Below are 144,179 nucleotides of genomic sequence, written 5' to 3' on the forward strand. Positions count from 1 at the left end.
TTCTTCTCCCTCTCTCTCCTTCTGTCTCTCTTTCTTCTTTCTTTCTACCAACAAAAATTTCTTTAGATAAGTGCTTCTAGGTGAGGCTACAAATATGAATACATTGACATGGACACATGCTACTATAATGTGAGCCATGAAGTAATGACTGCTTTGAGAAGGTTACTATAATGTGCTTCTAGGATTCTCAGTATGCAAGGATTGTTCTAAAACTTGCGGGGTGGTGGTATCCTCTCACAGAGGGGACAACAGGCTGCTGCTGGTGAGGGCCAGGCAGCTGGGGATGCTCAGCGCAACTATGATGTTATGAACTCCTTATCATGCACCAAAGGAAGCAGGATGCCAGAACATTCCTTAATCTCTCAGACCCTTATTTTCTTCATCTCTCAGCAAGATACAGTTTTTCTTTCTAACAGTTATCACAGCTGTACACTAAATTGTGTGATTGCATATGCTATTATTTGCCTTGTATATCTAGCTCCTAGCACAGAGTCTTACATGGAGTATGGGGTCAGTAAATATTAGCTGAGAGTATGAATATGTGAACAATGGAAAATTACTAACCTCAAAGTGTTTTCATGATAATTAAGAATAAATATTTTTTGATAAATGCATACGTGAATATAAAATGCCTAGGGTGCGTCCTGGCTCAGAGGAGGCACTTGATAAATAAGTGGTTATGAGTTTCAGGTTAAATCATGCACGAATTATTTAAAAAAATATATATAAATTAACACTTTTAAAACTTCTGATTACTTTTTGTCTAACGTCATTGGTGGCATGTCAATGTCATAGAAGCCAAAGTTTTACCATGTGTTACTATTAGAGCAGGGTTTATCTTAAAAAAATAGGGAGACTTTTTAGGGATATTGGGTCTTTGACAGGTGCAGAAGTTATCTGGATTAAAAATAGAAATGCTTCTTTTATGAAGACATAGATTGACATCAAATATTCTGTAAATGAATCACTTTACCTTTCTAGTTAAAAATTTACAGCAATGAAAGCTCACATTCCTGTTGTACAGCTTAGTACAAAACTAGAAAATACATGCTTTAATGTAACTTTGGAGCATCAACCTCTATTTACTAAATCTCATGCACTTTGATTAAAAAATCTATTTGTAGATAGAACCATCACATAGAAAGAATATCAAAGCATTCTCTAACTGACCTAGCAACAGTTCAGTAATGATGACTGCCTGGAAAATTCTGTAGAGGACTGTCAACTGAGAACGTTCATCTGTCAGCAGCTGGGGAAAAAGCCCTTCAATCCAAAAGCAGAGTCGGGGCCACTATAGCATGGTGGACGGCAAGATGGAGGGTGGTTGGCCAGTGTGCTTGGGGGTGGGTGGTGGTGGCGGCTGATGATGGAGGGGTGCACTCAGCCACTGAGTCTTCTCAATGCTAACTTAAGGGGAAGAAGAGTAGGTTCGGTTTGGAAGGACGTAGATCCAAGCATACAACCTCAAAATAGCCACCTTCATTTTCACTCACCTTCTCATGACTGTTATTATCACATATTTTTCAATGCTGGGCCAGAATGGGGACTGACTTATGTCTACATCATTTGATCTTTCATTTACTTTCTAGTTCTCTCTTTCAGCTGGCTCCTTTATTGTGGCTTCTTTTTCCTCTTTCCTACAAAGGATTCCCAAGTGGTCTTTTCTCTGGTGATTCTTCTTTTTCTGCATTCCCCACTTTTTTTGGGGAAAGTATGATTTAGCCTGAAGGATCAGGGCTGGGAGGGGTGACTGGAACCCAGAAGGAGAGAGGGGTGTGCATGGAGGCCTTCTGCAAGGGCTGTGGCCAGCATGAGACAATCTCACAGGAAGGGAACTTGGGGAATAAACAGTGATCTCACTGTACCTCCCTGCCTCCAATCACCTGCTGGTAGAACCCAAAGGGAAGTCCAAGGGTACCATGATCCATATTTGTTCAGATCAGGCTTCTGGAGTGGATAGCAGAGCGGAAAAGGGTGGAGAGTAGATCTAAAGAGGCAAACAAGGTATTTGGCAAAACTCCCATATCTGTAGTTCTATCCTTAACTTCTTTCCTGGGCTAGAAATCTAAGGTATCCAAAATATCTTCCATGGAAACTAACCCTGTTTACCATCATTTTGTTTCTGTTGATGGAGTCTTAATTTCCACAATTCCTGAGGTTCATAACCCCAAAGCCTGCTTTGAGGTCAACTCGTCACTTCCACTAACAGTGAAGTTGAGGGAACAAGATGTACTACTTTACCTGCTTTTATATCTTCCGCAGCAACAAGTAATGTTTGCAGATAGTGAGCGTCTAAGATATATTTGTGGAATTTTCTTGACTTCACTTGCTCAGGGCTTATTGCTAAGTAGAATAACTTTAACCTTGGAGATGTTTATTTTTCACTTGATTGTTGAAAGGTTGCAAAACTGGGCAGCTGTAGCCAAAGGTAACAGCCCTGAAAAAACATCAGAGGGTAGGACAGACAGTGCCTGCTCAATCAGGATGGAAAGGGGAGAAGACAGAGGGAGCTTGCCTGATGTACTCACTAAGTGGTTGTTGAGTGAAGGTTTCTGTCGGCCAGTTATACAGGAGGGAGACTATTTGTTCTTTTAAAATGATTGCTTATGCATTTGCTTTAGCTTTTATTAATTATTTTAAGTATCTTTAACACCAGAGATATCTCACACTAGTTGCCCTAGGGCAGTTAAAAAGCATTTTTTAAATTGATAAAAATTATATACATTTATGCTGTACAACTTGATGTTTTGATATACACTATATACACTGTGGGATAGCTAAACCAAGCTAATTAACATATGCATTATCTCACTGCTATAGTTTAGATGTTTGACCCCTGCAAATTGCATGTTGAAATGTGATCCCCAGCATTGGAGGTGGGGCCTAATGTGAGGTGTTTGGGTAATGGGGGCAGATCCCTTGTGAATATCTCGGTGCCATACTTGTAATAATGAGTGAGCTCTCCCTCTATGAGCTCCTGTGAGAGCTGGTTGTTAAATGGGGCCTGGCATCTCCCCACCCTTCCTGTTTTTTGTCTCACCATGTGATCTCTGCAAACACTGGCTCCTTTTCACCTTTCGCTGCGAGTGGCAACCTGAAGCCCTCACCAGAAGCAGAGCTGACACCATGCTTTCATGTTCAGTCTGCACAACTGTAAATCAAAAACCTTTTCTTTATAAATTACCCAGCCTCAGGTATTCGTTTGTAGCAGCACAAATGGATTAAGACATTCACATACTTATCAACTTTTTTTGTGGTTAAGAACACTTAAAATACTTTTAGCAATTTTCAAGTATACAATATATTGTTATTAGCTGTAGTCACAATGGTATATAATAGATCTCTTGAACTTACTACTTCTCTTTTCAAACTAAAATTTTGTGTCTTGGACTAACATCTCCCTAATCCCCCACCCTCCTGTTGAGCCTCTGGCAACTACTATTTTACTTTCTGTTTCTATGAGTTTGACTTTTTAGGATTCCACATATAAGTGAGATTATGTAGTATTTGTCCTTCTGTGCCTGGCATATTTCACTGAACATAATATCCCTCAGGTTCATCCATGTTGTTACAAATGACAGGAGTTCTTTCTTTTTTAAGGCTAAATAGAATTCCATTATATATCTATAATATATATATATAATATATAATATATATTTTTCGATTTATTTATTTATTTATTGAGACAAGGTCCCACTCTGTCACCCAGGCTGGAGTGCAGTGGCAAGATCTTGGCTCACTGCAACCTCCACCTCCCGGGTTCAAGCGATTCTCTTGCCTTAGCCTCCAGAGTAGCTGGGGGTACAGATGTGCACTGCCATGCCCAGCTAATTTTTGTATTTTTAATAGAGATGGGGTTTCGCCATGTTAGCCAGGCTGGTCTCAAACTCCTGGCCTCAAGCGATCTGCTTGCTTTGGCCTCCCAAAGATTACAGGCATGAGACACCGTGCTCGGCCTGTGTGATTATTATTAACCTTAAAATTGTTGACACCGAGCCTAATGGATTTGGGGAATATATTGGGCTGTGTTATCAAAGCAAAGTTATAACAATCTGTTTCTGAATCAGCGTGAACTTGACAGAAGGGGTAGGTGGGGTAGGGGAACCATCACTATTGCTGATTCTCAACTTTGGCTACACATGATAATCACTCAAGGAGCTTTGAAAAATAGTGACGCCTGGGTCTACTCCTAGGGATCTTGAATTAGCTAGTCCTGAGATAGAACCCGATATTAGTGAATAAATACAGGTCCATTGTGTCTACATCCCTACCCAGGAGACTAGCTGCTGAAGGGACAAAGAAGCCTTTTGTTTAACACTTGGGATTTTTCCTTCCTTCTGTTTTGTCTTAGGACAGTAAAAATGCAACAGTCGATTTCTCTTAAGGCAATTACACAAGAAATTTATGATAATATGCCAAAGTTGAAGTCAAGGTGACTGCTTGGCTTATCATAGATATGATTGTGAACATGATGGCTCACAACTAAATGTGTTATAAAAATGAGTAACATCAGTAGGAAATGGCGTGTGAAGGACTGACTTATAATACAGATGTCCTGGATAAGGTATAGTCACTGCCTTCCATTGTTTATCATCAAGGTGGAAAGTGCGAAATCCAAAGCTCACAGATAGAAGCAGACAGTGTACGATAGTATATAAATCACTGTAAAGATGCAGAGTAAAGATAATACCCTATGTATAAAACTAATGATTCACAATCATTATACATGCATAGTCAATTCTTATCCTAGATAGATTTTTATGAAAACAAATATTTAATTCTTCAAAATGCCACCAGATCTCAGAAGGAAAAGCCACATTCACCCTTGGACACAGGCAAGACCCTTAGGGTGCCTGACACCTTGGGACTACATTGCTGCCCACATGAACAATTCAAAATAAAATATATTTTAAAATATGATGCAAAATTTATATACATGCTGAAATCAAAATAACTTCTTTCTAGGTTTTCTGAGCATAAAACTCTAGATAAAATTCATGGTTTTATTTTATTTTATTTTATTTTAGAGATAGGGTCTTGCTCTGTCACCCAGGCTGGAGTGCAGAGGCATGTCACGGCTCACTGCATCCTTGACCTCCTGGGCTCAAGCAATCCTCTCACCTCAGCCTCTCATGTAGTTAAGATTACAGGCATGTGCCACCATGCTCAGCTAATTTTTAATTTTTTCTTTTTTGTAGAAATGGAGTTTTGCTGTTTTTCCCAGGCTGGTCTTGAACTCCTGGGCTCAAGCAATCCACCTGCCTTGCCTCTCAAAGTGCTGGGATTACAGGTGTGAGCAACTCTTCCAGCCATGATTTTACTTTATTAGTGGCCCTTCTTTGCTGATGTGCTGCTCAGTTTGGAACTAATCTGCCTACAGCGTAGCCTACACTGGGCCCACTTTCATGGTCCCCAAGGAGGATGGCATATCATTTCTAACTACTATGCTTGAGTTCCTGGAGAGCTGGGATTGTGTCTTGTTCATTTTTGAACGTCCCACAGTGCCTATTAACAATATTTATTGATTGAATTATGTACACAGCACCATTGAGTCTGAGAGTCTGAGTAATTTGCTTCTGAGTTTCAACTAAAACTCTCCATCTTTCAACATACAAAAAGTGCCTTCCAGTAAATTTTTTGGAACCAGTTTTATTGTCACCATGTTTTATTGTTTTGCAGTGCTGATATTCTAGGGATGAGGCCTCAGTCTTAATGATACAACTGTGATTCATTGTTTACTACAGATTAGTTTCTTTTAGTAAATGATGGGTGAATGTTGATTGATGGGGAGAGGGGAGGAAGTGGGGTGCACCAGAGGAGAATATATTCATCAAGATAAATAAACACCAATTTGTGCAGCCTCTCAAAACATGCTTTCTGAAAAGGACCTTTCTGGCATTGCTCCTCTATTTGCTTTCTGCTTCTGTATTTTAATTTACTGAAAATTCTGCTAGCCCAAACCTGCTTCCACCCACTGGAAAAACATTGCCTTTATAATGAAGAAAATTTAATGCCAACCGTGCCCTTGGAATTTCATGCATGCTGTTCATTTTGATGCCTGGCATTAAAATTAGCTTTTAGCTTTTATTTGAATTTGTACTATTGTACATATGTAATTTTCTTTAAAAAAATTACAATTTTGTTTTCCGAGAAAGCGACTGGTAGAAGAAAAGCTGCTTTGCAAATATTTGGTAGAATCCAGCCTTTGTAAATAACTTGCCTGAGAAAAATGCATGTTATTAGCCCTGCTTTCTCATATGTTTAAATAATATTTGCATCCTATACTTATCTGTGTCCCTGCAACCTACAGTTGAAGAGCAGTAGTTCCCAAACGCCAGACTGTAACAGTGTTTTCACTGACTCGCAATCAAATTTGGCAAATAAAGACAACGTTGATTTTTTTTTATAAGGCTATTTTTCAGTTTAAAGAAAAAGTACCCGTCATTCTGTGATTTTTGTTAGATATCCTTTCTTTCTTTATTTTGTTTATTTGGTTTGCTTTGTAGGGACAGGATCTTGTTCTGTTGCCCAGTCTGGAGTGCAGTGTCATGATCATGGTTGACTACAGTCTTGAATTCCTGGTTTAAACAATACCCTTGCCTCAGCCTTACAAGTAGCTGGACTACAGGCTGGTACCACCAGGCCTGGCTATTTAAAAAAAAATTTTTTTTATAGAGACAGAGTGCCACTATGTTGACCAGGCTAGTCTTGAACTCCTGGTCCCAGGTAATCCTCCTGTGTCGGCCTCCCAAAGTGCTCCCCAAAGTGGAATTATAGGTGTGAGCCACTGCTCCCAGTCTGAGTGCCCTTTCTTTCATAATATGATAGAAATAGGACAATGGTAGCTAGTTTTAAAAATGTTCTTGACAAAGTAAAAACATTGGGAAATGCTTCATTGTTTGTTTTATAAGCTACAGAAACTACTGTTATAAGAATGGCAAAGACTATTCCTGATTCAAAATCAGCAGTTACAAAAACAAAAATAAAAACTGATTATCCTCCAAAAGAAGTGTTTTGACCAACCAAATTGGGGGCAACTCGGTCCTTTCTACAGACTGGAAATACTTTCCAAAGGATTCTTGTAAGCTAGAAGCAACAGATAACATCTTTTGGACATAAGCCGTTGCCTAGGCTGATGGTAACCTCAGACCTAGCTGGGAACACACTCATGATTAACTGATGCTAGGGCAACAGAAAAATGGGCTCATATGTGCAATACAAGATCCCCTACTGGGGAAAGATAAGAACTTTCTAGGGGAAAACCCAAGTTATTGGTGATGGAGTAATATCCTACAAGTCAAACCGCAACTTTATAAGCTGAGTCCAGTTTCACATTGGTCCAGGATCTGGGCTGGATAAACTCCTTCCATATGACACTTCTGTGGGTGGCCCACTGGCCTCAGCAGTAAACAGAGTATCCATGGAGGGCAGTCTCCTGCATCTGATCACTTTCCACTCAATAGAATTCCTCCTGGGAGATGGTAGGTGGGAGGGTGAGTAGGAGAAGTGTGGAAACATTTTGATCAATAAGAAATTTCTCAAGCTTTTAACACTGCTTTTTGAAGAGGACTCTATTAGCATTGTTCACCTATTCATTTTCTTTGTTTAATTTCATGACTAAATCTTAGCAAAAAGCCTGCTCCTACACAAAGGACAGGCATCTTTCCAAGCCCATGCCAAGATGGTCACTGTCATCAGGCATTCACTGTGAAGGAGTCTGCCAGTTATCACCTGGTTGGTGCTATGCTGGGATGGGATTGGCAGGGAACAGGGGGATATTTGTGGTTTCTTGTGGTTCCTTCCATACCTTTTCAAATGTCCTCTCTTGTGGACCTACTGATGAAGTATCAGTTGTTCTACTGGGCTATGGTTGTCTAGGAAGATTTATATTATATTATATTATATTATATTAATATAGTTTCACTTCCTTTCTGGCATTTTCTAATTACTCTTTTATGATACAAATGGATATATTGATATACCATACATTTCTCTCTCTCTTCAGCTTTCTCATTTGCTTGTGCCAATCCCTTGTAAAATAAAATCCATCTGACTATGTCAAGAGAACAAAATCACGGCCATGAAGGCCTAGTGCTACTTTTTGAATGGACCTGACTTGAACTTTTCCATGCTGATAGGAAAAATCTGCCCCGCTTCTGCCCCTCTGTCACAACAGTAAACAGAGAGTAGCCATTCGAACTCCTTTGCACTTGCTTCTCATCGCCACAAGGAGCTTCCACTACAGTGACATCTCTTTCCAGCCTTCTCCAGCTCCCTCACTTGCTCCTTACCTGATTCGTGAGTTTAGATGGAAGCAAAGGAAATTGCTCCATTCAAACTCCCCAAACTCCCTCTCAAAACTGCTGGTCTGCAAAGCAGGTGTATTTGGGTCTGTCCTCAGTATATGGAAAGATTACTGGGTGAACTTTGCCCTTAAAGGGGTGCCCTCTGATTTCCAGTTCAACCTGTCATGGAGCAGGTAAGAATATTTCTGAAGCTGGTGTAAGGATGCCAATGGAGACCACTGATTTAAATCCATGTTCTCTAATCTGCTTTACCAAAAGTAAAGCTGACCTTTTGATCTCCATCTGTCTCTTGGTTCTTATTTCTCAATCAGTTCGAAACTTGACAATGGGATGTTATTTAATTGAGCCCTTAAATTCCAATACATGACCCCCACAAGCAACTTAACTTGTGACAGGTGAATAAATCATAGTTATTCACATGGTTCAATTTTCATGTCATCCATCTTGGAAACCTCATTTAAAAACTTTTGGACATACAACCTTGCCTCTAACCAACCTACTGGGGCCCTGGGTGTGCTTTCTCCAACTGAGCTACTACATGACCTAGATTGGTATAAATTGTTGTTGACACTTTTAAGCTGAAGGCTTAGAGCTGTCATTAGGGGACCTTGTTCCAGGGCCCAACAGATCCTGGCAAATGTACTCACAAAAGACGGTCTGTGGCTACAGGTGACCCAGCAGCTCTCTTCCTCTGTGAAATATTCAGAATGTATGACCTCCCACATGAGGTAATATTGTAATTCAGATAGCTACAGGAGTCTGTTTCTGTAGAGTGCTCTCCAATATCTCTGATTTAAAATGCACTTGACTTTTGCTTGCCATCATAACTTTAGCAGCCAAGCCAGAAGACCCTAAATGTGAGTAGCTTTGTGAGACTACACAAAATTCTGCCTGTATCCCCAAATCCCATTTGATTGATGTAAGGATTGTTAATCTTTGCAATTTTTTCCCTTATCATCATTTTCCTATTTCTACCTACAGCCTCCTAGCAGAACTCCATACTAGTTCCAACTCCAGGCTATCCTTCACCAGGCAGTCTGTCTAATGACCTATCTTTAATGGACATGTTATATTAGAATGTGTTTGGAAATCTAATGTTGGCTTTAACAAACAGGAGTTAGTGTCATATGATAGAAAGTTTGGAGGTAGTTGGCCGTGCCCATTGTCCACCTCTTTTTGCCCTGCTTTGTGCTCTGGGGAGTTGATCTCTAAGGAGTGTGTTACCTGTGCTCTCTAACTCCTGGACTTCGGATTGGGTTGGCCAGTAGATTGGGTTGGCCAACAATGGATTGGGTTGACCAGCTTTGGATTGGGTTGGCCAACAGCAGGGAGGACAGAGAAGTTGGGATATTTCTTTCCCTGGCTTCCTCTATGTTGAGCCCAGTTGGATTGTGGCTGGAATCTTTTACCTAAAACAGTTCCTATGGGAAATCCCTTCTCTATTTTCTCCTGGTTCAGGCCTTTTGTATTAATACCTTCCTCTCCTTCCCTTCCAAGCTTGAAGTTGTAATGACTCCTCACTATTGATGGTTCCTGAGGTTTCATTATTCCTTATTGGTTCTCCTCGGCTTGCCCACACTTTGTAAAGAGAGGCCCCTTATGAACCTCTGTTTAGTCACTCTTTGAGTGTTCTACCTGTTTCCTGCTGGTACTCTGATTGACGTGGCATCTGGTGGCATTGATTCAATAGAGCAAAACTATTATATCTGTGACATTTCTGTGATTCTCTTGGCCTTTCCTTGGTGGTTGCAATATAGATGCTACTGTACCTGTTGGTGTTACAGGCAGAAAGAAGGGGATGGGGGTACCAGCTGACTCCTATTACATTTAGCAGAAAAACAAAGGTCTTTTCTTCAGCCCTACGGAATCCTAGTGTGAGGGGCCACACAGTGTTTTTAGGATTTCCAGGGTGATAAGAAAAAGGGGAATCAACATTTACTAAGCACCTGCTATGGATCAAGCAATGTATTAGGTGCTTTACACACCTCACTGCCTCCAGTTGAAACAGGTACAGAGAGGTAAAGGGACTACCTTAAGGTTATTCAGCTCGAAACTGGCAGGTAGGGAATTTCAACATTGCTGTTCTTTCAGCAGCATTCAAACATTTATTCAAATGAGATCTTACGTGGAATAAAAATTAAAAACGATGAAAGCTAAGCCCCTCTAGTTAAGTCAGGGAAGGTACCTGAAGATGTTGAAAAGAATGCCCTGCCCTTACCCCATCCCATGGGGTGGCCTGAAGACTCTTCTGCAGAAATCCAGGGTTTGTTGGAACAGAGTTTGAAAACCAACACTTTCTACTCTGCTAGAAGCACACACAGAGCTCCCCAATAAAAAACAATTTGAACAAAGCAAATATTGGAAAAATCTTATTGACTCATCCAGTCCTTGACTCCATACTTCTTTTCTTTCAAGTCTATCTTTACTTTTATTTTATTTTATTTTTTTTTTGAGACGGAGTCTCGCTCTGCCGCCCAGGCTGGAGTGCAGTGGCCGGATCTCAGCTCACTGCAAGCTCCGCCTTCCGGGCTCACGCCATTCTCCTGCCTCAGCCTCCCGAGTAGCTGGGACTACAGGCGCCCGCCACCTCGCCCGGCTAGTTTTTTGTATTTTTTAGTAGAGACGGGGTTTCAGCATGTTAGCCAGGATGGTCTCGATCTCCTGACCTCGTGATCCGCCCGTCTCGGCCTCCCAAAGTGCTAGGATTACAGGCTTGAGCCACCGCGCCCGGCCTATCTTTACTTTTAATATGAATATTTATTTTTATTAATGCAATACACACACATTGTTTTGAAAAATCAAATAGTACTAAAATGCGTCTGGTAAAAAATATGCACCAAAAATCTGCTCCCTGAAGCAACCACTTTCTACAGTTTTAGCTTCATCTTGTGGCATTTATCTCCATATTTCTAAATATAATGTTTTTGTTGCTATTTCCTATTTCTTTTTTGATTATTGTCTACTGACTTTTTTTTTTTTTTTTTTTTTTGAGATGGAATTTCACTCTGTCACCAGGCTGGAATGCAGTGGCACAATCTTGGCTCACTGCAACCTCGCCTCCCAGGTTCAAGTGATTCTCCTGCCTCAGCCTCCAGAGCAGTTAGGACTATAGGCGCCTGCTACCATGTCTGGCTAACTTTTTGTATTTTCAGTAGAGATGGGGTTTCACCATTTTGGCCAGGATGGTCTCGATTTCTTGACCTCGTGATCCACCTGCCTCGGCCTCCCAAAGTGCTGGGATTACAGGGGTGAGCCACCGCACCCAGCTGTACTGACTTTTTATTGTGGCAGATTAAGTGTTTAGTTCTTTCATAATCCCCCTTTTTCCTTCTCCACCTATTTAAGGTAATTACAATTTTTATCAAAATCAGCTTTTACTTTATTATATTGAGTCAAACAATTCAGTATAATTATATTCCTTTTCTCGTACAGCTTCTCCTCCCTACACTTCAAGTTTGTATTTGAATCATGTTTCTATTTCCTGAGTTTTCCTTATATGTATGTATTATTTCCTCTAAACGTTCCAGTTTACTTGTAGCTGTTTTTTTATTCATTGTGTTTGTTTCTTTTTAAAAAACCTTCTTCCTTTTTGCTTTTATGTAGGCATTTTATGATTCCATTTTTTCTTCTCTCAGCATATCAATTATATTTCTTTAAATTTTTTTTAGTGGCTGCCCTAGAGTTTGCAATATACATTTATAAGTAATCTAGATCCACTTTCAAATAACACTATACCACTTTGTGGGTGGTATATGCCCAATTCCTCCATCTTATTCCTTATAGTATGGTTGGCATTTATTTCATTTATTCATATGCTATATCACCCAATACATTTTTATTATTATTACCTTGAACAAACAGTTATCTATAGATCAGGTAAAAATAGGAAAAATAAAGATTTTATTTTACTTTTTTTCCTTCTCTGACACCATTCCTTTCTTTATGTAGAGCCGTATTTCTAAACTGTGTCATTTCCTCCTCTCCAAAGAAGTTTGCTTTGGCATTTTCTTTTTTTTTTTCCCAAGACAAATCTACTGGTAACAAATTGCCACAGTTGTATTTGCCTGAGAAAATCTGTTACTTCTTCACTTTTGAAGGATAATTTCACTGGATACAGAATTTAAGACTGGTGGCTTTTTTATTTTTTATTTTTTATTTTTTTATTTTTTTTTTATTTTTTTTTATTTTTTATTTTTTATTATACTTTAAGTTCTAGGGTACATGTGCATAACGTTTATATCATGTATAACTCCCCAATGCAATCCCTCCCTCCTCCCCCCTCCCCATGATAGGCCCCCGTGTGTGATGTTTTTTTCTTTTAACACTTTAAATATTTTATTCTACTTACTTTTGGTTTTTGTGGTTTCTAATGAGGAGTACAATGTAGTTTTTATCCTTGTTCTTTCATAGATAATGTTTTTTTTTCCCCCTTTGGCTTCTGTCAAGGTTTTGTTGACTTTGGTTTTCTGCAGTTTGAATACGATACCTAGGCATAGATTTTTTTCAGGCGTTGGAAATTTATTCTGCTTGGTGTTATAAGTTTTTGGAATTGTGGTTTGGTTTCTGTGATCAATTTTAGAAAATTCTCAGCTGTTATAACTTTGAATAATTCTTCAGCTCCTTTCTGCTTGTTTCTTTTTCTGGTATCCCATTATGCATAGGTTATACCTTTTGTAATAGTCCCAGGGTTCTTGAATATTATCTTTCATTTTTTTCATTTTTTCTCTTTGAATTTCAGTGTAGAAAGTTTCTATTAACATAGCTTCAGGCTCACTAATTCTTTTCTTGGCTGTGTTCAGTCTCCTGATGAGCCCATCAAAGGCATTCTTAATTTTTGTTACAGTTTATTTTATTTCTAGCGTTTCCTTTTGATCCTTTCTTAAAGGTTTCATCTCTCTGCTTATATTACCCATCTGTTCTTGCATATTGTCTATTTCTTCTATCAGAGACCATAGTATATTAATTTTAGTTATTTTAAATTCCTGGACTGGTAATTCTAAATCTCTGCCCTATATGAGTCTGGTTTTGATGCTGCGCTGTCTTTTCAGATCCTGTTTCTCCTTGCATTTTACTATGACTTGTAAATTTCTGTTGAAGATTAGACATGATACTAGGAGTTGAGGTAGATCGGCCTTTAGTGTGAGAGTTTATGTTTATCTGGCTAGGAGTTAGGCTGTGTTTATTGTTTGCTGTAGCTATGGATAATACAGGCTTCAGTTTCCTCTAGAGTCCTCTTTTGTCTTCAGGTTTCCCTAGATACTCCTTCTTAAGTAAAGTCTGAGCCTTGCAGTTCTTTCTGCCATAATCCACTGTTATTATATAAGAGCCTGACTGATGTGATGGTAAAATGTGGGGAGAAGAAAAAACATTCTATATTTCTATAATTAGGTCTTGGGTTTCAGTGGACCTGTCCCTCTGGGCTTTGATCTTCATAAGTGCTTGTCACATTTGCCTGTCCCCTTTAGAAGAGACAGAAAGGCTATATGGGATTTTTCTCTCCTCTTTCCATGACAAGCTCGTGTGGCTTCTTAGAGGTAATATTCATCTAAGTGTGGGCCCCCTCAAGAAAAAAAAACCCCAAGAATTTTAAACTCTTATGCTAGCCCACATTCAACGCTTAGCAATTTTTTAATTTTACTTTTGAAGTGTTCAAATGATTACAGATTCCAGTAGCTTCTGATTCAGGTAAACTGATCTGTATTCTTTGTATTCACCTGTCTCTTCAGTTTTCAGGGTGGTAGTTTGCCAATTCTCTGACAGATATAAGAAAGATGGTTGATTTTCAGTCCGTTCAGGTTTTTTTTCTTCTTGTGAGGACAAGAATGATGACTTCCATGTTTCTTACATGTTGACATGAACATGGACGGCTCGGTATATCTGTAAAATAGTGCTACCTTGCAGTACTATTTTCCGTGTGTTCAGATATATCACGTAATCTACCAATTATGATTTTTTTTTTTTTTCTGGAGACCTCCCTCCTGGAATTTCATAGTCTCTGGACTGGAATGATTGCTCTCAGGCCTACTGCAAAACTGTAGTTCAGGGACTGCCTTCACTACCATTGTGAGAATTTTATTTGCCTGTCTTGAGCATAGGATTTTCTACTTTCTGGCTCTACGCTCTCATTTTAGGTGGAGCAAATTCTTCAGAATCTCCTTGGAAAGGGGCTCATAGGAAATACTTTTTTTTTTGGTCATTAACTATTGTAAATATGTTTTTTATTTTATTCTTCTGTCATACTGGATTCGCGATTAGGTACAGAATTATAGATTTGAAAAAATTTTTTCTTAGCATTTTCAAGACATTGCAGTATATTAATAAATAATTTTGCAAATTCTAATGCTAACATGATCCATGTTGCTTTTTATTACTTGCCCATTTGGAATCTACTAAAGTTTTTCTTCATTTCTGGTGATGTGAAAATTCAAGATGATGTACTTTGGTGTAGATTTCTTAAAAATTATTTTACTGGGCACTTTGAGGTCCTTTCAGTCTGGAAATTCACATGCTTCAGTACTGAGAAATGTATTGTGTACATGTTTGAACATTTTCTTCTCTTTTTCTTGAAACTGTTATTTGTCAGATATTGAAACTTGTGAATTGATCCTCTGACACTTATTTTTCTTTCCTTTTTTTTATTTTTTAAGATTTTTTTTGGAGATTTCTTTGACTTAATTGTTCAACCCTGCTTTTAAATTTTAGCTTGGGTATTAAATTCTAGCTTGGATACTGCTATTTTAATTTCTAAGAATTCTTTCTTATTTGCTGATGTGTTTTTATTTTAATAGACTATTCTTCTTGTTTTATTTTATTTTATTTATTTATTTATTTATTTATTTTTTTGTTTTGAGACGGAGTCTTGCTCTGTCACCCTGGCTGGAGTGCAGTGGCCGGATCTCAGCTCACTGCAAGCTCCGCCTCCCGGGTTTACGCCATTCTCCTGCCTCAGCCTCCCAAGTAGCTGGGACTACAGGCGCCTGCCACCTCGCCCGGCTAGATTTTTGTATTTTTTAGTAGAGACAGGGTTTCACCATGTTAGGCAGGATGGTCTCGATCTCCTGACCTTGTGATCCGCCCGTCTCGGCCTCCCAAAGTGCTGGGATTACAGGCTTGAGCCACCGCGCCCGGCCTATTCTTCTTGTTTTAAATGATGCAATATTTTCACTTCCACCTGAGGATATTATTTGTGATTTTTATTTTTCTTCTTTTTTCTGTATCATCATTATTTCTTTTTATTGTTTTCTTTTTTCCCATTTATTCAGGTTGGTCTCTGTTTTCCATGTTGAAAGACTTTCTCAGACATCTTGTACCCTGGCTCTAAATAGCTAAAGTGAATCTCACGTGCATGGGTTGAGTTTATTAAATAGCATTCATCAAAGGATAATTATGGGATGATTGTTTTTTAGGAGAAAACAGTAAATGTTAGAGTTTGTAATCATATCTCTGAGGTTGTATGACAGAGATTGTAAATGCTTACCCAATACTCACGTGCTTATCTAAATTTTCCATCCTCTTTTAGTTAGAGTGAGGTCATATGACTTGATTCTGGCCAATGAGATGTGGGTCAATTTGTGCACATCTTGCACAATCCTCAAGCTCCGTCTTTTCCTCCTGTAACGTTATCAGATTCTACATGTTCTAGATGTTTAGCTATGCTATAGAGAAACACAATCTGACCTGTTTCAGACTGATGAGAGTAAGAAATACACTTTTTAAAGGATTCATTAGTTGTTACATCAAGGCCTATTCTTTCTTATCAATACAGGCCAGTTTCTCCAGAAAATAACCTTCTAGTTCTCTGCTTGGGGAGAACATGTCAGATTGTCAGCGTTTGACAGCAAGAGTGGGGAGGAATAGATGAAGATCTTCTCTTGGCCACAAAGGTGGTGAAGCAAATTTAGGGGTGTGTAATTACTCATCATAAAAACTTTCATCATTTTCTTTTTCAGTCTTGTGCCTTGCCCCTGCATTACCAATTCCTACCTGGCCTTTCCTATGTCTTGCTGGATTTGCTTCCCTTTGTCCTCTTTCTCTGTAGACACTTAGGTTTCAAGCTTTTTTGTATCAGTTACCACTTTTCTGTCTGTTTTTCATTTTTTCTGTTTTAAAAAATATTGCTCACTTGCTATTCTTCTCTCTTTTAACTCTTTGTCCTTGTGTATGTACACAATTAAAAAAAATTCCTTCACTGAATTTTAATGGGGCTTCAGAAGAAAGAGGGCATAAAATGTGTGGTCAATTAGCCATGTTTATCTGGATGTCTTCCCTTTACTTCAATACTTAGGTTACCATTTTGGGGTTCAGGTGGAACTTCTTGCTCCAGATGTCATATTTCTGCTGTTTCCTTAAGTGGCTTCTTAAGGGCACAGCTGTCATTAACCCTCCTGGTCCAGACCTTGGACAAATCCTGATGCCCAAATATTCATTCCTTTAACCAAGCACATGTGTCTGTGTGGGAGGCTGTCCTCCGAGGGTGATGGCTTAGCCAATGATCCCTTTATCACTTAATATCTGCCTATTGGTCCAACTACCTACTCAAATTGCCTCCTCCTTCCCCCTCCACCTCTCCTGGCATATGTTATACCTAAATCTGACCAGATTTTACTCTCCAAAACTTTCATGCCTGTGCTATTCCCTCTGCCCCATTTTTTTTTACCTGGTGAGCTTTTACTCAGCCATCAAGACTTAACCAAGAGATACAACTTCTTTTTAGTCTTTGTGGATAGCTTTCCTGCTCTTACCCTCAGGCAGAGGTAAAATTTATCTTCTGTGTCCCAAATCATCTTTCATTTATCTTCAATATATAGCACTTACTTTGTTTTACTTTATAAACTGCTCTGTTTCAACTTTGAGGACAGTGACTTATTTGTCTTTGGGTCCTAGTGCTTGAAACTGTCTTTGCCAGAGAATAAGCACCTGACACATGTTGGTCGAAAGTACTCAGGACATGTTTCCTCCATTCTCTTGCTACTTGTGGGTAGATGTAAGTCTGAAACACCCACAACTCAGGGCTCTTTACGCTTTTCTTGGGGAGTTCTGGGAAGAGAGAAATTATGACCTTCAGCAGAAGCCATTTATTTTCAGCTGACACCTTACCCCTAATAACTAAAATCTTTCATGCTGTATGTAAGCCTATTTCCTCTGATTCAGCAAATTCTCTCTAAATATATCTAGATTTAGACTGGGCGCAGTGGCTCATGCCTGTAATTTCAACATTTTGGGAAACTGAGGTAGGTGGATCACCTGAGGTCAGGAGTTTGAGACCAGCCTGGCCAATATAATGAAACTCTGTTCCTACTAAAAATAAAAAAATTAGCCAGCCTGTGGTGATGCACACCTGTAATCCCAGTTACAGCAGGAGGCTGAGGTGGGAGACTAGCTTGAACCCAGGGGACAGAGCTTGCAGTGAGCCGAGATGGTTCCACTGCACTCCAACCTGAGCCACAAAGGAAGACCATGTCTATATATATATATATATATAATCGTTCAATCCCAGTAAGTTCCTCCTAGATCATGCTTTCCTTCTTTTTTTTTTTTTTTTTGCCATTCTTTTCTAGATCCTATAAAATAGCATTGTTAAAGTGAAGAAAAATACAAGTAAGTGAACCTGATTCTCTAGCTCTTTTAGAGAAATAGCCGTGTGTAACACTGGGTCAATCCTCCAAGCTTTATGCTGGGTAAAAGGATTACCCAGTCTTTCCACTAGAGTAGAAAGTAATGCATGGCACTTTTTCCCCAGAGTAAATGCTCCAGTTGAGTGCACAGTGGACATTGTCTTAGCAGGATGCTAACAGCTTCAGTATACCTGCTATGTTATTGCTTTGCTTTCAGAGAGTGATGCCTAATAGATCAAACCACAGGGTCTTAATCTTGTAGATCGAAAACTCAGTTTGCTCCAGCCCTGAGTCATGGTGAAATTAGAGTTCCACGCCTGTTGGCCTACCATTCATGTATCCCAAAGGCTCATATAGTCTGTCAGAGAATACTTTAGTGAGGACCACCATGTTAAGCAACAACAATGACAACAACAACAACAACAACAGCAACACTACAACTGCCCAGAAAACAAAGGACATGAAGGAAAAAAAGAAGAGCAAAAACTGTGCAAACAAACCTTTCTGAATGCTGGGTGGATTTCAAAAAAAGAGAAGATTTTACTTTTTTATGTTTATTTTTAGGGAATTAAAATTATATCCAAAAGGGAAAGCATGAAATGTAGGTAGTTACTAAAATAAAGCTCAAAAACTGAGATGCATTCAGATGACAGTCATATGACTTAAAAGGGGCAAGGTCTCAAAGAATAGCACTTGCAAGGAGTGGGTTCTGGGGAGACGGGTGTGTTTGTTTCTCACCTAGATGGATTCAAACTTTGAAAAACACCTACCAGCATTGGGGAGTTTGGAGTTTCCTAATTAAGATGATGCTATCAAATCAGGCATGCGATCATAAGCATTACCTGGAGTGTGGTTACAAGCAAGAATCCCAGGGCTTTCCTATGAACTTCTAAACAAGAATCTTCAGTGAAAGGTCCTGGGAATTGAGCTATCTAATATTTATTTATCTATTAGCTAGATGACACTTATGATTAGGAACTTTTGGGACACATCTAAATAAAATGTATGGTCTAGTGCTTTCCAACCAAGTGCAGAGCTATCTGACTGGGGAAGGGTGGAGGCCAAACAATGGGCTCCCTTGGGATGAGTGTCAAGAGATGGTAGTGAGGGCAGAGAGAACATCCTGAGTGAGGAGATGGGGATGCCATGAATGGCTTCAATGCAACTGAGGAAAGTGATTAGGGCTATGTTGAGGTCTTGCGTGTAAGACAGTGGATTTACTAAGGTTTCCACAATCACAGGGATTGATTTGAAGTGTTTGGAACTTGATGAGTGGAACTGTCTTTAAAGTGCATTTTGTTCCTACAGGACACATAAGCTTGAAATGGGAAAACAGAGCTTCTGCTGATAGGCCTACTGCTTTTTGAGTGCCTCAGTTGTCAAGGTATATTTGACATTTTTCTGGATCAAAAGATTCCAGAAATTGTCTACTTTTTATTTTTTCATTTTAAAGGTCATTGGCAATAGATTACTTGATCTGCCAACTTTTGAAGACAAAATAAAATTCCATCATGAAAAATTGATGGTTTTTTCTGTGCCTTATTGAAATGTCATATAGGTGTTAAGACAAAGATTAAAAATGCCCCTACTACAACTTGGCATATTAATGGTAGAATAATTGTCAGGCTGTAGTTACATGTCACTATGCTGCAGGAAAATAAAATAAGCTCATGATAAATGGAAAGAAGAATCAAACAAATATAGTATGGCAAATAAATACATTGAAGATCTCTTTTCAAATAGATTAAATAGGCATAGTACATAAACACAGATATTGGCCAACCAAGCTTGAAAATTTACTATTTACGTATGCTGTTTAGTGGTTTAGGATAATACTCACTTATTTTCTCATAATATCTTTAGGCCTGAGCATGGCATAACTGGATTTTTTGCTTACAAGACTGAAACCAAGATATCAACTAGGGGGCATTCTCATCTGAAGCCTGGGTCCTCTTCCAAACACAATCAGTTTGTTGGCAGAATTTGGCTCCTTGTGGTTGTAAAATTGAAGCCCTCAGCTGTAGAGGCTGTCCCTCTCAATAGGCAGTTCATGGGATTAGATATTTGCTCCTTGAAGGCCAACAAGAGAGCATTGTATTGTTTGAAGCATCTAATTCAGGAAAGGCCTGCATGTCCCTCTTTTTAAAAAATACATTTTACTGTATATACTTGAGGTATAAAACATGATGTTATGGGAGACATATAGACAGCTAAAAGGTTACTATAGTGAAGCAAGTTAACATATCCGTTATCTTACATAGTTACCAATTTTTTGTTTCTGTAGCAAGAGAAGCTAAAATCTACTCATTTAGCATGAATTTCATATACAGTTCAATTTTATTACCTATAGTCCTCATGTTGTACAGTAGATCTCTAGACTTGTTCATCCTACGTATCTGCTAGTTGTATCCTCTGACCTACATCTCCATGTTTCCTTGCCCCTCCTTTTCCCACCAATACTCCACTCCCCTGCCCCGCTAACCACTGTTCTCTGTCTCTATATATTTGAATTTTTTAAAGGTTCATGTGAAAGTGAGGTCATGCAATATATATATATATATTTTTTCCTATGGGCCTGGACTCCAAGAGCTCAAGTCAGGTCCACTTGAAACTTGGTCCAATTGAGCTCTTTAAAAGGGTACTGGCCCATAGGAAAAAAAAGAGGTTGTGAAAACATAAAATTATAAGCCCCATATATTTTACCTCAGCCTTGTCTAGAAAACATATTAGGGCAGAAACTACTAGCTTTAATGACTGTAAATGAAGAAAGTTGGACAAATGGTGACTGTTGACACAAGTGCTTTGGGAGAACAAGCACGCAGCTAGCCATCACTTACTGTTAGATGAGAACGTTAGTGAATACTTGCATAACTGTTACTACAAAGTTTAATTAATATTTACTTTAAAGTTATCCCACTTTATCATCACTATATATCATCACTATATGATATATGATTTATATATCATCACTATAAAGTTATCCTATCACTATAAATTTTGCTAATTAGAGCAAAGAGCTTTGCTATAGCAGTGAAAGATTCTTTTTTGTTTAATAGTTCTCCAAATTGTTGACATAACCTCTAGACTAGAATGTTTGCTATAAGAAACTACATTTACTAGAACACTGTTATATAAAATTATGTTCACTTAAGGTTGTAAGCTACATTTGGTTTTACTTATCAACTTTGGTATGTGTTAATTTACTATGGCATTACTAGCTTTGGTAAACTTTTTTTTTTTTTTTTTTGAGACGGAGTCTCGCTCTGTCGCCCGCGCTGGAGTGCAGTGGCCGGATCTCAGCTCACTGCAAGCTCCGCCTCCCGGGTTGAAGCCATTCTCCTGCCTCAGCCTCCCGAGTAGCTGGGACTACAGGCGCCCGCTGCCTCGCCCGGCTAGTTTTTTGTATTTTTTAGTAGAGACGGGGTTTCAGCATGTTAGCCAGGATGGTCTCGATCTCCTGACCTCGTGATCCACCCGTCTCGGCCTCCCAAAGTGCTGGGATTACAGGCTTGAGCCACCGCGCCCGGCCGGCTTTGGTAAACTTAATCTGTATAAAAGCTCTGTGAAAATTTTCTTAAAAATAGGCAGATAGCTGAAGGCATATTTCCTCATTGAAAATGATTCACAAGTAAAACACAAAAGTGTCTTGCACACTGATTTTAGGCCACAATTCAGAATTTGTTGTCAAGGTGAAATAGATTTTAAAGACCTAAGAAGGGTGAATGATAAGAGTGCGTGATTAACTGACAGTCGCAGGACATGCTCTGAGACAGCTTCTTGCATGTGGTGACTCCTGTGCCCAGGACCCCCACTCATGTGCCTGAGGCAGAATGAACTGACTATTCAGTTCTTGTCCTCACTGCCTAACTCATTGCTATGGGACTTCAGATAAATCTTTTAATATCTTGAAAGGATATCTCAGGTCTGGTGAAGTTCTGAAACACCATTCTTTGATCTCTATTTTCATGGGACCAGTAGAATATATTTGCGGGATAGCTAGGGTTTGAGATTAGCCACTGCCATGAAACAGTGGAACTAACTGGCACTTCCAGAGCATGAGATCACGATTCTGTTACTGATTACTTTCAAATATGTTTGACAGTTCAAAGAAAGGCAGTAATTGCTTCTCAAGACACTTAGCATAGTATCTGATTTCTCAGGCAGCAATGCTATTAGTTGCTAGTTATTTTAAACCAAGATGGACAAAAATATGTCTTTGGAAAATATTGCTATTTTATCAAACTTAAAAATTTTTTTGGCATTATATTTACCAAACCAAAACTTTCATGCCAAACTCCAAACACATTTAGACTTGGTTTCAATAGTTTCAGGGTCCACATATGTCTCAGAGATAATTTAATACCATATTTCATTTAATGTTCACTTGCACGTTCTGCCTTTGCTACACTTCCAAGTTAGCGTTCTGAATTGATTCAGCAGAATTAATCTTCAAACACTCTTGCTTCCTTCTGCCAGCTGGTCCCTTTGTAAGTTCTTTAGAGGATATTGGACTGGTAAAAATAAAGGTCTTACTTTGTTAAGTGGTTATCCTATCATAAGAAGATAAAAATAGACACTAGTCGATTTTCAGACCAATCAATTGAATCCCCTTGGGTATCAGTGGGCAATATGAGCCATTTAATAGCTATTGGAGAGTTATAAAACTAAGAAATAATTTGTTTGGGTAAAGTTTATCTCCTTGTAAAAGTGATTGTTTCTTATTATAGTATTTAAGAAGCTGGTTATGTAATCAGGGAAATATTTTTAGATGTGTTTGTAAAGCTGAAGTTTTGCTCTGCTGGCAAAAGAATCCACCCAAGTCGTCATGAGCAGAAGATGCTCAGCAATAAGCATTCAGTGTAGGCACTCTTCTTTTCTCTTTTTGTCAGAACTACCATGATACATCATGTGAAACAAATGCTTAAGATCGAATTGTGTTCTAAGTGGCCCCTTTGAAGTGACTCAAGTTACCTCCTTTTTAGAGGGAAAAAGCTCAGCATTAAGAATAATTCATTAACTTGCCTCCAACAAGTTTTTCTAATCATAGCAATACACATATAATAAAATAGGGATACTTTTGTATTCAGATGTCAAACCTTTCTTGGAGAAAAGGTTGGAAAACAGTGTAATGAGGGCGGGGGAAAGGAAAGTATCTCTGATACTATAAATCTCATAGGAATCTATAATTTTGAACTAAACATTTAGCTCATAAATTAATAAAATAATAAGGAACAAAATGGGAGAAGATGAGCAGTGACAATAAGTACTTTCTGTATTTGTCAGGGTCCAACATGGAAATAGAAACCACTTCAGGTATCTCAAGCAGAGAGGAATTAATGCAGGGAACCGGCTGAATACTTGTTGGAAGGATGGAGGAACAACTCAGAAAAGAGCATGTTACTCAGCGATGAGCAGTCACCTCTGCTACTGCCACTGCAGCCACTGCTGTTGGAATCATGCTGCTGAACTCCTGCTTCTGCTGCTGCCAGAGGAAAGAGAAGGTGAGGTATTTTAGCTGATTTGCCAAAGACTCTAGGTGAGATACATGCAGAGAGGGTTGGAAGAGTAATCTCAAGATGGACTGGAGGACAATGGCTCTGTATTTGCTGCAGACTAGGATTATGGAAGGAGGTACAGTCAGTTCTGAGACATTTTTACAGAAAATTGTTGAATTAAGGATGTTGTAGCCCACCTCAAGAGTTTGGGAAATTAATTCATTTTGAAAATATAATCAGAATGTATTCCAGTTCACCAGCATAGGGTGGTTGTATTTCCTTTAGATACAAAATACAAGCCCCCTCACATGTCTGAAGTCTACTGTTTTCTTTAAGTCTCTCTTATCGCATAATGCAAAGCTTAATTTTCTGGTCTATGAATTAGTTTTTGTTTTTCATCTGCTACAGCTGTTTAGGAGAGAAGAAAGCACAACACATCCTAAAGACTAACCTTGGTGACCTTGATCTGTCCTCTCTGCTTGTTTTTTTCTGCCTCCAGTATCTTTTTCTATGAAAATATCTCCTTCCTGTGCTATTCCATTCTCTTTTATATCCAACATATTGGTACGGAAGGCTGGGGTGGACACTACATATCCCTGATCACACTAGGGTGGATCTGGACCAAATACATTGACAACATAAAAAAATGCTAGTAATTTGAATACTAGCTTTCTTGTTTTTTGAAGGTGGTTGAGAAGCGACTCTATGTAGAAGGAAGGAATCAGCCATTTAAATTGGGTTGACTAATCAGTTAAATCAAATAACTACTTATTTTTCTCTTCACCACATTAACTAAGTGTTTGACAGAACAGAGTGGTTAATTAAATAAAACAGACACTTCAGCACTTAACTTTATCCTACACATTTGTTACTTAAAAAGTATTTTTAAATTGTAACCAGCGAATTACTGAAAATCGGTTTGCAAACTATTGCTTTGAAGAGCTTAATATTTGTCTAGAGAGTCACCTAAGACCTAGAAACTGGCTCGAAACGCAAGTCATTAGCACCCACATTTTCCTTATGTTCTTCATTTATCTATCAGCTTTTATCAACTCTTTAAAGTTCAATCATATCTTTTACCAGCATTTGGTCCTGCCTGTGTCTTCCTCCGGCTCCTACCCAGCTCCAAAGTTCTATTGGGTGATTGCAGTGCCTATCTATCAACTTCTAGATCTGTTCGGTATCACTTTGGTGGTGAGGGAATGAGACTTTTGGTCAACCATTATAGAAAATAGGAGCTATCACGTTCTCATGTGCCTAATTAAGAGGCCTTTCCTTGGTGCAGTCTCTGGGGTTGACTGTGGCCTTGAGGGTCTATTACAATTGAGGAAATCTTAGAAAAGAGCCAAATATGTTTAATTCTATTCCCTAAGCATACCTTCATGCCATCAAATGCTCATAGCACTTTTTTTCTCCCACTAAGTCTCTTAAGAATTTTGAGTATCTACACGTACTGAAGGAAAATTTCAACTGTATTTGGACCAAGATGCAAAATGCAGTTTATTGTATTTTCATCTCACAGTCATTCCATGAAGTTTGTAATTTACCATGTGGCTCCAAAACCAAATACATGGCACTGATTCATTGGGATTTATTGGTGAGACAGTGTGATATAAGCAAAGAGGATAGTCAGGAAAAGGGGGTATGCAGCGCTTGGCAGAAGCTATTTACTAAAGGTGAATAGGCACATGATAGGGTCAATAGTGGGCTTGGCTAATATCAGAGGTTCAATTAGGCAAGTAAGCCATGGTGATCAAGAAGCTTGGATTCCCAGATGTGGTTCAGACAAGCATTTGGCACTTTATGTCTAAGCCAAAGAGGTAGGAGGCAAAAGGAGTATGGTGATGGGAAATATGTGTGTATGCTTGGTGTGTGTGAGAGTTTTACATAAATAATTCATAATGCAGATAGTGTATTCCTAGATGACTGAGACTTAGGAGTAGAGAGAAGAAAGTTGAAAAGGCATGCTACATGGAGGGTGTTTTATGCTTTTTGAGTCTGTGCTTTGACCTGGTCTAAGTTGTTTTCATCAGAAATAAATCACTACTGACATTTCATTTTTAGTCACAACTCTAAAATCTTATTCTACGTTCTTGAAAAATCCTTGGTTTGGCAAATAAAAATTGGCAGCTACTATCTGTAGAAATCCATTCTCTTGAGGTAAAGTTGACAGAATCATTTAATACAAGCCCAATTCTCCCACACAGGAGAGTTGTGAAGATTAATGAAGCCATTTAAAAAAATTCTTTGACAGCATATTGTAGAAAAGCCTTTTTAGAAAAATATTATTATATCTAGATTTTGGTGATAGGGACGTAATCTTTTCCTAAATAAATTAGAATCTGGCTGTCTATCTATTCATCTCTCTATCTCTCTAATCTCTCTTCCCCAGAGGGATGTCTTTCACATGTATTTTATTTTTAACCTGGAGTAAGAAATATATTTTATATCACATACTAGTGTGTGCATGTATGCACACCACACCTGGGAACGTATATTGTATACACAGCTCTGTTCTGTTCTATTGATTAAGGGGGGAAAAGGAGGTAAAACAACTGGTTGAGCCACTAAATTGGTTTCATGGCTTTCTGGTTGCAACTTGTAGCTTAAAAAAACACTACTAGTACATATCCTAAGTAAGCAGATAAGCATTTAGAAATATCTATGCCAAAACCCTGTGTAGAAATTATTCAAAGCAGGAACTCAAAGCACAGGAATCAGGTAATTGTTTAACTAGGCTGGAGCTGTTTTCTTCAGGGACCTGGCGGGGGCGGTAAAAGCCTACAACAAGCTGCTTCTGAGTTCGCCCTAATTGAGCACTGACTCCCCCATGAGGTTTCTGATTGAATTTTTTTCTGTTTATTGCTGTGAGCAATACAAAAATTAATAGGCTAATTCCCATACCTGGTCCATTGGTATCTTTTGACAAATAATAACATTATTATTTAAATGAGTGTTTAAAGAGATTAAAGTTATTTTATATGAGTTTTTGCAGTTACATGCATATTTGTGCTAGACGATAACTACACACTTAGTTCTAGTCCTTCTTCCATTGTTCTACAGAAATCTAGATGACAGTCTATTTTCTGTCACCATCCAGCATTGGGAATCCCCAGAGGCCATTCAGACATTTGTTTGTGTTGGCATTGGGACATTTCCTCAAGTCAAAATGGAGAATATTTCTGCCTATTTGCTTTCACTTTTTCAAAATGACTGGCCAGTTTTGTTGAAATAGCCTGACCTTATACCTTAATAATCACCTACATGAAACTAACTACAGTCCCTGTTTCCTCAACTTAGGAGTTCTAAAAATCAGTATAGGTCAGGCGTGGTGGCTCACGCCTATAGTCCCAGCACTTTGGGAGGCTGAGGTCGGCGGATCACTTGAGACTAGGAGTTCAAGACTAGTATGGCTAACATGGCAACCCCCGTCTCTACTAAAAATACAAAAGTTAGCCGGGTGTGGTGGCACACGCCTGTAGTCCCAGCTACTCGGGAGGCTGAGGCATGAGAATCACTTGAATCTGGGAGGTGGAGGTTGTAGTGAGCTGAGATCATGCCACTGCACTTTGGCCTGGGTGACAAACTGAGACCCTGTTTCAAAAAATAAAATAAACTAAAATCAGTATAGCTCATACTGCACGATATGATTTTTATAACTTAAATTCTGGTTTCATTTTTAAAGTGCACTCAGTATTCAAAATCTCACACTGTTTCATAAACCTTTCAGCACAAATCTGTACAGGGCAGTGACATGCTGTTTTGATTATGTCTCAGCTCATTTATTTAAAAGGCCTGAAAGGTTGTTTCAGCAGATTTCCTGCAGGTGTGTCTGATTACCTGTGCTCCACTGATTCAGTAAGATAAATGGAAAATTTAGATCTTCATGAAATAGAGGCTTAAGGGAGAAATTCTGCAATGAATTGCCTTAAGAAGGAAAGGGTTCCCCATCTCTAGATGTATTTAATCATAGACTTGCTGACTACTTGTTTGAGACACTTTGGGAAGGACAGTAATGTAGAATTTCATAGCTTGTAAGGTCTCAGCCAATTGAGAAATTCTATGAGTTTAAATTATGTGAAAAGGTTGTCATATTTAGCTTTCGGATCTATTGAATTTTCAGTGACAGGCACATGGACTGGCACCCAATATTCTAAGTTATCATTTGCAAAGTCTGGGTTCAGTATGGTAGCAGCTTCAGAAAAGCTTGTGCTGAATTTGCTCTTCAGCTTAAAAACTTCAGTCATTATTCTTTAGCCGTTTTCTTCTTCCTTTTCCTAGGGTGTCAAGCTCTACGTTTGCAGAAAAATTATTGACGTTTAAATATTAGGGAATCCAGATAACATCAGGCATGAACATTCTTTGAAGAATCTCTAATGGTTCTTAATCATTTTGGAATCACGGATGCTTTTGGACCCTGCCCAGAACAGTGCACACTGAATTTTACAGGCTTAGAGGATTCACCCCAGATTAAGAATCCTTGTAACGAGCAATATAAATGATTCCTGAAAGTATCAAAGACCCCAAACCATAAAATTACTAGAATAAAATATTGAGGAAATGCTTTAGGACACTGGTCTGGGCAAATACTCTTTAAAATAAGAACTCAAAAGCACAGGCAACCTAAGCAAAAATAGAAAAATGGAATTTTATCAAACTAAAAAGCTGCTGCGCAGCAAAGGAAACAATCAACAAAGTGAAGAGACAACCCGCAGAATGGGGGAGAAAATATGTGCAAACTACTTGAGGGGATGATGGATACCCCATGCTTCATGATGTGCTTATTTCACATTGCCTGACTGTATGAAAACATCTCATGTAACCTATATATATGTATATATATATACACACACACACACACACACACACACCTACTATGTACACACAAAAATAAACAAAATAAGTCTAGCGAAAAAAATATTTACAAGCTATTCACTTGACAAGAGATTAATAATCAGAATATATAAGGAGTTCAAATAACTCAAAAAAAGATCTGATTAAAAAATGGACAAAAGATCTGAATAGATATTTCTTGAAACAAGATAAACAAATGGCCAAAAGGCGTATTAAAAAAACCCCAACATCACAAATCAAAAGTACAGTGAGATATCATCTTGTCCCATCTCATCCCAGTTAAAATGGCTTTAATAAAAGAGACAGGCAATAATGAATGCTGGAAAAGATGTAGAGAAAGGTGAAACCTCATACATTGTAGTGAGAATATAAATTGGTACAGCCACTATGGAGAACAGTATGTAGGTTCCTTAAAAAACTAAAAATAGAACTACCATATGATCCAGCAATTCACTATTGCATATATACCCAAAAGAAAGGAAATTAATGTATCAAAGAGATACCTGCACTCCCAAGTTTATTGCAGCACTATTCACAATAACCAAAATGTGGAGTCAACCCAAGTGCCCATCAATGGATGAATGGGTAAAGAAAATATGGCATTTATACACAATGGAATAGTTTTTAGCCATAATAAATGAAATCCTGTCATGTGCTGCAACATGGATAAAACTAGAGGTCATGTTAAGTGAAATAAGCCAACCAGAGAAACGGAAATATAGTATGTCCTCCCTTATATATGATGTAATGAAATGTTATTATTATCTCTGGTTTCTGAATTAGGGATGATTTTTCTTTCTTTTCTTTTTTTGAGTTGTCTTTTTACAAAATTGACACATAGCAACTGTACATGTAAATGGGGTACATAGTGATGTTTTGGTACATATAATAGTGATCATCAGGGTAACTGGCATATCCGTTATCTTAAACACCTATCATTTCTTTGTATTGGAAACATTCAACACACTCCTTCTAGCTGTTGGAAACTATGTAATATACTATTGTTAACTATAGTCATCTTACAGTGATGTAGAACACTAGAACTTATTTCTGCTATCTAGATGTAGTTTTGTATCTTTTAACAAATATCTCCCTATCTCTCCCTTCCCCATGCCCTGTCCAACTTCCAGTATCCTCTGTTCTACTTTTTGCTTTTCTGAGATCAATTTCTTTTAGTTTCCACACATGCGTGAGAACATGCAGTGTTTAATTTTCTGTTGCTGGATTATTTCACCTAACATAATGTCCTCCAGTTTCATCCTTGTTGCTGAAAATGACAGTATTTCACTCTTTTTTTATGGCTGAATAGTATTCCATTGCGTATATATGCCACATTTTCTTTATCCATTCTTCTTCTGCTGGACATGTAGGTTGATTGCACATGTTGGCTATTAAGCATAGTGCTGCAATAAACATAAGAGTGCAGATGTCTCTTTGATATACTGATTTCTTTACCTGCGGCCCAGTAGTGGGATTGCTGGATCATATGTAGTTCTATTTTTAGTTTTTGTGGAACCTGCAAACTGTTCTCCACAGTGGCTCTATTACTTGTTTTCCAAATTCTCTATAGTGAGCATATTCTTATACGTTTTATAAAAAATGATGCTGTTATATTATAATAATTATATGGAAGAAAGATAGAAAGCATTCATGTAGAGAAGGCACCCGGTATTATAGAACCAGCCGTCTTTAGAATCTGTAGTTATTTAGCTTGATAACATTTGCAGGAATTTGATTCATTGAAAAAGAAGACAGAACTGAGCATTTTCCACTTGATACCTAATCTAATTTTGTAATTTTGAAAAGGTTATTCTTTGAACTTTCAAACATTCTTAAAATGTGCTAGGCATTTTTGAAGTTCAGAAATTGGTTTACAGAGGTGCAGGCTTTAAGTTAAGCGCTTGTATCATTTATTAAATACCTTTTTCATAGATTCACAGTAAGGCATTTGAAGCCATATTAAATCTTTTTATCTCATTTATTTATATTTTTTCATATGAAATCTTAAGGAATGCAAATTGGTCATCTTTTGGAAAATCCTAAACTCAAATAAAGGCAAAATGTCTGCAAGGATTTTAATGCATGAGTAATATGTCAGTGCTTTATCACTACATTTACAATAAAGAAATAAAAAGAGGAGGTTTAAAGAAATGTGAATGATAAACGTGCTTTCTCAGTTTATTTGACACATCTTTCTATTTGTTAACATCTAGATAGATATCTTTCCACATCCATGTGTAACTATGAACATGCATATAAATATGAATATAAATATATGCACAACACATGCACGCAAACACTCCTCAATATTCCTGAGACTATTCTTTGTCTCTCTTCCTTTCTCACTAATTCATTCCTTTATTTATTTCATTAACTGTTTCCTGAATACTTATTACGTAACAGATACTGAGGTACCACAGATAATAAGATGAGTCAGATGCATTCTGGATTTGAGAAGCTTACAATGTAATGGATAAGATAATTATGCAAGTAATATCACTGATTATACTACAATAGAGGGAGTTACAAAGTATGTAAGTACTAGCAAGAGGATGGCTAACCTGGCTCGCTTTGGGGGTAGGAATGAAAGGAAATAATATTTAAATTTGGTGTAATGAGTAAGGTCTGTTAGGTGAAGGGGAAAAAGCCCCCTAGATTTGTGAATGTATACCCCACGTGTATGACTGACCAATCTACAGGGTGAGTAGAGGTGAATGGTCACTGTGGCTCAACTGTGAAAGGCTTTGTACATCAGACTACATTGAAGCATCAATTCCATTGACCTGGAGCATGACTGTGATCAAGTCCCAAAGTGTGCTTTGTCTCAAGGCCAAGGATCATCTTGTTGTTCTTCTGTTCCAATTATCACAGAGTGCTCCTTGTAGATATATAATCAGTACCCCACTGTGCAGAAGGCAACCCTTCATTCTTGCTGAAGAAGTGCTTTAAGTAAGTCCATTTTTCTCTTCAGGTGTACCTTTTTCAGAATCAAATGGCAAACAGTACTCACAGTGCTTTCAGGAGACCTTCTTATTTGCAATGATCTGGGAATCCCAAACTCTTTTAAAAAGCAGCAAATACCTACTCAGACTGGCAACTGGGTCAAAATGTTAATTACTCTCCAACAGCTACATTTTTTTTTTCTCTCTTCATTTGCTCTTTCACCTCTTCAGAGACTGTAATCGAGTTTGAATTTTCCTTACTGCTGAGACTACTGTGGTGTTAAAAATAAGTTAGCCCTTTGCCTGTCTCCTGGGCACTTATGATGTCAGACGTCATTGGTTTCTCTCCTTTTTCAAGTTAATTACATTCAGTGTGAGTTTGAATTTCCAAATCCATCTGTTTTCCCCATCTCTGTAGGCAGTTTATTTATATCTACCCTTTTAAATAGAAAAGGAATAGAACAACAGCTTCCTCATACTTTAAGCATTTTCTGTTCGATGCTATAGCTATTTCTTTTAGAATAAAATTGCTGGAAGTGAATTTGTTTCACAGCTGCTAAGTACTGATGAAAAACTGCCCAGTGCAGCTTGAGTTTCTCTTTGTTGTCCTCTCCTATAGGTACCTATTACAATGTATAGACTTGTGTGTTAGCACTTTTAATGCTAACTGGACTATAAACTCCGTAAGGGCAGGAAAATGTTTTTTCGCCAAGCTGTATCTGAAACATATTTTATATTCATGCCATAGATATTTATGGAGCAGCTAGCATATTCAAATGGAATAAATGAATGAGTGAATGAATCAAGATTCATAATAACTGCATGCTTTAGAGGCTCACGATTTTTTTAATCACAGGGACTATTTTACTAATTTTTATTTACATGGATGCTACTTTGGTAACCTGTACTATAATACAAATCACCCCAAAACTTATGGGTTACAAAGCAAGAACAATTTATTATTTCTTACTGTTTTGTGGATTGATGGATGACTCATTTGTTGGTTACATCTGAGTCACTCTCATGGCTGTGAATGCTGGAGAGTCAGCGGGTCCAGAGGGTATCACCCACATGTCTGACAGTTGGTGCTGGCTACCATCTCGGGTACCTTGGTTCTCCTTCATGTGGCCTCTCAACCTCCAGTAGGCTAGACTGGCTTCATCATGTAGTGTTTCAAGCAGGTTCAAGAGGGCAAAAGTAGAAGGTTCAAGGTCCTTGAGGCCTACCTAGGCTTTGGAATTTACATGGTATCACTACTGCCATATTCTATTGGTAAAAGGAAGTTTCAAGGCAGTCTAGATTGAAAATAGACTACTTCCCAATGGGAGAAATTGCAAAATACTGTGACTGTTTTTTCAGGTAAGTATTTTTAAGTGATAATGTTGATAATCATGATAATGAAGATGATGAGGGTAATGACACGGACACTAAACGTATTGAGTATTTGCACTATCTAAGTAGTGTTTAAAGTACCTTAAGCATCCATGTCTCATAACAACAGTTTGAAATGGGTGATGTTATCATCTTCAATTTGCAGATAAGGAACTGAGAGTTAGAGTAGTTATTGAACTTGCTCAAGGTCTTGCAGGCACTAAGTAGCAACTTAGGGATGCAAACCTAGGTCTACTAACTTTATAACCCTTGGTTTTTCTCTTTTCTCCCACTTCTCCATATTCTTTATGCAATAACTAATCCCTGGTGTCTGTACTATACTTTTCCATGTCAACATCAATCTTGATTTTAAGGTATGATACAAAACTCTAAAGGGTTAATAATGAGATTATACAACTAGAAAAATTATTGTGTGACTGGGTTGCTAATAAGCAATATGGTTGAATGAGCACGTAGATATGTACACACTGTTAATTTCTACTGGTAGCCTGGTGTTGATAATTGCCAAAAAAGTGTGTTACATTCTTTTTCTTTTTAAGATTGATTTAGAAACAGATGGGCAGAAACTCCATTTAATGAATACAGACTGCAGCTGGTCCTTCTCCTGGGTTCTTATGTTAATCAGTAGCTTTCCCATTGGCTAGAAATCTCAAAATCATTTCGTCATCTTCTCTCTTTCTCACTCCACATAACCAAATTTATTTTTGAAGGTTTCTCCTATGTCTTTCCTCCCTTGCATTTCTATTGGACACAACTTTTTTCAGCTTAAAGTGTGTTCTATGGAACAGCAGCATCAGCATCACTTGGGAGCTTGTCAAAAATGCATAATCTCAGATTGCACCAAATCAGAATCTGCATTTTAACAATATCTCCAAGTGACATGCATCCACTGCGAAGGTTGAGAAGCATAGTGGATAAGAGCATCAGCCTGGGGTTGCTAGCTGAGTAACCATAGGTCAGTTACTTAACCTTTCCAAGCCCTGGATTCTTCATGTATAAGATATGGACAATATGGTATGTAGCTTTGACAGCTATGCGAGGATTATATGAGATTATACACAATGCCTGGTACACTGTATGCTCTCAACAAATGGTAGGTAAATGTACACACCTTTATTGTCATTGTGCTGGTTGAGACATTTCCTGGACCATTGTGATAACTTACTACGATTTTCAGCCTCAGGCTCTTCCCGTTCTTTTCATCACACACTCTAGTGCTAGCTATTTCTAAGACCACAGATTTGATTGTGATCCTGCCCTCCTCAAAAAGTTTCAAGACATCTCACTGCATTTATAAACCAACTTCTTGGCATGGAATCCACAGCCCCCTACTTTCCAAGTACAGCCTGAGAAAGAAAGATATGGTGAAAACTAGGGAAGGCCTAAGAGTCAGGAGCTTCAAAATGTTGCTCTTGTTTTGGCAACAAAAAGTTTAGTGATTTTGACTTATTACTTTGCCGTCTTTGGGCTCCAGTTTCCAAATCTATAAATTAAGTAGTTTAGTTAACAGTTTTTTAAAAAAAATATTTTCTTGTGTGCAGGATGTGCAGGTTTGTTACATAGGTAAATGTGTGCCGTGGTGGTTTGCTGCACAGATCAACCCATCACCTAGGTATTAAGCCCAGCATCCATTAGCTATTCTTCCTGATGCCCTCACTCCCCTCAACCCGCTGACAGGTCTCAGTATGTTTTGTTCTTCCCAATGTGTCCATGTGTTCTCATTGTTCAGCTCCCACTTATAAGTGAGAACATGCAGTGTTTGGTTTTCTGTTCCTGCATTAGCTTGCTGAGGATAACAGTTTCTAGCTCCATCCATGTTCCTGCAAAGGACAGGATCTCATTATTTTTCATGGCTGCATAGTATTCCATGGTGTATATGTACCACATTTTCTTTATCTAGTCTATCATTGATGGGCATTTGGGTTGATTCCATGTCTCTGCTATTGTGAACAGTGCTGCAATGGACATACGCATGCATGTATCTTTGTAATAGAATGATTTATATTCCTTTGGGTATATACCCAGTAATAGGATTGCTGGGTCAAATGGTATTTCTGCTTCTAGGTCTTTGAGGTATCACCACACTGTCTTCCACAATGGTTGAACTAATTTACATTCCCACCAACAGTGTAAAAGTATTCTTTTTTTCTCTGCAACCTCACTAGCATCTGTTGTTTCTTGACTTTTTAATAATTGCCATTCTGACTGGCATGAGATGGTATCTCATTGTGGTTTTGATTTGTATTTCTTTAATGATCAGTTGAATTTTTTTTCATATGTTTGGCTTGCCTGAATGTCTTCTTTTGAGAAGTGTCCATTCATGTCCTTTGCAAGGGTCTTACATCTAGTAAGTGACCAGGGTGGAACTTAAACCAAGTCTACTGACACTAGGAATTCCAAAGCCCAGTCAACACAACATTGAAAATTGGGGAGAGGAAACTCATTCCTTATTTCTTATTCCTGGAAATAATTTTGTCAATTGCTTGGGAATAGACTTACATAAGATATTTTAGATAGCTGTTATTAAAAAGTGTCTAGTATATTTGCCTGGAATGTTTTTCAGAGAAATAGCAAATGTATTCAGTTTTATAAATTAGGAAGAACAACATATTTAGTAAGCTACAGGAACCACCTGTAGTCTCAGTAAAAATTATACAGTGTTTTAGAAATGCTTTTTTCCCCGCTTTTGATTAAAGGGCTACTTTATACTTTCAAATAGGTTTCTGATAGAAGATAATACCCTTGAAGTAGCATCCCAGAATTACACTCCCAGTGATGGTGTGATGGGCCAGAGGTAGCTATTTATCCTCAAGAAGCTCAAAGCTCTATTTTCATAATGCAATGTTAAGTTTTTCTGTTGTTAAGGTAACAAGTTCTTGTGGTTTTGCTGCTATTGCAATACATTTAATTCAAAATTATTCCCATTTTCTCAATTCTTACATGAAAAAGGTAAACATTTTTTTGTGAGATATTTAATCAATTTTGACCCTTTGATATGATTCACTTTTGTCTTTAAATTCTGACATGAGTAGCAATGAAATCACTTAATGAAGAATCCTTTCATAAACTGATGAGATGAGTACATTTAGTCTTAGAAGAAAATGTCAACATAGTTTTTTTCCTTAATTCTGTGATGTGTGTTCCATGTGTGTTTCTGAGGGTATATCTATTAATGTGAATGTTGTGTTTTTACTCCCCAAAGCAGTCATTAAGTTAATGGTATATTTTATGAATTGTATTTTAGAATCAAGAAACCACTGTAGATTGTTCTCTGTGACACCTAAGTGGGTACAGTTGATCTACAGGAATCATAGGAGACACTGGATTTTCAGTTCTTGAGATGAGGTAATGTCTTAGGCATTAAAAAAATTTATTCTCAGTGGAGCTCAGCACAGTGCCTTGGAGATAGAGTATTCTGTAAATATGTGTTAAATGATGAATTTACAAACACAAGAAATCAAGATACCAATTAAGTATAGTCTTTTGAGTGGACTATAGCTACATCTAAACTAATTGCTAAAATGGCAAATGGAAAAATCTGATGCTACCCCTGCTAGGGTGATGTCATAAAGGAATTGTAACTGTACAGAGTGTAGCGCTTTCCTAACTTTAGGTGAGATAGGAGGCGTCTTGTAGAATGAACTAAATTATTGGTGTAGAGAGCTATCAACAAAAAACTGGGGGAAGTAAAAGAAAATCTTGTTCATTTCTCTATTTCGCTTTGGGCTGATACCACAGAGCTCTGTGAAGAGAATGGATAATTAATGTCTGCCATTCTGACAAGTAATCCAAGTAAATTCTGAGTCAGGTATTTCTTTAAAATTTGACAACTTTTAGAGCATAATTATACAATCTTCATTTACTCAGTAAACTGTTAAGTATTTGTAGCTATTATCAACTGTATCAGTGTTCCACAGGGACTATGGTTTGGTAGAAAGGACTCAGGGCTGGTTTGTAGCTGCTTTTTAGGTGTAGGTCTCTAGACACAAAATGAACTGTGTTAAAAATAATTTGGTTTAATTGTGGCTCATTTTTCTAATCTTTAACACTTGATAGTCTCTAAAGTATCTTTCAGATTCAAGGTTCCATGAGCCTGTGACATTATAACCCACAAAAGCAGTAATTTCTGGGACATAATACAAGAGTCTAGGTTACTGACAATTTGGTATGATAATGAGTACCTTCAAACTACTGGCCACATTTAAGACACATTTTACTAATTCTGAAACATTTGGTCTTTGTTCAGGAGAAACTATATCCATTAAGAGAATATAAAATCCCTTATAGAAAATCTTAAAAGTAGAAGCTACAAGCCAGAGGTAAATTAATATACAAGCAATTCTTACTCATTCATTTTTATTAATTGATGATCAAAGTTTAAATGAGGCACCTACAATTGAATAAGAGTAGAATAAGGATACAATTATTATTTGACTGAGTGACAAATACCCAAGTATCACTATTAACTTCATTTGAAAGTAAACCTGTATACATATCATGGCAAAACATATAAAACACATAAAGAGTCTCTATCAAACCACCTCTGTAAATCTGCATATAAATATGCTTATGCATAGAAAGGCTATATAAAGGGACAAAAATAAATTTATTAGTCACCCTTTTTATTTTCTACTTTGATTAAACTAAAGCTCCTTATGACTCTTAGTAAATATAATTTAAAATAATTCACTGACCAATTGTTTGAGGACTATTGGGAATGCTACTAGGAAAAGGTCTGTGGTTTAAAACTGAGTCTTTAAAATCATAATATTTTTCTGTATTAAAAAAGACAATAAAAGTAAGCAACTGCTCTTCAATTATCACATAATAAGATATTTCTGACCCATTGTGCTGGGTCTTCAGAAGTCAGTATTATTCACTGAGTCTGAACTGTTGCACCTTAGAAAAGTGAGAATGAAGACCCCTGAAATTGTGGCCATGACACAGCTTCTCATTGACGTTTTACAGGAGCATCCAGCTGCGTATGTAGGTCTCTAGACCTCAGCTATGGAAATAAAATGTTTCAGATGCTACCTGTCTCAGTGTGTATTTCTCATGTTGTTTACGAAGCCATTCATCCAGATACGCATTTAGATACTATCCAGTTCTGAAATTGTGCCTAAAAATTCTAGAGTAAAATAAATAGGGTTAAAAATCACGTCTGGGTTGATTCAAATACAAGTTTATCCAAACACAATTGAGATATAAAAATGGAGATCAGATATAAAAATGGTGAAGTCTTTTTCTATAAAAGGCTGATTGAAAATTGGTTTCAGATGTTTATGGAGTAAACAAATTTAATGTATTTAGATGAAGAAGGTGGATTTACAGACTTTATCCACAAACAAAATAACGATATTTGTCTTAGTGTAGAACCCAGGCATTAAATGCATTATTTGCTCTCTTAACTATATGTAAGTCTACAGAGGAAAATATAGATATAATGAATACCTATGAAAATTTAAGGGCTAATTACTTTTTGTACCTTAGAACAAACATGTATACTGTAACCTAAAGGGAATGTTTCTTGTTTTTTGTTTTGTTTTTTTTTTTTTTGAGATGAAGTCTCACTCTGTTGCCCAAGCTGGAGTGCAGTGGCGTGATCTTGGCTCACTGTAACCTCCACCTCCTGGGTTCAAGCGATTCTCCTGCCTCAGCCTCCTGAGTAGCTGGGACTACAGGCACGCACCACCATGCTCGGTTAATTTTTTTTGTATTTTTAATAGATACAGGATCTCACTATGTTGGCCAGACTGGTCTTGAACTCCTGACCTTGTGATCCACCCATCTCCACCTCCCGAAGTGCTAGGATTACAGGCGTGAGCCACTGCGCCCGACCAGGAACGTTTCTTAATGAGGCTTAAAGTCCAGAAGTAAAGTATTATTATTAAAGTGCAGATACCAGTTTCTACAGTTTGCAGGTGTCAGAACAAAGGTAATCCAAAAGGATGCTTAAAACATCAACTCGTTTCTATCAGACTTTAGTTCTCCTCTTGCAGAGCTACAGGAGAAAGCAAAAGAAACTCCAAGTTACTGAGTTCTCCAGTATAATAAGTAAAGGTTGTCAAGGTGGTGCAGTAGAAAAGAAACAGGCAGAGCTGAACATTAGCCTGGCTCTTAGATAGTTGTTGTAGCATTAGGCCTATCATTTCTCCTTTCTGAGCCTTAGTAAACAAAGGTAATAATACTTATTTCACAGGTTTGTTACATGTAATCTTACACATTGCATGTGTGCAATAAATGGTAACTGTTATTCTGAAAGGTAGGGCTTAGTTGTTGAAGGTATTAGATTGGACCATATAAAACTGACATTTTTGTAGATAAAAAATAGCCAAATTTCAGACTTCACTGTGAGGTGATACCCTCCTAGGAACCTTGAGGAAACTGTTACAGTGAGGCCACAGTGTGGAGGGCAAGGTCAGGTTCCTTGGTGAGTTTTGAGTCAATGGTCATGGATGGCCATTTTCATTAGTGACTAGTTTATAACATGCTGAAATAATATACGCCATCATGAAGCTTGGGTATCTTAGACTATCCCATTGCCTACCCACAATATAGATCAACATTTTACATCTTGTTAAAGTTAGCATATTAAACTCATTGCATTTGCATGGTTACACTTCTGTTCCATGCTGCTAAGAGTCACAAGTACACAAGAAGAATGGGCATAAACATATCGGTACACCTGCCCTTTCTAATAATACCAGTAAGATAATCATGTCTAGACTCATGGTGATCCATGTACTTTCCTAAAAGTGTGATTTCAGAGTGTTTCCCATATTTTTGATTTCCTTGTCAGTCACTCTCCTTTGGATTTGAGGCAGACGTTTCTGGAAATTTCCACTCAGCAGGATGTAGAGAAAAGGGTTAATGCTGCTGCTGGCATAGCTGAGACAGATGGAGAGGTAATAACCCACATAGAAGGCCAGTGTGGGCTGTTCCATCTGTAAGTTCACCAGTTGTATCACATGATAAGGGGCAGCACTTAGGATAAAGACTGCCACCAGCACCAGCACCATCTTTGTCAACTTCATCACTCTCTGTTTTGGTACGCTGGGATTGCAACTGCAAAGGAAACATTCGGATAGACAGGGTATAAACAACCATAGAAATCATGGGGCAATGTGTTCCTAGAATCTTTTGGACAGTTCATAATGGCTTTGCAGTGAAATATGAACCTCATTATTATATTTCTACTTAGTGCATTGTGATACATTCTTTTTTATTTTTGTTGAAAAACTTACAAAGTTTCCAAAGCTGGAACAATTTTTTGTTGTTGTTATTTTTTTTTTCTATTTTTTGTGGGTACATAGTAGGTGTATATATTTATGGGGTAAATGAGATGTTTTGATACAGGCATGCAATGTGTAATAATCACATCATGGAGAATCGGGTATCCATCCCTTCAAGAATTTATACTTTGTATTACAAACAATCCAATTACACTGTTTTAGTCATTTTTAAATGTGCAATTATTATTGACTATAGTCACCTTGTTGTGCTATTAAATGCTAGGCCTTATTCATTCTTTTGAACTATTTTTAAATACTCATTAACCTTCCTCACCTCACCCTCAGGCCCCTACTATCCTTTCAAGCCTCTGGTAACCATCTTTCTACGCTCTATGTCCATGAGTACAATTGTTTTTATTTTTAGATCCCATAAATGTGTGAGAACATGTGATGCTTGTCTTTCTGTGCCTGGTTTATTTCACTTAACATAATGATTTTCAGTTCCATCCATGTTCTTGCAAATGACAGTATCTCTTTCTTTTTTATGGCTGAATAGCACTCCATTGTGTATATATACCACATTATCTTTATCTATTGATCTGTTGATGGACACTTAGGTTGATTCTAAATCTTGGTAATTTATATAGCCAAGCTTTTCAACTTGATGTGATCCCATTTGTCCATTTTTGCTTTGGTTGCCTGTGCCTGTGGAGTAAGAAATTTTTGCCCAGACCAATGTCCTGGAGATTTTCTCCAACATTTTCTGATAGTAGTTTCGTAGTTTGAGGTCTTAGATTTAAGTCTTTAATCCATTTTGATTTTTGTGTATAATGAGAAATAGGGCTGTAGTTTCATTCTTCTGCATATGGATATCCAATTTTACCAACACCATTTATTGAAGAGGCTGTCTTTTTCCCAGTGTATATTCTTAGAACCTTTGTTAAAAATGAGTTCATCGTAGGTGTGTGAATTTGTTTCTGGGTTTTCTATTCTGTTTCACTGGTCTATGTCTCTGTTATTATGTCAGTACCAGGCCGTTTTGCTTACCATAGCTTTGTAGTATTATTCGAAGTAAGGTAATGTGATTCCATTAGTTTTATTCCTTTTGCTTAGGATATATTTGGCTATTCTGGGTCTTTTGTGGTTCCATATAAATTTTAAGATTGTTTTTCCTATTTCTGTGAAGAACATTATTGGTATTTTGATAGAGATTGCTTTGAATCCGTAGATTGCTTTGGGTAGTATGAACATTTCAACAGTACTGATCTTCCAAACACTGAATGTGGAATATCTTTCCATTTTTTGGTGTCCTCTTCAATTTCTTTCACCAATGTTTTATAGTTTTCATTACAGAGATCTTTCACTTCTTTGTTAAGTTTTTAGGTACCTAATTTTATTTGTGGCTATTATAAATGGGATTACTTTTTTATTCCTTTTTCAGATTGTTGACTGTTGGCATAAGGAAGTGCTACTGATTTTTGTATGTTGATTTTGTATCCTGAAACTTTACTGAATTTGTTTATCAGTTCTAATCGTTTTTTTTTTTTTTTTCCGGTGGAGTCTTTAGAGTGTTCCAAATCTAAAATCATGTCATCTGTAAACAAGGATAATTTGGTTTACTCCTTTCCAATTTGGATGTCCTTTATTTCTTTCTCTTGTCTGATTGCTCTAGCTAGGACCTCAGTACTATGTTGAATAACAGTGGTGAAAGTGAGCATCTTTGTCATATTCCAAATCTTAGAGGAAAGTCTTTCAGTTTTTTCCTCATTTAGTATGATACTAGCTGGGGGTCTGTCATATATGGCTTTTATTATGTTGAGGTATGTTCCTTCTATACCTAGTTTTTTGAAAGTTTTTGTCATAAAGAGATGTTGAATTTTATCACATGCTTTTTCAGCATTTGATATTTCAATTTGATATATTGAATTTAAATGATCATATGATTTTTAACCTTCATTCCGTTGATATGATGTATTACATTGATTGATTTACATATGTTGAATCATCCTGGCACCCCTGGGATAAATCCCACTTGGTCATGATGAATGAGATTTCTAATATGTTGTTGAATTTGGTTTGCTAATATTTTGTTGTGAATTTTTGCATGAATATTTATCAGAGAGATTTGCCTGTAGTTTTCTTTTTTGTTGTGTCTGTCTGATTTTGGTATCACAGTGATACTGGTGTTGTAGAATGAGTTTGGAATTATTCCATACTTTTCCATATTTCAGAATAATTTGAGTAGAATTTATATTAGTTCTTTAAATGTTTGGTAGGATTCAGTGAAGCCATTGGGTCCTGGGTTTTTGTTTCTTGGGAGACTTTTCATTATGGCTTTGATCTCATTACTTGTTAGTGATCTGTTCAGATTTTGGATTTCTTCCTAGTTCAATCTTGTTAGGTTATATATGTATAGGAATTTGTCCATTTCTTCTAGATTTTCCAATTTAATGGCATATAGTTGCTCATGGTAGCCTCTAATTATCTTTTGAATTTCTGCAGTATCAGTTGTAATGTCTGCTTTTTCATTTCTGAATTTATTTATTTAGACTTTCTCTCTTTTTTCTCAGTTAGTCCGACTATAAGGTTTGTCAATTTTGTTTAACTTTCAAAAAAACCAGATTTTTGTTTCATTGATCTCTTGTATTGTTTTCTTCATTTTAATTTCATTCATTTTTGCTGTGATCTTTATTCTTTCTTTCTTTTCATTTTTTTTTTTTTGTTTGTTTTTGTTTGAGACGGAGTCTTGCTCTGCCAACCAGGCTGGAGTGCAGTGGCCGGATCTCAGCTCACTGCAAGCTCCGCCTCCCGGGTTTACGCCATTCTCCTGCCTCAGCCTCCCGAGTAGCCTGGACTATAGGCGCCCGCCTCGTCGCCCGGCTAGTTTTTTGTATTTTTAAGTAGAGACAGGGTTTCACCGTATTAGCCAGGATGGTCTCAATCTCCTGACCTCGTGATCCGCCCGTCTCGGCCTCCCAAAGTGCTGGGATTACAGGCTTGAGCCACCGCGCCCGGCCCCTGTTCTTTCTTTTCTTCTACTAATTTTGGGTTTGGTTTGCTTTTCCTTTTCTAGTTCTTTAAGGTACATTATTAGACTGTTTGACATTTTTCATCTTTTTTGATGTAGGCACTTAGAGCTATAAAATTCCCATTTAGTACTGCTTTTGCTGTATCCCATAGGTTTTGGTATGTCGTGTGTCCATTATCATTTGTTTCAAGAAATTTTTCAACTTTCTTAATTTCTTCATTTACCCACTGGTCATTCAGGAGCATATTTTGTAATTTCCATGTGTTTGTATAGTTTCCAAAATTCCTCTTGTTATTGATTTACAGTTTTATTCCATTGTGGTCAGAGAAGATGTCTGGAATTATTTCAATTATTAGAATTTTTAAAGACTTGTTTTGTGACCTAACATATGTTTTATCCTTGAGAATGATCCATGTGCTAAGGAAAATAATGTATATTCTGCTGTCGTTGGATGAGATGTTCTGTAAATATATATTAGATCCATTTGGTCTACATTAAGTCCAATGCTTGTCGATTTTCTGGCTGGAAGATTTGTTCAATGCTGAAAGTAGGTTATTGAAGTCTCCAGCTACTATTATATTGGGGCCTATCTCTCTCTTTAATTCTAATAATATTCGCTTTATATATCTGGATGCTCCAGTGTTGGGTGCATATATATTTTAAATTGTTATATCCTCTTGCTAAACTGACCCCTTTTTATCATTATATGGTGATCTTGTCTCTTGTTATAGTTTTTGAATTGAAATCTATTTTGTCTGATATGACTATTCCTGCTTTTTTTGGTTTCCATTGGTATGGTATATCTTTTTCCATTCCTTTTTTTTTCAGTCTATGTCTGTCTTTATAGTTGAAGTGTGTTTCTTGAAGGCAATAGATCAACAGGTCTTGTTTTTTCACTCAGTCTGCCACTCTTTGTCTTTTGATTAAAGAGTTTAGTCCATTTACATTCAATGTTGTTATTGATAAGTAAGGACTTATTTCTGCCATTTTAAAATTTGTTTTCTGGTTGTTTTGTGGTGTTCTCTTCCTTTTTTCTTTCCTTCCTGTCTTCCTTTAGTGAAGGTGATTTTCTCGGGTAATACAATTTAGTTTCTTGCTTTTTATTTTTTGTTTATCCACTGTATGTTTTCTGAGTTGAGGTTGCCATAAGTTTTACAAATACTATCTTATAAGCCATTATTTTAACCTGATAACAACTTAACACTGCATAAACAAGCAAAAAGAAAATTAGTAAAATCTCTACACCTTAACTTTGTCCCCCCGATTTTTAACTTTTTATTGTTTAAATTTATATCTTATTGTATTATCTGTCTTAAAAAGTTGTTGTAGTTATTATTTTTGATTGGTTCATTGTTTAGTCTTTCAACTTATGGCAAGAGTGGTTTACATACCACAGTTACATTGTTATAATATTCTATGTTTTTCTTGGTACTTACTATTACCAGTGAGTTTTATACCTTCAAGTGATTACTTATTGCTCATTAATGTCCTTTTCTTTCTGATTGGAGTACTCTCTTTAGAATTTATTGTAAAGTAGATCTAGTGTTGATGAAATTCCTCAGCTTTAGTTCGTCTGGGAAAGTCTTTATTTCTCCTTCATGTTTGAAGGGTATTTTTGCTGGATATGTTACTCTAGGGTATACGTTTTTTTTTCCTTCAGTGTTTAAATACGTTATGCCACTCCCTCCTGGCATGTAAGGTCCAAAGTTGGAACATTTTGAAAGACCAAATAAATAGCAAAGTATTAAATTATGACTCAGTGTATGAAATAACTATATCAGTCTATAGTAATACAAATAATATTGAATAAAATGAGGAGAGAAGAGCCAGGCCTTCTTTACAGAATAACTCCAAATAATATAGGGATTCTTATATAGATACTCACCTTTCGGAAGATGGAGCTTAATTCCCATCTTCCTGCCTCCCCCTTGAAGGTAGGCTATGTTTAGTGACTCATTTCCAAAGAATAGAATAGCGAAAGGGATAAACAGTTTCATGGTGGAGAAACTTAGCAAACAGCACCTTAACCAGGTAATCAAGGCTAGTATCAACAGTGATGTAATGTAGCTATCATGTGACCCCGATATGCTGTGATGAGAAGAGTTGATTTTTTAAAATAAAAACATCTAAGTACAGTCTAATAATGATACAATATCAGACAAACCCAGATTGGGAACATTCTACAGGAGACCTGGCCAGTGCTCCAGACTACGAAGGTCATGTAAAATAAGGAAAGAGTGAGAAATTCACAAATCAGAGGATACTGGGAAGATGTGATAACTAAATGCAATGTACTATTCTGGATTGAATCTGGAACAGATTTAGGCCTTTAATGGAAAAACCAGTGAAGTCCAATAAAGAATGGAATTTAGTTAATGGTAATGTACAGAAATTTTCTTTGTTTTGGCAAATGTCCTAGGTAATGTAAGATGTTAACTATGGGAAAACTGAGTGAGGGGTAGTTGGGAAACCTCTATACTATCTCTGTACTATCTGTACTATATTCCTACTATCAACTTTTCTAGAAATGCAAATTATTTTAAAATAAAACATTTTAAAATTCACACATTTAATCATGTTATGTCATATTTAGGCATTTAATGGAAATTTCCCTGGGACATGAGAGTAACAGATGAACAAAACTTGTAAATACTTTAAAAAGCATGGGAGCTAAAAATCATTTGATTCCCCTGCAGTTTATCAGAGTAAGCACTATCATTCCTCCAATTTCTTGCATTTTGACGTGTATGAGATTTGTTTCATAAGATCCTCTTTAGCATTTCTGAGAAAAATGTCAGGAGCAAAATGATCTGATTTGGAGAACTGTTTTAAAAAGACTCAAGCATTCTCTCCAGCTGTTGGTATCTTTAATATTCCATATGATTTCATTTTAACCTTCTCACCAACTCAGCTCCCTGGGATACATTTATAAGCTATGTTTTTTACTGTGACTGTGGCTACTTCCTTTTTCTTCCCAAATGGAAGAAACAGTCTTACAAGTGTAAGACTTTCAAAGAATTCCAAGTAACTAGGTGGTAAAAAAATGTTGTGAGCCAACAGACTACTTACAAACCTTTGGTTCAAGGGTTTGCCACAATTTTTGAGGAATGGTGGTTAAATTGTTCACTTTTTTTAAACAAAAAATTTGTAAAATTTGTAAATTTGTAGTGTGCAGGGAAACCCAGCAAACTTGCCTTTCCAAAAGAAACACAAAAATATATTTACAATATAATGTTTAATAAATGTAAGTGTGTTTTTACCCAACAGGTTATATAATTACTGACTTATTCATTGAGCAAGTAGATTGTGGAATACACAACTGCAAGGTGAAAATAATTTAGATTTGTTTATGCAGTTTTAGAGACAAGTATCTTCACAGGTCCTTCTCAAGTTTACTGACTTTAGGTTAAGTCTTTGGTTTTATTTGCTCCTAAATAATCTTTTAATTTTAATAAAACCCATCTTTTAAAATTCAAATATTAATGGGACTTTTCTCCTCTAAATTAAAAAAATTGAAACACAAAAATTAACAGGTTGCACATAACATTAAAGATATTTACATATGCATGCAACTCTGCAAAATGTGCAATGAAAACAATTAAATAACTGTTAATAACAAAAATAAAATTATTCTTTAAATAGAATCTTGAGTTCCGTATGCATTTTAATGAAACCATTACATCAGTGATTTTTAACATTTGTCACTGAGAGATTCTTAAGCAGTTCATTTAGTACATGTCTTATTTTCCAAAAGTTCTTTCTATAGACATATATCAATGTCGACATGTCTAAGTGTGGTATGTTTCAAGTCACTGTTGCCTAAGTTTCTATTGTAGATGTCTTAGGCTATCTAAATTGTTCTTTTAACAAATAAAGCAAAATACGGCAAACACTTACCATCTGGCATCCTTATTCTGTTGATACATCTCCCAAGTATAGCATAAAATTAAAATATAGCACACCAAAATCAAGGGTAGAGGGAAAAAAAAAGTTGTTATCGTCAAATAAAGTGTATACCTGTAAAATGAGAGAGAGAGAGAGAGAGGGGAGAGAGAAGAGAGAGAACAACACTATTACATTAATTGGATTAGGAATTGGCTTTTGCAGTTTCCAAGGCATGATTCTTTCATTTTTCAGGGTCCAGGATAAAAGTCCTTGTGGATCTTTGGTTGCTTTATTGTAGAGAAGCCCTGATCTTCATTGTTCACCAATAACAATGCTTGTCTTTTCTCTAGCCAAACCCAGCTGTACTGAGTGCAGTATAGGTGAGGCTACCTATCACCAATCTTCAGTGTTTAACAATGACAGGCAACAGTATGTAACGTTTATTATATAGTAGGCACTGTTGTAAGCAATTTTTATATCTTTACCCACTGAATCAGTGAAACCCCATGAGTATGATGCCATTAGTGCCCCTACATTGTAGAAGAAGAAACTGAGGCACAGAGGGGTTAAGTGGCCTGCCAAAGATTACCCAAGCAGTAACTGAAAGAGGTAAAATTTGAACCCAGGATAGCCAATGCTGGTGGGAGAAGTAATTAATAAACAATCTTATCTATGTTTCTTTTAAACAATTTTCGCTGATGCATAATAGATGTACATCGTTTCAGGGTATATGTGATAGTTTAATACATTCATATAATTTGTAAAAATCAAATCAGAGTACTCGGGATTTATCTATCATCTTAACTATTTGATTTTTAAAAAATGCTAGAAACATTAAAATTATTCTCTTCTAGCTATTTTGAAATGTACAATAGGATATTTTAAACTATAGTCATCCTACTGATTCATCAAACACTAGGTCTTAATTCTTCTAGTAAAGTGTATCTTTGTATCCACTTAATCAACTTCTCTTCTTTACCCACTTCCTCTACCTTTCCTGGCCTCTGGTAACCACCAATCTACTGTCTTTATGAGAGTCACTTTTTTAGCTCTCACATATAAGTGAGAACAAGTGATATTTGTCTTTCTGTACTTGGCTCGTTTCACTTAACATAATAGCCTTCAGTTCTATTCATGCTGCTAAAAATGACAGGATTTCATTGTTTTTTATGGATGAATGCTATTCTATTGTGTATATATACCACATTTTCTTTATCCATTCACCTATTGATAGGCATTTAGATTAATTACATATTTTGGTTATTATGAACAGTACAGCAATAAACATGGTAGTACAGATATATCTTTGATATATTAATGTAGTTTCTTTTGGATATAAACTCAGACCTGGAATTGTTGGATCATATGGTAGTTCTACTTTATTTTTTCAAGGAGTCTTTATAGTGGCTGTAATAATATATATTCCCACCAACAATGTACGAATGTTTCCCTTTTTTCACATCCTTGTCAGAATCCATTATTGCCTGCCTTTTTGGTAAAAGCCACTTTAACTGGGGTGAGATGATATCTCCTTGTGGTTTTGATTTGCATTTCTCTGATGATTAGTGATAGCGCTTTTTGTTTACCCATTGGCCATTTGTATGTCTTATTTTGAGAAATATCTGTTCGGATTTGTGCCCATTTTTTACATTGGATTATTTGTTTTTTTTTTTTTTTTTTGCTATTGAGTTGTTTGAGCTCCTTATATATTCTGGTTATTAATCGCTTGTCAGATGGATGATTTGTAAATATTTTCTTCCATTCTATGGGTTGCCTCTTCACTTTGTTGTTTTCTTTGCTGTGCAGAAGCTTTTTAGTTTGAGGTAATCCTATTTGCCCACTTTTGCTTAGGTTACTTGTGCTTTTGAGGTCTTACACAAAAAGTCTTCGCCCAGATCAATGTCCTGGAGCATTTCCTATGTTTTCTTCTTGTAGTTTTCATAGGTTCAAGCCTTAGATTTAAGTATTTAATTCATTTTGAGTTGATTTTTGTGTATGGTGAGAGGTAGGGGTCTATTTTCATTCTTCTGCATATAGTGTTCCAGTTTTCCCAGCACCATTTATTGAAGAGACTGTCCTTTCTCCATTGAAAGTTCTTGGCTCTTTTGTTGAAGATGAGTTGGCTATAAATGTGTGGATTTGTATCTGGGTACTCCACTCTGTTCCATTGGTCAATGTGTCTTTTTATGCCAGTACCAGGCTGCTTTGGTTACTATAGCTTTTTAGTAAATTTTGAAGTCAGGTAGCATGATGCCTCTAGCTTTGTTCTTTTACCTCAAGATTGCTTTAGCTATTCAGGGTCTTTTGTGGTTCCACATAAATTTTAGAATTTTTTTTTCTGTTTCTGTGAAAACTGTTATTGGTAATTTGAGAGAGATTGCATTGAATCTGTACATTGCTTTGGCTAGTAGTGTCATTTTAACAATATTAAGTTTTCCAATTAATGAGCATGGAATATCCTTTTTTTGTATCCTATTTCTTTCATCAGGTATCTATGTATGTGTGTATTTTTTTTTTATCAGAGTTTCATAGCTTTCCTTGTATAGATATATTACTTCTTTTGTTGAATTGAATACTAGGTATTTTATATTCTTGGTAGCTATTTTGAAGGCAATTGCATTTTTGATTTCTTTGTCAGATTGTTCATTACTGCATATATAAATACTATTGATTTTTATACATTCATTTTGTATCCTGCAACTTTACTGAATTCATTTATCAGCTTTGATAGTTTTTTGGTGGAGTCTTTAGGTTTTTCTAAACATAATATCATGCCATCTGTGAACAAGGCTATTTGACTTTTTCCTTTCCAATTTGAATGCCCTTCATTTCTTTCTCTTGCCTAATTGCTCTGGCTAGGATTTCTGATATTATGTTGAATAGAAGTAGTGAAGGTGGGTATCCTTGTCTTGTTCCAGATCTTAGAGAAAAGGCTCAATTCTTCCCCATTCAGTGCAAAATTAGCTGTAGGCATGTCATGTATGCCTTTTGTTATTTTGAGGTATATTCCTTTTATAACCTGTTTGATGAGGGTTTTATCATAAAGTGATGCTGAATTTTATTGAATGATTTTTTGGCATTTGTTGACATAGTCATATGGTTTTTGTTCTTGGTGTTGTAAATGTGATGTATCAACTTTATTGATTTGCATATGTTGAACCATCCTCACATTCCTTGGATGAGTCCTACTTGCTCATGATATATGATCTTTTTAAAGTGTCATTGTATTCTGTTTGCTAATATTTTATTGAGGATTTTTGCATCTATGTTCATCAGTAATATTGGTCTGTAGTTTTCTTTTTGTGTGTGTCTCTGGTTGGTTTTGGTATCAGAGTAATGCTGGCTTTGTAGAATGAGTTTGGAAGTATTCCTCTTCATTTTTTTTGAAGTTTGAAGGAATTGATATTAATTATTTAAATGTTTGGTAGAATTCAGCAGTGAAGCCATCAGGTCTTGGACTTTCCTTTGGTGAAAGACTCTTTTTCAGCATCAGTCTCCTTATTCGCTGTTGGTTTGTTGAGGTTGTTTATTTTTTCATAGTTCAATCTTGGCAGGCTGTATGGGTCCAGGAATTTATTTATTTCCTCTATATTTCCCAGTTTGTTGGCATTTAGTGATGCATTACAGTTTCTAATGACTCTTTGTATTTCTGAGGTTTCAGTTGTTATGTTTCCATTTTTGTTTCTGATTTTGTTTCTGATTTTGGATCTTCTCTCTGTTTTTCTCAGTCTAGCTAAAGGTTTGTTGGTTTTGCATATCTTTTTGAAAAGCCAACTTTTCATTTTGTTGATTGTCTGTAGTTTTTTAAGTCTCAATTGTATTTATTTCTGCTCTACTCTTCATTACCTCTTTCCTGCTACTAATTTTGGGTTTGGTTTGTTCTTGCCTTTCTAATTCTTTGAGGTACATTCGTGGGTTGTTTATTTTTAAAGTCTTTCTACTTTTTTGATATTGGCATTTATCGCTATAAAATTCCTTGTTAGTACTGCTTCTGCTATATCCCATAGATTTTGGAATGCTGTATTTCAACTTTCACTTGTTTCAAAAATGTTTAAATTTCCTTCTTGATATCTTCATTGACTGATAATTCAGGAGCATGTTGTTTAATTTACATATATTCGTGTAGTTTCCAAGGTTCCTCTTGTTACTGAGTTCTAGTTTTAGTTCACTGTGGTCAAAGACACTTGCTATAACTTCTACTTTTTTGAATTTGATCAGGTGTGTCTTGTGGCTTGATAGGATTATTCTGGGGAATGTTCTATATGCTGTTGAAAAGAATTTGCATTCTGCAACAATTGGGTGAAATGTTCTGTAAATGTCAGGCCTATTAGGTCTAGCGTGTAGTTTAACTCTGCCGTTTCTTTGTTGATTTTCTGTCTGGATGATCTGTCAATTACAGAGAATGGTGTGTTAAAGTCTCTTACTATTATTGCATTGCAGCCCCTCTCTCCCTTCAGATCTATTAGTGTTTGCTCTATATATTTGGGAGCCCTAATGTTGGGTGCAGAGATACTTAAAATTGTTATACCCCTTTATCATTATATAGTGACCTTCTTTGTCTTCTTTTACAGTCATTGATTTGTAGTGTATTTTATCTAAATATAGCTACTCTTGCTATTTTTGATCTCCAGTTGTATGGAATGTCTTTTCCCATCCCTTCACTCTCAGGCTATGTGTGTCTTTAGAGGTGAAGTGGGTTTCTTGTAGGCTGCATATAGTTGAGTCTTGTTTCTTTATCAAGCCACTCACTGAATTTTAATTGGAAAATCGAGACTATTTACATTCAGTATTATTATCAGTAAGTAAAGACTTACTACTGCCATCTTGTTGCTTGTTTTCTGGCTCTGCAACTTTTCTCTCACTTTCTTCTTTTCTTACCATCTTCCTTTGTGGAAAAGTGATTTTCTTTGGTGGAATGTCTTAGTTCATTACTTTTTATTTTTAAAATCTGTTATGGATTTTTGCAATGTGGTTACAATGATGTTGATAAAAAACATATATATTACAAGTTATTCCAAAGAGATGATTATTTATCTTACATCACAAAGAAAATAATAGAAACAAAGAAGCAAGTAGAAAAACTACACTTTAACTCCATTCCCCTACATTTTAACTTTTAGTTGTTTCATTTTACATATTTTCATATTATCTGTCTCTTAACAGGTTGCTACAGCTGTCATCATTTTTGATAGATTTGTCTTTGGGCTTCATGCTATAATTATGAGTGAATTATATACCATAATTACAGTATTAGAGCATTCTGGGTTTGTTAATGTATTTAATTTTATCCAGGGGTTTCATACCTTCAAATGTTTTCTTTTTGCATATTAGTGTTTTTTTTTTTTTCCTTCCAACAGAAGAACTCCCTTTAGCATATTTTGTAAGACAGATCTGACGGTGGTAAATTCCTTCAGCTTCTGCCTGTCTGGGAAACACTTTATGTCTTCTTCACAGTCAAAGGATAGATGCAGTATCTTGGATGGCAGGATTTTTGTTTTTGTTTTTGTCTTTTTTCTTTAGCAGTTTGAAAATGTCATTTTACTCCCTCTTGGCCTGTATGGTTTCTAGTAAGAAGTCCATTTCCAGGTGAATTAGAGCTCCTTAACATGTTATTTGTTTCTTTTACTGATTTTAGAGTTCTATCTTTGTCTTTGACTTTTGAAAGTTTACTATCTGCCTTGGGATAGAGTCTTATTTGGGTTGATTTTGTTTGGTCTGATCTTCCCGTATCTGGATATTTACATATTTTTCAATTTTTGGGAAATTTTCTGTTATTATTTCTTTGAATAAGCTTTCTACTTCTTGCTCTTGCTCAACTCCCTCTTGAACACTAATAAGTCTTAGATTTGGTCTTTTGAAGTAATTTTTTCTGTATCTTGTATACAGTCTTCATTTCTTTTCATTCCTTTTTTTTCTGACTGTGTATTTTCAAATAGCCTGTCTTCGAGCTCACTAATTCTTTCCTTTGCTTGACCCATTCTGCTGTTGAGAATTTTTAGTAACTTTTTCAGTTCAGCAAATGTATTTTTCAATTCCAAGATTTCTTTTTTAATTTTTAAATTATTTCAATCTCTGTTAAATTTCTCTGATATATTTCTGAATTGCTTTTCTGTGTTATCTTGGAGATCACTGGGTTTCCTAAAAACTACTATTTTGAATTATTGGCCAGAGAGCTCACATATTGCTGTCTCATTAGGGTCAGTTACTGGTTCCCTGCTTTGTCCATTTGGGGAGATTATGGTTTGCTGTTTGCTGTTGCTTCTTGTAGATGTACATCTATGTCTTTGCATTGAGGATTTGCTATTTATTCCAGTCTTCTCTGTCTGACCTGTTTTGGTTTTTATTGCATGTATTTTCTTAGAGAGTCTTTATCACTAGGTTGTTGTCTCCTTTCGGCTCTAAGTTGTGCCTTAAGCCCAGGTTTGCTTTTGCTCTAGTAACCCATCGGTCACTGGCTGTCCTGAATGGGGGAGGTACCAAAGGAGATATCCCAGAGGTGTGGGAAGCCTGGCTAGGGGTTTGTCCAGGGGGCCTGCTGAATGTACCTCCTGCAGTGTAGTGGTATTGAATAGCCACTCTGATTTAGTGTCTCCTTTGGCTGAGCTACAGAGTAACTGTCCCACCTCCCTACTTTGTCTCTGCCTGTTCTCAGGGATATTTCTCCCTTCCAGCCCTTGTGATATTTCCCATAGGTTAAGGCAGAGACAGGTATTTTGTCAGGGAGCCCAAGGTGGTGGGAAAGCTGGTTGTCTACCTTGATCGTGTTTTTCTCAGTGTAGAAACTGTGAGTTGGGGGGAAATTTTTCATGTGTTTGGTGTCAAGCAGAATGGGGAAGAGGGGTGTCATGGATGTGGAAATCTGATTCTATTACAGTTGGCTTGGAGGCTTTTTCATATTTTTTTTCACTTCTCTGAAGCCTGAGGAACCGTCTCATCCTCATATTTGAGTTCTGGAGTTCTGGGATATTGCTAATGCTAACCTTGGTGCTATAGACTTGTTTTTGATTTTCTGAGGGCTCAGGGGGGCATTCAGTCAGCTTGCTTCTATGCTGCCATTTTGGAACTGGAAGTCCAGTCCTATCTATGTTGCACTGTTATGTTCTAAATGTTTGTGTTCCCTCAAAATTCCTATGTTGAAAACCTAACCCCCGATATAATGGTATGAGGAAGTGGGGTCTCGGGAAGTAATTAAGTCATGAGAGTGGAGCCTTCATGAATGGGAATAGTGTCCTTATAAGAAGAGACACAAGAGAGCTTGCTTCCTGTCTCTCTCTTTTGCCACATAAGGATAGAATGAAAAGTTGGCAGACTACAGCCCAGAAGAGGGCTATCATCAGAACTTGATCATGCTGGCACTTTCATTTCGGATTTCCAGCTTCTAGAACTGTGAAAAATAAATTTCTATTGTTTACAAGCCACCTAGTCTATAGTACTTTTTTATACTAAACTGAACAAAACATGCAAGTATATGAATTTTTTTTTTTACTAGATTAGTGGATTTGCAGGTCCTTTACTGCCATCCTTCTTTGGCTGTGTCCACATAATGCAGAAACGACTCATCTATTTGACAAGTTATGGAGTCGGAGAAAGGGATCTGCCGGACTGACTTGAGATAGCATATGTAAAAATATCTAACATAGTTATTGGCCACTGGTAGTTGCTCAAAGAATTTAATCATGAACTCCAATTCTATGTTCCAATTTCAAATTGAAGACTTTTAATTTCTTTATAAATTAAAATGCATAAAATGGCTACAGTAGTTGCATTAGTTTCCTAGGACTGTTGTAAGAAATTAGCACAAACTGGATAGCTTAAAACAATAGAAATTTATTCTCTCACAGCTCTGAAATCTAGGCATCTGAAATCAAGGTGCTGGCAAGTTTGGTTCTTTAGAAACTCTGAAGGCGAATCTGCTCTATGCCCCCTCCTACCCTCTCTGCTGGATTCTGGCAATCCTTGGTGTTCCTTAGCATACAGATACATCACTCCAATCTCTGCCTCTGTTTTCACATGTCTCTTTTCTGTGTGTCTCTGTATTTCTTAAAATCTGCTTCTCCTTATCAGGACAATAGTCATTGGGCCCACCTTAATCCAGCATTACCTTAACTTAGCTTGATTACATCTGAAAAAACCCTATTTCCAAATAAGGTCACATTCACAGGTATGGCGGGGGGAGCTGGTGTAGGATTTGAACATATCTTTATAGGGGACACAATTCAAGCAAACTGCAATTGCATACTGATGAGGTTTGAGTTTGAGTGACTCTGGAAATTCCTTACCTCCCTTGATTGCTGCATTCCCACTGCATCTGGCTGCTATGAATCTTTAAAATCCTATTTAAATATATTTGTGTCCACTGAGGTTACATGATTGAATTCAAAACCTTTTTCTAAAGGTTACCCTCTCCTTAAAAATCAAACTATCACCTTGATTGTATGAGTGAAGAAACCTAAGTGGAGATACTGGTGAGAACAGGATCCACAAGGATACTCTTTGAGGCTGCTCACATGTTGACAAGGAGAATGAAGTACTTCACAACTTAATTCAACTCATTTTTCTTAAGTTTTAACAACTTACCAGAGTACATCGTCAGGGGATGTCAAATCAAAAGCACAACTCTCGACACCGTCTTTAAATTTGATGACCTTCGAGTAGATCCAGACAGGCAATGCCAGGATAAAGGAAGCTGCCCAAAGGCCCAAATTGATCCGGATGGTCTTGTACCTTGTTCTCCAACTTGTCAGTCGAAATGGTTGGACGAGGGCAAAGTACCTGCAAAAGCAGTCCAGAAGAGTTTTGGAACAATCAATAAAAACACTGAGCTCCAAGGATGAAAGGTTCATGACGAGAGTAAATTATTAGCATTATTGTCCTCTCTGAAGCACACCTCTATCAGGGCAAAAGAAAGTTATATTTTTTAAGAGCTGCCTGGTATCCGTAGAGAAAACAATTCTTGACCCTGCAAGTCTGAATAAACCACTCACTGAAATAGCTGTTCCTTCTATGAACACACTGATAATGGCAAAATGCTGCAGTGCAAACTCTTTACAAAGGTGCTTTTCCTGTAAACGAGACTCTGGAAAACTTTGTCTCTGAATACGGATTTCCTCCAGCAGGAAATGACCCTTTTCCCAGCAAGATCTACTGACACAGAGGCAGGAAGGAGGAAAATGTGGGGCTAAGAGAATCCCTCAGCAGAAAGGGATTCAGGAACATAGAACAAACATTTTGCCCCGATGGCTTTATACTAAAGTCACCACGCTCATGGAGTTTCAGCTCACAGAAGTCACAGTGAGGATGAACAAGTGTGACTAGTATAGACAACGCAAATTCCTTAAGGAACTTAGGCTAGGAGCCAGAGGGAAGAAATGGGCTAATTTCATGGGGAAGCATTTTTCTTTTTTTTTTGAGGCGGAGTCTCGCTCTGTCGCCCGGGCTGGAGTGCAGTGGCCGGATCTCAGCTCTCTGCAAGCTCCGCCTCCCGGTTTTACGCCATTCTCCTGCCTCAGCCTCCCGAGTAGCTGGGACTACAGGCGCCGCCACCTCGCCCAGCTAGCTTTTTGTATTTTTTTAGTAGAAACGGGGTTTCACCGTGTTAGCCAGGATGGTCTCGATCTCCTGACCTCGCGCCCGTCTCGGCCTCCCAAAGTGCTGGGATTACAGGCTTGAGCCACCGCGCCCGGCCAGCATTTTTCTTTATTTTTTTCCTTTTCATTTTACAGCCAGGAAAAAAGGGGGCAATCATTAATCAAAGTTGAAATTCTGACATATCTAATATATTTAGTCCTCCAGCAAATCCAAGAATTTTTCAGAGCAAAATGAAAGCTGAAGCATGAAAAACAAGAGCTCAGATTCAGAAGGAAGGCCTATTTGAAAAAGCACAGCTTTGCTGGCGGCTGGGCGGTGGTGGAGGATAGTATCAGCAGAAATTAAACAAATGTAAAAATGGTTTTTATGGCCACTTAAATTTCTCCAAATTTTTGTAAAGCTACTTAATGAAGACTCACAAAAATAAAAAATTTCCTGTTCTCTTGCCCTTTCAATTTTGCACCAGAAGTAGGACATTTGTATTCAGTTAAGGGGCCTTTGGTTGCAGAGAGTGGTTTCTGGCCAGGGCTCCTCAGCTACCCATCCTCTGCACACTGCACATGCATTCCCTGTGGCTAAGGAGAGAAGGGCCTCTTTTCTCCCTGCTGGGGAAGTGGATGCCATAGTGACTGCATAGCAGCCCAGCCATCATTTTTACTGGAATTATAGGATGATGAAGTCACGGGATCAAGCAATTAAGGAATCTTCTCTGATAGCATCTCTCCCCAGCTGAAAACCTTTCAATGGTTTTCTATAAATTTTCAGAATTCCTCCCATGTTCCACAGGTCTTTTTTCCCACCTGGTTCTGCCTGCTGCTCAAGCTGGAGCCTGTGCCAGTCTCTCCCTTGACTTCCTCAAGCTCTTCCTCTTTCAAGGTCAGGCATATGCTGTGCTACCTGCCTGGCAGGATCTGCTTCTGATTCTTCCTGCCCTTCCTTCAAGACCCTATTGAATTGTCTCCCTCTTAGGGAAGACTTGTTTGACCACCCATTCTATACAAGGGACCATGACTGTAAAAGAAGATTATAGGGAGACTCTATTTTTCCCTCCTAGTGTGTTATCACTATGTGGAAATACACATTTACTTGTGGGACTCTTCACTTAATGTCTGTCTATGCCACTAGAATGAAAGCCCCACGAGGGCAGGAGCCTTGACTATTAGTTTAAGGCCACTGTATCCCCTGTGTCCAACAATCTCTGGCATATGGTTCATGCTCAATAAATACTTTTTGAATAAATGAATGAATAAATTGCAAATTTTGGCTCCTACTTACTCCTGATGTTTTAGAGAATTTATTTATGAAAGTAGCCACTAATGAAAGTCTAGGTAGCTTTCATTTGAAAGCAAACATTTTTAACATTTTGGATGTTTATATATTGTTTTTGTATGGCTATGGAGGTAGGAGCCAACTACTAGATATTCTACACACTTGCAGTTATCACTAATTAGGGAAAGCAAAATGAGTTATTGGAAACACTTGAAATGTATGATCCATTAAATTGGCAATTAAAATGATTTAAATATGTAAACGCTAAGGCATACTGATGGCACTGACATTTAGTTATGATCTTACAAAGCAAGCATCATTTCTCTTTTACAAAATTGCAGATTTTGTTACACTTTTATGAATTTAGTAGAGTTAGAATTACAAGAAATGTGAGGAAGGTAATGGTTCGGTTTTATAGCCTCTTCATTTGTTTCTTACCACCTGATTTTCCAGAGCGAGGGAAAGGAAAGGGCAGAATGTCTTAAACGTGAAACGAAATTTTAGCATACTATGTCCATTGGATTAAAACAAAACAAAACAAAAGACTACGAGTAAGATACACACGCATGCATGTGTGTACACATATACATACAGAGAAAAATCTGTCAATATTAAAAAACATACACAGTTTGTCTGTTCCAAGGCAGAAAATGCCCATTCACTTCATTTACAGTAAAAGATTTATGGGAGTATACCCCTCTTTTTTTTTTTTCCAAAAAAAAGGCAATATTCTCCTGCATCCAAGCCACAGTGTATAAAGAAGCTCGTATTATCCCCAAGAATGGGATTACTATTGGTATGGTCTATACTTTAGGTTGCTTTTCCATAGTGAGCCTGGCCTGTTCGAGGCCCTCTTCCTAGTATTGGAACCCTGACATGTTTATGGGGCTTTTCTCATGACACAGTCACAGTGACTGGCATCAGCTGAGCTAACTAGACCTATGCAGTATATTGATTTAAAGATGTGTGAATTATAAGTTGAGAAGAAAACTTTATATTTTGAAAATTCTCTTGCGAAAAAATAAAAGTATATTTAAAATTTTATCATTATTATTCATTTTTGTCACAGTGAATGATTTCTATGAACCTTGTCATTCTTTTTTTGTTCATTTAAAGAATGGCTCATCACTTCCCCACCCAAGAGTCCCATTTGGAAGGGTGAAAGAGGCAGGGTTCAGGAAGATTTCTGGACGGACCCAGGGAAATTTAACATACCCTTCAAGACATTCATTCATTCATTCATCAATATTTTTTTAGCACCTGAGTGCCAGGCAGTGTTACACACACATTTATGATATATTGATGGACAAAGACCTTGCCTTTGGGGAATTTACATTTGAGGTGCAAGGGAACTAGACAATAAATCACACACACACACACACACACACACACACACACACGTGATTTATGAAATATATTTGAATCAAAGGAAAAAGACAGTAGATCAGAGAAAGGAGGATTAAATGTGTTGGGCTGGGGTTGCGTTGGGAAGAAGGCAGATGGAGATTTTAAGTGGGTTGTTCTGAAAGACAGAGTATCACTGTTGGAAGTACTATGGTTGTCTTTAGGCCCCGTTTCTGCTTGAGGTGAACTGTTATGACCTGGTGTGGACATTCTGGCATCTGGATAATGCAGGGCACATCCTAGCTTGCATGCTTCCTAGACAGGCCAGAGATTGAAGCAGTTACAACTACATGCCATCTCTAGAGTCAGATGATTTGGGTCTGAACTGGATTCTACCACTTATTGGCTCAATAAGTACTCACTATCACCATTGTCTCCTCAAATAACATTAGCTTACATGGATGGGTGAAAGGGGCTATGGCACATTCCAGGACATAGTGGAATACATTTCTAATAATATAAAATGACAGCATTTGTATTAACCAATCACAATAATATTTGTGAAAGATGATCTTCTTGGAACTGGGAAATTGCTTCATGGTCATATAAGAACCTCTATTTACTCCACTGATTCCTTAGAGCTATGAGGCAATAGCAAGTGCATGAGACAGTGGACATGTCAGAAATAGCCTTGGACAGAGACTAAGGAAACCTACTTTAATTCTTGGCTCTGCTGCTAATTCTCTATGTGCTTCTAGTAGATCTCCTCACCTCTTTGGGCCTCAGCTTCCTTACTGTGAAATTTGATGGGGGGAATTCATTGTGGTTTCTAATATTTCATGGTTTTGTGATTTTTTTCTTCATGCAGTGAATTGCAAATAAAACTGAGTTGAAAAGAATGATTAGAAAAAAGGATATTTTTGTGTTTTATGTTTTCCATTAAAAATAGACCTCCTTGAAAGTTGAACAAAATATTCTTAAGTAATCAATCCTACAATGAAACAAGCAAAGGAAGAAAAGCTTTGCTGTTATAAACCAAAACTGATGTTGGAATTGGAATGAGCTTGGGGAAGCACAGGCACCTCTGAATTATATTAAGATATTTCAAAGTCCTTCACTTACCTGTCCACACTCATTACAGTCATGATGGCACTACAGGCAAATTGGTTACAAGTATCCAGGGATGTGATGATGGTGCAGAGAGGCCCCCCAAACACCCACTCTCCCCCTCGGGCCCACTGGTGAATAAGAAAAGGCATTCCAATGATGTGGACCAAATCAGCCACAGCCAGGTTGCAGATATAGATGTCAGGGACTGTTTTTTTCCTGGACCTGAAAGAGATAGAGGAAACTGAGGATTGACATTGAATGTATACAGACTATTCAATATATGCTACCTGATACAAATTTTTAATTGCCATAATGCATTTTAAATGTTAAAGGAAAACCTACACAAATGCATAGAGGAAATGCCTAGTCTTGTGTATATTTAAGCATTTTGAACTATTTATTTGATAACTTACTGTGGTGGTTTAAAAATATGTCCACAAAGTCTTTGACATTCCTTTCAATAGGTGTAGCCTAATTCCCTCTCTCTCTTTTTTTTTTTTGAATTCCCTCTCTTTGAGTGTTGACCTTATTAACTTGCTTCTAACAATGAGAATATGGCAGAAGTCACAGTGTGTGACTTTGAAATTGGGTCACAAAGCTATTGTAGAGTTTTCTCTTTGCTCTCTATTGGATTGCTCTCCCTGGTGGAAGCCTGCTGCCATCTTGTGAGGATACTCAAGCAACACTATGGAGAGGTCCATGTGGAGAGGAGCTGAAGCTCCAGTCAACAACCAGTCAGCACCAGCTTTCCAGGTATGGGAATGAGCTACCTTGGAAGTAGATCCTCCAGCTGCAGCCAAGCCTTCAGATGACTGTAACCCTGGAAGACAGCTTGATGGCAACTTTATGACAGATCATGAGCCAGAACCAACCAGCTAAGCTGCTCCTGAATCCATGACCACTGGACGCACATGAGACAGTAAACGTTTATTGTTTCAATCCTGTATGTTTGGGGTAATTTTTTATGCAGCAACAAGTTATACCAACTTTAATACACTCAGACAAAAGATTTAGTCTTTACTCATTCCTAGTATTTAAAACAGCTGAAGACTGAAAATAAATGATTTCTGTTGTCTAATGCTTTTTTTTTTTCCTGTTGCAGCTTAGGCCATTGTTAAGATTTCAACAATGACTTAGAAATATTCCAGTAAAATCTAACAAATAGCCAAGACTATTAATAAAGACCTGAGATCCAGGCAGAGAGAGTCATCTGAAAAGAGGGAGCTGGTAGATGGCACTGAGAATGATGTCATGTCTCCTGTGGGGAGCCGGGGTTGGGAGAAGTGATTTCAATGCTATCTAGAAGTGGCCTTCTCATCAGCAGGTGAAATACATTTCTGAGAACAGAAATTTAAAATTCAATTGGTTCCTATTTCAAGGAGCTGGCACATTCAATAATAAACAGGTATCATCTTTATCTGGGAGATGCTGTTCATTAATTCAACAAACATTTTGTTGAGCACCAATTACATGGCAGGCAAAGTATTGTGCTCTAAGGCTGTAAAGCTAAATCATGTATAAACCCTGTCATCAAGGAGCTTATAGTCTAGACATGCATAAATGATCACATTACAATTTGATGAGAGAAAACTAGAGATAAGTACAAGGACAAGAAGCACAAAGAAGGGGCCCTCTCCTTTTTCTTGGGCACAGTCAAGACAAGTTTCTTGGCAGATGTGGACAAGTAAGAATTTAAAGAGCATATAAGAACCAGTCCTAAGATTATGCCACAATTGCTAGTTTTCTCCTATTTCAGGGCTAGTGCTCTGCTGTTTGGAAGCTCGTGTGTGTCTTTATTATTCACTGGCTACAACTTCTATAGCCTGTGAACTTCATTTCTCAGCTGTCAGATTCTCATGTGAAACATCAGATTGGGTGAGGCCGTCTCTTCTCCAGACCTTGGCAGCACCCACTATGTGGGGCAGTTACTGCCATGAAGTCCTCATTCAGCAACCATACTGTATGCATTGTTGCTGCCACTGAAAAAACAGGTTGGTTCCTTGCCCTCAGGAACTTAGTGCCTCACACCAGAATGACCAAGAGGGAGAGGAGACATGAAGAAAAGATCATGTCAAACAAAAGACCAGCCAGCTGACTGTCCTTGGTCTCTCATCCCCTGTCCTCTCCAGGCCATTAGAGTGGGAAATGGAGAGGGAACAGGGAAGAGGGACAGATATTAGCAGTCAGATAGAAAGAGCTCCAAACTAAAAAAAAAAAAAGACAAAAAAAATCATAAATCTTAGTCTATAAATAGATGTTATTTGCATGTGAATTGGGATATAAACCATAAGCAGTTGCTTAGGTCTCAATTGCAGCAATTAGATCCATGGCCCTTGTTTTTCTCTAGAGGGGTACCTATCATTTACTGATAATGAATTATGGTAATTATATTGTGGGGACAGTGCAGGCCATTAACTGGCAATTAAAAAGAATTAAATAAAAGTGTGTCTCGATGATATTCTATATAGTACAAAGAGAATTCTGAATTGATAAATTTATCAATTCATAAATTGATAAATTTATCTGGACATAAGTTACTAGGGCAATATAAATAACATATTTATTATTGTCTTCTTTACTGAAGGCAACAGCATCGAAATTAAAAACAAATAGAAATTGTAAAATTTCTAACTATATAAATTATATCCCATTTTAGGTCTAATTTATCTTCAGATTTCCTATGTCAGACTTCATGAGATTTATGTTTCTTACGATGTAAACATTTAAAATAAAATACAAAGACTTGTGATAATTTTGGCTAACATGTGTTCCATATGGTTAAAGTGGTCATATCTAATGCTCATTAATTTGAGGAATGGCAAAATAAATTATGGTATTCTACACTACCACACTCAGTAGGATATGGCTGTTATAAGTCATAGTTTGAAAGAATATTTAATCAGATTGGAAAAAAAGAAAGAATACTCGTATATAGCATGACTCTAAATTTATTTAAACATTTGTTAAAAAATTTGCAGGAACAATATGTCAAGTAATCATAGTGATCATCTATTTGGTAGTAGTATGACTGATTTTTTTACTTTACTGTTTGCATTTTCTGACAATTTTTCAAAATTTCTATTAAAACCATGCTTACCTTTTGCAATCAGAAATAACAACATATGATATGGATTCAGTAAAACTAACAAAACACAACACTACACATGTAGGCTGCTGTGCTTGTCATTTGCTAGCCTGTCCTCAGGCCCCTTTGCCAACTGGCTTCTGATTAGGTTTGGTCAATCGGAAGCACTGGTGGGAACTGGAGAGTAAGGAGGAGAGGAGAAGCCAGAATGTAGCCCTCACTCCATGATCCAAGATACCAGTGGGGCTCCAGCTCCCACCAGGCAGCCCAGACTGTGAAGGGCTGTAAAACCTCTTTCTCCCTTTCTCCCTCCAGCTTGGGGCAGGGAGAGGAAGGTGGTGTTGGGGGGAGGGATGGGGTAGGGTGTAGAACTGGCTTCCTGCTCTTGTTAATCTCTGGGTTGCCTCACCATCCTGTCTGGCATTTAACTCTAGTTGAATTAAATTGCTATCATGAGCCAATGCCAATGGATTAGTAGTCATTTCCTGAAGCACTTTGCTGAGAAGAATTCTGAGTCCTCACACAGGACAGACCTATATAAGACAGATGCTACACAGGACAGACCTGTGTGATTAGAGATGACTGCTAAGGGTGAGAGAGTTTACAGTAGAGTCACATATTTGCCAACCCTTCCCTAGATAGATAGAGTGATATAGTGGAAAGATAACCTAATTGGGAATTTTATTTTCATTTCTACGCCCTCACTCATTGTGCCATTAGGCAAGCCACTCAACTTCTTTAGATTCCCAAGCCGGCTTAGCATATTGGCCAACTGGACCACAGATCTGAACAAATGTGGTTGCATGGTACTCTGGCATCTAAAACATATCTGTGCAGCCAAGGGTATGGGTCAATTCCAACAAAAGTCTGTGTATGGCTGACACTTGGAATGGTAGAGGGCTGGGTTAGAGGGAGCTGTTAGTTATTATTTAATCTGGGTCGGGAAAAAAGAGACCTGTGTTCTAAAACGTTTCCCATCCCTGTCAGCAACTGGAATTCTGCCATTAGACAGTATTCCTCTAGGTTAATACATTGTCCATCTTGTAACCTCTGTTTCATGATTTCATGACTTAGTATTAATTAGTTGACCTGACAGGGAGATGAAGGCAGGAAGTGACAAAATGGGAACTCTTTATTTTTAGAGGATAGGGCACCTTTTATAGAGACTCTGCCCACTTGAAGGGAATCTATCAGTAAACAGAAGGCAGATGTGTTCAGAAGGTGGATGTGGGGGTCTGATTAAAAAAAAAGTCAGTCCCTTTATTGAAGTACAGGTGATTCCCAGGGCCTGCTGTGCCTGTGGAGAATAGTTGAGTAATGGGGTTGAGTTCATTAATTGGTCTCCTGGGAACGCAAGAGGAAAATATTATAATTGGCTCAATTTTCTGCCTACCTTTTCTAAACTGGCTTCTTTTGACCTGCTACAAATTTAATGTACAACAGATTAGTGATGATCTGGCCTCATTATTTTAAAGTCACCCTCCTAATACACAAGTTGCTTCTTGTTTTAAAAAAAGGCACATAGAACATCTTATTCTTGAAGCTCCATCTTCCTTAAACATATTTATTTTATATATGTTTCTAGTCTTCATTTGGCAAAGTCAGAAATTGGTTCATTGCTTGCTTATGACTCTCAGTTCTATTGATGAACACTGGTTTTGATACAATTACTACCATAAAAGGAAAAGTCATAAATCTTGTTTAAATGTTATTTATTTATCCTTATTGTTACTGTAGTCTTAATATTTTATTTAATTCACCTATCTGTTCAGAAAGGAACAAAAGATCATGGCAAAGCAGGATGAAAACATTAATACAAATTGCCTTAAAATATTTAGAGAGCAATTTGCAAAAAGTTGATACATTCCTAGCCAACTAACTAACTAAATAAATAAATGTAAGTTGCTTTCAAATGACTTTTGAAAGATTAACAAATTTTTGGTGAGCAATTTGCAAGGAAAAGTGTTAAAATCTTAGCAAAAAAATTAAAACTGTTGTTTTAATTAAATGTTGTTCCCGATACTTTTTGAAAGATTAAAGTATTTATTTTAAAAGTTCCATTAACATTCTTTATCTAATGTATATTTTCTCACTTTATGTATAAAATGCTAATATGAAGAAATGATAGATTTTTCACAATAATGCAAACAAATTGGTCCACATAATGGCTCAAGTGTTTTTTTCCCTGGTTAAATGACGGTTGACTTTATGTTGAAAATCTGTTTCCATAAATCATAGCTCAGAATTTACTTTTAGAAGAGTTCACATTGCACATGTTTCCTTTTTTTCAACTTTGTCTCTGCATAAGTAGATGGGATTAAGCTGTTATCTACTGGTGTAAATTGAGGGGTCCAAGAAATTTCTCTGGTTCCAAACATCTCTTCAACAGCTTGTCACAAGGCCTGGAATCCCACACTGCAAAGGTTTTGCATGTAAAAGCCACCTGTGAAAATGCAAACATTTCAGAAGGGCTAAGACCTAACAAGGACTTGGTTTTTCAATGGTGGTACCAAGGCTTTTGGGTGTAGGACACACTATATGTATCTGTAGAAGAGCAGGGCAGAAATACTGGAGGCCATGAGGGAGAGATGGAAGGAGGACTGGGCAGGTCCAACAGGCAAACAGTGGGGAGCTAGAAATAGTCTCAATTATCTGGCTATTAACTCTCTACTCAGCACTACTGCCTCTTTGAGGCTCCCTAAGAATATTTGATTACTTCCATTTTCTTTCCTGGAACTCATCTGAGCCATCTTTTTTCCCGCAGTTGATTGTTTTTATTGTCTTTCTTGTATTATTTTTCAAATTATTCCATGAGTTAAATCTCATCTTCTCCACTAGAATATGAACTTTTTAAACAGATGCTGCTTTTTTTTTTTTTTTTTTTTTTTTTGTATTTTCATAAACCCTAGGGCAATGCAGGGCATGCAATAGGTATTTACTAACATATATTGAATTGACATTCTTCTAGTACTTAAAGAAAAGTTTAAAATGCTTGATATTCACAAATGGCTTTACAGGACACACTAAGGAATGCCTGAATTTATTAAGAGTAGAATCCCTATGTACTAAATAAATCTTCAGCTGTGACTGGTATAAAAAAATACCATTGATCCTCTACTTCTAACTGCAGAGATAGCGAAAATGAAAGTTTGAGAGAGGGCTGGCTGATGAGACGCCACCCGGGGAAGTGACGAGTTATGAATCTTCTCAGAGGTGATGAGCACCATCTGCATGACCATCCTGAGGGCTCCTTTTGCTCTCAATTAAGCCTGTGAGGATTCTTTTATCTTTATGGCAAATCCAACAACTGTCTCTATAATTTTGATGACCTCTTTGGTTTCACTAGCTGTGGAGGAAATAGCCTAGAATTTGTAATAAGATCTGAGTTCAATTGCCAGGATTGCTACTTACTAGCTCTGTCATGCTGGACCAGTTATTTACTCATCTGAGCCTCTTTTCTTAAATATATAGTACTGTATATATGATAGTACTGCTACATATATAGTACTATATAATGTACTATATATAATGTACTATATATAATGCACTATATATAGTGTATATATACTATATATATGTACTATATAATGCTATATAGTACTGGTATAATAATAGTACTGCTGTGCTTTTTAGTGTAGTATGTTCCACAAAAGTTTTTTGTGGTTATGTGTTAATATGATGCTGAAAACACCTATTAGGTAGTACAGGTTGGGCATTCTTAACTTGGAAATCCAAAATCTGAAATGCTCTAAAATCTGAAAGTTTTGAGGAATAACATGACCCTACAAGTGGAACATTCCACACCTGACCTCATGTGATGGGTTGCAGTCAAAATGCTGCTGCACAACACACAGCATTTCCAAGGGAAAAATGACCCTCCCAGCCCCTTTCAGCTGCTGTTGTTTCGCAGCTGGTGCAGGTGTTCTGGTGATATTACTGGGCTGCTTAGTTGCCCTGAACACATTATTTTTCACTGTATTAGTGGTATTAATGGTCACATTTTTTACTGCTAAGTACTGTTGTGTGAATAAGTTTAAGAAAGTGATTGTTTATTGGTTGGATGTAAATCTCGAGTCAGGAATGATGGTGATGCCAGAAAACCACAGATGTCCACATGGGTGGCTGAGAGAGTGATGACTTTACTATCTGGTGGTTTGGTTTACAAAAATTTGTCTCATGCATAAAATTATTTAAATTATTACATAAAGTTACTTTCAGGCTTTGTGTATAAGGTGTAAATGAGACATAATGAATTTTGTGTTTAGACTTGGTCCCTTCTCCAGGATATCTCATTATGCATATACAAACAGTGCAAAATCCAGAAAAATCTGAAATCTGAACCACTTCTGGTCCCAAGCATTTTGGATAAGGGATACTAAACCTACAGTCTAGAATATCTTTTATAACATATGAATATGCACAAACATTTTTTAAATGGCAATTTTAAGTATAATCAGAAACTAGGAAAAAAAGTTAACATCCTATAGTTATTAAAACTAGCAAAACTTACATGTGAAAATCAAGATAGCAAATATACCAAGTAGTTATAGGGCTTGTGTGCACTAATTCTGAATCCATTTTGTCAAGTCCCTAGAAAACAAATAATCAGTTCTTATTCTCCAGGTAAAACTTTAGTCTCTACTTGAGAGGAGGGAATTACCTGAATTAGGTGAGATACGTGGTGCCCAGGCAAGAGGTACTGGGGGGCAGATATCTCTCAGTTTGGTCTATATAGGCTGGTCTACACAAAAGGGAACAGCCCACTACCTATGATTCCCTGCATCTTCTGGTGATCAGATAAAGTTTCTCTTTTGCCCAAGTGAGTAAAAGAATCTCTTTCACCTGCCTAAACAGGTCAGCTTTTTAGGATAATTCTTATTGCTGGAAAATAAAATGTTGCATTGCAGTTTCAAATCTTACCCGGACCCTACCCTTAGAGATTGTGAGTTAGTGGGTCTGGGGTGAAACTGCGTATCAGGAGTTTTTTTTTTTTTTTTTTTTGATACGGAGTCTCGCTTTGTCGCCCAGGCTGGAGTGCAGTGGCGCGATCTCGGCTCACTGCAAGCTCTGCCTCCCGGGTTTAGGCCATTCTCCTGCCTCAGCCTCCCGAGTAGCTGGGACTACAGGCGCCTGCCATCTTGCCCGGCTAGTTTTTTGTATTTTTTTTTAGTAGAGACGGGGTTTCACCGTGTAGGCCAGGATGGTCTCGATCTCCTGACCTCGTGATCCACCCGTCTCGGCCTCCCAAAGTGCTGGGATTACAGGCTTGAGCCACCGCGCCCGGCCCGTATCAGGAGTTTTTAAAGCTCCCCAGGTGATTCTAATTGCAGCTAAGACTGAGAGTCATTGCCCTAAAAACTCACTGACCCAGCAGTAAGCATTGGCCTAGGTCTTAGCATGCTGAGATTTGCAACTGAGATGTTACCTAATGCATGATGAAATTATCTGTAGAATCTTCATTAATTATCTTAATTATCTTAAGCAAATATTTAAGAAATTGCATTTCATTAAGCAAAATGCTACAGGGGAAAGGATTCATTTAGGGACCTTTGACTGTAGTTTCCTAAAGTACGGAAGGAAAAAAAAAGGAGCCCTTACCTTATTATAGTGAATACAATGAGGATGTTGCCAACCAGCCCTGTTGAACAGATAATCCCAATCATGGAAGGGAGGATGACTGTATCTACAACACTGGCAGTTTGATAAGCAAACTCTTTATTCCAGGATTTGTTTGAAAGTTCGGCAGAGGTGTTCCAACAAGATGAGTGAAATGGATTCATTGTTCATGGACTTCCAGGGATTAAAGCTGTGAAGTAATAGGAAGTGATTTATTTAGTGAACATTCTCTCAATATAACTTCCTTTACCTAATTCAAATAATATTTTTTGGAACCTATTTTTTTTTAAACCAAGATTCCATGGAACACAGGATTCCAGGTTGAGTATGATTTGTCCCTGTTCATAGTAATCTCACAGATTACCGTAAGAGATAGGTAAACAGCAAGCTATAGAACGACATGAGAAGCACCATGAAAATCTTTGTATCTTACCACATCTTACTGTACTATATGCTTTGAGCATAGGTGATATTTACCTAGTATATACTGGTCCTGGTGGTTTACAGATCGCTGGTATTCTTATTGGCCTGTAGGTCTTGTTCATATTGGCTAGTATTCTTGTAACACTTTTGTTGTTAAATATATCCTCTCTGTCTGCTATAAAATGCGTGGGGTCTACTGAACTCAGATTGTTTAGGAATGGAATGGATAAGACTTCCTGATGTGATTATTGGACTATCCTGAAGCATGAGGAAGAGTTAGCTGAGCAAAGTAGAGTTGTGGGAAGGGAAAAGTGTTGTAGCCAGTGGAGGCACCATGTGCAAAGAAGTATTCAAGGAGAAATGCTCACTGCCAAAAAATAAACAAGTAAATAAAGCCAAATAGGACTAGAAAATTGTTTGCTTGATCATCTGTTTTGATAAAAGACATTTTAAAAATGCCATCTAAGTCTGGTGTTTGGTAATGATAAATTGGATTACTCAGATTAATCTTCCCACTGAAAATAAAATATGCTGGACAAAATATGTGTGTGTGTATTTATATTTATGTGTGTCTGTGTGTGTGTATACAGCAACTTAAAAATATTCAAGGTCTGAAAAATCAGTAGGCCTTCCCTGGCTAGGTTTTGAATGAGATCTTGAAAGGTAAGTGGAATACTGAAGCATCAATGCTATCTTGATTTAGAAGACATTTAGGGATGACATAGCATTTGAAGTCTGGTTCCATGTCTGCAAGAAGTCCAGAGAAAAATTAGGGTCCAGGGCCTACTAAGGCTGGAGAATCTTACAGGATATACCCTTCTCTGAGCTGGAGCCTCAGGGGCTTCATGATTAAGTGTATTATATTTAGTCAGATAAAGAAAGTTCCCTTCTATTCCCAGTTCATCAGTAGATTATTAGTTTAATATTAAAGATGGTTTTTCCATCAATTGAGAGAGTGATGTGATTTTTAAAAAATGCTCTTCATTTTCATTTGGTTCTTTTTCATGTCTGTCACGTTACTTTGTTAATTGAATCTCCCCTGAAGAAAACTTTAATCATGAAATGCTGAACATTTCCCTTTCAAAACATGAAAAAATGTCCACTATCATCACTTGTCTTCAATATTGGACTTCTCTAGCACAATGGGGGAAGAAAAAAATAGGATGTATGAGACTTGGAGAGTAAGAAAGTCTCAGTGTTATTATCGTGCAGCTATAAGAGAATTTAGTAAGTTTGCTGGATATGAAAACAAGCCAAAAAATTGCATTTCCATATATTTTCTACAAACCATTAGAAAAAGGTTTAAAAGAGTTAACATTTAACTGTTAAAAACATATATACCTAATGCTAAACCCAGCAAAAATATGTAAGAACTCTACTGTAAAAGTTATAACATTTAACTGATGTTAAAGAACATTTGTAAATGGAGAAAAATACCAAGTTAATGAGTTTGAAGACTCATTATTTTATAGATGTCAACTTCCCCCAGATTGACTTATAGATTCAATGCAATTCCATTAAAATTCCAAGTTTTATTGTCTGTGAAAGATGATAACATACTACTTCTGACATAAAAGACTAAGAATAGTAAACAAACTCTTGAAAAAAGAGAACCAGATAGAAGGACTTAATTTATTTGATACTAAGACAAATTATAAAGATACAGTAATCTACATAGTGTGATATTTGAATAGGGATAGACAAATAGATCAAGGGAACATTAAAGAGAACATTAAAGAGAGCCCCCACACATATACATTACACTTGATATATGAAAAGATGTCACTTTAGAGAAGTGAGGAAAGAATGGACTCTTCCATAAATGGTGCTGGGACAACTGCTTATCTAAATAGAAAAAAAAACAATCTCACCTATATAAATATATATTATACACACATATACATGAATTCATATATGCTTACTTACACTTATATGCGCATTGATTTAAAATCTATACATACATAAAAATAAACTCCATGTGGCTTAAAAACAAATGTAAAAGGCTTTTAGAAGTGAATATAGAATATCTTTATGTCCTTGGAGTAAAAAATTTCATAAACAAGACAGAAAACACAGATGTTTAATAAAAACCTGAAAAATTTGATTACAATGAAAAAAAATCTGTTCATTAAAAGACACCATTAAGACAGTAAAATAGGAAATCTCACACCCTCTTTCTCCCATGGCAACACTGATTCAACAGCTGTACATGGAACAATTCCTTTTGTGAGAAACCCAGAAACCAGTTAAGAAACTTTTGCATCCTAAGCAAAGGGGAAGCCAGCTACATCAAAGCCAATAGAAGAACCTGTGGCACCCTCTTGCCATAGTATCTCTCTCTGGCACAGTGCCATGTGATCGCGGGGAAACTTTCAGCTCCTGGCTTCTCCCTGGGGAGAGAGAGGAAACTGGAGCATATGTCCATTTTTCTGACTTTCAAGGGGCTTCTTTGGGGACAGGCTTTTGTCTCATCTATCTCAGTGTATTGGCAGGAAATGGCATATTCTGGATAGCTGGGGGCTCCTCAGAAAAAAAGAGCTGGGCCGTGTGCTGCTGCTCCAGAGGACCTGTGGTATAGCTGACAGAGGTCAATGCTGCTTGGCAGTCTCTTCCTTCAAGGAGAGAAGAGTGGAGCATATATACAGTGTTCTGGCTTTTGGGGGGTTTCCAGAGGTACTGGTTTCTATGTAGTCCAAATTGGGGCACTGATGAGACCTCATGTACTCTGGACGCCTGGAAGGACACTGGGAACACAAAAAGAGTCAAGTGGCATGCTGCTATTTTGGAGAACCTGTGGTACAAAAGATAGATACCAATGGAGAAAGAAATTATGAGTTCCAGGAAAAAAGAAATTGGTAAATCTCTCTAATTAGGAACCTAGACACAGACATCCAGAGGAGACACGTCCACAGAAAATGTTTGCGATGTCCCCTGAATCTGTAGCTATGCTGCTTGGTGAAGATGTTTCCCTGTCTGGAGCCAGTCTACAAAGACTGGGAGAGGTAGCTATATTGTTAAAATGTATAGATACTAATGCAAATTTACAAGGAACACAAAGAAGCAGAGAAAATTGGCCCAATCAAATGAGCCAAGCAAATTTTCAGAAATTGATACTAAAGAAAGAGTTAGATACTAATTACCTGACAAATAGTTCAAAATAACCACCATAAAGGTGATTGATAACCTCATCAAAACAATACAGGAACAAAATGAGAATTTCAGCAAAGGGATAGAAAATATAAAAAAGAACCAAACAGATTTTAGAGCTGAGAAATTCAACAATTGAAATAAGGAATTCACTATAAAGTTTCAACAGCAGATTTGATCAAGCAAGAGAGAGAATCAGAAAATTTGAAGACAAGTCATTTGAAATAAACTAGGCAGAGGAGCAAAAAGACACAATAATAATAATAATGAAGGGTAAAAATGGCCTAAAAGGTTACCGGACACCATTGAAAGGATCCATATACATGTTATGGAAATCTCAGAAAAAGAAGAGAAATAAAGAGACAGAAAGCTTATTTAAAGAAATAATGGTTGAAATTTTCCTAAATCTGGGAAGGGAAATGAACACCCAGATTCAAGAAGACCAGCCTACATCCAAAGGAGTCCACAAAGGCAAGAGAAAATTTCAAAAGCAGCAAGAGAAAAATGATTCACCATGTACAAGAGACTTTCAATACATCTGTTAGTGGATTTCTCAGCAGAAACCTTGAAAGCCAGGAGAGAGTGGGATGATATAGTCAAAGTGCCGAAAGAAAAAACTGGCAACCAAGACTACTACATCCAGCAAAAATATTCTTTGAAAATTAAAGAGAGATAAAGACTTTCTCAGAAAACAAAAGCTCTTCAAGGAGAACTACAAACCACTGCTCAACAAAATAAAAGAGGGCACAAACAAATGGAAGAACATTCCATGCTCAGGGATAGGAAGAATCAATATCGTGAAAATGGCCACACTGCCCAAGGTAATTTATAGATTCAATGCCATCCCCATCAAGCTACCAATGACTACCTTCACAGAATTGGAAAAAACTACTTTAGAGGTCATATGGAACCAAAAAAGAGCCCACATCGCCAAGAGAATTCTAAGCAAAAAGAACAAAGCTGGAGGCATCATGCTACCTGACTTCAAATTATACTAAAAGGCTACAGTAACCAAAACATGGTACTGGTACCAAAACGGATATATAGACCAATGGAACAGAACAGAGGCCTCAGAAATAATGCCACACATCTACAACCATCTGATCTATGACAAACCTGACAAAAACAAGCAATGGGGAAAGGATTCTCTATTTAATAAATGGTGTTGGGAAAACTGGCCATATGCAGAAAACTGAAACTGGACCCCTTCCTTACACCTTATACAAAAATTAACTCAAGATGGATTAAAGACTTAAATATAAGACTTAAAACCATAAAAACCCTGGAAGAAAACCTAGGCGATATCATTCAGGACATAGACATGGGCAAAAACTCCATGACTAAAACACCAAAAGCAATGGCAACAAAAGCCAAAATTGACAAATGGGATCTAATTAAACTAAGGAGCTTCTACACAGCAAAAGAAACTATCATCAGAGTGAACAGGCAATGTACAGAATGGGAGAAAATTTTTGCAATCTACCCATCTGACAAAGGGCTAATATATAGAACCTACAAAGAACTTAAACAATTTTACAAGAAAAAACAAACAACTCCATCAAAAAGTGGGCAAAGGATATGAACATACACTTCTCAAAAGAGGAAAAAAAAGTGTTTTGGGAATGCTTTTTTTTTCAAAAAAGGATTTTAGGAATGCTCTTACACTCTTTGTGGGAATGTAAATTAGTTCAACCATTGTGGAAGACAGTGTGGTGACTCTTCAAGGATCTAGAACTAGAAATATCATTTGACCCAGCGATCCCGTTACTGGGTATACACCTAAAGGATTATAAATCATTCTACTATAAAGACACATGCACACGTATGTTTACTGCAGCACTATTCACAATAGCAAAGACTTGGAACTAACCCAAATGTCCATCAAGGATAGACTGGATTAGGAAGAAGCTGAATCCCTGAATAGACCAATAGCAGGCTCTGAAATTGAGGCAATAATTAATAGCCTACGAACCAAAAAAAGTCCAGGACCAGATGGATTCACAGTTGAATTCTACCAGAGGTACAGGAGGAGCTGGTACCATTCCTTCTGAAACTATTCCAATCAATAGAAAAAGAGGGAATCCTCCCTAACCCATTTTATGAGACCAACATCATCCTGATACCAAAGCCTGACAGAGACACAACAAAAAAAGAGAATTTTAGACCAATATCCCTGATGAACATCGATGCAAAAATCCTCAATAAAATACTGGCAAACCGGATCCAGCAGCATATCAAAAAGCTGATCCACCATGATCAAGTGGGCTTCATCCCTGGGATGCAAGGCTGGTTCAACATTCGCAAATCAATAAACGTAATTCAGCATATAAACAGAACCAAAGACAAAAACCACATGATTATCTCAATAGATGCAGAAAAGGCCTTTGACAAAATTCAACAGCCCTTCATGCTAAAAACGCTCAATAAATTCGGTATTGATGGAACGTACCTCAAAATAATAAGAGCTATTTATGACACACCCACAGCCAATATCATACTGAATGGGCAAAAACTGGAAAAATTCCCTTTGAAAACTGGCACAAGACAGGGATGCCTTCTCTCACCACTCCTATTCAACATAGTGTTGGAAGTTCTGGCTGGGCAATCAGGCAAGAGAAAGAAATCAAGGGTATTCAGTTAGGAAAAGAAGAAGTCAAATCGTCCCTGTTTGCAGATGACATGATTGTATATTTAGAAAACCCCATCGTCTCAACCCAAAATCTCCTTAAGCTGATTAGCAACTTCAGCAAAGTCTCAGGATACAAAATCAATGTGCAAAAATCACAAGCATTCTTATACACCAGTGACAGACAAACAGAGAGCCAAATCATGAATGAACTTCCATTCACAATAGCTTCAAAGAGAATAAAATACCTAGGAATCCAACTTACAAGGGATATAAAAAACCTCTTCAAGGAGAACTAGAAACCACTGCTCAGTGAAATAAAAGAGGACACAAACAAACAGTGAAATAAAAGAGGACACAAACAAATGCTCATGGATAGGAAGAATCAGTATTGTGAAAATGGCCATACTGCCCAAGGAAATTTATAGATTCAATGCCATCCCCATTAAGCTACCAATGACTTTCTTCACAGAATTGGAAACAACTGCTTTAAAGTTCATATGAAACCAAAAAAGACTCCGCAATGCCAAGAAAATCCTAAGCCAAAAGAACAAAGCTGGAGGCATCATGCTACCTGACTTCAAACTATACTACAAGGCTACAGTAACCAAAACAGCATGGTACTGGTACCAAAACAGAGATATAGACCAATGGAACAGAACAGAGTCCTCAGAAATAATACCACACATCTACAGCCATCTGATCTTTGACAAACCTGACAAAAACAAGAAATGGGGAAAGGATTCCCTATTTAATAAATGGTGCTGGGAAAATTGGCTAGCCATAAGTAGAAAGCTGAAACTGGATCTTTTCCTTACTCCTTATATGAAAATTAATCCAAGATGGATTAGAGACTTAAATGTTAGACCTAAAACTATAAAAACCCTAGAAGAAAGCCTAGGTAATACCATTCAGGACATAGGCATGGCAAGGACTTCATGTCTAAAACACCAAAAGCAATGGCAACAAAAGCCAAAATTGACAAATGGGATCTAATTAAACTAAGGAGCTTCTGCACAGCAAAAGAAACTACCATCAGAGTGAACAGGCAACCTACAGAATGGGAGAAACTTTTTGCAATCTACCCATCTGACAAAGGGCTAATATCCAGAACCTATAAAGAACTCAATCAAATTTACAAGAAGAAAACAAACAACCCCATTAAAAGTGGGCAAAGGATATGAACAGACACTTTCCAAAAGAAGACATTCATACAGCCAACAGAAACATGAAAAAATGCTCATTATCACTCGCCATCAGAGAAATGCAAATCAAAACCACAACGAGATACCATCTCACACCAGTTAGAATGGCAATCATTAAAAAATCAAGAAACAACAGGTGCTGGAGAGGATGTGGAGGAATAGGACCACTTTTACACTGTTGGTGGGATTGTAAACTAGTTCAGCCATCGTGGAAAATAGTGTGGCGATTCCTCAAGGATCTAGAACTAGAAATACCATTTGACCCAGCCATCCCATTACTGGGGATATACCCAAAGGATTACATCATGCTGCTATAAAGACGCATGCACACGTATGTTTATTGCAACACTATTCACGATAGCAAAGACTTGGATTCAACCCAAATGTCCATCAGTGACAGACTGGATTAAGAAAATATGGCACATATACACCATGGAATACTATGCAGCCATAAAAAAGGATGAGTTCATGTCCTTTGTAGGGACATGGATGCAGCTGGAAACCATCATTCTCAGCAAACTATTGCTAGAACAGAAAACCAAATACCGCATGTTCTCAGTCATAAGTGGGAATTGAACAATGAGATCACTTGGACACAGGAAGGGGATCATCACACACTGGGTCCTATTGTGGGGAGCGGGGAGGGAATAGCATTAGGAGATATACCTAACGTAAATGACGAGTTAATGGGTGCAGCACACCAACATGGCATATGTATATGTATGTAACAAATCTGCACGTTGTTTACATGTACCCTAGAACTTAAATTAAAAAAATAAATAAAATAAATAAATAAAAAACAGGGCTACTGCGAGCTAATTCAACCATAATAAAGTTTGCTAGCTAATAAGTGTTACTTATGATGTTAATATTCAAACTTATGATGTTAATATCACTGCTTTTCTGGAAACTAGTACAAACAATGTAAATATTTCGAATATGAGGTAAACTCGAGAATTATACCCACGAACTGAGCAGGCAAGGGGAAAAAACACTTTAAGAATCAATATAAACAGGGATCCTGACATCATGTGGCAAAGGTATAGAGGAATGCAAAGGAAGAAAGTGCAGCTGATGGGCCTCTCTGGCAGGGCCACAATCAGAGGCAAGGTAGGTTTCCACTTGATTAGCAGCATTTCAGCAGCTCCAGGGAGATGCCCCACCTCTTACTTACCTGACATTAATTTAACTGAGAATGTAGACTTTCATTTCCATAGTACAAATGGTGCTTATAATGTGAAAACCCCTGAGAATGATGAAGTATTGTATTCAATGCATGACATAGAATTAAGGACTGCCATCTGACTCTCCTCTGAAAGCAGGTTGCGTTAAGAGGACATTTCCTAGACTTGCCCATCTTATAGAGTCTGGAAGAGGCTATGGGAGGTCAAGACAGTTCTTTAGAAGAACAGCTCATCTGTTGGCCCTCCCTGAAAGAGGATGATAGCACATTGGGGGTGGCTACAAAAGGCTAGGACACCAAAAAAATGTACCCTGCTTCACAGTTTGTGCCGCAGTCAGTGTGAGATCGTTAGTGGGCTTTTAATTAGACAGTCCTGTTCTGATGTTGGTTGGAGTACAGGCAGGGGAAGAACTGGGGAAATGAAAAGGTGCCATGGCCAGTACTAGGCAAAGGGAATAAGCAGGTCTTCTGATATGGCGGTGCAAGTTGTGCACTGCTCAAAGGTGCCACATCCAAGTGGTGGGAGGTGGGACGGAGGGAGGTGGGTTGGATGGGGAATATCATTTACTTCACAGACATCATAGGTTGGTGTATTTATTAAAACAGTTTTTCAGCTGATAGTGGTAGAGTGTCTGGTTTTAATAAAATCAGCACATTATGCCCATTTTCTGGCATTATGGGAGTCCGGTGACTTGGGAACACAGAGAGTCTCTAATTGGCAGAAAGGTCCATAGAAGCAGCACTGTACACCCAAGGAAAGAAACTGTCCCAGCGTGAAAGAATCCCTGTACTTCGCCCTCACTGAGGGCAGGAGTCATGTTTTATTCATCTTTTTTTTTCCTATCACCTAACATAGCAGCACAGTATGCATATTCCATTGAACTTCCCTACAACCACAGTAGCCACTAGCCACATGTGGCTATTGAGCACTTGCAGTGTGGCTTGTGTGAATTGAGATGTGCAGTAAGTGTAAAATACGCACTTGATTTTGAAGACTAAGTATAAAAAATGTAAAATAAATCCTTAATAATTACTTTATATTGATTACACATGGAAATAAAATTTTTAATAGAATAGGTTAAATTAAATGTATTATTAAAATTAATTTCACCTGTTTCTTTTTACTTTTAAATGTGGCTACTAAAAAATTTAAGATTACATATGTGATTTGTATTTGTGCCTCCTACTTGTCTTGGGCAAAGCTGCCTGGGAAAGCTGACTATAGAGAATATCCTTGACAGCAATTCATACAGTGATTATTTACATTGCTGCTAATTTAATATCCTTTAATTAATCTAATTCTGATTTACCTTATATCCCTTTTAAGAATTCCATGAGGAGGGATCTATTAATAGGTTTAAAGAAGAAAATTTTTGAAAAATTTATGCTCCTTTGCAGAGACAGGTAAATTAAGAAGAAAAAAAATTTTTCAATGACTTCACACTTTGCTCAACTGATCTACAAGCCTTTATTTGGTGAAGAGAGTTGTTTGTTGTTGAAATTTGCTAGCATTAAAGTAATCTCATATGAACTTGGTGACACATTCTTGTTAAAGATCTTTGTTTAATTTGATCATTTCAGCTTACAAGATGATTATTCTGTTTTGTAGTTTTTCTATAAATTAATGAGAAAGTAAACATTCTAAAAGCACACTAGCACACTTTACTCGACCCACTATGGGTCCTTGTTAAACACTAATTCTCAGGTACATATATAAATGTTCCCAGCATCACAGTCTCACCTATGAGGATGAGTGAGATGTTTCAAAAGAAGGCAATGTGCTCCTCTGAATCTGGACTAAGCTCACTTTAAGGAAAAATAATCTTACTTGGGACCATCTGGTTGCCAAGTCAGGGCAGGCTGAGACTGAAGTTGTTTCTGCTAATGTCCTGGTCGGATCCAGTTCTCAGAGCCTGGGGGAAGCTTTCGGAGGTCAAGATAATTCTACAGACCTATGGTTCATCCATTGGCCTTTTGAGAGGCAGGGAAGAGCTGCCCACATAGTCAATGGGATGGACTTGAAAAACTTCAATGTGAAAGCATGTGTGTGTGTGTGCGCGCGCGCTCATGCATGCAAGTGCATGAGAGTTAGTGAAAGAGAGGAGAGTGACAGAGACAGAGAAAAAAAATTTTCGAGATATAACCTTTCCAAGGACCAGATACTACCATCAACATAAAATACCCTCTATATTGGGATTTTCACTGTTGAATCAAATCATGGATGACTTAAAACTGGGAGTGAGGTATTTAATAGCAATGAGAAAGTGGAATAATTTTTTACTCTGCCAATATTCAGTGCTTCACTGACAGGTACTGATTACATGAAACTAGCTCCAAAAACATCAAAGAAAAGATATATCCATTCAGACACTGCAATCCCAGAAGGATTGCATGAAAATATTAGCATTCATTTCTGCTGCAGGTTTTATGATAAAAAGTTATTACATATTTGAGTAGATGTCAAGGCAGGGTTGCAAATTTAACAAAGGAAAAATCCTTAGATAATCTTCATATCTTTCAAATAGGTCAAATGCTTATAAAATAAGAGACATTTTACTTTGACAATCAGAAATCAACCACAGTAAAAATAAGCACCTAGAGGTTTTTCTAGCTGTCAATCCTTTTGCATATTTATTAATTATTATTATTGTTACTATTTTTACTTTAAAAGTACAGATTGTCCTACGCTGTGGCCCAAACATTAACTCAGCAATCCTATGTCTATCATGTAACATTCTAGATTGAAGGCAAAAAACAAAGATGTCTTATTAGAGTTGAGATAAAACTGACTGGTACTTTTCTTTTTTTTTTTTTTTTTTTTTTTTTGAGACGGAGTCTCGCTCTGTCGCCCAGGCTGGAGTGCAGTGGCCGGATCTCAGCTCACTGCAAGCTCCGCCTCCCGGGTTTACGCCATTCTCTCGCCTCAGCCTCCCGAGTAGCTGGGACTACAGGCGCCCGCCATCTCGCCCGGCTAATTTGTTGTATTTTTTTAGTAGAGACGGGGTTTCACCGTGTTAGCCAGGATGGTCTCGATCTCCTGACCTCGTGATCCGCCCGTCTCGGCCTCCCAAAGTGCTGGGATTACAGGCTTGAGCCACCGCGCCCGGCCTGACTGGTACTTTTCTGATAAACACTTCCCTGTGGGGTAAGAGTTTCAAGCACAAAGAAGAGGGTGGCCATAAGAAAAAACATGTTTCACTACTGGACAGTGGCTTGTGACTGGAGCTGTTTTCCTGAAAACTGGAGTCTGGTCTCTGGGAAAATCTTCCTTCTCTGTGGGGATCTGGCAAGTAGTATGTGTGGTTAAACATGGAGATGTTGGGGATGAATCCAGGTTCTACCCTACAAGGATTGAGAACAGTGTCAAATTCATTAACGTATTTTGTAACCTCAGTTTCCTATCTGTTTAATGGGAATAATATAACTCATTGCATAAGGCTGTTGCGAGGAAATGAGATGTAAGGCACCTGGCACACGGCAACTAGGAAATGTGTTGGTTATCACTGCTGTTACTATTCATTTCATAGCTGTGCTTTCAAGTTCTCTCTGCATGAAAGTCACTTTCCTTCCTTGTTGATGTGGAAAGCTCTTTTCAGAAATGGCTCACCTCTAAGAAACAGTTGGTGATTAGTTCCAGCTCTGTGAGTCTCCCCTTTCTGTATACTCTCAGGTTTTATACATACCTTATAATTATTAGTTGTGTGTTTACATGCACTTCCCCAAAACTGCTAGCTACTGTAAACACATGCTGTAAGCTCAACACAATGTTTGTCCACTGAGGCGATGGTTTTTCTCTCCAACCCTTTATCCCTCCCGACAACTTCCCATGTATATTGTATCTAATTCCATATTCTAGATTCTGATTTCACATCTCCCTAAACCCTCTGCTCCCTACCTGTCTGTTCCATTCAGATGGAATTTCAGGTTTTCCTCCTCACAGCTTCACTGCTTCCTTCATTAGTTCTCACTGCAGTTATGGCAGCCTTGTCTCCCACTTTGACAAAATTCCTTTTCAGTCTTTCGTGGTCCATTTCAAAATCTGCCTCCTAAATTAAGCCTCAGTTTAATGACTCACATCAACCCACCTTCCCCAACGCTACTCAGGATGGCTGTTCAGAAATCTAACATTGATGTATAAAACACTTTTAACTGGGGCTGGGCACAGTGGCTCATGTCCATAATCCCAGTCCTTTGGGAAGCTGAGGCAGCCAGATCACTTGAGGTCAGGAGTTCGAGACCAGCCTGGGCAATATGGCAAAATCCTGTCTCTACAAAAAAAAAAAAAAAAAAAAAAAAAAAAATTAGCCAGGTGTGGTGGTGCCCATCTGTAGTCTCAGCTACTCAGAAGGCTGACACAGGAGGATTGCTTGAGCCGGGAGATGGAGGTTGCAGTGAGCTGAGATTGCACCACTGCACTCCAGCCTCAGCAACAGAGTGAGAACTACTCTCCAGGAAAAAAAAAAAAAAAAAAAAAAAAAAACAAAACCTAATTTTAATTGGGGTGCTATTACAGGTGCCATGATTTGGATGATGAACTCTTGATGGGGAAGTGGCTTTTTCCATTTCTCCCTAAACCTCTAATGCAAGCTGATCAAATTGAGCACTCAAACATTAGACATTAAGGAAAGAAGTTACTTATTAGATGCTGAGACAAATGGAAAGTGATACTAGATGCTCCCTTTCTCTCTTTTGGACTCAAGACAGAGCACTGTCTTGGTGAGACTGGTCTTTCTTAAGGTATATGTGGCTGGTGCCAGCCATGATGTTTTTGGTTTTTTTGTTTTGTTTTGTTTTGTCTTATTATTATTAGAGACAGGGTCTTGCTCTGCTGCCCTGGCTGGAGTGCAGTGGTGCGATCATGGCTTACTGAAGCTTCAACTTCCCAGGCTCAAGTAATCCTCTCACCTCAGACTCCTGAGGAGCTGGGACTGCAGGAGTGCACCACCATGCCCAGCTAATTTTTTTTTTTTTTTTTTTTTGGTATTTTTATAGAGACAGGGTTTTACCATGTTGTCCAGGTTGGTCTCAAACTCCCGGGCTCAAGTGAACCTCTATCCTTGGCCTCCCAAAGTGCTGGGATTACAGGTGCGAGTCACCGTGCCCTGTGCCTGCCATGGGGTTAGGAACAACTCTTGGAAAAGAACTGTTTTCACTCCTGAGTCCTCATACTTAGATGTTTGTCTATAGAGGATGTCACAAGTAGAATTAGGTCTCAAAAAGCCATCTGAGCTAGCAGAATATGCATGTCAATTATCTTTCCTTTACTAGGCCCTATACATACTATTTCATTAAATGGACCTGCCCACTACTCTGAACTTTCTGAAGCAAGCCTGATCCTAATTGTTCCCCCCAAAAGAATTGAAATCATCACATTCAAGCTTTTGCCTCACCACTCTAATAAAACCATTGTTTTCAAGGTTACTCAATCTTGCTGTTGGCTAAATCCAAGTAATTCTTCTTTGCCCTTATTTTAGTTGGTTTCCTGGCAACATCCAACATCATTGCAAATTTCTTCCTCGAAACGCTCTCTTCTCTTGACTTCCTTGACATGATGCTCATCTGTTATTTAAAAAGTGTGCCTACGTTTGCATTTATCTGATACACCTTTGCCTATATTTTTATTTTTCAACTTTTCTGAACTGCTTTATTTAAGGGATGTTTCTTATCTACAGCATAGGGTTGGATATTCCATTATAAACCAATTTGAACTTCTTTTTCCAATAATAGAGATAGAATTTAACTCCTTTGCATCTATCATAATAACAGATATGTTTGTTTTTAGCTCTGGAAGGAAGGATTGGACTCTTTACAAGGCGCTTCTGATTAGGTATCCTTTAGCTGGCAGGTGAGTCATTTGGGATGTCTTTGCTAGTTTCAAAAAACTCTATACCAATGGCTTAAACATAAAGGGTATTCATTATCTTGCCACAATAAAGACGTCCAGAAGTATTTCATATTTTCTCTTGTTATATACACATGCATGCACATACACATGTATACATATACATATATATACACACTTATACATGAAAGAGAAACATTTATTTCTCTATATTTTTCATGGTGTCTTTTTGTTTTTTAACAATGTTTAGGAAAATGTATATTTTTGTTTTATAGGTTACCTTTGTTTAATTTTACATGCTACTTTTAGACTTTAATTCTTTAGATATTATCTTTTAGTTCTTTCATATGTGACTCACCACATACAGAGAATTTTTAAAACCCTGTGATCATCTCAATAGATGCTGAAAAAGCATTTAGTAAAATCTAGCATTGCTTCATGATAAAAACCCTCAAAAAACTAGACTTAGAAGGAACTTACCTCAAAATAATAAAAGTTACATATGGCAAACCCATAGCTAACATCATAGTGAATGTGGAAAGTTTAAAAGCATTCCCCCTTGGAAGTGGGACAATACAAGGATGCCCACTTTCACCACTACTATTCAAACATAGTACTGAAAGTCCTAGCTGGGGCAAGCGGTCAAGAGAAAGAAAGAAAAGTCATCCAATCAGAAAAAAAAAAAAAAAGTTGAATTATTTCTGTTTGTTGATGATATGATCTTATGCCTAGAAAACCCTAAGGACTCCTTGAAGAGACTCCTAGATTTGATAAATGACTTCAGTAAAGTTTCAGAATACATAATCAATGTGCAAAAATTAGTAGCATTTCTATACCAATAATGATCAAGCTGGGAACCAAATCAAGAACTCAATCCCATTTACAATAGCTACCAAAATAAAATAAAATACCTAGGAATAGATTTCACCAAGGAGTTAAAAGATCTCTACAAAAATAACTACAAAACACTGATGAAAGAAATTAGAGATAACATAAACAAATGGAAAAGCATCCTGTGCTCATGAATTGGAAGAACCAGTATCATTAAAATAACCAAACTGCCCAAAGCAACCTACAGATTAAATGAAATTCCTGTCAAATTACCAGTATCATTCTTCAGAGAATTAGAGAAAGCAATGCTAACATTCATACGAAACCAAAAAAGAGTCTGAATAGCCAAAGCAATACTAAACAAAAAAGAATAAATCTAGAGGTATCACATTACCTGACTTCAAATTATACTGTGGCTATAGTAACCAAAACAGCATGATATGGGCATAAAAACAGACACACAGATCAATGGAACAGAACAGAGAACCCAGAAGTAAAACCACATACCTCTACAACCAATAATCTTTGACAAAGCTGACAAAAACATACACTAGGGAAGTATACTCTATTAAACAAGTGGTACCGGGAAAACTGAATAGTCATATGCAGAAGAATGGAATTGGACCCATATCTCTCAGCATATACAAAAGTTAAGGCAAAATTGGTTAGACTTAAGTGTAAGACCTGAAACTACAAAAATCCTAGAAGAAAACCTAGGCAAAACTATCCTGGACTATCCTAGGCAAAGAATTTATGACTAAGTCCTCAAAAAGAAATGCAACAAAAACAATAGGCAAATGGGATTTAATCAAACTAAAAAGCTTTTGTACATCAAAAGAAATAATCAACAGAGTAAACAGACAACCTACAGAATAGGAGAAAATATTTGCAAACATTGCATCTGGCAAAGGGCTAATATTCACAATCTACAAGGAACTCAAACAAATCAACAGGAAAAAAAAAAAACCACAACAAAAATAACCCTATTAAAAAGCAAGCAATGGACATGAACAGACATTTTTCAAAGGAAGACATACAAATGGCCAAAAAACATATGAAAAAATCCTCAATATCACTAATCATCAGAAAAATGCAAATTAAAACCATAATGAGATACCATCTTACACCAGCCAGAATGAATATTGTTAAAAAGTCAAAAACCAACAGATATTGGGAAGGATGCAGAGAAAAGAAATACTTATACATTGTTAGTGGAAATGTAAATTAGTACAACTTTGCAGAAAACAGTATGAAGATTTCTCAAAGAGTTAAAAAAAGAACTACCCTTTGATATAGCAATCCCACCACTGGGTATCTACCCCTCGCCCCAAAAGAAATCAAGTATCAAAAAGACACCTACACTTGCATGTTTATCTAATGCTATTTACATTAGCAAAGTCATGCAGTCAACCTAAGTGTCCATCAACTGATGGGCAGATAAAGAAAATGTGGTACATATGTATATTATGGAATCCTACTCAGTCATAAAAGATAATGAAATAATGTCTTTTATGGCAACATAGACGGAACTGGAATCCATTATTCTAATTGAAATGACTTGAAACAGAAAGTCAAAAACCACATAGTCTCACTTATAAGTGGGAGCTAAACAATGGGTATACCTGGACATACAGAGAAGAATAATAGACATGGAGATTCTAATAGGTGGGAAGGTGGGAGATAGGTGAGGGATGAAATAATTCCTATTGGGTACAATATATCTGATTTGGGTGATGGGTACATTAATAGCCCCAGACTTCACCACTATGAAATATATCCATGCAACATAACTGCACGTGGACCCCTAAATATATAAAAATAAGAAAAGGAAATGATAACATTGGCATATTTTCCCTTCCTTGCTTTTTTCCTCTGGCCCTCCACTGCTCAATTTTGGTCAACATAATATATTTTTAGTTTTAGCTTTGTACATCTTATACTGTATTGTGTTGCGTTGTATTGTATTGTACTGTATTGTATTGTATTGTATTGTATTGTATTGATTTATTTTTTGAGAGGGAGTCTTGCTCTGTTGCCCAGGCTGGAGTGCAGTGGTGTGATCTCAGCTCACCACAACCTCCACCTCACGGGTTCAAGCAATTCTCCTACCTCAGCCTCCTGAGTAGCTGGGATTACGGGCACATGCCACTGCACCCGGCTAATCCTTATACTTTAAATACTTGTTTTGTCAGTATATCCTTTGACTCAGATATATTACACAAGGCCATAAGTGAATTTACTCTACTTTCCACCTTCTTTCCCTCTTCCTCTTCCAGTTTTGGATAGGTATGTAATTAAAATTTTTCACAGCATAAAGTATGCCATCCAAATCCCCACCCTTGCTTTAAGGATTAGTTCTACAATTAAATACATTCCATGCTCGCCACCATTCTTTTTACTTTGGGTTAAGGAATTTGTCAAAAACTATACAAAAATTAGGTAACAGAGTCAGGATTTAAACCAAAGTTTGACACAACATTCCATGCTTTTTCCACGACATTATGCTTCTTCCAAAAGTCTACATACACACACATACACATATACGCTTAAACTACACTGAAAGCAAAAGAGATCAAGACAGTACACAGAAAAAGTAAGCAAAATATAAGAAATTGAGAGTTAAAAGGAAGCAATAAAAATGGAAATAAATGGATAAACACATAAAAGAGACTGAAGTCACTTCATTAGCACCCCAAAATAAACAGTGTTTTAAAATTTTTCATGTGGGCACAAAAGGTTATTTTTTTAATTGATAAGATTGGCAGGCCAATATTGAAAGAAAAGAAAACAAGAGACTAATAAGTCTATAGAGGGTTAATCATTTCTTCAAAAAGGCATTAAAACAGGAGGCTAAGTTAAAAATCATTAGGGATTATTTGCATCTCTGGAACTAAGGCAGCCATAGACTCCAGCAGAATATTTAACTCATTTGATGTCCCAAGGGATGGATTCATTGCAAGAGTTTTCTGATTTGGTTCTCTATGGCTGGTGTGTAAATCATTTGGGTTGTCTTCAACTGTCAGTTACAGAAGACCAGCCCTAAATAGCTTAAACATAACAGTGAAGTCCATAGGGCAGACTTTCACAGGTGAAGATAGGGTGGTACTTTCAAGATTGCTTATTTCAGTGGCCTAATGGTGACATCAGAGTCCAGGTCTTTTCATTCTTTTCCACTGCAGCTATCCTCAGCACACAAATCTTTTCCAAGGATGGTCCCCACAGGGATACCAGATGATTACAGCAGCTCATGCTCATGATCATGTAAGCACAATAAAAGCCAGAAAGGACCATCCCTTCTTTGTGGACATTTTAAAGAAAGTGCAATCCTTTCCCAGCAGCCTGTTTTGCACACTGGCCCACAAGTATCATGGCTGGAATTGTGTCACATGCTTTTTGCCACACCAATCATTACATTGGTAGGAGGACTGCAATTACAGTAATTGGTCTAAAGTAATCTCAATTCATCCTTCCCCATGGGGCTAGAAATGGACACAGACTTGCCTGAAGCTCAGAGCCACCCAAATTCAAGGCAATGAAAAATGAGATTATCAACCAACAACATTTGTCATAGGTAGAAATAGAACAGAAAGACCTTCCTTTTACCCTCTACCTCTCACTTTTGAACATTCTTAAATACTATGGAGGATGAGAAGACACATCAGTCCATCTTCTTTACATGCATCTTCTAAGAGTTGATTGTTATTGGGCATATGTTGCTACCAGCAGGCTTATACCTTTTCCCATATAATGAATGGCACAATAGGTTTCTCTTCCAGAATGGCCATCAGGTAGTATTTATTTATGACTAATGTTAGCTTCTCAAGGCCTTTATGAGTCAATTAAGAGAACAGCCTGAATGTCTCCATGAGCTAAATGGATGTTTACCCACATGCATGTACATAGTCATATTCATGAAAACACCTATGACTCCTATGAGAAAAATAAATATTAAACACAGGTTAAAAACAAGCATTTCAAATGGCTGAAAGAGGGTCTAAGATCATATGAAATACACCACAGGTTTAAAATTACTACCCACCAGGAGGATCACTTGAGCCCAGGAGTTTGAGGTTACAATGTGCTAAGACTGTGCAAGTGCACTCTAGCCTGGGCGATAGAGCATGACCCTGTATCAAATTTAAAAAAAAAATATTGCCTCGATTTTCATGAAGGAAGACATAAAAACCAAGATAAAGAGGTAAAGTGCCAATTTTAAGCAAGATTTATAGAATGTTTGTAATGTGCCAGATACTGTATTAAGTACCTTATGTGCATTACCTCATTCAAAATTCACAGTCAGATCAAAGACAAATACTAGTATTATCTTCATTTTGCCAAAGAAAATACTGAGACTAAGAGGGTAAGGATATTGCTCAGGTTCCTCTGTAAGTGAGTGGTAGGGCCAAAAATTCAACCCAGTTGTGTCAGGCTCTAAAATTATGTTTTGACCTTTGACCTTTATCCTGAGAAGACAATGGGAACAATGGTCCTCCTGAAATGTTTCCTCTCTCTTTAGGGTCCCAAACTGCTCCTGTAGAGCTACATAGACCTTGTTTAATAAGTCATCACTGCTGCTTGAAAGAATCAAGAAATCTTTTGAGAACATTACATATGTCTCTGATATAGAGGCTCTCTATAAAGAACAAACTGTACTCCCCTTCCACTTTTTGGAAATATAAAATATTTTAGGTAGAATTTATGGAATGAAATGCCTTAATAGTACACAATTTTATAACATTTTTATTTAAAAAATGTTTTTATATGTGTTCTGTGAAATAATCTCCCTCAAAGACAGCAGCTTCTTTTAAATTTCTGAAGAATTTTAGTTGGAGAAAAAAATTCACCTAGATTTTTTAAGTAGCAATACATAATCTTTTTTTTCATTTCTAAGATTGAAAAGCATTTTCAACCACGTAAATTTGCAACTTCATTGGCTTTAAACAACAAAACAAAAACTAAATTCCATCTTACTGAAATTGAGCAGAGCATTGTAAATGAACTAGCTCAATTATTTAGAAGGTGTGGGATGTCAGGTATATTTAGAACAAGGTAGGACCCAGGTTATGAGACTTTAGTGTTCTGCAACCCTACATTAAAATTGGAGTAATGAGCTACTAAATGTATCAGACTTGAGTTCAGCACAGTAAAAACGTTGCCAATATTTTACATGCTTAATACAAATCCCAAAGATAAAACTTTTTCTCATAAAACGTGATTTCCATCTATGTCTCTCTGAATGTTAGAGTCATAGGATAAACACATTATTTACCCTGTATGTGTGTGTGTATTCATTTACCTCAATGATGATCTGATAATCATGCCAGAAGCTAGTATTCAAGAGAAACTTTATTAGTCCTGAGAGTATAGAAAGATTTAAAAATGTATGTTTATTAAGTAAAATGTACGGTGAACTTATTTGGAACTATATTTAATGAAATACACAATTGTTACTGAGCTGCATGGCAATTAGCTGTAAGTCATACAGAATTTACAAAAGACTCATTTCATCAGCATTAATTTTACACAATCTAATTTTTAAAAACTTTTCTATAATCACAAACTTTTCCCTGGATAGAAGCCATTTACATAATTCTGTCTCCTCTTCTCTCTGTCTCTCTCTACATTTTTTTCCTTATCTTCCTGCCCTTCACCAAGATAGAGGAGCCCCAGTAAGGGGCTCTGCCCAAGGCCTCAGCATCCACCTCTCCTCCTTCCCACCCTGATCAGGGCATCAGCTGCTTGGAAGCTCCAGGACCCCGGTTCTTCAGACCTTGAAGCCACATCTAGCATGTCCTTAGATATGCATCTCCTGCTTTATTTGGAGGAGTCTTTATGACATTCCCAATAATGTTGGGATGGGACGGAAAGGAGAAACCCAGGCATGTGGTGAAAGGGTGGTAACCCCAGGGAGAGAAAGGGCATATGCCAATGGTTCTGGAATTGTAGCATCAAACAGTTTGGGGTCAGAGGAGTGAGAAGGTGCAGGCATGGAGATAAAGAGTGGGGAAAAGAGGGGAGCAGAGCAGCCTGTGGGGCCCAGGACCTCTGTAGGAGACCTTAGTGGTGAACACATGCTCTCCAGGCACAACTTCTGGCAGGTTTAGCCTCAGCTCATCCTCCTCAGGGAAGCTGGAAGACAGATGGAGCTGGAGGACAGAGCTGCTTGGGCTTTCCCTGACAGCCCTCACCAGCAAAGCATACTTGCCTTCCTAGAAGAATTTGACAAATTTGGGCCTAATCTTAGCTCTGTGGTTTTTAGCAGTGTGACTTTAGGTAGTCACCAACCTGTCTGAGCCTCAGTCTCCCCATAGGTGAGGTGGGAATAATACTCTCTACACAGTTATTGTGAGGATTTAATGAAATGAAGCATCCAAACATTGCCTAAAACAGACAGGCTCTTGACAAAAGTGTTTTTCTTTTCTTCAGCCCTGAGGCATGAAGAAGGTTCTTCTTCTCATTTCCAGCTTTGTTCTATTTTCCCCACGGGTATTTATTTCATTTCACTTTTTAGAATCAGAATGTTAAAAATAAATACATAAGGGATTGGAGGTGAGTAAACTGGAGACTGAATAAGTGATGGCTTGGGTTTCTTCCGGCTGAGTTGAAGGAAGAGGAGTCATGCTGGGTGAGGGGGTGTCGCTACGGAAGGCAGAGGCATCCCGGCATCTTCAGGGCACAGGGGCATTTTCCATCCCTTGTGGAGTGGGAGCTGTGACTGTCCCTTGCAGGGCATCTAGGACCTCTGAGTAGACACTGTCCTGGACCATTGGTCTAATGGGCATCCAAAGGTCCTGTGAAGGAGGAGGCTCACCCCCGCCCATCCACCTCTAGGACTAAAGTGCTAGGCTGGGGAGTTTGGGGGTCTGGTAGGATAATTGCTGCCTCCTATGCATTTAGCCCACGACTTGGGTTAAATCTACAGGCTCGCCTCTCAAGATAGACACTGGACTTAGCAGTATACACAACAGATCTCCTCTCAAAATCTATTTCTAGTTTTTGAGGAGAGCCAGGCTGACACTAAAAATGAAACTGGTTCTCTCATAGCATCTTGGACCTGTAGGATTGTTCCTGGCTCCTCTTTAAAGTGCCTGGTGGCTTTTCCTTCCCTATTCAATCTCTGTCTAACTATCTACATTAATATTTCAGAAACATTCAGTGGCCTGTGCATTGGTGGTACTTTATTCCCCAGGCTTGAAAAACTTTTTTTCTTGCAATTGGAATGCTTTGTGCAGTCTAATAGTCTGTGTTAGGCTAAGAGTCGAATAACATTGCCCTTGTAATTATTTTGTCACAGCCATAAGACAATAAGTGAGGGCATGTCTGCTCTGCAAAAGGTCAATTCAATTGTGACATTAAACGGATGTTGTGATCCAAATGAAACACATATAATGGGTTACCAACCAAATTCAGTCATTTCCAGCCAGTCAGTATTCCCCCCTCATCTCTACCCACTAAGTTATACTAACAAACAAGTTATTATTTAAGTAGAAAAATGCAATATTAAGAAGTTAGAAAACAGACTGCCTCCGCGTTTGCGCTAAGTTCTATGAAATACCTGAGCATTTCTCAAATCCAGACGATTTTATATTCACGCCTGATTCTTTAGTGATAGCTTCAGGGCCATTTTAATAAGAAGATTCCACGTCAAACAAAGATATTAGGCTTTGGGGCAAAGCCTCATTAAAAAAATACAAGAAGCACATTTCTAGAAAGAGTTTTTCAAAGGCTGTCAGAAACCCCAGCTGAGTTGCAAAGGGCCTAGGCTACCTCCTGCCCCCCTCCCCAGTTCTCTGACAGCTGGTAACTTCCCTAGGGCCATTGAGGAGTTCAGATGACCTGACCATGCAGAAGTCCTGTTACAGAGGAGTAATATTAACTAAGTTAACTAAGTGGGAAGGGGGGCTTCACAGAAGGCCGTCCGGAGGCGCGTACAGGGGACCTGGAGGAAGAACTGAACTTGTCTTTTCTAGTTCAAAAAAGCCTTCCCGAACTCTTAGCAAACAAGCCAGTGATCGCCTCCTCGCCTTCGCCACTTTAGTTCAGCCTCTTTAGTCCCCATGGAGTGCCGGGATGAACTAGCCCGCGCGCTCCAGCGGTCTCGGTCCGGGCCGCTGCTTCCCGGAAAGCCACTCCCTCTTTCTTTTCCCACCTGTGTTTCCATTTTCTTTGCCGAGTATGAAACCAGCCGGCCACCCACCCGCCCCGCTCCGTGGCGGAGGTGCCTCCACAGAGCCAAACTTTGTACCTTCTGTCCCCCAATAATCAGACATTACCGGCGAGCCAGCCTCGGGGAGGGGCGACTGGTGGAGCTGGCGCCAGGCTGTTCCCGCCGCGCAGCCCATGGCCCTGGGGTGCGCCCACGCCCGAGCCCGGCCCCCCTCGCGGCGGCCCGCGGGACTTCACCTGGGTGCTCGCGTCCTCCCCGCGCGGCGGGCGGCCCGGGCGGCCTTCCTCTCTGCGGGACTACAGGTCTATCCGATAAGCGCGCGTGGCCAAAAACAGCTCGCAGCGGGTCCCGGCTGCGGGAAGGTGGGGGAGGAGTGGGAGGGTCTCTGGGACCGGTCGGGAGCCAGCCCTACCTCTATTTCCAAAGCGGGAGTCAAGACACAGGAACAGCCAAACGCCTGAACCAGCGGGGCTACCTTTGTCACTTCATCCAATCCGAGCATCGGGTGCATCATGCTCTTTTCTAGGAGGGTAGGGTGCCTTCGCGAATAAAATCTGAAAGCATCTCTGCTCTCGCGGAGCTTGTTTTTTTCTTATTTTCAAGTGCTTATCTTGACTTCGGTAGTCTCTAAAGTTCCTGTGAACATTTGTAGGTGTTTTCAGCTAAGCAGTAATAGAAACCCGACCTTCTTTTTATATGAACAAATGTTTATTGACGTACCAAAGGTTTAAAGGAAGGGAAGGGGGAAAGGAGAGAGGAAAGAAGAAACCTATAATATCACCAAGGAACTTGCTTTGTTTTCACGAACTTTTAATCCACCCAGTACAACTGCTGTAATGATCTTGAGCTTCGTGCTTGCACCCTGATCAAATCTGCTGTCCTTAGTGGCTACTTAACAAAGAAGGTGACAAGGACGAAGCTGGAGTTGGATCACTTCCCACCCAAGGGAGCCTCATACGATTTTGGAGACAGGCAGCCAGCCCCGCATTCGGTTCCAGCTTTATCATTTACTGTTAGGCATATGACCTTGGGCAGATTCTTTAATATTTCTAATCCTCAGTTGCTCATTTGGTACTACCAGAATTGTAAAACTTCCCTCCCAGGGATGCTAAGAGGCTTCACTGGCTTGACATATGCAAAAGCCCTCAAATCAGGCCTGGCATGTAGTTAGTACTCAGTATGTGGTCCTATGATAATTATAGTCATTATAGCACCTTTCAGAATCATTCCTTCATCTATAGTGTGAGCAGTCAGAGTGGCATGGCAAAATGTCCTGTATTTCACATTGTTAGGAAAATGAGAAAAACTTGAAAGGTTAGTGACATTGGTTAAAATTTCAAAATTCAACAGATCAGAATTTTTAAAGCAAGTGTAGAGTTAATGATTATACATTTCAGAACTGGAAGTCGCCTTAGAGTTAGTGTTTGTGCAAAAAGACATCATCTCTAAAATATCTCAGAAAAACCAAGGAGATATGAGTATGGGAGATTAAATTTAAAGAGAATTTGGATTTCAAAGTGGGAGATTTCAAAGCATCTCTTAGGAAAGAAAAACAAGAAGAAACACCTGACCCATTTATTAGTCTGATTATCTAAACCCCCTCTACAATACCCTTGTGGAAAAGCCTTTTCAAGGTCTCTGATAATATAAAAATTCAGTCCACTATGAGTTTATACACCTCATGTTTTTTCCAAGTTAAAATCTTGAAGTATATTTTCCTGTTTAACTTTTCTATCCCTGAGCAAATGTTAAGTCATTTCAAAGAAAACTCAGAGTGGCTTGTCTTGAAGTTCTCACTTGTAGGCAATCTATTTAAAAAAAAGACAGGGATATTGGCAATGCCAGTTTTTGCTACTTCAATTCTTTGTTCCAGTGATTGATAATGATGAGGATGATGATGTTGACAAATTCTATCTAATTGTGTACTATCAATGAAGGATGAATAAATATCATTTTGTTGGTGTTGCCAAATTGAAAAGTGAGGAATACTTTTTTTTTTCCTAGCCCAATATATTGTATTGTGTTTTATAGGGCATTGGTGGCTAGAAAGCCTTTGCTAGAGATTGCTATTTAGGAAAACATTAGCGTATGAGGCTTAATTGCATCCTTGCTTACGTCTGACAATTTCCATTGATGTCAGTGGAGGATATGTGGCCTCATTGTACATTTTGGTGCCACTTTTTATGTATACTTTAAAAAGTATACTCGAGCCCCACGTTGGGCGCTTTGTTTGCCGGGCGCGGTGGCTCAAGCCTGTAATCCCAGCACTTTGGGAGGCCGAGACGGGCGGATCACGAGGTCAGGAGATCGAGACCATCCTGGCTAATACGGTGAAACCCCGTCTCTACTAAAAATACAAAAACTAGCCGGGCGAGGTGGCGGGCGCCTGTAGTCCCAGCTACTCGGGAGGCTGAGGCAGGAGAATGGCGGAAACCCGGGAGGCGGAGCTTGCAGTGAGCTGAGATCTGGCCACTGCACTCCAGTCTGGGTGACAGAGCGAGACTCCGCCTCAAAAAATAAAAAAATAAAAAAAAATAAAAATAAAAAGTATCATTACATTCTTTATTTTTATAATAATTGGAAGGTACACAAGATGGGTGTTATCCCATTTTACTAATAAAGAAACTGAGGTTAAAAGTTACAGTAAACCATAGACAGTGAAACAGAAGCTGAACCAGAAATAGAATCCCACCCAATTCTCACCCCAGACCTTGAGCTTTCTGATGAGATCACATTCTTTAGATAACGGTAGGAGAGCCACAATGCCCAGTTAAAATCCCACCCCTGTAAAGTCCCTGCCTTTTTTTCTCAGCTGGAAACTGAGAAGTTTGTCAGACAAAGCACTTCAGTTTACTGGCAATTTATGTGTTGGGAGGTGGCTTTGTGGGCAGAGCTCCTGCTGATCTGGTTTTGTCCTACTATGGCTACAGACTTCTGACTATGCTTATCAGAAAAACTTTCATTTGGTTTAAGGATTTTTGGTGAGTCTCATTAATTATGGTTTTATATATATAAAAAAAAAGAGATTGGTGCAATGACCGACCCCACATGCTGATGAGAATGAGGCTTATTGTGTTCCACACACATATATACCATGGACTGCAGAGTGCCCGCAGTGGGTTCTGATCTCTATTTCTTCTCATTAAGGGATTGTTCAGGAACATCTCTGTGCTGACTTGGCATGGCTTTCTTCTGAGGACCCAGGCTGTTCTTGAGCTCCTCACTGGCCTGGGCTGGGATATTACTTGTCTCTGCAGTCATCTGCTACCCAGCTTGGTCTTTGGCTCTGCACTTCCTCGAAGTACAGTCTCTGAGAACTTAGTCTTAATCATCCACTCCTATCAAAGGATCTGATTCCCTCCAAAATCTTTTACAGAATCCTGACTGAGGTTCTCTAGGAAAATGATCTCTCTCTAAACTGAACCCACTGTGTCCATATTGATTCTATGAACTGAATTTTCATTGAGTTTTGACAACAGAAGGGATTTTAAAGACTTATTAACATGAAGAATTTCTGCTAGGAATCTAGTAGTGGGTTCCATTTAGATTATAATGTTTTAAAATGTCTCTCAGGCTGCAGCATCTCGGGAAATTAGCCTGAATTAGGAAATTCTCAGGAAGTTAGTCAGATGTCATTTTGTGCCCACTAACATAAGCATTGCATAAAAAGCAGTGAGATATTGCAGTGATTCCAAAAGCGTGTCCTGTGGAGCACTAGTTCCATGAGATGATCCATAAACAAAGGGTTTTGTTGTGAGAGAATTGTTGGTCATAGCTCTTTAACCCCTCCTTGGATCCACTCCTTGCAATGGCCTCATCACAGATGGAGCATATTTCATCACTCCTTGACTTTGGGCTTGGCTATGTGACTTGCTTTGTCTAGTTGAATGGGGATTACAGACACAGTATGACAATTTTAGCAGTAGGACTTAAGAAACTTACTGCATTTTCACTGCCTCTTTTGTACCTCTGGCATTGTCCAAGAAGAACGTGTCCTGGTTAGCCTGCTAAGCCAAGGAGGATAAGAGAAGCATAGAAAACACAAATTCCCAGGCCTGCTGCTTGAACCAGAAGTGTTCCAGTCAAACTTCAGCTCTATAAGAGCTGATTGTTCTGAGACACTGAGTTTTGGTGTGGTTTACCATCTGGAATTATTGTGGCAGTAGATGACTAGTAAAATAGTCAAAAGAGTTTGGGCCACATATAACTCCCTCTTCTCAGAGTCATAACCCACATTAATATATTAAAGGCTCTGAGAAGGACTGCATTAATTCATTACTTCCCAAACTCATTTCATTTTTTACCTTTATATTATAATAATATCATATAAAATATACAGTTTGGATTAAAAAAGAAAAAGGAAGAGCAGTTTGCCTAAGTCCTAAACTTGTTATTAAGAAACCTGGATGAACTCTTAGAACAATTGACAATGATTTTCAAGCCTTACCAATCAATCAGATTCAAAAAGTTTGCTTATTAGTAAATTCCCATTTACCTTCTCATGGCTGCTAAATTTCACATCAGTGACTTGTCTGGTACGGCTCTAAATTTCTAAATGACTAAAAATTAGTTTCCATTTCTAGTGCTAGCCAAATTTCAGAATGATTTTATAATCGGTATAAAGAACATTAATTTTTTAATAAATGACCAATGAATTATATTGATCAATCTTAATTAAATTCATTTTTTTCAATAACAAACCTAATATTTGCTATTAAAGTTGCTTAGCAGCTATGTTGGTGTTAAAAATGAGAATGAATAACCTAAAATACTGGCTGATCTCTTTTTCTCTTAGTTATTGAGAAATGGGGAGCACTTTCAGAACTCTTTTTTAAGCTTAGTCACAATGCCAAGGCTTGGAACTGCTTGCAAGCACAAAAGAAAATACAGGGATTGCAGGAAACATATAGAAAACACCTCCTTTTTCATTTAATTTGGTAACTATGAATCATTCTTGATATCTGTTTATATTCCCTAAGGGGCCTTGGCCTGTGCTTTCATTTCAAATACATGTGCTCATGTTGAACAACTACCACTGGGAGTGATGTTTGTACAAGAATTTATTTCTTTCCAACTTCTTGAGGAATGGTCACAGCTTATCATGTAAGCTGTCTCAGTAAGCATAAAACATTATGACCTGGAATGCCTCAAAACAAAGTGAAAAATCAGTTGACCTTTTATACTTTTTCCTTCTTCTAGGTGGACTTCTTTCTTCCCACTATATTTGCCCCTGACTGGCTGGTCTATGGTAAGGTGCTATCTATTAACTAAAGTGTTAGTAAAATTATTTCATTTTAAAAGTCTTTTACTTTAAAAGTGGTACTTTTAAAAGACATTTATTCCCAATAATAAAATGCCTGGAGTATTACTACAGATACTAGGGGTACAAAGATGATATCATCCCTGCCAATGAGGACCTTGCAATCTTGTGGTGAAAATAAACACATGAATAGATACAGTGCAAATGAAATGAAAGTATGATATCCATTCCTAAGATAGAAGTAAGACATGTTAATTGAGTATTCTTAAAGGAAGTCATTTTTATGAGTTTGCTCATGTTGGGTAGCAGAATTTTGATGGGTTAGTGAGTTGAGGTATACAGCCTAGTTTTTATTCTTTTTTTTATTATTATTATACTTTAAGTTCTAGGGTACATGTGCATAACGTGCAGGTTTGTTACATATGTATACTTGTGGCATGTTGCTGTGCTGCACCCATCAACTCGTCAGCACCCATCAACTCGTCATTTACATCAGGTATAACTCCCAATGCAATCCCTCCCTCCTCCCCACTCCCCATGATAGGCCCTGGTGTGTGATGTTCCCCTTCCCAAGTCCAAGTGATCTCATTGTTCAGTTCCCACCTATAAGTGAGAACATGCGGTGTTTGGTTTTCTGTTCTTGTGATAGTTTGCTGAGAATGATGGTTTCCAGCTGCATCCATGTCCCTACAAAGGACTCAAACTCATCCTTTTTTATGGCTGCATAGTATTCCATGGTGTATATGTGCCACATTTTCTTAATCCAGTCTGTCATTGATGGACATTTGGGTTGATTCCAAGTCTTTGCTATTGTGAATAGTGCTGCAATAAACATATGTGTGCATGTGTCTTTATAGCAACATGATTTGTAATCCTTTGGGTATATACCCAGTAATGGGATGGCTGGATCATATGGTACTTCTAGTTCTAGATCCTTGAGGAATCGCCATACTGTTTTCCATAATGGTTGAACTAGTTTATAATCCCACCAACAGTGAAAAAGTGTTCCTATTTCTCCACATCCTCTCCAGCACCTGTTGTTTCCTCACTTTTTAATGCTTGCCATTCTAACTGATGTGAGATGGTGTCTCATTATGGTTTTGATTTGCATTTCCCTGATGGCCAGTGATGATGAGCATTTTTTCATGTGTCTGTTGGCTGTATGAATGTCTTCTTTTGAGAAATGTCTGTTCATATCCTTTCCCCACTTTTTGATGGGGTTGTCTGTTTTTTTCTTGTAAATTTGTTTGAGTTCTTTGTAGGTTCTGGATATTAGCCCTTTGTCAGATGAGTAGATTGCAAAAATTTTCTCCCATTCTGTAGGTTGCCTGTTCACTCTGATGATAGTTTCTTTTGCTGTGCAGAAGCTCTTTAGTTTAATTAGATCCCATTTGTCAATTTTGGCTTTTGTTGCCGTTGCTTTTGGTGTTTTAGACATGAAGTCCTTGCCCATGCCTATGTCCTGAATGGTATTACCTAGGTTTTCTTCTAGGGTTTTTATGGTGTTAGGTCTAACATTTAAGTCTCTAATCCATCTTGAATTAATTTTCGTATAAGGAGTAAGGAAAGGATCCAGTTTCAGCTTTCTACTTATGGCTAGCCAATTTTCCCAGCACCATTTATTAAATAGGGAATCCTTTCCCCATTTCTTGTTTTTGTCAGGTTTATCAAAGATCAGATGGCTGTAGATGTGTAGTATTATTTCTGAGGACTCTATTCTGTTCCATTGGTCCATATCTCTGTTTTGGTACCAGTACCATGCTGTTTTGGTACCAGTACCATGCTGTTTTGGTTACTGTAGCCTTGTAGTATAGTTTGAAGTCAGGTAGTGTGATGCCTCCAGCTTTGTCCTTTTGACTTAGGATTGTCTCGGAAATGTGGGCTCTTTTTTGGTTCCATATGAACTTTAAAGCAGTTTTTTCCAATTCTGTGAAGAAACTCACTGGTAGCTTGATGGGGATGGTATTGAATTTATAAATTACCTTGGGCAGTATGGCCATTTTCACGATATTGATTCTTCCTATCCATGAGCATGGTATGTTCTTCCATTTGTTAGTGTCCTCTTTTATTTCACTGAGCAGTGGTTTGTAGTTCTCCTTGAAGAGGTCCTTTACATCCCTTGTAAGTTGGATTCCTAGGTATTTTATTCTCTTTGAAGCAATTGTGAATGGAAGTTCATTCCTGATTTGGCTCTCTGTTGCCAGAACTTCCAACACGATGTTGAATAGGAGTGGTGAGAGAGGGCATCCCTGTCTTGTACCACTTTTCAAAGGGAATTTTTCCAGTTTTTGCCCATTCAGTATAATATTGGCTGTGGGTTTGTCATAAATAGCTCTTATTATTTTGAGATACTTTCCATCAATACCGAATTTATTGAGCGTTTTTAGCATGAAGGGCTGTTGAATTTTGTCAAAGGCCTTTTCTGCATCTATTGAGATAATCATGTGGTTTTTGTCTTTGGTTCTGTTTATATGCTGAATTACGTTTATTGATTTGTGAATGTTGAACCAGCCTTGCATCCCAGGGATGAAACCCACTTGATTATGGTGGATAAGCTTTTTGATGTGCTGCTGGATCCGGTTTGCCAGTATTTTATTGATGATTTTTGCATCGATGTTCATCAGGGATATTGGTCTAAAATTCTCTTTTTTTGTTGTATCTCTGCCAGCCTTTGGTATCAGGATGATGTTGGCCTCATAGAATGAGTTAGAGAGGATTCCCTCTTTTTCTATTGATTGGAATAGTTTCAGAAGGAATGGTACCAGCTCCTCCTTGTACCTCTGGTAGAATTCAGCTGTGAATCCATCTGGTCCTGCACTTTTTTTGGTGGGTAGGCTTTTAATTATTGCCTCAATTTCAGGGCCTGCTATTGGTCTATTTAGGGATTCAGCTTCTTCCTGGTTTAGTCTTGGGAGAGTGTAAGTGTCCAGGAAATTATTCATTTCTTCTAGATTTTCTAGTTTATTTGCGTAGAGGTGTTTATAGTATTCTCTGATGGTAGTTCGTATTTCTGTGGGGTCGGTGGTGATGTCCCCTTTATCATTTTTTATTGCGTCTATTTGATTCTTCTCTATTTTCTTCTTTATTAGTCTTGCTACCAGTCGATCAATTTTGTTGATCTTTTCAAAAAACCAACTCCAGGATTCATTGATTTTTTGGAGAGTTTTTTGTGTCTCTATATCCTTCAGTTCTGCTCTGATCTTAGTTATTTCTTGCCTTCTGCTAGCTTTTGAATGTGTTTGCTCTTGCTTCTCTAGTTCTTTTAATTGTGATGTTAGAGTGTCAATTTTAGATCTTTCCTGCTTTCTCTTGTGGGCATTTAGTGCTATAAATTTCCCTCTACACACTGCTTTAAATGTGTCTCAGAGATTCTGGTATATTGTATCTTTGTTCTCATTGGTTTCAAAGAACATCTTTATTTCTGCCTTCATTTCGTTATGTACCCAGTAGTCATTCATGAGCAGGTTATTCAGTTTCCATGTAGTTGAGTGGTTTTGGTTGAGTTTCTTAGTCCTGAGTTCTAGTGTGATTGCACTGTGGTCTGAGAGACAGTTTGTTATAATTTCTGTTTTTGTACATTTGCTGAGGAGTGCTTTACTTCCAATTATGTGGTCAATTTTGGAATAAGTGTGATGTGGTGCTGAGAAGAATGTATATTCTGTTGATTTGGGGTGGAGAGTTCTGTAGATGTCTATTAGGTCTGCTTGCTGCAGAGATGAGTTCAATTCCTGGATATCCTTGTTAACTTTCTGTCTCGTTGATCTGTGTAATGTTGACAGTGGGGTGTTAAAGTCTCCCATTATTATTGTATGGGAGTCTAAGTCCCTTTGTAAGTCTCTAAGGACTTGCTTTATGTATCTGGGTGCTCCTGTATTGGGTGCATATATATTTAGGATAGTTAGCTCTTCGTGTTGTATTGATCCCTTTACCATTATGTAATGGCCTTCTTTGTCTCTTTTGATCTTTGATGGTTTAAAGTCTCTTTTATCAGAGACTAGGATTGCAACCCCTGCTTTTTTTTGTTCTCCATTTGCTTGGTAGATCGTCCTCCATCCCTTTATTTTGAGCCTATGTATGTCTCTGCATGCGAGATGGGTTTCCTGAATACAGCAGACTGATGGGTCTTGACTCTTTATCCAGTTTGCCAGTCTGTGTCTTTTAATTGGAGCATTTAGTCCATTTACATTTAAGGTTAATATTGTTATGTGTGAACTTGATCCTGCCATTATGATATTAACTGGTTATTTTGCTTGTTAGTTGATGCAGTTTCTTCCTAGCCTTGATGGTCTTTACATTTTGACATGTTTTTGCAATGGCTGGTACCAGTTGTTCCTTTCCATGTTTAGTGCTTCCTTCAGGGTCTCTTGTAAGGCAGGCCTGGTGGTGACAAAATCTCTAAGCATTTGCTTATCTGTAAAGGATTTTATTTCTCCTTCACTGATGAAACTTAGTTTGGTTGGATATGAAATTCTGGGTTGAAAATTCTTTTCTTTAAGAATGTTGAATCTTGGTCCCCACTCTCTTCTGGCTTGTAGAGTTTCTGCCGAGAGATCTGCTGTTAGTGTGATGGGCTTCCCTTTGTGGGTAACCCGACCTTTCTCTCTGGCTGCCCTTAAGATTTTTTCCTTCATTTCAACTTTGGTGAATCTGGCAATTATGTGTCTGGGAGTTGCTCTTCTGGAGGAGTATCTTTGTGGCGTTCTCTGTATTTCCTGAATTTGCATGTTGGCCTGCCCTACTAGGTTGGGGAAGTTCTCCTGGATGATATCCTGAAGAGTGTTTTCCAACTTGGTTCCATTTTCTCCCTCACTTTCAGGCACCCCAATCAGACGTAGATTTGGTCTTTTTACATAATCCCATACTTCTTGCAGGCTTTGTTCATTTCTTTTTCTTCTTTTTTCTTTTGGTTTCTCTTCTCGCTTCATTTCATTCATTTGATCCTCAATCACTGATACTCTTTCTTCCAGTTGATCGAGTCAGTTACTGAAGCTTGTGCATTTGTCACGTATTTCTCGTGTCATGGTTTTCACCTCTGTAAGTTCGTTTATGGCCTTCTCTGCATTAATTATTCTGGTTATCAATTCTTCCACTCTTTTTTCAAGATGTTTAGTTTCTTTGCGCTGGGTACGTAATTCCTCCTTTAGCTCTGAGAAGTTTGATGGACTGAAGCCTTCTTCTCTCATCTCGTCAAAGTTATTCTCCGTCCAGCTTTAATCCATTGCTGGCGATGAGCTGCATTCCTTTGGAGGGGGAAATGCGCTCTTATTCTTTGAATTTCCAGCTTTTCTGCCCTGCTTTTTCCCCATCTTTGTGGTTTTATCTGCCTCTGGTCGTTGATGATGGTGATGTACTGATGGGGTTTTGGTGTGGGTGTCCTTCCTGTTTGTTAGTTTTCCTTCTAACAGTCAGGACCCTCAGCTGTAGGTCTGTTGGAGATTGCTTGAGGTCCACTCCAGACCCTGTTTGCCTGGGTATCAGCAGCAGAGGCTGCAGAAGATAGAATATTGCTGAACAGCGAGTGTACCTGTCTGATTCTTGCTTTGGAAGCTTCCTCTCAGGGGTGTACTCCACCCTGTGAGGTGTGGGGTGTCAGTCTGCCCCTAGTAGGGGATGTCTCCCAGTTAGGCTACTCAGGGGTCAGGGACCCACTTGAGCAGGCAGTCTGTCCATTCTCAGATCTCAACCTCTGTGTTGGGAGACCCACTGCTCTCTTCAAAGCTGTCAGACAGAGTTGTTTGCATCTGCAGAGGTTTCTGCTGCTTTGTTGTTGTTGTTGTTTAGCTGTGCCTTGTCCCCAGAGGTGGAGTCTACAGAGACTGGCAGGCCTCCTTGAGCTGCTGTGAGCTCCACCCAGTTCGATCTTCCCTGGGCTTTGTTTACCTACTTAAGCCTCAGCAATGGCGGGCACCCCTCCCCCAGCCTTGCTGCTGCCTTGCAGTTAGATCGCAGACTGCTGTGCTAGCAATGAGGAAGGCTCTGTGGGCATGGGACCGTCTCGGCCAGGTGTGGGATATAATCTCCTGGTGTGCCCGTTTGCTTAAAGCGCAGTATTGGGGTGGGAGTCACCCGATTTTCCAGGTGTTGTGTGCCTCAGTTCCCCTGGCTAGGAAAAAGGATTCCCTTCCCCCTTTCACTTCCCAGGTGAGGCAATGCCTCACCCTGCTTCAGCTCTCACTGGTCGGGCTGCAACAGCTGACCAGCACCAATTGTCCAGCACTCCCTAGTGAGATAAACCCAGTACCTCAATTGGAAATGCAAAAATCACCTGTCTTCTGTGTCACTCGCGCTGGGAGCTGGAGACTGGAGCTGTTCCTATTTGGCCATCTTGCTCCGCCCCCCCCCTAGTTTTTATTCTTTGAAAAAACATGAAGAGTGCTTTACCTTGGGTTCTAAGACAGACAATCACCAAGATTCACTGTGAACTACCATCTTTAATATTTGGAATGAGAACTACGTACTCTACTAAATAGTTGCCCTAAGGCTAGTTATAGATAATAAGCTATATGTAATATAAAATGAGAAAGTGGATTTTAATATCCAACTCCATCCTTAGGAATTGTGAGAAACTTTGAGGAAACAAATTTCAATGAACTGTCTTTGGCTTAATCCACTCTGTATTTCTCCTGCTGCGTCAGGTTCCGTAACCCTCTGCTATGTCTCCAGTGCTTTTTGGGCTAAGGTAGAAATGCCAGGGCTGGTTTTCAGTCTCAATTAATTTGCACAAGTTTCACTTTGGCTTGAGAGTTTGTAGGGATAATTGCCTCCCCAAATGCTCTGGGAAATGCATGCTCTTATTATAAGGGTTACCATATAACCTTTATATGGTAGATATATGGTAGATGTCCCAGATATCTCAGTTTATCTGGGACAATCCCAATTAATGCCTATTCTTCTGATGTGACTATTAGTTGCATCTTATGCCAGTGTAATGGATTAATGGGGCAGCCACCTATTTGTCCTGCTCACCCTGTGGGAAAGGGATGGGAGTGTTATAGTCTGCTCCCTTTGTCTTTGAGATAAGAGCTGAAAACAGAGCAGAAATGTGGGTGCTATTAAACTTCCTGTGTGCACATTAATATCTTTCTTGGGGGGCAGTAGCTCAGAATTCTAAGGTTTTAACATTTCATGTCCCCATCAAATTAGCCTCATATCCTTCACCTCCCATACATTCATTCTTTGAGAGTGAAATGTTTAAATGCCTACATTTAATGTTTACATTTATGCTTTTTGAATAATTTTTGAATTATATGATTTATAAATAATTTATAAATGTCCTTCATTTTACTGTAATAGCTATTCAGAAAATGATCTAATTTACTCAATTTTAGCGTAGCACCACCATAAATTCAATGGGAAATTGAAAAGAACTCACTGGTCTGCTGTTTCTCAATGTTGGTGAATTTAATCTCTTTATTTCAAAGATACATTGTGTCCTTGTGTATTGAGTAAAAATAGCTCCACTATCTAATAATAAAGACGTACTGTGTTTGACAAATTCCAGATTATAAAACATGTTTATAGTGGAATTGATAAAATTCATAGTAGCAGCACTGTAGGGAAGACAGATCTATGTAATGGGTCTAGGTATGGATTGGAATCAAGTCTAAAGGCCCCTTGTGTAAGTTGTGTGCTTTGAGGGAAGTAATTTATTGTTTGTGAGCCTCAACTTCATTATGGATAAAATGAGGAAAGTAAAACTTGCCCCACCCACTTCATAAGGCAAACAAATGTGATGAGTGTAAAAATAACTTATCAAATGCAAAGTACTATGTGATCATAAGTGGTAGCATAGAGCGTTGTCCTTCAGGCTGTTTAGAGGTATTATACTCACAGAAAAAAATATATCCACTTGAAAGGTGGGATTTCTTAGTCTATCTCTCTTTCCATTGGCAATTCCATTCCCCCTATACAGACTGAAGCTCAAACTAGTTCAAGCCAACAAGAATTTGTCAAGAATTGATCAGATACAGCAATGGGTTTGAAGTGGGCAGAAACTGCTAGTCAATGGGGCATTTCAAAGATGCTAGTCTTTGCAAACTCTGCACCACTGGTTCCGACTCTTGCCAGTGCCTGAACTTGATTTGGTTATAAAGATAAATAAGATATGATTCTGCTCTAGGGAGCCCACAATCCAATGAGAGAGATAGACATACACAAGTTAATTTCAATATAATGTAATAAACAGTATAATTTTTTAAAAAGTCACAGAAGAATGTGGAGACATTTAGTAAACCTGACTCTCATAAGGTAAGTTTAAAGAAAGATTTCAGGTGCCAATGATATTGTGTATGTCAGAAAGCCTTCTGTAATAATCATTATGGCACAGTTCTCAGGTGTAACAAAGGGTCAGAGATTACACCTCCTTGCTCCTATAAAAATAACAAGCACAGATTTTGTTGTAGAACAGACCGGTGCCTAATACCTCATTCGGTCAATTACTTGCTACATTTCTGAGCTTCAGCTTCTTTATCTGTGGTGCAGGGGTAATAATATCTACCTCAGTCTACTGGAATGTCTGCTCTACAAGGGCCTTTGGCCTCTTTTGTTTATTACTGTGTCTCCATCACTTAGAACATGGTAAGCACTATGGACGTTACCTTACATAGATGGTAAGTACTCAATAAATATTAATAGTTGTGGAATTTGTTTAGTAAATGAAGGTAGCTATTCATTTCCCAATCACCATTTTTTTTCTTAATTTTAATCAAGAGCCACCATAAAGTCAAGGAGATATTGGACAGGGTCCACTGGTTTACTCTTTGCTTCTCAATCCTGACCAATTTCACCTTTTTGTCTTTCAAATATGTATTTCAAAGGTACACAGTGTCCTCGTATATTTAGTAAAAATGGCACCATTACACAAGACAAAGGCAAAAGGCAATGGACAGGCCATGCTTATGATGCTTCCCTGTGTATATTCACATGATCTGCCATGCTGCAATGTCCTTCCCTGTTGAGAAATTTGCAAGGATCTGAAGACTCAAGTCTGTATATAGAAATGATATCATCAAATATGCATACTTTTTCTGTTTTTCAATGTTTGGAGTCTCTGTTTTTATAAGTGTTCAGTTATTCTGAAAACAACCTTTTCCCAAATTGTCAAAGAAAAAACTGTGACTATGCTAGAGTAGCTCATTCATCAAGCAACATCCTTTAAGCACTTTCTCATCTAAAGGATTGACAGATTGCACATTTCACTGGAAAGCTGTCCCACAAATATTCCCCTGGAGAGTTGGTAGCTCCGGAGCTTGAGAGTTGGATCTCAGAACGGCAAATACCTCGTTGAGAACCAGCGCTAGTATCAAATGCAGTTCTCCCTACTGGCCACTTGGTGGCAGTGCCAGCTCAAGCCATTAGCGTGCACCCAAGCATGTGATTCCTAACTTCTATTCAAATTTTAGGACCTACAGGGGGTTTCTGGTAAATCACATGGGCTAAGGTAAGCTTTGCTTACTGACAAAGAGGCTATATAAGAATTTTAAAATAAATTTCTTACCCTGATTTATGATATTAGGTTAGGCCCCCAGTTAGGTTACACCTAAAAAGGTGAATAATGGCAATTTCCTCAGTGTCTTTTAATAATCTCTACCTTGACATCACACATAGGTCAAACATAACCCAGGTCCTATCCAGAACTGGTTATTATCCTGAACTTCTCCACCTCATAAATCTTAAACTCTGTTCTCTGACCACAAACATCTCTCTCTCCCTCTTTGCTGTTATCGCAAAGGTGTGGTTTCTCAGAGATCACAGTCTCTTGAGCCCTTCTCTTTCTTCCTGTTTTCCAGATTCAACAGCCAATCCTGCAACCCTTCTGTATTAGGGTTCTCCTGAGAAACAGAATGAATAGAATGTAGACGGTAGATATATAGATTAGATAGATTAGAGATAGATAGATATAGAGATAAAGACTTATAATAGAAATTGGCTTATATGATGACTGTGGAGACAGAAAAGTCCCATAGTCTGGCATCTGCAAGCTGGGAACCAGGAGAACTGATGGTGTAACTCCTGTTCTAATTCCTAAGGCCAGAGAACCAGGAGCTCCAATGTCTAGGGGCAGGAGAAGACAAATGCCCCAGCTCAAATAGGGAGAGTGAATTCACCATTAGTCCACCTATTTGCTCTATGCAAACCCTCAATGAATGGGATAATGTCCACCTGCATTGGTGAGGGCATGGGCTCATTGCTGCACCTCTTTTGCTGTAAAGTGAGTTTCTTGATCAGAAACAATGCTGTGTGGAAAACCATGATGGTGGATAAGGCATTCTGTAAATCCACAGATGACAGTTTTGGCAGAGAAGCATTGCATGCAAGAAAGGCAAGTTTGTATCCAAAGTAAGTTTCTATTTTAGTATGGACAAAACATTGCCCCTTCCATGATGGAAGTGGTTCAGTGTAATCAACTTGCCACCAGGTAGCTGGATAACAACCATGGGGAATGGTGTCATATTGGTGTTCAGTGTTGGTTTCTGCTGCTGGCAGATTGGGCACTCAACTGTGGCCATATCCAAGTTGACTTTGGTGAGTAGAAGTCCATGTTGCTGAGCTCATGCATAACCACCATCTCTGTCATCAGGACCACTTTGTTAATGAGCCCATTGGCCAATGACAAAAGTGGCAGGAAAGAAAGAGACTGACTGGTATCCACAGGACAGCTCATTCTATCTACTTGATTATTAAAATTCTCCTCTGCAGAGGTTATCCTTTGGCAGGCATTCAGATGGGACACAAATACCTTCTTTTTTTTTTTTTTTCTCATTCAGAGATGTTTCCTCTCTGTGTGTTGGCCCATTCTTTCCCAGGCTCCTTTGACAACCCTTTAAATGTTGCTGGAATTCTTCCTTAGACTTCTTTTCTCTCTATACAACCCCATGTGACCTCTTTTATGGCTTCAATTATCACTTATATACTAAAGAATATACTCCCGAAACAATATCTCTAGACAGCTTGTCTAAACTTGAACTCCTCATTCCTTCATGTCTTCTACCAAGTTTTTTATTTTATTTTATTTTTTTACTCACTCTGTTGCCCAGGCTGGAGTGCAGTGGCATGATCTCAGCTCACTGCAACCTCTGCCTCCTGGGTTCAAGCGATCCTCGTGCCTCAGCCTCCCGAGTAGCTGGGATTACAGGAGTGCACCACTACACCCTGCTAACTTTTGTATTTTTTTGTAAAGATGGGGTTTTGTCATGTTGGCCAGGCTGGTCTCGAATTCCTGGCCTCAAGTGATCTGTCCACCTCGGCCTCCCAAAGTGCTGAGATTACAGTCTTTTACCAAGTCTTCTCATCCTTTATTCTTCATCTCATTAATGGTTCTGTTAACCACCTAGTTATCAAATTGGAAACCTAGAAGTCATGCTTTACTCCTTCCTCTCTCTCACTTCACACATCTATGTAGGCACCAAATTCAGTTAAATGTAGTACCTTTACATCTACTGAGACAGCTCACTTCTCCATCTCCATAACCACTGCCTTAGCTCAGGCTGTCTTCATTTTCCCCCATAAATTACTGAATAAGTTGCTCATTCCTTCTCCCAACAAACCAATTCTCCAAACTCCTGCAAGAGGGAATTTCAGACAGGAAGATCTGATTTGCTTAAATTCATTTTTGGTTTTTCATATTATTCAGCATAAACTCCTAAGCATAAAGTTTTGGAAATGCATTCTAGAAAAGTGAAACAAATGACAACTTTCTGAAGCTATTGGAAACTTAGATAAAATGTTTAACATTAAAGAGAAACTATCTGTTTTGTGGTAATGATGTGAATTTAAATTTTGGTGGAGCAAGGCTTTGTGGTAAATGTAACATTTGTATTAATATAAACATCTATGGAGAAGAAATAAATTCGAAGCTGTTTATCATGTACAAATAAACCATAATTGTATTCAAACAAACTATGATATCATATCTGTTAAAACACAGTCTGTAGTTGTCGCAGTTTAAAGAATTTAACATATCTCACATGGTTAATGTCATAAAATATTTGCGATGAAGTTGATGTTGAATCATAAAACAAGCTTTGACGTGGCAAATTGCACTTTATCTCTTTTCTTCCCATCATCAATTGAATTTACAAGTGTTTTAGCCTTTGAAGAACTACTTTGCAAATAGATGTTAAAGTATATTAAAAAGTCACCTGTAAATCTATCAATCATTAAACTGTCTGTGAATGTAATGTCAAAAAGTCAGCTTTGGCAGCATTTACTGAGTTGAAATTATTATAAAGAAAGCCTGCACCCAGATCCCAGATGTTGCTTTTCTAAATATCATTCTCCAATAAAAGCAACCAGGGATCCTTAGAGAAATGGTTGATGTCAGCAACCCTCAGTTTCAGTTAGGATTGGAACAGGGAAAATATAAGATGAGCTTGAAGCATTTGTAGCCCCAGGAAGCAAGGAAGAACCCCTAAAACAAAGGATAAAGACACGCCAAAGGGACAAAAGAGCCAACCTGAAAGAGCTCCCAGTGGCCACATTGGAATAATTTGAAAAACAAAATAACAATAATGTTGGATTATAACTGAAAGCATAGTATGATTATACATGAATCTGCACTGAATATATACATACAATTCCCCTGGAATGGAAGTATAATTCCCTCCTCCTTGAGTATGGACTGGGCTTCGTGATTTTCTTCTAAAAATAGAGCATGAAAAGGAAGAAAAAGCATAACTTTATTGTAGAGAAACCTGGCAAACACTACCTTAAGCAAGTGATCATGGTTAACATCACTAGTGCTATGGTATGTTGACATTATGTGATGAGAAAGGCATTTCACCTTTGTGGTATTCTCCCAAACCTATAACTCCAGTGCATGATAGGAAAAACATCAAACAAAAACTGAAAAACATTTTATAACGTATCTGACCAGTACTCTTCAAAACTATCAAGGTCATCAAAAACAAAAACAAAGACAGACTAAGATAAGACTAAGGAGATATGACGACTAAATGTAATGAGGTATCCTGGATGAGATCCTGGAACAGAAAAATGACATTAGGGAAAAACTAATGAAATTAGAATAAAGGGTGGAGTTTAGTTAATAGCAATGTACCAAAGTCAATTTCTTAGTTATGAAAAGTGTACCATGGTTAAAGCATGATGTTAACAAAAGGAGAAACAGGGTGAAGGATATACAGGAATTCTCTGCACTACTTTTAAAGTTTTTTTGTAACTCTAAAATTATTCTAAAAGAAAAAGTTGGTTTAAAAAAGAAAGCCTATAATATGGAAAATGTTAAATGTATTAATCCCAGAATTTTGGGAGGCCAAGGTGGAAGGATCACTTGAGCCCAGGAGTTGGAGATCAACTTGAGCAACAGAGGGAGATGCCATCTCTACCAAAAAATTTTAAAGATTACCCAGGCATGGTGGTGCACACCTGTGGTCCCAGCTATTCAGGCAGCTAAGGTGGGAGGATCACTTGAGCCTGGGAGGTCAAGGCTGCAGAAAGCCTAGATCACATCACTGCATTCCAGGCTGGGTAACAGTGAGACCCTGTCTCAAAAACAAAAACCAAAAAATTTCTTACTTCTACAAAACCAAGGAGAAACTGAAGAAATTATGGGGAACTCAAACAGTCTGTATAGGAATCAATTTTGAGTATCTTGGCTTGTAGAAAGAATATTTTGATGGAGTGCCAATTTTTAATGGGATAATTTATATTGACATCTGGAATTGAAAGATATTGAGAACGCTTAGATTTTTGCAGGACTTATATTTGGCAAAAAATTCAAAAGTATATAAATTCAGGCTATGTTTTTTCACAAGTTCTTTTTTTCATACAAAATAATTTGTCAAAGAAATTTTACTCTGAAGGAAAGCAAAAAGCATTGCTTGTGACAGTATTGGGGTAAAACATTCATACATCTCAATTAGAAGAAATTAGAATTGAAACTATTCTTCGTAACTGGCTCTGAGTTTGCCAGGAACCTCAGTGCCTATGGAGAGAACATATTATCCAATAAAAAAAGTAGAGAAGTGTCAATTGCGGGTGTCAACAATTTCAAATGTATTAACCACCAAAATAACACTTTGCACATTACGATTTGATGAACAAATTAAAAATAATAAGATGCTTATTGAAAAAAATGCACTCTTCAAGAAAATACTAGTAACAGAGACAGATGCAGCTAAGCAATTGAATATGCACTATAGTCATTGCTTTGTTTATTTCATTTTTAAAGCATTCAGGTAGTCAATATAACAAAATAATTCTAAAAATTATTTAAGGTGCAAGAATGTATGTTATTTTCAATTTTAGAAGTAATTTTATTTTTTAAAAGTTTTTAATAGAACTACCAATGTAATACAATAGGACCAATATAGTAAAAACACAATTTGTTGCTCAATGAATATTTTAATTATGTGATTTTCATGATTGTGTTAGCATATTCTCTTTCACTCTCAAACACGCTTTCACGTGGATAAATTCTGTGGTCACTTAACATATAGATATCCTTGAGCAGCCTGCAGACAGGCAACAGTTTCTTATTCATTGTTGTACCTTCATTATCTAGCATGGGAATATTTAATACAGGTTTATTGAAGAGATGAATAAATGAATGTACATTTTGTCCTGCAGAGTGTTCAATGGTGCTGCTGCTAATGAAAGGTAAGCAGTAGCAAAGCTTGACATGAGTGCTTTTCCTGTCAGCGGCATGTGGGCCTTTAACACCTGGGTGAACCCTAAACAGGTGCTGCATCATGGAAACCCAGGTGCAGAGCGGAGCGCCTCATCCATCTCTCACAGCTGCTCCCTCCTTTTGGGATTCCTATAGCCTCAATATTTTTCTTTTGAAGCTTTTAAAATCTAACAAAACATTGAAAGAAGAATATAGGTAACACCCATGTTTCTTTCACTTCAGAAAATTAATGATTTTATACTGTCAAACATGCACTTACATTTTCCTGATTGTCACCTAGATATTATTTTTAGCTGCTTTAAACCTGTATCCAATGAAGTTTTCAGGCATTGCATTTGTCTGTGTCTCTTTTATCTCTTTTAATCTAGAACAGTCCTTGCCTTGTATTGCTCATTTTTCACATCCCTGGCTTTTTCGACACGTCTTGCAGACTGGTCTTTTGTCTACTCTTTAGTTTTTAAAATGTTATAAAGTGAATTAAGAACATGTGGCCAAGTTCCCTTTTACTAGACAAGGATGATTTAGGGAGATGGGCTTTTAGGCAAAAATGCTAGTCAGAGAATGAGGAGGGATTTCATTTAACATACAAGACTTAGGGGCTCCTTTCCATATAGTCAAGGAAAAAATTCAGCCATTTCACTGAAGAAGTAATCATTTAGAATTCATTGATAATTACTCCTTCTCAAAAATATTAGGTAAAATTTCCATTAAGCAATTTCTGAAGCACAATAACTACATTTGAAAAGAAGTGTTTTACACATTTAAGGCATGATTTTAATTTAGGTTTTTCACATACATTATATGTGAGTACATTTAAAGTTAAATGACCTGCTACCACATGTTAATTATCATTTGTGCTAATAAACAACAAAATAGGGTGATAAAGAGGTATTTTAAATTTTATTCCATTTTTCTATACACTCTTGCTAGGAAATTAACTCTGCATTTTTTGGGGGGGGCAGGGAATAAAGCAGGCATAGGCACCAATGCAAATTGATTCTCCTTTCATTAAAACAGACTGATTTGTTGCGTTGAATCGATGAATAGCAGTTACTAGGTGCTGAGAATAGATAAAGAAAAGATAGCAAATATGGCTCCTGCTTTGGAAGATGTTTTCTAATAGTATAAATAAGAGAAACATGCTGATACATGTTCTTTCACTTTCCACTTTTTGGTATATATTAAATATTATATATATATATGTTATACACACATATATATATGATACTATTATAAATGATTTATTATCAATGGCCTTAAGTCTTCTTTCAGAATTTGTACAGAAAATGGTAGGCACTCAATAAATGCCTTTTGCACAAATAAACTCAAATTTGTTCCATGCATATTGCTATTTTCAAATTGATGTCACACATGGTCTGAGTGAATTCCACCTGCATTGAAATGTGGAGGAAGCTCTTGACAGATGACAGTGTGGGGCCCTGCAGGGTGAGAAGAAAAGCCGTGCCAGCCTGAGGGAGAATACTGTGACCTGAAGGCTGCCCTTGAAAGACAGCGGGAGTGTGCGGCTCACACAGCACCCCCAGCACATCTGTGCTGGGCTAGTGGGTCCCAGGATGTACACAGGAGTAGAAAACAATAACTACATTAGCATTCAGAGCCATCCGCACCAAATCGCTGCCTCCTCCAATGTCATCTGCAGATGGGAAATCTGGGGATTTTTAGATGGTTTTTATGATAATTATAATGCCACTTACATGTGCATCCTTCTCTAAAACACTGCTCATGAAGTAACTACCCAACCTATTATGCTGTTGTTAGAGGAGAAAAAAAATTAAAATTACTCAATTTATTTGTTTATGTGGAAGTCTTACTGTAGCATATATTTTCATACATTTAGATAAAATGTATCCCTCTGGCACCAAACAGTGTTGAATCAGTCCCTTCACCTCTATGAGATTTAGTTTCCTCATAAGTAGAGAATGAGTAAAAATATTCACTATGTTTATCCCTCAGAGTTGCTGAAAAATCAAATGAGAAAATGAATGTGTATGAAAGTAAAAAAAAAATGTGTTATTACTACTATTACCTGTCTCTTCAGCTCATATGTTTGTATATGACTCACATCCATGGATGGAGAAAGGATGAAAGTTTATTCACTAGGGTCAGAACATCTCCCAAGAGTGGCCTGGAACACTTTGAAGTCAGGAAAGAGGGCTGCTCTGTTGGCTACTTAAAGGAGTTTTCTCACTCTACATCCACCAAAGCTCAGTTCAGTATTTTCCCGTCCAACTTAGTGGTGTGCATCCCCACCCAGAAAACATTATGAGGTGGTGGAAAGACTCCAAAAACAAATGAAACAGCAGGGCTGGAATTTTGACTTCACCTTTGTGTTAGTCCGTTCTTATGCTGTTATAAAGACATACCTGAGACTGCGTAATTTATAAGGAAAAGGAGTTTAATTGGCTCACAGTTTCACCAGCTGTGTAGGAGGCATGGCCAGGGAGGCCCCAGAAAACACAATCATGGCAGAAAGCGAAGAGGAAGGAAGCACGTTCTACATGGCTTGAGCAGGAAGAAGAAAGAGAGTGAAGCGGGAGGTGTTACACACTTTCAAACAATCAGATCTCTTGAGAACTCACTGGCTATCATGAGAACAGCAACAAGGAAATCTACCCTCATGATCCAATCACCTCCCACCAGGTCACTCCCCTAACACTGGAGACTACAATTCAATACGAGATTTGGGTGAGGACACAGAGCCAAACCATATCAATATTTAATTTGGTGTGTGGTACACAATACTGAATCTTTTCAAGTCTTATTTTTCTTATTTGTGTAACAACCTTAGTATTGTTAGTCAGTTGTGTAACATAGAATGTGTGAAGCAACACACAGGGGGCTTTTAGAAAATAGTTTACTTTGCTCAAAAGGGACAGCCCATGCACCTTGAATTTCCTCGTTTTTGGAAAGGAGATAACACTTATAGAGGCAGTATTCAAATTAATGAGACAATGTATGAAAACTCCAGCAAGGAGCTTGGCATGTGGAATGTAATTAATTTCTTCAGGCTTCAGTCTTGTAATGGTAACATAGTGAGATGGGGCTGGAGGAGGAAAATCAAAGGAGTCGGTGGCTCAGACAGAGACCTAGGTCATGAGGAAAATAACCTGTGCTGTGTGTAATAGGGCTGAATTGAGGCTGCTTGATCAAGAATATCTGAGTAAAACCCACATTCTATTTTTCCTTTGTTTTAAAGATGCAAGTGCCAATTGTTAAGTTTTTCATGCCTGACTTGTCTGTTTACACTGCTGCCTAGAAGGGACTTAGGCTGGCAAGTGCAGAAGCTTGTTCTCTGGTGTCAGTAGACTGGACCCTAGGCTTGCCATTCATTGCTCTCCTGATCTTTATTTGGTCTGAAAGAGGAACTGGAGTAGATGTGGGAGAGATATAGTGTTTTCTAACCTGTTTTATCATACTTACAAATGTAGCATAAACTCCCAAGTCCCAATCTAGCTGTAAGTCTTCTTGTCTCTGCCTTCAAAATATATTGTCTATTCACTTCTTCTACCTCCACTGCCACAATCCCAGGTGAAGTCATTACTTTTTTTTTTAATTTTTTTTTTTTTTGATACAGAGTCTTGCTTTGACGCCTGGGCTAGAGTGCAATGGTGTGATCTCTGCTCGCTGCAACCTGTAGCTCTCAGGTTCAAGCAATTTTCCTGCCTCAGCTTCCCAAGTAGCTGGGATTACAGGTGCCTGCCACCATGCCTAGCTAATTTTTTGTGTGTTTAGTAGAGATGGGTTTTTGCTATGTTGGCCAGGCTGGTCTTGAACTCCTGACCTCAGGTGATGCACCTGCCTCGGCCTCCCAAAGTGCTGGGAATATAGGTATGAGCTACCGTGCCTGGCCCACTCTTATCTTGTAAATGGACAACTGTGTCAAAAGTATTCTATCTGATTCTGCCTTTTTTTTTTTTTTTTTTTTTTTTTTGCCATTTCTCCCTGTAGTAGACATGGTGATTGTGTTGACAGCCTCCAGTCAACTCTCTGTATTGTGGCAGCTGTGTGGTTTGTGTGGGATTGACCCCACTACCATCTCTAGGGAATACCTTGATGACTTAAAGCCTATCAGGAAAATCCATGTGCTGTTGTTGTAGTACTTGGTTCAGACAGCCCAGGACTAACCCAAGCAGCTCCTGATATTTATCTGGCCAAAGGATTGGTTCAAGGTGGTTCAATTGTGCAAATCTTAGGGCATTTGTCAAATGGACAGAGGGAGCCGTCTTGTTCTCTCCTTCTGGATGTGAAGGAGAAAGCGTGATGTGGTATGCAGACTGGTTGCCATTTTGCCCAGACAGCCTGAGAAAGAAGCTACCAAGTAGGAGGCAAAGCCATTGGAATCTCAGAGAAGTGGAGTAAAATCCCCAACTAAACCATGCCTAAAGCCCTTTCTTCCTTTGAACTTTCAGTAACATGGACTAATAAATCCCTTCTAAGTCATTTTTAGATTCTTATAACGGTTCCTAATGACTTTATTCTCTATGCTATAGACAGAGTGATATTTTCAAAACATAAATCAGACTATGTTACATCTTTGCTTAAAATTTTCTGCTAAGAATTTAGGATACATTATAGCTTCTTAATTAAATTGGACATGAAGCTATATAATGAGATGTTAACTTCTCTGACCTCTGTGGCTGCCACCTACCCTTTCTCTGACTACACTACAGATACCCCTGAATTCTTTCTATGCCTCAAATTCACCAGGTTTACTCTAATCTCAGATTTACACTTGCTGTTTTCTCTGCCTAGAATGCTCTTCCTTCAGATCTTAAATTGCTGATATCCTCTTCTCATTCAGGTCTCAACTCAAATGTTGCTTCCTCAAATAACTTTTCCCTAACTACTCAATTTCATTTTTCTTCTGATCAATGCCACTCTCTATACTACTAATCTGTTTAGTTTTGTTCATAGCATTTGGTATCTAAAAGAATCTTATTTCCTTTTATTTTGGTGTCTCCCCACTAAAATAGAAGCTTCTGGTGGGAGAAGACCTTATCTTTCTTCTTCATCCTGTATCTTATTGTCTAGGACAGTTCTTGGAACCATAGTAAATGGTAAATAAATATTTGTTGAATTAATGAAAGTCACTAATGAAATATAAGATAATATATTTTTAATACTCTATTATATGAATGTCCTACTTATTTTTTATTAACTTTGATAGTCCTTATATTGGATTCAATTATCTAGATCAACAAAGGACCCAGTAGTCTCCAAAAATAGTCTTAAGTCTGGTATCCTGTATGTCTGAATAAGAGAATGCCAAGAACCCATTTCTCCTATGCTTTCCAGTCCTTTGGTCTGCTCTTCTTCATTAGGTTCAATCTCTGTTTGGCTGATGTGAGCTTATTTGCAAAGAGTATAATTTGGATAGTGCTCCTGGAGTTTTTCAAGGCCTGGGTTCAGATCTGATCTTGCCTGCTAATTGGTTGGTTCCCTCCCCTCCCTGGGCTGCATTTGTTTTCTTCATGCTAGCCACTGTGTGGCCCGAATGTGGGTCCAAACTATCAAATCACTGAACCATTATGAATCATGAGATTGCTTGTTTTTCACACAGCTGGGGCTAGAGGAACCTGCTGCTTTGTCTAACTCAGTAGATGGGCACCTCTTGGACTGTGTTGCCTGCCTACAGAAAGTTAGAATGTGCCACCTATTCAGCCCATCACAACCAATACACACAAGAGCTTCCTCCACTCCTCTGCCATCCTCTACCCATGAATCTTTTTTTTTTTTTGAGATGGAGTCTCTCTCTGTTGCCCAGGCTGGAGTGCAGTGGTGTGATCTCAGCTCACTGCAACCTCTGCCTCCCAGGTTCAAGCGATTCTCCTGCCTCAGCCTCCTGTGTAGCTGGGATTACAGGCGCCCACCACCACGCCCAGCTAATTTTTGTATTTTTAGTACAGATGGGGTTTCACCATGTTGGCCAGGCTGGTCTTGAACTCCCGACCTCAGGTGATCTGCCCGCCTTAGCCTCCCAAAGTACACCTGTGAATCTTATTGGGTAGTTTCTCTTTTTCACCTTCAGCCAGTTGTGGAGGAGCCAGTATTACTTGTAGCTGATCCTAATTCCACCTTAGAAAGATCTCGACCATTTTCCTCCAGGGTATTCTTGACTGTTTTCCTTCAGAGCACTCTTGACCATTCTCCTCTGAGCTGCATTGTCATCAAAGGAGACAGAAGGATAAATAAGCGGTCGGTGTAGGAAAGTGGATTATGGAGTGAAGGAACACTTCAGTTGTGAAAAGAGTTAAATCCAAGACATAGGACAGCTACATTTTCTGTTAACCCTGGACATAAAGTGAAGACAAATAACACAACTATTTAGCTGTACTTCCCATTCAATCCCCTGGCTTGCCTTTGTCTTTCCTGTCATTCACATGCGGAGCTGAGGCAGACCAGAGATTACTGGGAGCAGGCAAAGTGACAAAGTGGAGTATCTCTCAGTTCAGAATGTACTGTCTCTTACACCACAGAGGATTTATATTGTAATGAGCAATTGAGAGACCTAAGGGTGTATTACAGATGAAATGTTGTCATTTAGGAAAAGAAGTAATGCTGTGCAAAAGAAAGTGGGCTGACTTGTAATCTAGAATTTCAAACACTCAGATCTTTTTTTTCCTTTTTTGATAATGGAACTGATAAATGTCACTTTGTCTGCACCTTTCCTTTTAGATATCTCCATCATTTATTCTGATTTTTAATAACAAAGGCCAAATCCTTTAGTTGTAAGACTGTAGTGACTACCATGTTTTAGATTAATCAAATGTTTGGGGGACCAAGTCGGCAAGAAGTGCCATCACCTCAAATCTCCTAGCTCCCCTGAGGGGTCCTGCTCCACTTACTTCCAGGATGACTCTGGCACCAAAATTCTTGTGACTCTGAGCCTCACCTTATACACATGTGAAACAAAAATCACTAAAAACCTTTTTAGCTGTTCTAACTCTATTGGTGGTTTTGTTTGGGAATAACTCAGAAACAAGGTGGAAGTGTTAATAAATGTCTGTCTGTTCTAAACCAAAAAGTATCTGAGACAGGGCTCAATCAATTTAGAAGTTTATTTTGCCAAGGTTAAGGACATGCCTGGAAGAAAAGAACATGACATCACAGAAACAGTCTGTGGTTTGTGCCTTTCTCCAAAGATGATTCTGAGGGCTTCAGTATTTAAAGGGGAAAAGCAGGCTGGAGAGAAAAGAGGAGGGGTACGGTAATCCACATGTTGTAAGAGAAAAGCAAACAGGGGAATTGTGAATTATGTAATAGTCTCAAGCTCAGTAAATCGGCACTTTACATAAGATAAGGTGAACATAGAGTAGCTACCCGTGGAGATATTTAACCTTTTATCTGTAGCTATCTGCCTAGGAACAATAGGAAAGACAGTTTTTTTGTGTGACACCTTTTGGCTTAGTTCTTTCCTTTTGGCATAGTGAATTGGGGTTCCAAGTTTTTTTCCTTTCACACTACTTATACTCTACCACAAAGTCCAAATGTAAATGGACATTTCATCTGAAACTCTGTCTTTATGGGAGTACCCAGTAAGTCACTACCAGAGTTTTAGAATCAGGTGAGTCCTAAGAATACCGCTGATTGAATTTCTCTCACGAGCTTGCGGTTTGGCCATTCTGATAGATAAGAGAAAATATTTTCTTTTTACTAAGAAATCTTCTAGACCTATACAGTTCTAATTTATGAACTGCTACAGTATAGGACAAAGATTGGGGTTTAAGAGAATGATGAAAAGTATAAACAAGTCATGGGGGGTTTATAAATCTTGTAAAGAGAATTTTGTGTGTAATTGGGTTGGCTGGGATTAGAAGGGAATTGATTATACGTTTTTCTAAGAACTGAGAATTAATGTCAGGGGTGCACTGATACAGGACCAGAATCTGATTCTCTGTGTTTGAAGCAACAAGGTTTTCCTGGAATGTTGATCTACTCTTAGTAAAAAATAAACTGCAAGAGGTTTGGATTTTAATTCTCAAGCCTTTAATTTAAAATCAGATTAAAATTTGGATTTTAATTTAAAGAAATGGTTCTTTAAATTTTCAACCATCTTCTGACCTACAGCTTTTCTTGTTTTACAGCTTCTACCTAATTTCAAGTTGGAAGTGCTGTTTTCACTTAAAATGATAATTACTTTTTTTGAGTAGACTTTTCCTCTTAAAGCCCTTCAGATTCACATGCCTAGGGTTTGGCTTTTTACTGCATCTCACTACATGTGATTCACAGGTCATGCATCATTGCTTTCTGCTTTTCTTCCTTATCTCCTTGAAAAGGTACATATTTTTGCTTAGAGTGGTTACTCTCTTCCTTAGCTTTTTCATCCATTTCTGTAGCGTTTGTGCTATTGTGGCCTAACACTGAGAAAGTTTGTCTTAAAGGACTAAGAAAACAATATTTCTTCCGTTATAACTTGATTCTACACTCTTTGCTTTTCTTGATGCCTCTAAATTGTTCTATGTAACCAGACAATTTTACCTGCTTTTACTTTTTCTCAAAGCTGTAGATTCCCCTGCTCAAGGTAATGGTTCTCTTGTTTACATTGTTATTTTATAATATGGTGTACACTCATAATCATGGACATATACTCTTTCAGTGTCCAATTTAATTGAAGTACCTTTTCAACAGCCTTCCACTTCAAGGTTATGTAAATGGGCTTCCAACAAATAGAGGCACTAATACTGCAGGAGATCTGTGTGTGTGTGTGTGTGTGGTTGCTTTTTAATGTTTTAAGTAATAAGCCTAGGAAGCAGGATTTTTTTGTTTTATTCATATAGTTTCTTGTGCTTTTCTTGTGTTTTCTGCTGTCCTTATTAGGTTTTTGATTACTTAGAAAAATTGAATCATCTCTAATTAGTGATGCTAAATCTTTCTTAAAATTTATGCAGATGTGTTGATATTTTAAAAATTATTTAATATTTATAAAGGTCTGATAGTCCTTCTGTGACACTGTCAGTCATAATTCTGGCCATCTTAAAATACGGTAGAAGTGACTAAATTTCTTTGTGTTAGCTACAAAGAATTCTCATCAGATTGTTAACCGTGGCTATTTTAAGTTTTTGTCATTTACAGTTTTGATTTTTCTCTAAAGGCATCTCCAATCAGATTCATAGAAAATACTCTAACAAGTACTTTTGAATACAGTTTCTGATGACTTTAAAATCAATGCATGAAGTAAAAATGTCCAAAACTCTTGTTAAAAAACATTGAGGAATTCATGAAACTGCTAACCAAGATCAGACAAAGCAAGAATTAATTATATGGACTAAATTGATAAAGTAATATGATTTTTATAATGTTCATTTAAAATATTTATGGTTCTTTAATGAATTATGGTTCTTTATTTTTTAGATTTGAGGAAACTCATAAGGTCCCTCAGGTGTACAACAATTTGGTAACATATACTGTAAACAGAATTAAAATATTTGCTTCTTCTCTCTATCTGGTCCCTTCAAAATTCAAAAACTATTTGTGGCTATATTTATTTTATGGCCATATATTTATTTACATAAGTTCAATATAAATATTTTCTTTATAACAATATATAATTTAAAATAGTGGCAAGATTTAACTAGGTTGTTGTATTTTTTTCTTTTTTCTTTTTTAATTAATTAATTAATTAATTTATTTTTTTAATTATACTTTAAGTTCTAGGGTACATGTGCATAACGTTTATATCATGTATAACTCCCCAATGCAATCCCTCCCTCCTCCCCCCTCCCCCTGATAGGCCCCAGTGTGTGATGTTCCCCTTCCCGAGTCCAAGTGATCTCATTGTTCAGTTCCCAGGTTGTTGTATTTAAAGTTGTTTGTAGATACTGTGCTATGGAATTGTATACTTTAAACTAGTTAATTTTATGGTATGTAAATTATAATCACAAAAAAGATTTTTAAAAACCAAAAAACAGTTTATAGGTACTACAGATAAAACCTAAAGCCCAGCTTGATTTGTCTTCCTAGCCTTGAAAATTTTTCTAAGTCCAATATGAAATCTAATCACTATTATTATTACACTTATGTAAATTATAAGACCAAATCTAGTAAAATTAAATTTATTTAGAGCAAATTAGTCTTAATCTGATTACATTTGGCAAAAATTGAGATGAATACAATATACTTGTTATTGGCTTATAGTCTGAAACATGTTTTCAAGTTTTATTATCAACCTGTAGACTGAACTGGATCCTACATTTTTCTAGGTTTCTTCGAATCCAATTTTCTCCCATGGAATTACTAAACAATAACTTCTTTTCCCTGAAGTCTTTTAATAATATAACTTTTCAATAACTCTTCAATACTCAGACACTGACAAACATTCACAATCATGGAGACCATCCAGGAAAACATGACCTCACCACGTGAACTCAATAAAGCACCAGTAACTGATCCTGGAGAGACAGATATGTGACCTTTCAGACAGATGACTCAAAAGCTGTTTGAGGATGCTCAATGAAATTCAAGATAACATAGAGAAGGAATTCAGAATCCTATCAGTTAAATTTAACAAAGAGATTGAAATAATCAAAAAGAATCAAGCAGAAATTCTGGAACTGAAAATTACACTAGACATACTGAAGAATGCATCAGAGTACCTTAACAACAGAACTGATCAAGCAGAAGAAAGAATTAGTGAACTTGAAGACAGGCTATTTCAAAACACACATTTGGAGGGGACAAAAGAAAAAAGAATAAAAACTATGAAGCATGCCTACAAGAACTAGAAAATAGCCTCAAAAGGGCAAACCTATGAGTTCTTGGCCTTAAAAAGGAAGTAGAGAAAGACAGAGAGGTAAGAAATTTATTCAAAGGGATAATGAATAACTTCCCAAAGCTAGAGAAAGATATTGATATTCAAGTAGAAGAATGTTATAGGACACCAAGCAGATTTAACCTAAATAAGACTACCTCAAGGCATTTAATAATCAAACTTCTAAATGTCAAAGATAAAGAAAGATCCTAAAAGCAGCAGAAGAAAAGAAACAAATAACATACAATGAAACTCCAATATGTCTGGCAGCAGGCTTTTCAGTGGAAACTTTACAGGCCAGGAGAGAGTGGCATGACGTATTTAAAGTGCTGAAGGAAAAATTTTTTACACAAGAATAATATATCTGGAAAAAATATCCCTCAATCATGAAGGAGAAACACCTTGGAATCTATGCAAACACATGGAAATTAAACAATATGCTCCTGAATGACCAGTGGGTCAATGAAGCAATTAAGAAGGAAACTTAAAAATTTCTTAAAAAAAGTGATAATGGAAAAACAACGCACCAAAACCTATTGTATACAGCAAATGCAATACTAAGGAAAGTTTATAGCAATAAGCACCTACATTAAGAAAGTAGAAGAACTTCAAATAAACAACCTGATGATGCATCTAAAGAACTGAAAAAGCAACAGCAAATCAAACCTAAAATTAGTAAAAGAAAAGAAAGAATAAAGATCAAAGCATAAATAAATGATATTGAAACAAAGAAAACAATAAAAAAGTCAATAAAATGAGAAGTTGTTTTTTTGAAAAGATAAACACAATTGACCAAACTTTAGCCAGACTAAGAAAAAAAGAGAGAAGGCCCAAACAAAACCAGAGATGAAAAAGTACAGATTACCATTGATACCACAGAAGTTTAAAGGATCATTAGAAGCTGATATGAGCAACCATATGCCAACAAATTGGAAAATCTAGAAGAAATAGATAAATTCTTAGACACATAAAACTACCAAAATTGAACCCTGAAGAAATCCAAAACCTGAACAAAGAACATATAATGAGATAGAAGCCATAATAAGTCTCCCAGCAAAGAAAAGCCTGGAGCTTACTGAATTCTACCCAACATCTAGAAGAAAATCTAGGTAGTACCATTCAGGACATAGGCATGGGCAAGGACTTCATGTCTAAAACACCAAAAGCAATGGCAGCAAAAGCCAAAATTGACAAATGGGATCTCATTAAACTAAAGAGCTTTTGCACAGCAAAAGAAACTACCATCAGAGTGAACAGGCAACCTACAGAATGGGAGAAAATTTTTGCAACCTACTCATCTGACAAAGGGCTAATATCCAGAATCTACAAAGAACTCAAACAAATATACAAGAAAAAAACAAACAACCCCATCAAAAAGTGGGGAAAGGATATGAACAGACATTTCTCAAAAGAAGACATCCATACAGCCAACAGACACATGAAAAAATGCTCGTCATCACTCGCCATCAGAGAAATGCAAATCAAAACCACAATGAGATACCATCTCACACCAGTTAGAATGGCAATCATTAAGAAGTCAGGAAACAATAGATGTTGGAGAGGATGTGGAGAAATAGGAACACTTTTACACTGTTGGTGGGATTGTAAACTAGTTCAACCATTATGGAAAACAGTATGGCGATTCCTCAAGGATCTAGAACTAGATGTACCATATGACCCAGCCATCCCACTACTGGGTATATACCCAAAGGATTATAAATTACTGTACTACAAAGACACATGCACACGTATGTTTATTGCGGCACTATTCACAATAGCAAAGACTTGGAATCAACCCAAATGTCCATCTGTGACAGACTGGATTAAGAAAATGTGGCACATATACACCATGGAATACTACGCAGCCATCAAAAAGGATGAGTTTGCGTCCTTTGTAGGGACATGGATGCAGCTGGAAACCATCATTCTTAGCAAACTATCACAAGAAGAGAAAACCAAACACCGCATGTTCTCACTCATAGGTGGGAACTGAACAATGAGATCACTTGGACTCGGGAAGGGGAACATCACACACTGGGGCCTATCATGGGGAGGGGGGAGGAGGGAGGGATTGCTTTGGGGAGTTATACATGATATAAACGTTATGCACATGTACCCTAGAACTTAAAGTATAATAAAAAATAAAAAATAAAAAAAAAAATAAAAAAAAAAAAAAAAGAAAAAAGAACTAATATCAATCTTACTCAAACTATTCTGAAAAATAGTGGAGGAGGGTGTACTTCCAAACTCATCTTACAAGGCCAATTTTACTCTGATACCCAAAGATACATCAATGACCTTCTTCGCAGAAATAGAAAAAATAATCCTAAAATTTATGTGGAATCACAAAAGACTCACAATTGTCAAAGATAGCCTAAGCAAAAGGAACAAAACTGGAGGAATCACATTACCTGACTTCAAATTATACTACAGAGCTATAGTAACCAAAACAGCATGGGACTGGCGTAAACACAGATACATAGACCAATGGAACAGAATAGAGAACTCAGATATAAATTCATACATCTACAGGGAACTCATTTTCGACAAAGGTGCCAAGAACATACACTGGGGAAAAGACAATCCCTTCAATAAATGTTCTGGTAAAACTGGATATCCATATGTAGAAGAATGGAGCTAGACCCCTATCTCTCACCGTATAAAAAAAAATCAAAATGGATTAAATACTTAAATCTAAGACCTCAAACTATGAAACTACTACAGGAAACTTTGGGGAAACTCTCCAGAACATTGGTCTAGGCAAAGAATTCTTGAGTAAATACCCTATAAGCACAGGCAACCAAAGCAAAAATAGACAAATGAGATCACGTCATGTTAAAAATCTTCTGTGCAGCAAAAGAAACAGTCAACAAAGTGAAGAGACAACTTACATAATGGGAGAAAATATTTGCAAACTACCCATCTGACAAAGGAACAATAACTAGAATATATAAGGAGCTCAAAAAAACTCTATAGGAAAATAACTAATAATCTGATTTTAAAATGGGCAAAAGATCTGAATAGACATTTCTCAAAAGAAGACATAGAAATGGCAAACAGGTATATGAAAAGGTGCTCAACATCATTGATCATCAGAGAAATGCAAATCAAAACTACAATGAGATACCACTTTACCCCAGTTAAAATGGCTTTTATTCAAAAAAGAGGAATAATGAATGCTGGTGAGGATATGGAGAAAAGGGAATTGGAGGTAGGAATGTAAATTAGTAAAGCTACTATGGAGAACAGTTTGGAGGTTCCTCAAAAAGCTACCATATGATCTAGCAATCCCCTGCTAGGTATATCCCAAAAGAAAGGAAATGAGAATGTAGAAGATACGTCTGCCCTTACATGTTTATTGCAGCACTATTAACAGCAGCCAATATTTGCAAATAATCTAAATGCCCATCAATAGATAAATGAATAAAGAAGATGTGTTACATAAACACAATGGAGTACTATTCCACCATAAAAAACAATAAGATAGTGTCATTTGCAACAATATGGATGGAACTGGGACATACTATGTTAAGTGAAATAAGACAGGCACAGAAAGGCAAACTAACTTCACATGTTCTTACTTATTTGTGGGAACTAAAAATTAAAAACATAGACCTCATGGAGATAGAGAGTAAAATGATGGTTACCAGAGGGTGGGAAGGGTAGTGGATGGCGGGGAAATGGTGCTCATTAGAGGGTAGAAAAATATAGTTAGATAGAATGAATAAGATCTAGTATTTGATAGCACAACAGGATGACTACTGTCAACAATAATTTATTATACATTTAAAAATAGCTAAAACAGTACATTTGGATTTTTGTAAAGAAAAGATGCTTGAGGTGATGGATACCCCACCTACCCTGATGTGATTATTACACATTGTATGCCTGTATCAAAAAATATATATAGTACGTAGGATATTTATATGTATGTGTTATATATATAATGTACCCACAAAAATTACAAATTAAAAAATAAAAATAAATAAATTAGAAGCTCTTGAGATGAAAAAAATCTCAAACGTCAGCTGTGGAGATTGAAAGGCATATCTCCTGCCTGCCTGTGGTCTAGAGGGGCTGTGCTGGAGTTACAGGCCATCTACTTTGCTCTAGGTAGTTTGGGCAGTTTTACTAGAATAACCCATAATAATAAAATCTGTGGTTTTAACTTTAGTAATATAAGTTAATTATTTATAGCAGACTATTACTATTAATTACAATGTCAACAGTTTATTTTTACTAATGACATTTTTTGAGATCTGAACATTTATAATAGAAATCATTTAGGCAGAGCAACATGTATATAAAAAACATTATTGCACATAAACCACTTGAGCAGTGTTGGGTACATTTGAAAACTCTTCATATATCCCAAGTTATACATTCACACAACAATGCTTTATAGATACGTCACAGCTCCAGGAAAGCACATAGTCAAAAGCTTGACATCGATACACTTACTTTTCCATATATTTTTTCCAGAAAGTGTCTTGAATTTAAACATCAACATAATAAAAATTACATTTTCAAAGTTTTCCACTCTCCTAACTAGTAAGACAGTATTCTTTAATGCCCTAAGAAACAAGCACATTTTACACTACACATGTTTGCATATGGCTTTGATAAATTTCTGCATATTGCCTAATTCTGCATATTGATTTATGAGAGAAATTCTTGTATTTCCCTTTAATTCAATTAGCAGACATTGATTGAAAAGTATAGAAAATGCATGGCACTGGGTTGGTTCAGATGAATACTTTGACATGGAAACCCTAAGTCCAGGCTGACCTGCAACAATCCTAGCACAGCTTAGGAATCATTTATAAGCTAGGATGCAAGTAAGGCTGGAGTGAGGTGTGTATTATATCATAGGTGCTCTTGAGAACCAAGACACATGGAAGGTTATTGCTACTTTTATGAAAAGTTTAATAGGAAGTTAACAGCTAATATAGTTTCTAGAAGCCGTCTAGGATCAATTTAAAATAGAAATTATCTTAGCTAGATTGAAAAAATAGAATACTAATTCTAATGATGTAAAAAATAGTACTATGAAAAATAAAATGAATAGATGACACTCTACAGAGTGTAATAATTTATTGAATATAGATACTAGAGCCTGGAAATGCCAGGTAATGAAGAGGTCAAAGAGCTGAGGTAGAGGAGATTAATCTAAAAAAAAAGTTCTCTATGTTACTTGGGAAAAATGCTATATTTAATAACCACAAATTAATCTTTGTCCTAATTACAGACTTGCTTATACATAGCATTGTTCCAGTCTCCAGTTATTTCCTACAGTGCACAAATGTCTTTGGAGATTTTGAAATGTATTGTTTTAATTAGCGTAAGCTATTTTAGATGTTAGAATTTAACTAGAATTTTATAACATTTTATTGCATCAATCTAATTCAGTGTTTACATGATGCCAGTAACCAGAGGAAAATTAAAGTATTAAATTATTGGCTTTAATTGCATAATTCAACAGCTGTCATTGGACACTGACTTATGTCCTCAAGAGGCCTATAGTCTGACAACCTTTGAGCTGCATAAATTGGGACATCCCTGATTCTTGCATTCTGGTCTCACTTGTATACTTCTGAATTTATTACAACTGCAATGGTGGAATTTGGGTGAGATTTTTATGAAGGGAAAAATCTACATATACCCTGGGAAACTGAACAATGAGAAAAGTTCTGAAGGCATTAATTGCCAGTCGACAATAGGTGACAGAGTAGTGAGTGATGTACTGGTGGAATAGTTGAGGGGGTGAGGTGGTGGGCCAGGATTATGAAAATTCTACATTTGACTACTGCACTGAAGGGAGGAAAAAGGGAGAATGAAGCAAGCAAACTGGGAATACTAGCCCATTCAGCCAGGAAGAGGGGTGGAGGCTGTGTCAGTTCAGACTTCTTGAGACTAGGAAGCTCCCTGGGCGGCTGAGTACAGAGGGAAGGGAATGTGATGTAGGGGTCAGAACACACATCATGTGGCAGGAAGGCCTGGTCTGTCCCAGCAGGGAGGAAGGAACCTCTGATAGAAATTTCCCAGATGAAAAGCCATGATTGATAGATTCCAATACCATTTTTTCCCCTTTTCAGAAAAATAATCATTTCTCCATCTGTCTTATTTTAAAGCATTTAGCAAACATTATTTATTGGAATTTCAAAACATACATTAATGATTATCTTGTGTCCTCACTTGTTTTCTTATTTTGCAAGATAGTTACCTACACCATGCAAATGTAAAATACAGATTTTATTACATGTAAAAAATTCTGTTTAGAGTATAAGCAAATAAGGAAATTAAACAGGCCCCATTTTAAAGAATTGGACAATTTGGATTTTCCTGTTTATTTTTTCAATAGTTACCAAAGAAGAGATCCAGTCACCCCTTACCGATTGCTTATTGCAAAACTGAATATTTTTTCATTTCTTATGATTCCATCAATATAGAAAGGAGAAATTTAACAGAATAATGTATACTTTTTAGTAGAAAAATGTATTGTTTTATTTTCCAATCATCTTCAATAGTTTAATCCTAATTAATGCCATGTGTTGGTTAAAATAAGTAGATTTTCCTGACGAATCCCTGATAATCTCAGAATTCTAGAGTAAAAGGCAAAATCTTTAATACTATAGTAGACATAAGTAAATAATTTTGATTATGGATGTGATTCTAATATATATACAGCACATCCTGTGTTTATTGACCACAGCAGGTAGTTAAGTATCATTTAGAATCAGTGTTCACGTAAAGATTGCTTATTCTTGAATAATGTATATCATTATATACATCTGGAATTTTCCAGGGACAGACCACATGTATACTTTCTAAGTCCCAGTACACATTGGAATGTTAGAGAAGAAGGGATGCATGGAATGTTGGAATGCTGGCTAGCCCATGATGTAATTAGTTGGCATTACTTTGAAGCGTTAAACTATCCTTTGGTTACAGTTGTAGCTAGTGTCATCTGATAACCTTGGAAAAGACTGTGAGAGCTCTAATTTTTACTTGTAGTGGAAGCAGGCATCACAAACCAGAAGACAATTTATCTTTAAGATAAATAAAAGTGATGTTGGCGAAGCTGAAGGCTGTGGTTAAGGCATAAGAATGAAAGGCACCTATTTCAAAATTTCTCCTTTGGGTTCAAAAATACTGCTTGAATGAAATGTTCTAAAATATTGGAAATGGAAGCAGCGTAATATTCTTGTGCTTATCAGAAAAAAGTTAATGTCCTCAGATTGACGTTTATATAAAAAAGACTTGAAATCCAATAATAATGGCTACTAGTACTTATTTTCTGTAGTTTCAAAGTCATCCATTGGAAAAGTAATTTGTATTATATTTTAAAAATATGAAGCCTAAAGCCTAAAGAAATATTGATAATTATATTAAAAATCCTCTTTTAACTCAAAATAAAAGCAGTGCATAGCAGTAGCAAGAAATTCCACCTTTAGCTAACATGAAGTAGCAGGGACTAAATTTATTCTTACACCTAAAATAACTAGAAAATTGGGAAAAATGTGAAACAATTATTTTTCAAGAATTTAGACATCTGGCAATGAAGAACAGTAATCACAAAGAGATAGGAAATTAGTGAGGCATGATTGCCCCAGCTTACTACCCCTCTCCAGGAGAGTTTCCAGGCCATGGTTCAGGGACGGGGGACCCAGGTGGAGCCCAGCAGTATTCCTGGGACTAGGAGATGGAGCTGGGACTGCAGGCAGGCCAAGGTAGTCAGAGTTTGCAGAGTAGTTGAAAGGAGAGAGCTGCACAGCAGAGCAGCCTGGAGAGCTGCAGAGGGTCTCTGAATCTTCATCTGAAGACTGATTATCACACACTTGTGAGGAAAACACCAAGGCTGGGACATGAACTGCTGGAAAGAACGACAAGTAATTATCTTTAGAGATTTCACAGGACCAGGAATAATTCCTGTTTTCCCACGAGCCAGAGTAGAAAACCTCATAAATCAAACATTGTGTAGGATACTCAGAAGAGTTTTTCCTCGGTAGCGGGGCAAAATTAGATCAAAATTAAAAACTGCTCTGTTCCCACCTAATAAAGCTGAAAAGCAAGATCTGAATGGATCAAACTGTTTCCAAGTAAATTAATTATATCCTACATCAAAGCTCAAGAATATTTATAGGAGTATAAGAATATTCAGCACCCCAAAGTTACAATCACAAATTCTGGCATCCAATAAAAAATTAATAGCATGCAAAAAAGTAGTGGTACACATATTTGAATATAAAACCCATATTGAGAATAACCAATCAATTTGAAACCAAATCAGACCCGACACAGATGTTAGAATTAGCCAACAAGTACATTGAAAGCTATTATAATTGTATTCTATGTGTTTAAAAATGTAAGTGGAGACAGAAGATACAGAGAAGAGACCAATTAAACATCTAGAGATGCAAACCACAATGTCTAGGTGAAACTTTATTATAGGCTAAGAATGAGGAAATATTGTTGTTGGCCTATCAAAATGGAGTTACTGTTAACAAACATTTATGAAAAATATTCACCTTACTACATCAAAGGTGCTAAAGTAATGTACCTACATTATCAGAAGTAAGTAGAAAGACCATCCAATTGTTTTTAGATCAGCCCAACTGATTTGCTTTAATGCGACCCCCAGAGCAAATGCCAGAGAAAAGGCAAGTAGGCAAGGCAAAAAAACTTTATTTACAAGCCAAGGTGAAGCAGGGGGCGAGGTTCACTGGTCCCCCGCGGTGGAGGCCGACGAAGTCACTCCAGCGTTCTTGGGCAAGGTTCCTAGGTCCGCATATAAGCAGGGGCCAAGGAAGTTCACACCTGCGTTCTTGGATGAGGTTCCTGGGTCCCGCCTAAGAGGAGGGGCGGAGGAAGTTCGCACCGTGCACCCGCGGGAGCGGCTTTTATGTCCTGGGCCTGGGAGTGGGACGGCAGTGAGCGGGACATAGGCGGGTCGGGGGCGGGGCAGTAGGCGTGGCTAGGCGGGTTCCGGTTTTTCTCCGTTGGAGGTCAGTTTGCGCCTGCGCAGTCGACCCCTGTCTTTCCCTGGCGTGGGAAAGTTGACGGTGAAGGACCCAGAACTGCGCCATCTTGCCTCCGTTCGTCCAAACAGTGGACCCCCGATGGGCAGACGGAGTCAAAGGTGGACTCTACACAGGCTACACAATCCTTAGTTCATATCCCATGGCTACTCTCCTGATAAAAAGAACACTTGCCCAGCAAAAATCCCTTCCTCAAAACATACAAGCCCTACAGAATTTAACCTTAGCCATACAAGCACAAGAACAGGCCTTACAAGATCAATTACACTCCTCCAATAAGGACCCCTTCTCATGGTTAAAACTAGTCCATCAAGGGTTAAACCTAACACGGGCAGCCAACCTAACAAATCTCTCCCACTGTTTCCTCTGTGCAGCCCTTGAAAGAGCCCCCTTAGTGGCAGTCCCCTTACCTGCTGCTTTCAAGGGTACAACTAACTCCATAGGCACTTCCCAAAAACCGTTCTTACTCCAAGTCCCACTATACCAAAACCCAGAAAGTCCAATCCTTCCTTTCTGCTACTCTACCCCAAACACCTCCTGGTGTAACTATACCCAGCCACCCGCTAAGACCCAGACGGCTCCCATCGGAGGTTATTTCTGGTGCAACAAAACCCTCTTCAAGGTCCTTAATCACACATCCATCGGTCAATCCCTTTGTGTCCCAGTGTCCCTAGTACCTAGTTTAACCTTATATAGCAAAGCAGAAGTAGCTGAACTCGTCATACAATTTAACCCTCCTCCTAATGATCTCCAAAAACGGGCTGTCTTCCTTCCCCTAGTCATCGGAGTCTCCCTGGCCTCCTCCTTAGTGGCGTCAGGGCTTGGAACTGGGGCACTTGCCCACGCGGTACAGTCTACCCGATCTCTAGCAGCTCAAATCCAAGAGGCCATAGAGGCTTCAGCTGAAAGCCTGGCCTCTCTGCAGCATCAAATTACCTCAGTGGCCCAGGTAGCAGCACAAAATAGGCGAGCATTAGATTTACTTACTGCTGAAAAAAGGAGGAACATGTCTCTTCTTAGGAGAAGAATGCTGCTATTATGTAAATGAGTCAGGCCTAGTAGACACTAACATCCAAACCCTAAACAGTATTAAAGCAAATCACCAACCAGAACTGGATTTCAGTAGATGAGTGTATCAGGCAGAATGATAACTGGGACTTTTTCTAATTCCCATTCTTAGATATTGGTTTTACATTTGTTTACCAGTGGGAGAAAAAATATATTTTGTGTGTGATAGAAGTTACATATCTCTTTGTATTGAACATTAAAAATGTATAGTAGCCATGGAATATAAAATATATTTTAACTTATTTTGATAATCTTTTTTCTCAGTAATTATTTCTCAATTATTACTTATAACTGAATAGTGTTAATTACACACAATCTCTAAAAACAGAGGCAGCTCTGCTGGATACACTCACCACCATTCTACCCCTTGCTCTTTGCTACAGGAGGCTAATGGACTACATCCATGGGCTACTTTGTCCTCTGGCTTCCAATTAGATTCAGACAACAGGAAGCATCAACAGCTAATGGGAGACCAAGAGGAAAAATTGGGGTACCTGTTCCCTTAGATTACTCCCTGCTGATTGCTGCAGAGGGGCTTCATCCTCGCCCTGGTTTTTGGAAAACACTCTTTCATTGCCCATGCAGGCCTAGGAGTGATGATGCCTCACTGGACGGCAAAGTCTCTTACTGGCTTCCCTAAATCTTACTCACAACTTGTAGATATTCCCTCAATTAAATCCTTTTCAGTTACCCAGTTTGAGTGTGCAGTCTCTTTCTTGATGGTCTTTAACTGATATAGTGTCTTTCATGACCTTAGTTACAAAGTCATTTTCAAATCAAGTTCATGTCTAAATCATATTTTCTCTGGCTTCCATATGTGCAAAACATTTTGTATATTTTGTGTCTCTTTATCTCTTCAGTTTCTTTTGTGAAACCAGGAAACTTCTAAGGAAGGGTAATAAAGGGTTTTAAATTTTAACTTATATAACAAATAACCCACTGAATCACCAGTAAACAGGTTTATGTCATGCATTATTTGGTTTCAGAATTTCAACTGACTGCAGCTATTGACTTTAGCCAGTATCAGGTTGACGATTCAGCAGAGAGAGTTTAGAGCCATTTCTTCCCTCCCCAACTCAAGAGCGCCACATACTTTGGTAGGAAAGGAATCAATTTACAATTTGTCAGCTTTATATAAGAAAGTGAATGAAGAAACTATGTGATGTGAGAGCATAATTTTAATTTATTTAGGTGATGTTTTAGTTCACCTTAAAGGCCTATTCCTTAACTCAGTTTTGACAGGCATTCTTTCTCTAGCCCAAAAAACAATTTGGGCTTAAGGTGGAAATAAGGCAAAGTCTAGCCAATTTTGAGACTTGGTCTTTGGAAAGAGTTTGAGAAAAAAATATAAAATAAATAATGATAGCAAGAGCGGGAATGTCTTAATAAATATACTCATTAGGATTAAAGTAGGAATTCTCTCATGTCACAGAAAGGAAACATTAGGATTTCATTGGCTTCATTTTACCCTGAGTATATTTTGCCTATTGAATTAAATTAACAAAGCAAGAATTCTGGCACTGATGCCTCAGTAACCTTGCTATCTGAAAAACGTAAGTAATTATTTTTCTCTGCTTAGTCTTCAGCAATGTCGTTAGTAGATCTGGAATAGCAGTGTGCTGGAGTAAATGTGATTCAATGTTGAGCAAATTTCAATTACAGTTAATAATACAATTCCATAAATTAAAAAAATTTTGTCAGCTATCTTGGTAGAATTTTTGATTACATGTAAACTCATTGAATAGATATATTAATGACTAGTAATGGTATTTGAAATATAAGACTAACCACTTCATACCCATTCGGATGGCTGTTGAGGAAAATAACCAGAAAATGGCAAATATTGGCGAGAATGTAGAAAAACTGAAACCCTTGTAAATTGCTAGTGGGAATATAAAGTGGTGCAGCTACATGGAAAACAGTATGATGATTCCTCAGAAAAGTTAAACAGAATTATTACACAATCAAGCAATTCCACTTCTGGGTATATGCTCAAAGGAATTGAAAGCAAGGGCTCAAACAGATATCTGCATATCCATGTACATAGTATTATTACTCACAATAGCTAAATGGCAGAACCAACCCACGTGTCCATCAGTGGATGAATGGACAAATATAATGTGATATACACATACAATGCAAGGTTATTCAGCCTTTAAAAAGGAGGAAATTCTGACATATGCTCTAACATTGATGAACCTTGAAGTCATAATGCTAAGTTAATATACCAGTCACAGAAAGACAAATACTATATGATATAACTTTTATGAGATACCTGGAGTAGTCAAATTCATAGACAGGATGGAATGGTGGTTGCCAGGCACTGGAGGAGGGGAGAATGAGAAGTTAGTGTTTAATTGGTACAGAGCTTCAGTTAGTTGGGGAAGATGAAAAGTTCTGGAGATGAATGGCAGTGATGATCATAGAACAATGCGAATTTACTTGATGCCAGTGAACTGTACACTTAAAAATGGTTAAAATGGTATATTTTATGTAATGTATATTTTACCACAATAAAAAAGACTAAGTATAGTTTACTGGGGAGAGTTACATATTTTAAGTGAATATTTGGAGTTGGCAATGCTAGGAAAAGAACCTAATAAATGCAGCAACAAACCTAAAGCACTTAAAAATGCAGAAAAATCCAGTATTTGTCTTAAAAGTATCAATTATCTCACTAGATTTTTAAAAAAGCCACCACAAATTAGATATTATACTCAAGAATTTCTTTGAACTTGAAAAAATGTTTTAAAATTATGTGCCATAAACTTTATTAAACAAGACATTAGAGGATTTTCTATCTTGGTCTTTATGATGGTTTTTACTTTTTCAAATACATATGAGTTTTCTAAATTTTGTATTAAAATATAAGATGTGATAAACCCAATTATGCTAAGTAGGCAGGACTTTGTGGTTTTGGAAAGAAAATGTTAAGTCTGAATAAAAAGTTAGCATTTTTCTCTCTTTTCTAATGACAGGAACTTCCATTTTCTCAGTAATTGCTCTTCCAAGATGCTGCCTCATTTCAGAGCCATGTTTCACTCATGGACTGGTCTTATCCAGGAAACAACCAATGCTCATTTCTAACACTTTCTTGTCACTGCTCTTTTCTGTGAATAAATTTTGTGATTTTCTCCTTAAAGATCTGAAGTTACAAATTGTTTCTTTGTTTCTGTTTTATGAAAGAGAAAAGTGGCCAGGCACAGTGGCTCATGCCAGTAATACCAGCAATTTGGGAGGCTAAGGCAGGTGGATCACTTGAGTCCAGGAATTCAAGGCCAACCTGGGGAATATGGCAAAACCCCATCTCTACAAAAAAAAAAAAAAAAAAAAAAAAACTTAGCTGGGCATAGTGATATGTGCCTGTGCTCCTAGCTACTTGGTAGGCTGATGTGGGAGGATCGCTTGAGCCCTAGAGGTCGCGGCTGCAGTGAGCCAAGGTCGCATCACTGCACTCCAGCCTGGGTGACAGAGTGGGATCTGTTCTCAAACAAAACAAGGCCCAGTATCAGGGAAAATTGACCTGCAGAGATCAGCACTGAGACATATTCTAATATAATTATTAGATTTAAAAAATGTCCTGAGCATCTCCAGACCAAAAAAAAAAAAAAAAAGTAATTTATAAGGGCAAGATAATATACTGCATTTGACCTCTCAAAATCAAAATAAGGCAACAAAAAATGAAACAGCCTTTTCAAAACACTCAAGAAAAGTATGAATGAGATTATATATTCAGCCAAGCTCAAGTATCAAGCTTCAAGTATCAAGACTACAGAAAACATTTCCAAGAACCTAAGGGCCAGGATAAACTGCAGCCAGCTAACTTATACAGGCATCATTGATAATTGAGTCTACATAAAGTATATTTTGAATGTTCTAGTTTATCTAATTTAAATGGTCAACTTTTCCACAAAATAATTAATCAACATAATCTGATAGTATCACTCTTATGTGGACTATAATTAAGAGAAAGTTTACCTACATCAGTGTATGATATAGACTACATTACAGTTAGCAGTTCTTGCCTCCTGCTAATCCTTCCTACCACATGCAGGATGAAAATTTGGGGTAGAATAGAAGGAGTATTGATTGAAAACACACTTCAAGCCTACCATGTGCGATACCTTGTGATGGGCACTGGGGATACAAGTATGAATAGGCTAGAAATGATGCTTTTGGCACTATCTTGAAAATAGGTTCAGAATATATTCACTTCTTTCTCTTACTCTTGTGTCACTCTTGGTCCAAGCTAATCTCATCCACCTCTATCCTTAACTTCCTAGTTTGTCAGAGAATATTTTTAAAACTAAGTGAGAGCATGCTATTCCTTTGCCCAAAGCCCTCCAATGGTTTCTTATCTCATTCAACATGAAAAACAAAATTCTTACAATAATCTACAAGGACCACACAGATGATATTTATGTAATGTTAAAATATAAAAATCAGTCCTATGTATAATTTATGATTCATATAGGTATAAGACATTATAAAACTTGGATACATATCAACTTTATGATAGTTGTTATTTCTGAGGAGGAAGGAAATAAGCTTGGGAAGCTTTAACAGTACACATAAAGCTCTACTTCTTAAAGAAAAGTATTTGTGCAAGTACAGCAAAATGTTTGCTTTTGCTAAATCTGCATAGTGGGTACTAGGGTATTCACTATAATAATTTTATTTTTTGTACACTTGAAATATTATACTTAAAACATTTAAGTAATGCATGTATCTAAATATAGGTCTATTCTCAATAACGTTTCAAGAAATAAGATAAATAATTTAAATTGACACATTTAGACAATGCTTTTTCAGTTTTAGGGATTCCCTCTTCATTCATATCTTGATTTCTTCCTTGAGAATACCTATCACTTGAGGACTAAATCTCTATTGTCTCCATTTCTAAGCATCATCTTCTTTCTCATTTTGCATTTTTAATTCCTTTTAATCCTTATTTCACTCAGGTCAGACAATATATCTCAGCATATTGTCTTTATAACTTATTGTGTTGTCTTCAATTGACATGTTCTTTCTTCATAATTTTCTTTCATAAATGAAGTTGTAAAATCTTATAACCTCTTTTGATAATACTATTCTTTTAAAAAATGTTATCTAGTTATGGTAGTAAATTATTTTGAAAAGTATCTTTTACTCTAAATTTTCAGGATGACCTTCCCATTCTTCTGCTGCTCCGTATTTTCAGAATTCCATGTTATTTTCATTTACTCATGCTGAAATGGCATGAGTTGTCTCCAATCCTGATATTTACCAATAAGCAGAGTAAGTGGTTTCTTCCCCATCTGGCTTCGTGGCTACTTGGACATTCTCAGATCTTCAACTGGAAGACTGGTTGGTATTTTGCAGTTTCTCTTCGAATTCCATGCTCCAACAGGCATCACTTTAGAATAGCTCTGAATTTAGTGGTATTTTCTCCTGAGAGGGGCCTTGTACATACAAATATACATTGTTTCCAGAGTCTGTTTCTACCGTGTGTTGTTATGACTCAAAGAAGTAAAATGCTAGATCTCTGATGTGGCATAAATCATTGTTAGCTCTCTTTATTTCATATTTCCTGTTGTGCTGGTTTCCAGGTTAGTCTCTGAAGAGAAGTAGAAAAAGAGGCATTAGGGAAGTGGGTTGCTTCCAAAAGTATCCTGTTCTGAAGAATAGTTGCTGAATTTCCTGTTGCAATATCCTCTGAGTCTCTGTAAAGGATTTTGGGAGTTATGAGGGTACAACATTTCCCTTTGTTTGTCTTTAACCTGGTAGATACGTTCCACTTATGGCAGCAAAATATGCATAAGCAACCATGTGGGATTTTGAAGTCAGCTCCATTGATCATGCAGTTAGTAGAAAATCCTCTCATTTCCTGGCAATAAGATGGCTTTGAGTCATGATTTTCTGTTATGACTTGCAATCCTTTTTTGTATTTTTATGAATCTATTAGTGAGAAATTGGAAGAGAACAAATCTGAAATGGAAAGCCATGTCCTATACTTTGAGTCATGAAATTGCCATGAATATTTTAGTTGACTGATCTGAATAGATGAAAAATCTGTAATTTGGAAGTACTCAATGACTTATTCGGTCACAGAGTCAGAAATAGTAAGAGTACAATATTCAACCCCAACTTAGGGGATAATTTGTAAAGGAAATATCTAAAATAAACTTAATTATGAAGGAGAGCTGACAGTCATATAGGTCAGCCAGGACTTTGCTTTCCTCTTCCTAATGTCCTGTTAAACCCTTGTCATATTCATTTTTATTAACACTTGTATCAGAGGGCAGAAAGAGGTGACATTTCAATCTGTCAACTTCACTGCTCATTAGCAACTCATGTAAAAGGCAGTAAGGGGGAGGATCAAAGGCTAAATTGAGGTTACAAGTTTTCTGTGGCTGTCACTTACCCTGCTGTGCCATTAGCACAGATAATAGAGAGAGAGAGCTGTATTAAGGTATTAAGAGTTCAGTGGAAGGGATGCATGGTGAAAAGCTAAAGAAGTGTTGAGACCCTAGATGTGGTAATTCTATCTGAGAGCCATCGGAGCTACAGACATGCATGGGAGTTAAGATGACACTGTGCAATGTTACACACAGATGAGCATAATTAGTGGTCTTTGTGTGGCTGAGGAAAAAAAGGATATACTAGTAAATTACATTTAAAACCCACACCAAATGGTGAGATATTGAAGAAGGACAGATAGGTCATCTTTAAGGATGTGCTTAATTCACCTGTGAGAAGCAATGTATGCAGACCTTTACATGGAACATATATGAAAAAAGTAAAAATACTTATAGTAGAACTAACACTACTTTCAGGTCAGCAGAATGCACTCTTGCTTAATTATCTTTTCTGCTTTTCACTAGTTCATATAAAATATAAATCCTAAAGGTACAGTGCATGAAATTTAAATACATGGATCGATTTTTCCCTCTATACATTATGCATCTTTCATGAGATAATTTTGATCTTTTCAAAAAAAATCAATATGAGAATAAAATCATGGAGAGTTGATAAAATTAAATAAATTGAGTAAAAGGACTAAGTAAACAACAATGTGCTATATAAATATGAAGAATTTTGCTTTTATAATAAATTCTTTTTTAAGTATCATGTATTGTTATTTCCTCTTCCTATTGTTCTGCATGTATTTACACATATAGTACAAACATTTTCTTTTCTTCTTTTCTTTCTACATCAGAATTTAAAAATAACTTTACATCTGCGTTATTTGTAAGCCACTTTCAAGGTGAGATTCCAGTGAAAATCAACCAATCAGACAATCTTTAAAAATTTCAGTACATGTATTTTACTTTAGGACATCTATATATTTCAGGCAATGTTGGGAATAAATACAATCTTGTTTTCTGCCTTAAAGGGTTCATAATAAAGTTGAGGAATTATAAAAACTTACACAAAGATGTGAAAGAGACCATGCAGTATTAAATATAATGTAACAGGATTTCAAGTTAGAGCCAGAATAACTCTTCAAACTTGGTAAAGGCTTTGAAGGGTGGGAAGGACTTGAAATTTGGCTATGAAAGTAGTTTTTCCTTTAACAATCTGAAGCTTCACTTCATGAAATGATCAGCCTTTTTAAAGGCAGTTTATACCTACTTCCTTAGATATTTTTTGAGCTTAAAGTGGTCTCAGTGGGAGGCAGCAGACAGTGGTTAAGAGCTCAGATTCTAAATTAAGCCTGCAAGGCAAGTCATTTCTGCTCTCTTCATCCTGTAAAACCTTCCTGCTGCACTTTTGTGCTACACCGTCATCTTTTCCTGGAGTTTTCCAATAGATTCCTCACTGACTGATATGGCTGGCTGTGTCCCCACCCAAATCTCATCTTGAATTACAGCTCCCATAATCCCCATGTGTCATGGGAGGGACCTGATGGAGATAACTGAATCATGGGGGGCAGTTTCCCTCATCCTGGCATCATGATAGTGAGTGAGTTCTCATGAGATCTGATGATTTTATAAGGGGCTTCCCCACCTTTCACTCAGCACTTCTACTTGCTAGCCACCATGTGAAGAAGGATGTGTTTGCTTTCTCTTTGGCCATGATTATAAGTTTCCCGAAGCCCCACTCCCAGTCATGTGGAACTGTTAATCAATTAAACCTCTTTTCTTTATAAATTACCCAGTCTCGGGTATGTCTTCATTAGCAGCATGAGATGGAACCAATACAGTAAATTGGTACCAGGAGTGGGGTGCTGCTATAAGGATACCCAAAAATGTGGAAACAACTTTGGACCTGGGTAATGGGCAGAGGATGGAACAGTTTGGAGGGTTCAGAAGAAGATGGAAAGAATGTGGGAAACTTTGGAACTTCCTAGAGACTTGGAGGGCTCAGAAGACAGAAAAATGTGGGAAACTTTGGAACTCACTACGTACTTGTTGGAAAGCCTTGACCAAAATTCTAATAGTGATATGGACAATAAAGTCCAGGCTGAGGTGGTCTCAGATGGAGATGAGGAACTTTTTGGGAACTGGAGTAAATGTCACTCTTGCTATGTACATAGACTGGTGGCATTTTGCCCCTGCTCTAGAGATCTGTAGAACTTTGAACTTGAGAAAGATTTTTTTTTGTATCAGGCTGAAGAAGTTTCTAAGCAGCAAAGCATTCAAGAGAAAGCAGAATATAAAAGTTTATAAAATGTGTAGCCTGAGGATGCAATAGAAAAGAAAAACCTGTTTTCTGAGGAGAAATTCAAGCCTGCTGCAGAAATTTGCATAAGTAACAAGGAGCTGAATGTTAATCACCAAAAGAGCAGGAAAAATGTCTCTAGGGCATGTCAGAAACCTTCACAGCAGCCTCTCTCAACATGGGCCCAGAGGCCTGGGGGAAAAATGGTTTAATGGGTCCCCCTGTTATGTGCAGCCTTGGGACTTGGTGCCCTGCATCCAAGCTGCTCCAGCTGTGGTTAATAGGGGCCAAAGTACAGCTTAGGCCATTGCTTCAGAGGATGCAAGCTCCAAGCATAGGCAGTTTCCATGTGGTGTTGAGCCTGCGGGTGCACAGAAGTCAAGAATTGAGGTTTGGGAACCTGTACCTAGATTTAAAAGGGTGTATGAAAAAGTATGGATGTCCAGGCAGGAGTTTGCTGCAGAGGTAGGGCCTTCATGGAGGAGTTCTGCTAGGGCAGTAGAGGAAGGAAATGTGAAGCATACCCTAGTATCAATAGCCTAATTAATCAAGTGTTAAAAAGGATATCAGAGATTGAAGATCAACTTCATGAAATAAGCCATGAAGACAAGATCAGAGAAAAAAGAATGAAGAGGAAAGAACAGAGCCTCCAAGAAATAAGGGACTATGTGAAAAGACCAAACCTACATTTGATTGGCGTACCTGAAAGTGATGGGGAGAATGGAACCAAGTTGGAAAACACATTTCAGGATATATCCAGGAGAACTTTCCCAACCTAGCAAGGCAGGCCAACATTCAAATTCAGGAAATACAGAGACCACCACAAAGTTACTCCTTGAGAAGAGCAACCCAAAGAAACATAATCATCAGATTCAACAAGGTTGAAATTAAGAAAAAAATGTTAAGGGCAGCCAGAGAGAAAGGTCGGGTTATCCACAAAGGGAAACCCATTAACAGATTAACAGATCTCTCTGCACAAACCCGACAAGGCAGAAAAGCGTGGGCAGCCAGTATTCAACATTCTTAAAGAAAAGAATTTTCAACCCAGAATTTCATATCCAGTCAAAGTAAGCTTTATAAGTGAAGTAGAAATAAAATCCTTTACAGATAAACAAATGCTGAGGGATTTTATCACCACCAGGTCTGCCTTACATGAGCTTTTAAAGGAAACACTTTATAGGGAAAGGAAAAACTGGTAACAGCCACTGCAAAAACATACCAAAATGTAAAGACCATTGACACTATGAGGAATCTACATCAACTAATGGGAAAAATAACCAGCTAGTATCATAATGACAGGATCAAATTTACACATAACAATATTAACCTTAAATGTAAATGGGCTAAATTCCTCAATTAAATTTCTCAACTAAATTAAATTCCTCAAACTAAATTAAATTAAATTCCTCAACTAAATTCCTCAATTAAAAGACACAGACTGGCAAATTGGATAAAGAATCAAGACCCATCAGTGTGCTGTATTCAGGAGACCTATCTCATGTGCACACATAGGCTCAAAATAAAGGGATGGAGGAAGATTTACCAAGGAAATGGAAAGCAAACAAACAAACAAACAAACAAAAAAAGCAGGGGTAGCAATCCTAGTCTCTCATAAAACAGACTTTAAACCAACAAAAATCAAAAAAGACAAAGGAGAGCATTCTATAATGGTAGGGGGATCAAAGGATCAATGCAACAAGAGTGAACTATCCTACATATATATGCACCCAATGCAGGAACACCCAGATTCATAAAGCAAGTTCTTAGAGACCTAAGAAGAGACTTAGACTCCTACACAGTAATAATGGAAGACTTTAACACCCCACTGTCAATATTAGACAGATCAAAGAGACAGAAAATTAACAAAGATTTTCAGGACTTGAACTCAGTTCTGGACAAAGCTGACCTAATAGACATCTACAGAACTCTCCACCCCAAATCAAAAGAATGTACATTCTTCTCAGCACCACATCACACTTATTCTAAATTGATCACATAATTGGAAGTAAAATACTCCCCAGCAAATGCAAAAGAATGGAAATAATAAAAAGCAGTCTCGAAGATGGTTAAATAGGAACAGCTCCAGCCTCCAGCTCCCAATGTGAGCGACACAGAAGATGGGTGATTTCTGCATTTTCAATTGAGGTGCCAGGTTGATCTCACTGGGTAATGTCAGACAGTTGGCACTGGTCCATGGGTGCAGCCTGACCAGTGAGAGCCGAAGCATGGCAAGGCATCGCCTCACCTGGGAAGTGCAAGGGGGAAGGGAATTGCTTTTCCTAGCCAAAGGAAATTGAGACACACAACATCTGGAAAATCGGGTAACTCCCACCCTAATACTGCACTTTACCAAGGGTCTTAGCAAATGGCGCACCAGGAGATTATATCCCACACCTGGCCCAGAGGGTCCCACGCCCACGGAGCCTGCCTCATTGCTAGCACAGCAGTCTGAGATCTAACTGCAAGGTGGCGGCGAGGCTGGGGAAGGGGCGCCCACCATTGTGGAGGCTTAAGTAGGTAAACAAAGCCAAAAGCTTTGGGAAGTTCAAATTGGGTGGAGCCCACCACAGC

The 144,179-nt window shown here is 37.7% G+C and overlaps 1 protein-coding gene and 1 long non-coding RNA gene across 3 annotated transcripts; one reads left to right on the plus strand and one right to left on the minus strand.

Moving 5' to 3' along the window:
- Positions 1–36,233: 36,233 nt before the first annotated feature.
- On the plus strand, positions 36,234–60,998 carry LOC117097126. The gene is made up of 2 exons (XR_004442820.1): positions 36,234–36,411; positions 60,711–60,998. It is a non-coding gene; the product is annotated as an uncharacterized LOC117097126 (long non-coding RNA).
- MCHR2 (melanin concentrating hormone receptor 2) lies at positions 36,946–92,732 on the minus strand. 2 transcript variants are annotated; one of them, XM_033234689.1, is made up of 6 exons: positions 92,421–92,708; positions 68,743–68,950; positions 60,072–60,281; positions 55,326–55,520; positions 46,761–46,880; positions 36,946–39,668 (listed from the first exon to the last, which is right to left on the minus strand). In XM_033234689.1, the coding sequence occupies exons 2-6, from the start codon at positions 68,922–68,924 to the stop codon at positions 39,353–39,355; spliced, it is 1,023 nt and encodes a 340-aa protein (XP_033090580.1). In that variant the 5' UTR covers positions 68,925–68,950; positions 92,421–92,708; the 3' UTR covers positions 36,946–39,352. The 2 variants fall into 2 exon arrangements, with proteins under 2 accessions (XP_033090580.1, XP_033090581.1); XM_033234690.1 differs by having other exon boundaries at positions 39,185–39,668; positions 92,660–92,732.
- Positions 92,733–144,179: the final 51,447 nt, after the last annotated feature.

The sequence above is a fragment of the Trachypithecus francoisi genome, unplaced genomic scaffold, assembly GCF_009764315.1.
Source record: "Trachypithecus francoisi isolate TF-2019V2 unplaced genomic scaffold, Tfra_2.0 Lachesis_group15, whole genome shotgun sequence".
Taxonomy (NCBI): Eukaryota; Metazoa; Chordata; class Mammalia; order Primates; family Cercopithecidae; genus Trachypithecus; species Trachypithecus francoisi.

Excerpts from the sequence above, each read along its gene's own strand:
- MCHR2 (XM_033234689.1), bottom strand. The coding sequence starts at position 68,924 with ATGAATCCATTTCACTCATCTTGTTGGAACACCTCTGCCGAACTTTCA. Across the intron at positions 55,521-60,071 it reads ACTGTAATGAGTGTGGACAG|GTACTTTGCCCTCGTCCAAC; the intron begins GTAAGTGAAGGA and ends CTGCTTTTGCAG. Across the intron at positions 46,881-55,325 it reads TCCCCTGACGATGTACTCTG|GTATACACTTTATTTGACGA; the intron begins GTAAGTTGTTAA and ends CTCATTTTACAG.